General features: G+C 45.9%; 1 protein-coding gene across 3 annotated transcripts; it reads right to left on the minus strand.

Annotated features, from left to right (window-relative positions):
* Nucleotides 1-1,337: 1,337 nt before the first annotated feature.
* FLI1 (Fli-1 proto-oncogene, ETS transcription factor) lies at nt 1,338-89,814 on the minus strand. Of its 3 annotated transcripts, none has more exons than XM_075442483.1 (9): nt 89,476-89,814; nt 87,382-87,463; nt 39,759-39,970; nt 31,047-31,201; nt 27,468-27,671; nt 20,791-20,859; nt 6,195-6,257; nt 4,859-4,906; nt 1,338-3,894 (listed from the first exon to the last, which is right to left on the minus strand). In XM_075442483.1, the coding sequence occupies exons 2-9, from the start codon at nt 87,418-87,420 to the stop codon at nt 3,365-3,367; spliced, it is 1,320 nt and encodes a 439-aa protein (XP_075298598.1). In that variant the 5' UTR covers nt 87,421-87,463; nt 89,476-89,814; the 3' UTR covers nt 1,338-3,364. The 3 variants fall into 3 exon arrangements, with proteins under 3 accessions (XP_075298598.1, XP_075298597.1, XP_075298599.1); XM_075442482.1 differs by having other exon boundaries at nt 87,355-87,463; XM_075442484.1 differs by lacking the exons at nt 87,382-87,463; nt 89,476-89,814 and adding an exon at nt 76,301-76,535.
* Nucleotides 89,815-121,899: the final 32,085 nt, after the last annotated feature.

Raw genomic sequence — 121,899 nt, forward strand, 5'->3', positions numbered from 1 at the left:
CCCTGAAGTGAAGGATGAAAGGAGGCTGAAAGGACTCGAGCTGTGGATGCTGCTGATCACCTTCCATCTCACTCTGGGCTCCTTTAAGATGTTGCAAGCTGGACGGCCAGAAACAGATTCTTCTTAAATCAGTGGTTGTTTTGAAAAGCCTTTTTTTCTCTGAGGATCCTGCTGGCCGAATTTTGCTATCAAAGACATCTTTGCAGTCTGAGAACCTTCAGATTCTGGCTTTCGATTTTTTTGTGCAATCTCAGTCTTCAGATTTTCCTATTCCTGGCAACTGGGCAGGCACGCTGTATCGAAAGAAAATACTTGATATTTCTATTGAAGATGCATAGCCAGAATGAATCTGGATTGCGCTAAAGTGAAAAACAATAGCGATAAGCAACAAAACGCTCACTCTTATGGCTAAATTGAGCAACTGTGGTGGAATACGCAAAGGGAACAGCTCTGTGGTGGTTGCACACATGAACATCACTCTTTTGCAGAGCCCAGGCTTGCTAATCAAGCCAGTGAAAGCTATTGTACTAGAAACTTAGCAACAAAATGTTGTGTGTGTGGAGGAAGGAAATGGTGTGCTTGTGCAGTTATGTATTTGTAAGGGTTTATCAAATCGGCAGAAAGATCAAGCTATCTCTCAGGACCACCGTGTGTCTGCAAAAATACAGGAAGTGCCTTTGCCTGACCTTTATACACCGTCAGAAGATTCCTTGGCAGTGCTTGTTTTTGCAGCCTCTTACTCCATCTCAGGAATGCTTTGGAGCACTGGCTTTCCCTGGGGTTTGGGGATAGGTGAGAAACACGAGCAGGCGGGCGGGCCGGTAATACATACAGCATTGCACATATACATTCTGTCAATGACTTCTGGAGCACCCTAAAGAGCAAGCGGACGGAGATGGCTATTAGGTCAGTTATGGCTCTCGCAGGGAGGCTGCGTGTGCTGGCACTCGGCAAGGTGCTGTGACCCCAGTGCTGGGGCGCGGGTCTGCTCCCAGCTCTGCCACCGTGCTTGTGCGAGACACTTCACCTCCTCGAGCTTTGGCTACTCTACCACTTTCTCTCTCTCTCTCTCTCTCTTTCTCCATGGACAAAAGATGGAGCCCAGGTTTCTGATTTAGACGCTTCAATAACTAAATTAGGTCTGATAAACCCCGGCTCCAGAGGCACAAATTTTCTGGAATAAGAGGCCGATACTGTTTTGTAGTGATAAGCATTATGATTGCCACTGCTATGGAGCTGCTTTGTTTTCCTTTTTAGCTAAATTTAATTTAGAGGCAAAGTTCATGCTTTATCTGCAGGTACGAGAGGGGAGGGAGAGAGTGGGACAATCTGATGCCTTAGAGAAGAAAACCACCATTTATTTTGTCACATTTTTTTACATCATCTTCTTCATACAACAGTTTCATTGTAACACTTCATACATTTTTTTAAAAAACACCACGGTTACTTGCAAAATTATATATATTTTAATATCCAAAAAGTACATTGCATATATATAGTAGCAAAAGCCCCATTTCCATGGGTAATTTCTTAATACTTAAATTTTGCGATTATTGCAGTAATGTTACTTATAAACGTCCTGAAAGCACTAAGACCTAAACTGACTAGCTTGATCTTTCCATTTCGTTAAATAATGGCATCAGTGCTTCTGTTTAAAGTTATGAGCAGACTATAATGTTCTGGTTTCAGGCTCTCATCCTGCAATCGGATGCACATGGACCAAATCTCGCACCCACAGAGTCCCAGAGGTCATGTCTAGACTCGATATTAGGGATCCTGTTAATTGGTTGCCAGTTCATACGAGTTAGCTAATAGATTGTATGTGTAAGTCTCACCCCCCCTATAGACATCTGTTCTACAACACAATTGCTTGTGGTTTACCCTTCTGTTTATGGGACCAAACCGCTGTTTTGTGGATCATCAAATTAACATGTGCAAAATTAGAGATGGCTGAGAATTTTTGAATGGTTAAAATTTAAATGAAAACCCCTAGCGAAAGTTTTTGAAAAGATGTTACGAGAAGCATTCAATAATTTTCTCTATGAAGCGGTTAAGATCTTTCCAAAGTTCAAGATTTTTGGGGAAAATAATCACAAAATATTGAAATAGTTGCTTTAAAATGCTGGTGAATGTTTTCAGTCAGCTTCAAGCCAAACACGTTAGCTAAGTGGAGTTAATTTGCAGATAATTATGACATGCTAATACAAGAAAAACTCTACTCTAGACGAACCCAGGGAGATCTGGAAGGTTTCTGGCTGCTTTGGGGGTCAATTATGGATCCAATTGCAGGAACAAGGCTAACTCCAGCAGATACATTACTCATGTCTTATTTTTAAATTTTTTTTAGCAAAAAGTACAAAGCTACAGCCCAAATGTACAGATTGAAAAGATGTACAAATTACATTAAAAAAAAACAAAAACAACCCACAAACAACTGAGCTGATAGTAAAAAACAAACCTGCATTTGTGACCGAGGTCAACTCGTTTTATTTAATCTTTCTTTTAAAACTGTGAGATATAGGGAAAAATAACTCTGCATAATTTATACAGTAATTTGCCTTCTGACTTGTTGACCCTTTGGATGACGGTCTGACAAACGCACAGCGTTCGCGAATCGGTAGCATTTAGCGATCCCTAAGACTCTGGCAGAGCTCAGGGGCCTGCTGTCATTTATTTTACTTCACTTTTGCTTTCAAGGAATGTCTGTGCTTGACGTTAGGTTACTTGTTGCTCTGGTTTCTGATGTTTCTGGAGTTAATACACAGTCTAATGAAGTTGTACACTCTAGAAAAGTTCCTTCAATGCCCTTTACTTCTTAAAATATACAGGTGTATATATATATATGAATATATATATATTTAATTTCCAGTTGGGTGAAAATCCTCATCTGCCTTAAAGCTAAGATTCCAGTTGCGGTCCCCTGCAGCCCAACGTCCTCCACTTAACGGTCAAATTGCCTACTCTCTCCACAGCGAGAAAAAAACCCATGTAGCCAACCCACAGTTGGATCTATGTCTTGTCAAAAGCCTTTGAATCCGTAAAAATTGCTTTCATCAAAAAGCTAATCATCATTCCAGTAATGGTGAACAATCTTCATCTTCAATCCCTACAGAGGACATAAGCGTTAAAAACCAAAGAAAATGCAGAGTACTGGCCCAAAGAAGCATCCATCTCTCAGTTCAAGACACAAGAGGCAAAGTTACAAAAGTAAAAGGTTTGATCCAGGAATAACCAATATCCAGTTTTAATTCTTCCCCAGAAAGGCCACAATTATCCGTGAAGGGTCCCCCAAAAAACGTAAAAATCTCAGAAGTAAAGAAAAAGTCCAACCAGACTGATAAAGGCCACTCGAAGATAAAAGCATCTAGTAATAGCTGCCCAAGTGTGGTGATACATGGGCGTTGGGATGGCGAGGGACATTGGGGTTTGGATAAATGCTTCCGGCAGGGGAGGTCCAATAAGGTGAGGCTGCTCCAAAGAAACTGGATGATGTGACAGGCATAGAAGAAGGGTGCGGGGGTACAAAGTTCACCTTCTGCTGATGGGCATGGTAAGACGGCATGTAGGAGAGATCTGACGGGTACTTGTACATTGACGATTCAGTGGGATGAGGCTGAAGAGCCTGGGCAATGCCATGAAAGTCAAATTTGTAGGCATACCTTTTGCCATGCACTTTGGTCATAATGTTCTTGTCATAGTAGTATCGGAGGGCTCGGCTCAGCTTGTCGTAATTCATGTTGGGCTTGCTTTTGCGTTCTCCCCAGCGCCGTGCCACTTCATCAGGGTCCGTCATCTTGAATTCCCCATTGGTCCCTTCCCACGTGATACAGCTGGCGTTGGAACTGTCCGACAGCAACTCAAGGAGGAACTGCCACAGTTGGATCTGCCCGCTCCCTGCGAGAAGCAAGCCAAAGAGGAAAGGAAATGACATTGTGTTTCCTGCTTAAAAGCAAAGACAAAGGCAGGAAACAGAAGGACTATCTCGATCGTTACTGGGAACTGCTCCTTCAAGCCTTAGAAAGCCTTACATAGGAATGGATAAACTGTTCCCAGCAAACACGCCGGTCAACCCTTTGTTCTGTTCATTAGTTTGAGGTCAGGTTAGATTTCATAATGGTCGCCTTTGGCCTTAAAATCTTCGGGCTATTCATAAACAGGCTTTTTCCAGAGCATACCGTTCGGCAAAATTTTTCAGTGAATGGTTGACACAGTGTATTTCAACTCTCAATTGCTTACTGTTTACCATGGATACATTTTTCTTTCCAGTTGGTGATCTCAATTACATAAGATTATTTCTTCCCCAGACTAGTTTGATCCGGTATGGTTATGCTAATAGTAAAGAGCCTCATGAGGATGTTTCCTTACAAGCATTCAATGTATACAAGCTTGTTTAGTTCAAGCAAGATTTACTCCAGGTCTTATTCCCTAAAGTCAGGGGTTGTTTTCTGCGGATGACTTGCTAGGGACAGTTACTAAGCTGTGACTCTCAGAGATGTTTTGTGCCTTCCATTCAGCTAATCCATAGCAGACAGTGAAAAACTAACCCGTCCTGCAAATCTGAGAGACCAGCATAGAAGTCCCTTACAAAACTCTTCTTGAGAATACTGGGTTTGGGTAAGAGCTTTCAGGATGGTGATTTTGTCCTAAGAAAGATGATGTTGCACCACTTTTTCCACTTTGCTGTAAGGATTTTTGCAAAATCACTCGTGAGAGCACAACTACAAAAGCCAATGGCCCTCACAGCCTACCCCAATAGTAGAGGAAAACAGCTACTCATCCGGTAGGGACTGGAGCAGTAGATCGGAAGGAAAGCTAACCTCTTTGATAATTGTGGTCTGAAATTTAGAGATGAACTCACCTGGATTGGCAAGACGGCTACTAGTGGGCCCCAGGATTTGATAGGGATCTAAAAAACAACACCAAACAAAAGCTATTTTTAAAAATGTTTCATCAAAAAGAAACAACAGTTCATTATTGTTTATTCTAGAAACCGGTTCAAATTTTCACTTTCTTTCTTTACTCATACTGCCCCTTCTCCTAGGGCCTGGAACAGACTTGATATGTTCCTCATTTCTTTTTTAGCAGACAACCACCAATTCTTTATGGAATCCAGAATGGCACAGTGGTTTTGGCATTGGTTTCAGACTCGCCTGCTTTAAAAGATCATAATCTCTTTGGACATACCCTACACGTATGCGTCAACTGAAAACGTGAAACGTGAAAAAAGAAGGGTGGGACAGTACAGCAGTAACAAATCAGGAGCATATATATTTCTCCTAATAAATAGAGCTGGACAGCAGATGAGATTTTCAAATTCACTTGTTAGCAGTCCAGCTTGCTTCCCTCTGAGGTCAATGAAATGTTCACCCAGCTCACTCTTACTGAAGCAGGCAGAGCGTTAGACAAATGGGAGTAACAGAAGTTTTGTCACTGGCTCCAATGAGGCTGAGTGTTTCTTGAAAACCCCACAATACATTTATTAGGAATGAATTCCTTCCCTGTCTGTGGGGCCTCCTCAGCCCTAATCTCTACACTTCTCCTTTGCTTCTCTCTGGTTTTGGTGATTTGGATCTATAGCATTTGCTCGTGGATTGAATCAATGCCAAAAGAACCAACCTCCTAAAAAAAAAAAGGGATAGAAAGCAGCTGTGCACAGCAGAGAAGGTATTTAGCTTTTCAAAGGCCCCTTGGGAAACTAGCAGGAAGCACTACTGCTTGCTGCCCAACAGGGTTTGCTTTTCTTATTTGGTTTTCTTTGACGCAGGGGAAGCCCTGTTGATTCTGTTTGGAGACACTTTTCCATTGAACATCACTGCAGCAGAGGTGAAGAGGTAACGCGCTGACACTCCACCGCTGAAGCACAAACAGCTCCGTGCCCCTAACTGCTTCACGACCCGTTACACGGCATGTCACGGTGCTTCAAAGGAGATGCAGCCGATGCTAGGCACTGCACGTGACTCAGCTGAAAAAAGGATGTCTCTTTTGAATGGGGAAGGACAAGGCAGTAAAATAGAAACAGTTTGGAACAATTGCTGTCACTGCTCGGTCACAGTTGACTCATGATTCTGAGACTTCCCTCTAAGGCTCTGCCTGTTTGTCCTGTGCCGACGGTTGGTGCTTGACACATTTATTCACCCAGTCTGGTACAAATCTAATTACTTAGTAAATGCAGGGGGGACAAAATCAACAGTTACCTGGCTGGGGCCGTTGCTGTTCTGTTGTCTTATTCACATTTTGCGTCCCTGCAACAGGAGGGCCTGTAAAGACAGAGAAAGGTCTCATATGTACGAGAATGGAAGAAAAGGAATGAGAAGAGAACAAGCCAAGTACAAGATACCTTGCACAGGAATAATAGCGACTGGGATGGGAAAAGTTTTCCAATACTAAGAGCTGATAATTTTGAAATTGCACTATGAAATTAGGAGATTTCACTACAAATTTAAAATTTCACTGTAAAGTGAAAATATGCAGATGAGGCAAGAAGAAATGTTATGTAGATACTTTATTAATTTTCTGTCTTTTATTGCAACTTAACTTCCATTTTAGTTTATATTCATGTTTTGAGCAGAAAATTGGATTTTTTAAATGTCTGAATTCTGACCTTCTTCCATGTTGGAACATTTTTCAGTATTTTTGGGAAATGGGAATTCTTTTTTAAAGCAACTTTTTTATGCAGAAAGTTTCACTTTATCAAATCAAACATTTTGCTGAAAGTATCTCAGCCATTTCTATAAATCCCTTCACCATTAACATCTGTTCCTCCTCTTCACATCATTTCTCACGACAGAGAACTGTAGCTCAAAGAGTAGTCTTCACATGTAGAGTGCACATAGCTCAGAAAGCTGCACAGCAAAGGAAGTATGATCTGACGGCCAGGTTCTGCTGCGTTTATTTGCACCCAGTAGTATCTTGTCGAGAATCAAATGTGCTCATCTTGCACCGCTGCAGGGATACGGCCCAGCAGTGGAAGCAGGGGAGAGAGTGGCTCGGTATCAGCTGGTTGTGTTGGCCGGAATACAGTGTTTAGGGACAGGGAACTGATATTTCTAACGAGATGTCACCCAGAGTGTACTGTGAATTCACGGACGCTATAAAACAAGTAAGAAACAAGAGCAGCTGTGTGAGTAGGAGCCCTAGCTACCTGCTACAATTTGTGTAGAATCTTACTTTCTGAAAAGTAGTAAGAAACGCTCAGAATCTGCCCAAGCTGTCCACATCTGTCCCTAAAATATTACACCGAACTACAGGCAGGCGGTTAACATGGAGTCTGAGGTTTTACAGACGATCTGCTCCTGGCCCCTTAAGCAAATCCTGGAAGTATTGGAGATAATAAAAGTATTTGTGTCAATTTCTATTTCTTTTCATAAGAATTCTAGCTCTTGTCTTACTGACTATCCCCAAGCTTCCGCTGTCCTGATGCTCAAAACACAAGCCAGCCGTGCCTGTCTCCTCCCACAGTCTCATTTTGACCTTCCATTGCAGAATCTGTGATTCCCACTGGGACAACTTACTTTTGGTGAGGCCAGAATTCATATTACTGCCCCATCCTGTTCTCCTGACTGCATCATAGGAGGGATCTAATGACAAAAGACAACAGGCACAGAGGGGTTGAAATCAACTCTTCTCAGAAACAAAATTTGCAAGAATCTAGCTTTGTATCTTGGTCCCAGCTGGCTTGGTATTGTGTAGATCCATTGTTTTCCCTCTCCCATATCTCCTGTGCTCCCCTGGCCCTCTCACAACGTGCAACAGGGTGTAAATACAGTGGTTTGGGCGATGCTTGAGCCTGGCACATTCTGATCATGAAGTATAGCCATTGCACTCTGGAATTTAGGGTACAACTCATCCCGTGCTTTCTCTTATCCCAAGATGACAGAAGACTGCGGGCAGAAAAGGGGGATGAGATGGGCTCTTCTGTTATTTCACAGGAAATAAATGGTGACTTTAAAACCCAGGGAGGCCAAGGACTTGACACACACAATAAGGAAGCTATTGTAAGGAAGGCGAAAAGGGGAAAAAGCATCCTCCTGAGTGAAACTCAAAATGCCCCTTCAAACCACACCTCGTACCCCGTTGGGCTGCACAGTGCAGCGGGGCCGCGCAGCTCCCTGCGGAAACATCCCAGGCACTTGCACATTCCTCCAGGCTGGGAAAGCTGCTGCAGCTTTGAAATTACAGCCTTCTAGTTATTGGCATGAAAAGCAAAACAGAGAAGGGACGGGAGAGAGACGGGGAGGGGACAAGAGGGAGAGAAAGAGGAGGAGGTAAGAGAGGAGAATGGGGGAAGACAGAGCTCATGTAATCCTCCTGTTTTTATTTTTATTTTTATTTCACTTGTTTGTTTTTTTCCCTTTTTACTACAAACCACAAACCCCACTGCAAATAGATCAGTCTGAAAAACAAACCACTACTGTTTCAGCCTGGTACAAAGAGTGCGATGGGACATCTCCGAAAGAGGGAGGCGGCAGCCCTGGCAATGCTGTCCCAGAAGGGAGCCCTGTCCCCGCTCCCGTGGCTGGGCAAGGAGTGGCAGGGCTGGAAACTGGCTCGCAGCCTGGTGCTGCCAGGGAACTTTATCCCCAAGCTCAGTCCTCAGCAGTTGTCGTTGTTTTAAATAATCTGCTGTTTGCACGGGTAGCGTTTTCCTCGCTGGAAGCTCGTCGTGCAAATCCTAAATTCATCTGAGTGCACCCGGAGCTTGGGCTGCTGCGCTATCAGCGGCTGAAATCAGGAGGGCAGAGATGAGGTCTGAAGCAACCGCTGGCTTTTCCCATGTCCACTTTGCAGCCAGCCTCTGACTTTCGTTTCTCCCCTGGGATATCCTTCAGAAGTATTACAACTAGAGCTATTAGAGCAATGTTTTGGAAAATATTTTGAAAAAAAAACGTAAGAGTTCTGCACAGAGAGACAAAGGCAAACCCTGAGGAATTTCCACCGATCGAGATGCAAATGCACATTTTGGTTAGCTCAATCAGAAAGAGTTTTGCCATTATGTAATTTTAATGGAAACGCCACTTACATGGTGATCCTGTTAAAAAGAAAGGTAGCAATTAATTTTCCAACAGCAAAAAATTCTTTTCAAATTAGGGAAGAAATTCCTTTCCAAAAAGCAGTAGAACTCATTGAAAATTTCCAGTTTTCCCTGATTCTTTTGAGTCAGACAATTGACCAAAGTGAATCAACTGCTACAGATGGGTTGGTTGATTCAGACGCATCAGCATGTTCGGAGTAAACAAATAGGCCATCATCTGGAGAGATGATCATCCTTCTCCTCCTCCTCCTCCTCCAGATGGAGAAACTTTGTCACAGGGGAGGAGTCCGCTGAGCTCACAGTGTCACAGAAAGAGCGCAAAATGCATCTCCTGAGGGGTTTTTTGATCAATAAGTGACACTATTACAATCAGATGTGCTGACCAGGTGTATATTGCTATGGCTGCTTGGGCTTTGCGGGATCAAGACTCGATTCTCCAGATAAGTTTGGCTAAGCCTGGTCAAAATTCTTGTTCAAAACCTCTCCGAATGGGTTTCCTTGTAGCATACGTTTTGAGAAGCAAAGCGTCAGCTTGGAAGGATGGTGTGCGTGAGACTCAGCCCAGGTTTAACCCAGGTTGAGCGTACCTTACACAAGTCACTCTGCCACAGTTTCCTCCGTATAGTATGGATTGGGGAGTAAAGTGTGGGCCTAGACAGGGGCAGCCACACTCGTGGTGTGAGGATGAGACTTTGCAGCGGTAAGAAGGGTTAATTATGATAGTTAGCAATACAGGCGTTGCTATTGAAACAATGTGTTCACTCAGCCAGTGCCAGTTTCCAAGTCTTCCTCTCCTTCTCCAAAAGAGAAGTCCAAAGCCACTAAGCTATTTTTGTTTTGTTTTCACAAAAATCCGTGCAACGTGGAACCACACCAGTCCTCCCGGCTTCCAGGCCCAGACTCTAAAGCTGAACGTGTTTAAAAGAAAATGGAAAAGGCAGAGCTAGGGAACCTATCCAGAGACTCGAGTTTCTGCAAAAATAATACCGTTCCCAGGACCTGACGCCCAGTGGCTCAAAGAGATCCTACAGAACTCCAGCCAGACGGTTGGTTACAGGGAGAGTCTTATCTGTCATTAAAACCACTTGGATTTTACACCAAAACTTGCTGCACTATGGAAATTCAATTACAAGACTTGGACTGAGGTCCTCTTCTGGTGTAAATCAGCAAATAGCTACAATGAAGTTAGGGGCAAATTTATACCGGCAAGGATCAGGTCCCCAAGTCTGTTTTAGACTTAAAAGGCCCAGTGGAACAACAGTCCTATGACAAATGTGTGTTCAATACAAAATGGAATTAAAGAGCAGAAGATAAATCATAGATGCTTTCAAGAAATGTCATTCTGCAGCTGTCTGGTTTATGTCCAGAAATTCCCCAGAATGAATGCATACTCTATTACGAGTAAGGTAAAGGATATTAATAATGCTTTGCACTTTCACAGCCCCTTTCAACTAAGGATCTCACAGCTTTGCAAACATTCACACTCACAGTGCGCCTGGGAAGAAGGTTAAATATATTTTCATTTATTTACATGCATAAATGCACTTTCCACAGGCTTTAGCTGCCTTTTCCAGATGAAGTGGCTTTCCCAGAAATCAGGCTGCGTGGCACAGACTGCATAGCATTGGTTTCTGGACCTTTTCGAACCTTGGACTGTACTTTCTCACCCCAAATCTCTCTCGGCTCCTACCTCGCCACCCTCTGTGCCATTTGGAAGTTCTCATCCTCTGCTGTGCAACTCCCCTTTCAAAGTCTATGGATTCCTCTGGGATTAGATGTAAATCAGAAATGACACAGTAGTGAAACAGACTGCTAGGCTGTGCAGCAGGCTGAGAAAAGACTTAGAACATGGCAAAATTAGCAAGATCAAGAGTGGGCATCAGTCCTGGGAAGTTCAAGAGACGAGCTAAATTATCCAAACCTCTGCAGTTTCTTCTTGTCAGACTGTCTGGTGCAACACAGGAAGGACTTGACTTGGGGAAGAAACTGAGGAGTGTGTCGCAGGGATCCCCTGGTTGAGACGGTGGGGCATGGAGGAGGAGAAGGGCTGCAGGTTGTGCTGTGTAAGTGTAGGAGGTACAGCATTGCCGTCAGGAAGATCAGGCAGACTCCATTGAACCACCAGCCCAGCTTTACAGACACCCACCCCCCCATCCCACAGCTTGAGTGCTACTTTGCTCCTGTTCCTCATACCTCTGGGTCATATTTAGTCTACACAGACTAATAGGCTCAAATATTGCTGGGAGCAGACGGACAGACACGTACAGACTCACTTCCCTAGGAAACTGGGCTTAAAATCCCCAAGCAGATTTCCACACCACAGCGGAGACCATCCCAGATGCCTAGCAGCCCTCTCAGCTTGAATGCAGTCCAGTGAACAAGCCATTAGGGAATATGTGTTTAAGATATGATGTATTAGAGAGCAAACCCTCTCTGATAAGCTTGAAAAAGTTCTTTAAGATATTTTAAAAATCGGTGCTGGGACGCAGGGGAGAGGCAAGGGGGGGGATTTCAACTGAACAATAGGCTCACAGTCCCTGTGCTTCCTGAGCTGCTCGGTAAGTGCTGACAGCCCTTCCATCCGGCGCTCTCCGTAGGAGCTTTTTCAGTCAGACCAGATTCAGGCACTATTTTATGCTACCAGCCTTGATAAGGCTTTCCAGGAGAACAAAGGGCACCAGGCCGGTAATATCCTCATTTTTCAGGCCTTTTTGTCCTAGGATGGATACAGTGGGGTTGGGTTATTTATAAGCTACATGCTTTATAGCCACTATAGGGGAATCTTATTTGAAATGTTGGCCTAATGCCCTGAATTGCAAGCAAGGCTGGGAAGGAATAGCATGGCGTGTTTATTGTATTCATGGCATCACTGGCAGCAGCGGGAACTCTCTCCCAGGTGGGCACTGTCTGCTTTGTGAACTGCTGGGGCTCACTGTCAAGGTGCAGAGTAACTGGTGTGAACTTCAGCTCACCCGTGGGCAGTGTCATGCCTGGGTTAACTTTGGCAGAAGGTGTCTGGGGAAACGCATGTGCGGCAAACTTGCGGTGGCATCTAGAGTCTCCAGCATGGCAGGTGCTAAGCAGTAGAGAGAGCCCACCAATCTCTGTGTAAGGAAGCTGATGCCTCGAAGGAGATTAGGCAGCCAAAGAATGGAGAGTGGCTTGTCCTAAGTCATGGGGCCAGAGCCAGGAAGAAAATAAAGGTAAGTGTCCCAAGTCTCAGCGGATTGTCTAACCACTTACTAACGCTGCCTCCATTTCCCTTTGAAATGCACTGGCAGCCTCTGACCAAGTCTGCCTTGCTGACTCTGGAGAATAATAATAACAGTAATGACTGCAGTCATTTAGCCATCTTCTATTCCTTGCCACAGTATCCTGGGGTGCTTTACAAAGAAAAGTTGAATGACCTCAGTTCACATGACAGAAAACCCCCCAGACCTGAAAGACAGAAGGAACTGCTTCTGAACACCCTGTCTCTTTTGGTTAGGGAGCACAGGCACCATATTTCCAGACAGGACTTGGCCTTACAGATTTCACTGAAGCTAATCAGGGGAAGGAGAAGGAATTTGAAGCAGGCTATGGGATCCACAGGCTTCTCTGTGCAGAACACAGTCTGGTTTTTGCAACGAGTCCTTCTGCCTCCGTAGGAAGAAAGGATCCTGGCTTGGCGGCTGGAATTTAAATTAGCTTCTCTAAATGGGGAAAGCAGAACCAGGTGTCCTAGGGGATCCAGACTTGTGATTAATCTAAGTGGTCTCTTGGGGTTTATTTTGTGGCAACTACTTTATAGGGAGAGAGAGAAAGGAGGGCATAGGACCTCACTGCTTTCCCTCCCAAAATGAGGTTGTGTGTGGTGGCACTATTCTGGTACCTTGGAAAAGCCCCAACGTAGGCGCACGGGAACAAAAAACACTACTGCTGCAAACCAAACATGTCAGCAAGGTCTGCCAAGCTGCCGAGCATCCAGCCCTCACACTCCCGTCATTTAACCTCCTGGAGATCGCATTGAAGAGGTGGGGTTGTGTTTAAAGCCAGTTGGAGAGAAGAAACCTAGACTTTGAGTTTCTGCAGGGGCAAGGAAGCCAAAACACCTCCAACTCCTCCTAGAAACATTAGACACATTGTTTTAAATGATGGCAGCAAACATAAAGGTTGTGGAGTCTGCAAGGTTGTTCCCAGGCCCACCCTGGCTCCGAGCATACGTACGAATGCTCAGTACATACTGTGCAAAGCCCCGCAGTGCCGGCAGCAAGAGATTTGCTTAGACGCAGTTTTTCTCAGCACAAAGCCGGGAAGGCTCGGGATGCTGTCAGTTGTCTGTAGGAGGTTTGACAGTGTGTGGCAGAGATGCTGCAACAGGACTAGAACGCAGAGCAGAGTAGGAGTCCTCTGGCCTGTTCAAAGGGCTACAAGAGGTGGCTCATGAAAGCTGGCAATTAGCTTCCCGTAACATTTAGCCCTATGGAACGCACTCAGGTACAGTTACACGTGTCAGAACTGTGTACGCTGAGGCCTTGAATCTCACCCACACTATCATTTGTTTTGCAAGGAATTACTCTTCAATTTACTGTTTCTGCTGAATAAAACAATTACTTAGCACGTATGCCATATGTCATGCTGTATGTCATTCATGGCCAGTATTACTACGACTGTTCTAATGATTACTTCAGAATTTCCAGTGCCTTCAAGCACCAAACACATTGGTTTCTGCTTCAAGACCACAATGTCCTGCTCTTTGCGCTGAAGAGTCACCAGTACAGGGATCATATGTGGAATTAAGTAATTCTAAGTCTCTCCACTAAGAGGAAGCAACTAGCTGAGTGCAGAATAGTTTCGACATGACTTCTATCCTACGCTATCAGACTATCTGATTATTTCATAGTTTAAAAAAAATACTTATTATCAAACATCTCTACATTGCTAGTAACCTGCTTTACAGATAAGAAACTGACATGGAGACCAAAGTCCAGGCTTGGAACAACATTGGTTTTTGACCAGAAGTCTACTCAAAGCAGGTGAGAAGGGACTAACATCTGGATTTACGTAAGAAATCTGTTGCAGAGCATGGACGTGAAGGACAGGTTTAACTTGGGGAAGATCTAAAAGTAGCTGAGAGCCTAGTTATGTATTGGTATCCTTATGGAAATGATCAGAGCAATTAAACATGTCCGATTTAACTCCTATTCTAGATCCAGTGTTGGATTAAAGTACCGTGGCTGAAGCCCACTTATTTCCCACTTCAGACAGGAGCTGGAGCTTAACAGAGTGCATGCACAGAACGAAGATTCAGGATTTTCAAAGGGGACTCATTCAACTTCCACAGACAGGGGCACGCTTAGGGTTGTCCCTTCTGAAGCAGGTCGCTCTGGAGTAAGATCTGTGATCCCTCTCCCTCATGAGACTTAGCCTGGCAGGGTGACACGAAGGAGCGCCGACGCACCGCAGCTCTAGAGCCTGGAGCTCTGCTCCCCCCAACTGCGGAGGGCTCTGGCCTCCAAAACTTGGAGTCACTCCCTGTTTGCTTTGAGCCATAGGCGACAGCCCCCAGTTGTGCGAATGTGGCTGGAAAAACATCCCAGGGCCGTGCAGCGGTGGAACTTCCTGATTCATGTCTGAGTTACCCTGTGCAACGCTTACAAAGACACATTATGAAGAAAAGGAGGAAGTAATGAGAATTTTTGTTGTTGTTGTTGCTTTTTTTAAGATCGGCAGCAGAAGTCCCAATGCACAGTGCATGAAGACCGAGGTATGTGTCCTAAGAATCCCGCCCAGAGCCAGCTTGGAAAAGCACTTCCCAGTCAACATACGTGTTACTGAGCTACGCAGGGCTGCAGACACGACCAGCCGCCTGCAGACAGGCATGCTACCGAGCAAAAACGCAGCCACACAATTGCATATTCTTGAAGGCGTGTTTCTGAGCAGGCGTGTATACACATTCATCCAATAACACATACGAGCGTGCACAAATATGCAAGCAGCACCGTGCATATTTTAGCCCCCAGCACGCAGCGGGGTGAAGCCAAACAGCTAACGTGCTTGCAGTTGAGCTTATTGAAAAACACATAAATGCAGAAGTAAAGAAAAAGAAACGCATATTCACGGAGAAAAAAGCTAGGCGCAGCAATACGCACATAAAAGGGAAGGGAAGACACACAGGCGCAGACATTGCAGCTAGCATTTTTACAGTGTTTGCCCCATTTAACTCGCTATCAGGAAACAAATTTACTGTTGTCTTAGGAAACAGCCGAAGCACTTCCAAGAGCTTTTTGCAGGAGAGACTGCACCCCAGCAAATGTGTCACTCCCCCCCCACCCCGACATGTGCAATAACATTGCTTGCAGTGCACCCTAGGCAAAAAAATAATAGCTCTTTTGCTGGGAGAAAAGGAAGGATAATGGTTACTTAGAAAGTGCTCCAGACAAGCTGTCAGGTTGAATTCAGAGAACTGGAGTCTACTCTGGGACAGCGCTGGCTCAGGGTGATCCCTTGTGAGTTGGGTTTCCTGCCTGCTACAGCTTCAAGACAACGATTCTTTGTTTCCAGTTTTTCTGGTGAAAAAACACACGCCTGCCTCCGAAGAGGGTCAGGGAGAAAGCAGACAAAACACTAACTCTGGAATTTCAAAGGAAAACAATTAAAAAAAAAAAGAAAGCAAAAAAGAAAAATCCAAGAGCGCTAGCTACTGTCTCTCCTGAAATCATAAATCCCTAGTTTGGCTGCACAGTCGCAAGAAGAGAAGCACCAAAAAAGCCTCCCCTCTTTCTGCTACGGAGCTAAAAATGGGATATTTCATCACCAGGCACACAAATATCATCGACAAATGTTTTAGCATGTACAGACAATTAAGAGGGCATAAAGCTGCAACTGCTTTTTCTCTGACACAACTACGACTGGAGGGTTTATAACTTTGCTGTGAACAAGGGGGCCTTACTGACACACTCGAAAGAAGAGTTTACTGAAACTGGTCAATATTTTTCGCATGACAACCTTTTAGACCTGAAAAATGGCCGTTTCAAGAGAAGAATTTTATGCAGGAATTTGAGAGTATTTTCCTGTGGGAACTGTGCTTATGCAATCATGCTGCCTGTGGTCTGTTTGCTCTGCTCTCTCCCGTCCCCAAAAACTTTTGAACCTGCCACCCAAAATTGTCACTGAATTTGATGAGTGGGAGAGATGAGTTTTAAGGAGTTCCTACCAATCTAAAGCAAACTGCTGGGGAAAGAGAAGAGAGATTGTGGCCCTGACAGTGAGAAAAGCAGCTGCACAGACTCATTTTGCTAGGTACCAGGGAGTCTGTGTAAGAGAGATCTTACTAATGCTCCAACATCAGGAAACTCTTCCTTAGGGGCTCACAATGGACATGGGTACAAACCTGTGGGAAATCACGCCGTGTGAGTTTCAGAGCTCACAGATTTGTTTATCTGCTTAAATTTGCCAACAACCGAACAAAACACACAAGCAAACACACCTCATACCCAAACATCCTTATCGTTCACACAAACACTTTAATAATGCAAACGTAAATGTGTAACAGCCACAGACTAAATCCTTAAGATTAATCTCCTACATCCATATTCATGTATTCACATACAAATCTTCCCTGTTTGAAAATCCAGGTAGCACATCAGTTTTTCCTGGGTTCTGCTTGAATTTAGGTTGGATTTATGAGACTTTGGGCTAGTGCTGGTTTACCACTATTCCAAGCTAACTATATTGCCTTAGGCTGAGCCTGAGGTATGCAGAGGACAGCGCTGGAGGACGAAGACCCATGCTGAACCCAGCCTTTTAATCAAGATCATACATAACCTGTAATATGGAAGCAAACAGCCACGCAAAATCACTCCAATAAATTCTCACGTGTGATGCGCGGGTGTAGCCCTTCTCAGCCGAACGCTCCTTCATCCTGCTCCGGCCCCTCACTGCACGAATAACCCTCTGCGTGTCAGCACACACTACAAAGCACCACATACACAACACCAGACACTCCTATGTGGCTGTTTGGACACGTGTAGTTTTACACATCAACATATCGTGATTTTGCCTCTCTGGAAACTGCCAGCACCATCCTGCTAAGAGATCGGTACCTGGGTTCAAATCCTGCACAGCCTTTAGGCTCGTATGCTAAACACATGAGTTATGCAGCCCTCAACATAATTAAAAGTAAGCATGGACTTTAAAAATTCATTGGATCGAGGCCAGAATGCTCACAACCGTACAGGACACAGCCCTTTGGCCTCCTAAATGTTGTTGTATGTGAATATACTTTCCATTTCCCTGTGGAAACCTACTTAAATGACACCATTCCGAGGGCGAGCAATTTAAAATCTCCATGGACTTGAGCAGATAATGTGGTCTCAGATTCTTCTCCCACGTCTCCAGCACCTACAGTAGGTCAGTCATTGCTCCAAACAGTCACGGAAAATGAAACAGACCATCTCTCCAGCGGAGCACTGGGAGCGGGGCACAAATCTTTCCATTCAGCAATGAGAGCAACCTCATTTCATTTTCCAGAAAATTGTTCTCTAGCCAAAAAATACTGGTGATTTTCATTACAGCAATTTATTTCTCAAAGGCAGCTGAAGACAATTTGTACCAATGACGCTAAATACCGTACTTTTGAGTGTTTATGAGGCTGAGAAGCAAAGAAGCTCGGGCAGCAAAAGTCCTTTGAACACGACAAAGTTTCTACCTATCTGATCTGAGAACAAAATGCATGTGCCTGGTGTGCCAGCTGTGTAAGTTTAGAGTATCCGTTTCTGCCATGAAAGCAGTTTAACTCTCCTAGAGCAGTGCTACAGGTTGCTCTGTGTGCAGAGCTGGCATTGCAGAAGAGAAGTGAGAGGGGCAGAAAACAGAAGGGAAAAAAGGCATAAAGTCTGCAGCTGCAACCAGCCAAGGAAGCTCTGCCTCCAGAGCCACGGCACAAAATCCAGTTCTGCGACAGCAGCGCTGCCCTTGCCAGCGTGGGCCACGGGTCAAGTGATGCCCTGTGCTCCTGGGTGACACCATCCTTGCTGTGGCTACACAGCATGCCCTGCTGGGTCTGTAACATGTCGGGGAGAGGGCAGGGCCATGCGCCGCACCTGAAACATCTGCATCGCTCTGTGTTGCAGCCATACCTTTTTTGGCCATGTAGGTTCTTTTTTTACAGTATGTGGATGGAATATGTTGCATAAAGCACAGCATAAGCACAGGCAAAGAGTGTGCATTTCCCCCTGGAATTTGCACAAGCAGGTTATTTGCGTTAGCTACGTGACCTTAGAGAATGTGCAAGAAAAATTACAGGAGGAGTGAAGAAAATAGGATGTTTTTCCTGTCTCTGACGTGTATTGTACTATTTCATCACCTCCTCCTGCTTTTGAATCCTCAAGGGAAGGTGGTTAGGAAAATTTGTTTGTCTGTTTTTATTCACGGACATAGAAAGAAGATGTATTTACAGGATGAGTAGATTCCTGATGCATAAAGAAAAACATTTCATCTTTAAGAAGTTAAGGAGACAAGAAAACAGCTATGAAAAATAATGATTTTTAATCTGAAATTCCTTTTCCAAAAGAGTATCATCATCTTGAAGCCAGACCATTAAAAAGCCTTAAAAGAAAGCAAGGAAAATCTTGTTGCCTAACGGACTACACTGAAGCTGAGGAATTCCAAGCCCAGTTTTATGTCCGTCACGAGTTTCTGCTGTGAGATTGGCCAAGACACTTCACTCTGCTCCCCCAGTTCCTTATCTGTCAGCCTGTCATGTTCACATGTCTCTAATCCTGTCATCTTATCTCTCAAATAGTATTTGGAGCACGAATCAGTTACAGTCGGTTGAAGCGGGTTGGTTTATCCTAGAACAGTATTCAGACATCAAATGAATGCAGAGGAAATTTATGCATAGGAAGAAATGGAAGAGGAATAGATGGGATTTCAACGTTGCTTTTGCTAGTTCTTAATTTTTATTTGACTGTCCCATGGGTGTGTTTAGTCCTTTATTGACATATGATGAAAGCACCATGTAAAGTTAAAAACGCCTAGCTGACAGAAATCAAATGCAAACTTCTGTCAGCTGCACTAAAGAGACACACTTGAGGGCAGTAAAAAAGGAGGGGGAGGAACATTGTTTCCCTCAAATTTCTTTCTGCCTCAGTGACTCTAGGCCCAACTTGCAAAGATAAAGGGTATAAAAAATTCAGACGACCGTGATTTTACACAGAGCATTTCTCTTTAATAAAAAAATCGCAGCTTTCTTCCCTTTATTTTTAGCAACCACCTGGCTTGAGACAGAAAGAGCAGTCTTGGATGTGCGTGTGTGTTTATGGGGGAAATTGTGGAGGAACACGTGCATGTCTGTCTGCTTTATTCAAATAGGAGCAAGCCTAGCTTTTATTAATTTTAAATAGATGACTGTTAGCATGAAAATAGTCACAGAAAAGCCTGAATGGCTTTGTCTCCGTAATGCACCATGTTTTATCAACTATTGCCTGTCTCATGAAGAAAGAACAGCATGCCAGGGAACAGACAGCTCAAGTGGATAGTTCTATGCTGGACAAAAGAAGCTGCTGTAAAAAGCTGCACTGATATTGTGTGGTACTGGGTCCAAGACAGATGCTGGAGATGAAATGCAGTGTGGTGCAATGAAAAAGCAGCGCTGGCTCTAAGAGCAGTGCTAGTCAATGAAGCAGCCAGGGAAGCAGCCAGGCACACCACGCAGAAGCTTGTTAAATGTGTGATCTCAGTTTGCTGTAGCCTTTCAGTGAAATCGGGGGGTTTGTCCCTCTCTTTCCAGCTGTTTAAATAAAAGACTTTCTGCCTTTCCCCACTATTCTTTGAAATGCAAACTTGTGGCTCATCAATGAAGCCATGTTCTCCTGAAAAGCATAGAAATGTTTACATATAAAGTGAGGAAACCGTCTCAAAACTCAAGTAGACTCCTTCTAGGTGGACTCCTTCTCATATAGCAGTCAGCAGCCTGACTGTGACTTACTGTCTTATCCAGGCAAGGGATGTGCATCATATCCACCACACCAACTCTCATAATTTTATCATGACTGAGAATCCAGGTTTTCAATAAAAATAAGAAAAAAGGATAGAACCGTAGCTGCAAAGGAAAACCTGAAAAACCCGACTGAAGGCTATACAAACAACTCAAAAGCCCAAAGGACCCCCAAGTATGTTACTAACTTTTAAACTTCAAGGTTTCTAAGCTCCATCTACATGATCAGAATTTCTAAGAGATTAAAAATTTGGGTTTATTTGAAAAAGAATATCAAAATGTTCCAAAGTGAAAGTGTCAAAAAAATACACTTGGTCTTCTATGCTAGTTGAAACTAGCTGACAGATTCATCAATGGTTTTGGAAGACGTGAGTGGCCTTTATTCAGTAATGGAGTTTATTGTGAGAAAGTTTTATCCTTTCAGCTAGGAACTCATTCAGAGAGAATCAGTGTCTCAGTCCTTGCTAGATAGCTGAGATTTCAAACAGTTTCACATAAGGAACAGAAAACACGCCATCAGTTCATCAACTCAGTAATACACAAGTGTGAAAGCGACAGATCTACATTTCATGCCACGATGTTGGCTGCAGAAGCCGAGATGTGATTTTCAGGATGGATGGAGTTGCAAATTGTGAATTATTCCATTTTAACCACGCTGTGCATGCATAGGAGATCAGAACACTTTCATGCCAAGGCGATTATAAAAAAAGGCTAGTTTTAACCCAAACAAAACCATTGTGAGAGCATAAGAAGCCAGGACATTTGTATGCAAACGACTGACCTTCTTTGGTGGCAAGACGTGAGGAAGCTTCTGTGTGGGATGGAGTATTGTAGACCAGCAGTGAGCTACCTATAACGAAGAGAAAAGGAGTTATTGCAGTTTAAATGCTCTCTGCCAGTGGGGAACCATGCAGGCAGGTAGAAAATGCTATCACTAGGATCTCAAGACCACATTTTTCAGACAATTAGGCACACATTTTCTATGATGGATATGAAATTCTTTTAAAAGCCTGGTAGCTGTATGTCATACATGTGCTGCTGTTACTCCACTTGCAAATCAAAATAAAGACATTTGCCTCCTTCACTGAGTGCCTTCTGTTGAAAACTGGTATAAAAGGGTGTGGTTGTACAGTAAATTTATACAGGTACAATGTCTATCACAGCAGAGCCTCTAGAAATTACTATGGCAGAGATTGTATTACAGGATAAGGAAGAAGCTTTTCTCTCTATAGCTGTGATAGAGAAAATTCCCGTTTGAGGAACATGCAGTAGAAGTGACGTGAACTGCACTGTCAGGATCTGAACATTTTTAGAGTGTCACATGCTTGGTTTTGGGCCAACAGCTGCAAAAATCTCACTAGTATTCTAGCATCTCCCATGCTTTGTGGAGTTTGAAAGTAGCTTGCTTGTTTCAGCGTGGCCTTTCCATCCGGCCCCGCTTGAAACAAAACTGTTCAAGAGGAGCACAAGAAAGAACCCATTGGAAGGGTCTTTGTTTTGCAGTCTATGGTGGAAATGTTCCTTTCTAAGTATTTTACTTTGATTCTCCTGCAAACTCCTCTGGAAATGGAGGAAAAGGCCCTGTGAGCTCCTGGAAGCCAGCATGTAATACACATTTCATGCTTGTCTAGTTACGTGTGTTTATCCTACATAATCTTCTAGGCTCACCTTTCCTACAGCTCTTTGAAAAAGTTTCCACTGCATTAGGCGGTGACACTGATAACGAGGCCCAGGGCCGCTCTTGGTAGGCATTGATGATGTGAAGCGGAACAGGGCAGCAACCTTGCCATGGGTTGATATGGAAGAGAAGTGCTTTTGCAGACACTTTCTGCTATTCATATCTACACATCCTCTATTCAGTGAGATTCTGTCCCATTTACGTTGTCCTAAGCCACACACAGCAAAGAGTATAGATCTGTGTACATGCTATGCTGGCCCTGAGCATCCCCAGATTCTTTGGCAGGGCTAAGAATAACTCTTTTGCAGGTACTGAAACACTAACTGATTAGGATCTTGTGACTAAGCCATGCAGTCTCCACATTCCTCTAATCCACATGATCCCAAGTAACACTGACCTCACTTGCCCCTCCGCAGTATTCACAGTATGTCTCACTTTCCTGTGAGAGCTGAGGGTTAGGCAGCTCACTGCCAGAAATAATGGCCATTGCAGGTGCTGGATCATATTGGCCCTGTGTTTCTATGGATTTCTTTTCTTCCCCAAATGCAAACAAAGCCAAAGACGTGCACAAGCCAGCGTGTACGCAGACGTAGAAGGTGTTGGCAAAAAAACGCCTGCTCATAGGGAGTGGAGGATGGATGCTCTCAGATGCTGCAAGACAGGGGATGTTTCAAAAGACCAGGATGGATAACGTGGTAAACTAGGAGGGGAAGAGTTCAAAGGGATCCCAAGAGTATCTCGACTGTGAAAGCTGCAGATGGCCAAAGCGATTGGCTTAAATATTTAGAGAGATTGGCTGGTCTTTTGCTGCTGCTGGAGGAGGAATTGCAATAGCTTTGTCCACTTAACTCCTGTTTTCATCAGATGGTTTTTGGCTTTGGCATTTCTTTCTGGAATATCTGTAGGGGAAACTCCTGTCCACCACTCTCTCCTTTTCAGGTTATCTGAAGTAGATCCTGAATGCAATGCCCAGCCTAGCTTGCCCCCCACCAGACAGGGAAGTGCTGAGGAATTCAGAAACACAGTTTTCTACGACTAAATACGCTGCAAATGCCTGGTTGCGCTGCCTGGCTGAGGAGGTGGGGGTGGGGTGATGAAAAGCTCTGAACAAGCCTGTACGATCAACCTATAGCTACTTTACACTAAAAAATGCAGCCCAAGCCACCGGAGAGGGACGGCGCCTCCCCCAGTTTAATTGCTAAAAGTTCTCACCTTTGCCCGACAGTCTGAGGTTTCTGGTGGGAACACCACAGAAAAGGAAATGTGTTTCCTATTAAGGGTTTTCGGTGAAGGAGGAAAAGAGAGAAAGCCAGAGACACAGATCAGGACAGAGAGAAGCAGACAGACAGACAGAGGCCAGGCTGCTCCCTCCCTTACCCGTTCTTGGGCAAAACTATGGCTGCGATGAATGTTCGTTTTGTTCTTATTCCCCCTACCCCTCACTGGATCAGTGACACCTTAGATTAAATCAGCTCTTTCTGGAAACACTGGTATTATTAATAAAGTGCAGGGCTATTCTCCTATAATTAATATTAAACATGTTATCTTATGGTTCCCCCCACCTTTTCCTTTCTTCTTTTATTTCCCTTGCATTAATTAAAGAGGAAGATGGAAAAGGACTGAAAAAACAGAGCAGGAGAGATTATTCCCCATAAAGCTTTCCTTTTCAGAAGGCAGCTGATCCTCCTGAGATAGAGGAATATCTTGGTTTCACAGTCTTGAAGTCTACATAACCTGCAATTCTTTTTTATCCTGACCATCTGAAGGCCATGTGGCCTTCCCTCCACATCTCCTGGTAGAATCGAGGTTCTGCTGCATTTAGCAGTATAGTTTTGTTTGGCATTAATATATGGCTCGAAACCACAAAGCCTTTTTCTGCTTCTGCTTCTCACCACAGTCTCATTCTTTCCGCTTCAGACTCTTTTCGTTTGTACACACCACACACAACCGACCCCTCATAACTAGAGAGGAAAAGGACGGGAGGTGACAGTTCAGGCTTCTTTTGATGTTCATCCCAAACACAGTCTGAAAATGTTCAAACTTCTCTTCCCACTGCCCACTGGCTGACTGGAGGAGATTCACCAGGCAGACTGTGTTTGGAAAAGACACCGGCACAGCAGTCAGTCAGTCTGGAGTCCAAAGGTGCAGGGGGATGAACGAGAAGAAAAGGCCGAGGCATGGCTTCACAATTTCAGAGAGGAAACTGGAAGAAACACTTAAAGAAAGATCATCGTTTGGGGGACGGGGGGCACAGTAAGTTCCCTGCAAAAAATACCGGGGGTGTTTTGAGAGACTCCAAAGGATAGAGTGTGCTGCAGAACGGTGTTCTGCAAGTCTGAAATCTCCTAAAGACCAGAGAAGTCTGAATTCCTGAGTGCTTCAGTGGGTTACGGAAACAGGAAACAACTGCACAATTCTGATCCAGACCTAAATTTCGCCCAAAGACTAAAGGTGCTGTGATGTGTGTTTGGTTTAGTCTCGACTGTATTAAATAGCTCGCCTGAACCATCTATCTCCAAAAGTAAGACTGAGCTTTTGTTGAGGTCTTGCAGATGTTACCGGTTTACTTTTTCAATCTGGACTCAGATGTGCCCAAATAACGTACTTCATAGGCAGGTTTCAGAACGGTTTCCCCCTGGTCAGAGTGTAAAATGTTGAAATCCTTCTGCAGAAGCTAATTTTCAGGGGCTCTCCTTGCTAGCAAACAGGCTCAGAAAGTTCAAATCAGCTCTGTTTCTTGGAAAACAAACACCATAGTTAAGGATTCACTAGACATCACATATCCAGCTTAACACCCTGAGAGGACAAACACCTTTCAAAAGAGAGACTGGGCTGGTGTAATCTAGCCTACAGATCTCCAGTTCCCCAAAGTTCTCCTGTCTTTTGTTGCCATCACATATTCTCCACCCTAAGCAGGAACAGAGCTGGATGTCTCTGCAACAAACAACCTTAGAAAAGGGGAAAACTCATGAAAAAAGACCATCTCCCTGTGGCACTGAGCTCAGAGGCTCGGCACTAAACATCCACTGGAAATCAGTCTGGAAAAACAATAAGCTCCTTTCGAAGGCGTTACTCCGTGAGGGAGTTAACCAGCAATCCAGAAACCAGACTGTCATTAGGCAGCGCTAGGAACAGCTGCACGGAAAGGAATGCTCTTCAGAGGCTGCCCGACCTCCACTCAGACAGGAGCTTGCTTTAATAAGACAGCACTCGCATGACGTCTTAGAACAGCCCACGGGGCTGAGCAGAGAGAAATTTATAATCATAAAAGCCGAGGATGGACTGGGATTGAATTCTCCTTTTGTATGCATCCATGTAAAATTGGAATAACTTGTCTGAATCCAGCAAAGTTGCTGGGGTTTTGCACAAGCTTAATAGCATAGAAATCATTGTAGGCATTCCTCTGGCAGAACATTATATTTTTATGATTATTATTCAGCCTGCATTGCAGCAGCACTTAAATGTTGCAACTGCATTAGGACTCCATTGAGCTGGGTCTTGAGAGACATGAGGCACAATCCCTGTTCCACAGATTTGCCATCTCGACAGACAAGACCAACAAGAAGGCAGGATTACTAGCTCCGTTTTACAGCAAGTACAACTGAAGCACAGAGGAACTGAGGCAAAGGTTTATTCCTCCTAATTTCAGGCATTTAAAGGCAATGTGTGAACCAGGGGACTACTAGCCTGAATTTCAATGTGCTCTGTTGCTTCTTTTCTATAAACGGTGACCAGTGTGACCAGACTACTAATTTAGAGACTTCAGGTATCTTAAGGTAGGTAGGATCAAGCAGGAATTTGCTCCTGAACAAATGGTCAGCAGCAAATGGTGAAGGTGGCAATTGAATCCAGGTCTTCAGGCTTACACCACGAGAGCACTCTTCGAACACCCCAAGTAACTGGCTACCTAACACTTGAGGCTATCACTGGAGATGCTGTCTGGAGCTAAAGCAGCAGCAGAATTCAACTCTTCTGCCAATCTTTTCAAATTCAGCTTGGTTCTTTGATGCAAAGAACATACAACTCTTTCTTCATCTCTCTCTGTCAATTCTCAAGTCTTATCAAGAAGACAAGTCAAGTGTCTCACTTGAGTATTTATCTTGTGGGAATTTAAAAATATTTCCGGTTACAAAGCGTCTGATTTGCCCAGCCAAAGTCAGCAGGTTTGGCCAAAGCAGCACTGGCTTCACACAACTGCCTTACAATTTCCCATAAATGTGTAATTCTGCATGCAAACCTTAGTTAGAAAGCTAGTTTGCATCTGCAATAATCTTGAAGTGTTCTGTGAGCCAGCAGCTCTTTGCTGATGAAACAGGATGAAATTTGCAAATTATTTTGGATCGGAAATTATTTTATTGTGAAGTCACAAGGGACAAAAACTGTTCAAATCCAAGAATTCGGTTATTTGTTGTGAATCATTTCTTTGGCTTGCCTTCTCAGACAAAATAAAGGTGGGGCTTACAGAGGCACCCATCTGTGATCTAACTCCTGTCCCACTGTAATCTGTAAAACCCCCACTGATTTTAGCAGAGGCAGGGAGAGACCAGCGCTGAACAGCTTGGAAGAAACACCCTAAATAAATGCGGTCTCTCTGCTTTATTGCACTGGCCAGATGGAGACATCTTCAGCTGCCTTTACATCACAATTTGATTTCCCAGTGGAAGAAATATACTTTTTTCCTTTCTCTCCCTGCCCTCCCACCTTGCTTTATGGCACCTTCTCCTGATTTTTCAGTCCTCAAATAATTATAGTCCGATAAAAGCTGATTCACTTGAAAAAATATTGGAGCATGTCGGATTTAGTTCTAGTTCTCTGGCCTCATCATAACACAACTATCCTTAGCACACCTTTGTGAAGAAAGGAACTGCTTTTACCTCCATTTTGTAGATGATGAGGAGACATTTAGAAGCTATGGACATGCTCACGGTTGCACAGGAACTATTAGAAAGGTCTGAATCTAAAACTCACAGCCTCAAGAGCGTGTGCTAACCAGAAAGTGATCATTCCTGCTTGGGCTGCTGTGGTGTGCATTTCCCACAAGCAGCTCAGAAGAGTGCTCACAGCTTCTGTTTTAGGCGCTTACCACAGCAAAAAGGAGCATTGGATCCATCACATACTCTAGTGTGGGTTAGAGTAGCAATAAAGAGGTTGACCAAAACTTATTGAGTACTAGGTCTTTGCACGACGTCTGCTTCAGTGCACTTACATTTGGGGAATTGCTCTTGCATGTTTTCCTCTTTCCAACAGACCTGGGTCTCTTTGGGGAATTGCTCTTGCATTTTTTCCTCTTTCCAACAGACCTGGGTCTCCAGGAACATAGAAAATCTCCAACTCTGGCCAGTTGTGGATCCTATTCTGAAGCAGCCTTTACCAGAAGCCTTGGGGAAAAGTGTACAGCTCTCTAACTGCAAAGCTATGGAATAATTTGACTGTGACTGTGTGTTAATGTTTGGTTTAATCTCCACAGCAAATTTATGTATTTTTATCATATAGTCACAGATGTTTCTATTATCTGTAAGACTATCTAATCTTCTTAAGAGTCCTGCTCAGTTCTTCACCTCCCTGATAGCATCACTAACTCCATCTAAGTTAAAATAAACTTTCCAACCCACTTTTTATTCTTCCCTTCCTTGTTTGCTCTCTCTGCTTGCCTTTGTTCTTTTTCCTTCATCCTTGCTGCTATTTATCCTGCAAGAAGAGCCCTAGAAGTTCAACACTCATGGCAGCTCCTTGTATCAGCGTGTCACGCTGCGGCTGGGATGAGTCGGGGCGATACTTACTTTCCCTGAGGTAACTGAGGTGAGACAACAGAACTTCTGTGTTGTAGAGGGAGGTGGTTCGGAGGAAGTCATCCTTGTTCATTTTGCAGAGCTCCTTGCCATCCATGTTCTGGAAGATGGTGGTGTCAATCTCCATTAATCCGTACTCCTTTATAGCCCATTCCAGCCACTGGCGCACATGTTCCTGGGTCCACAGGGTGGGATCTGGCAGGAAAGCACAGAGGATGGTAACACTAGATGCAGGCCTCAAGTCTAGCACTCTCTGTAGCCCAGTTAAAGCATTAACCTTTGTTTCCACAACGAAATGAATTTAATTTACTGATGCCAATGCATTTTGCCAAGATGAACAAGTGCTATGCTATAACAGGGCTCAAGGCACATAAATTGATCACACTGGCCCTCTGGCAGGGTAAGTTCTCTCGATTGTCTCCCACCTGCCTGGATCCTCTACCCATGCTTGGAACAATGTTAGTGACCTTTGACTGTGACTTTCCTCCCTCTGGAACAAAGCTTCCAGAAGCAAACTCATCCCTTTGAAAGGGGATGCTTGTCACAGCTTCGTTTCTGCAATGCTATATAATTACATCAGTGCTGTTGAAGTCACACCATCCTTCACAAGTGCATTACAAAGTCCCAACAGATGGCATTTTAAAGTCTGAGGATGGCGGTATTTACGGGCAGCAAAGGGACTCTGAAAAAAAAATTATTGCTTAAACGGAACACTTGCCATGTATCTCTGAGTCACATTTGTTCACCCCGCTGACAAGAACACAATTCTACCTCCGCTAGCCCTGTAAAACCAACGCAGCTATTGGAGGGCAATGTGGATTTTATACTGTCTAATGCATCATTATCGACTGTCAGCAAAGCTCCAGCTGTGGAATCTTTATTACTGGCGATGACGTAAGAGAGAGATTGAACCCGGCTGGAGTTTCAGACCCCATGGTGATGGTTTGCTGCATCAGTAGCTAAAAAAAGAAATTGTCCTTTGAGTTTCAAAAAGAGCATTAGATCAGAAAGTCACAGCAAGAATTTGTGCCACGATACCATTTTTACAGAGTCATTTTCAGAGCATATCTGCATTTTCAGATGTTTCCTGTGCTGCTTCTCCCCATGTATCCCACTTGAAAATTTAAGCTGCAAATTCATGTTCCATTGCAGCTGGAGAGGATTGCGAAGTCAAGCCTTAACTTTGGAGACGTTTGATCTGTCCATTACAGCCAGTACATTCCTCTAAGATGAACCCTAAACACTTCAGTTCCAAAGGCAGTTGAGAAAATGGATCAGAAACATGTAGCCATCGCATAGCCAGTAGCCTGTGCTTTAGGTAGGGACAAGAAATGCTGCTGCCACACATTTTAAAGTGTATAAAATAACACCTTGGTCCAGGACTGTAAACTGTACATGCTTGGGCTGCAGGGATCCCTTGACACAAAAGGTCAGGTAGTGGTTGTACCTGGTGCCTTCCTGGGCAGCTGAGTTCCAGAATGACTGCACGAAATGGAGAAGTAAGACCAAGAAATATTGAAATTGTAACTGTGACATTTCATTGCTGAATTTCTAGGAAAACCAGGTTTCCTGAAGTTTACTTTTGAACATGGAACTTACAACCCCATGTCTTTGCAAGTGTGCTTTGGGAAAGAAGGATGGATTTCCTTTAAATTTTGGCAACAGCCACTTTAAATTCTGCTTTCTAAGCACTGGCAAAAGACTGAGAATTTTACAATGCAAGTATTCAAGGGAGGATTCTTTTTTTTTTAATTAAAAGAGTTATTTGTCTTGAGCTTTAAAAAAAACCCCAACATTTAGAGGGCATAGTGCATTTGTGGTCTCCCTGTAAACAAACACTTTTGAATTTCAGATATTCCTTCAGCCATTTATCGCTGCAAAGACATTGAATGTTCTCTGAAAAACTGTCTTTTTGAAACATTGCTTTGAGTTTGTTATTTTTACTATTGCAAGCCTAATGTGACATTATTGTTGCCTATCTTCACCCTAATGCGCTATAAAACTTTACTCTGGATTGTATTAAAATTTCCAAATGCCTTTCCTGGATGAATTGGGCCTCATATCCTGCAGCCAGAGATCTGGGATGATGTTCATTATTGTCTTCCAAAGTCTGGTAAATTGCTTTTATTTCACAAGTATCTCAAAGTTTTGATTTATGGATGCTCATGAGGGGGAAAAAAGTCCTTTTTTTCACTTTCCTTCAAAGAGGAGATTTTAGACCTGCTCTTCCACTGAGGGCACTAAAAGTTGTTTCCCCTATGTCTACAACAGTGCTAAACTTTAGCCCATCCTTGATCTTTTTAAATAGGCATAAATAGCAAGGTGAAGAGCAGGATAAATACTCCCTCTTGGCTATTTTTAATAATATAACGACTAGTTGGTATCAGCTAACACCTTTCTAGGCAATGCTGCTGCTGAAAACATATCTGATGCTGTCACCAGTTAGGTTAGCCAGTCTCTCTAAGCAGATCCTAACACCAGCTTAAACAGTACTTTGAGATTTGTTGTCAATCTTTTATTGGCTTCTCTTCACTACATTCAGTTCAAGCTTTTTCTTCTCATCCCAAATGGCAAACAAATGCTTGGGAATTGTCATCTGTTCGTGGTCAAGCCACGATCAGAAAATAGATAAATTCCACGAGTACATTTCTTTCTGCCAACAGTCCATCTGCTTGAATCAGCTACAACCCTCAGTGAAACCCTCACAAACACTGGGTGAAAAGCTGCACCCCCTGAAATCAGTGGAAGCTGCAGGACGTAAATTGGGCCAGGACTTGGCTCATAATATCTCCCTTGCTGGAAAGTTCTTGGGCTAGCCTGTTTATATCTATGGTGTTTATAAACTTTGCAGGGAAAAGACTCCCTTGTGTTCCAGGTTCAGGTTTCACCGGTTGCCTGCCACAGCAGCTCTCATCCTTGATTATCCAAATGCATCTAATGCATCCTGCCAATTTCAGACAGCAGATGTGGATATCAAATAGAAACAGAGAACTGGACAGGAATGTTTCTGTGTAACAATTTCTGGAAGGATAATGTAGTTCCAGTTCCTGCAAAATACAATGTTCCTAGTTTTCTACTTCTAACAGAAAAATGAAAACAAAATTTCTCATTTTGAATCAATATGAGATGAAAGGGCATCTGGATCCTGCAGAGCATCATGGGAGTTATAATTTGGGTCCGCTTCATGCTTATTCTAGCCTATGAACTGCACTCTTTGATCACACTATGCATGTCCCATGAAGCACTGCAGATTCTCCTCTAACACATTACAGGAGATGGATTTGGTTCAACACACCAAAACAACACTTCATTCCAGGGAAAAAAAAAAAAAAAAGAAAAAGAAAAAAAGCAACACTAATAACCCACTTCTTGTTCTTATTCAAAGTTGAACATATACTGGGACACGGGAAATCCCCAATAGCCAGAAACACTGATATATTCTTTACTTTTTACGTGGTTTGTAAGAAGGAGAATTCCTCAGTGAGTGAATAAACAAGCCTTATCTGCTCAGCTGGATATTTAAGACAGTGCAAGGAAATATGACACAGAGAGTTTTGATGGTGGTGATACCTGCTGGGACAATGACTCTCCTCTCATTGGTGGTCATGTTGGGAGGAGGCCCATTCTTCTCATCCATGTAGGTGCCGTAACTCATTGGGTTGGACTCCGTCCCTGCTCCGACGAGTTTGCTGCATTTGTTCACACTACAGTCTACAGGGGACTCCCTGAAACGCAAAAGGAAGCAGATGAGTTGTCATTATTCTGCACCTTTCATCCCTGCTGTGGCAGAAGGAGGTTTGGGTTACGGAGATGGCAAGTATCACAAGGCTGAATAGCTAAGGGGAGTTTCTTTACATGTGGGAGAGGTCATTCCTGGCCTGTCACATGAATGTCATAAGGTGATCTGTGAATCACAAGTCTCACGGAGGGGATCTCTGATAACGAAACCAGTTGGAGGAAAGAGAGTTGGAGGTGCAAAGAAGAGTGACTTTCAGACAAAGTGAATGGCAGCTGTAAGGTCACACTCAATACCTCTGAAATATCAAAGCTCATGAACCAGATAAGAAGCAGGTGCCTATCACATTGGCCTCTCTGTTGGTTACACTCCCTGCTTCCCCTCCATCCCTTTTTGCTCAGTGGCATTTTAGCAGCCCTTCAGACACAGCTCCATGCTCCTAGGAGCCCTTGTTGGACTGGTTCACTCTCGCATTGCGTTAAATACAACCCTGCACATCATCTTTCCATTACAGTGGAATAAATCAATTGACCTCGTGTCCTAAGGCATTTCTGCAGATCTAAGCAGAAATACAGCTACACCCCCTTCATTTCATTAACAAAGAACACAGAATACCCGTGGCAAGATGAAAGGATAGTCACAGGAGAATACTGCAATATTAGTGTGGTATCTAAAAAGTCTGAGTGTAGCTGATCATGTCTGTTCTTAACAGTCAATCAGTCCCGGACTTGTCTACTACTTGGATAGGAAACCTAGCAATCTTAGGTGCCTTAGGCTGAGTCAAGAACTTCAGACCACAGAAACTGTGTGCGAAAAAGGCTCTGGCCCCAGTTTTACTTCTGAGGCGATGGAGTGATGAGGAGGGAACATTTAGCAACTCAGGCGGCACTGTGCTAAAACCTGGACTACTTGCAGACCCTTGGCAAGCAATAGGCTTTCTCTGTCCTGCTCTGGGAGAGTTATGAGCCTCCAAACCACAGATAGGGAGCACAGATTTTGTTTTTCTCCTGCTGCAGTAGTAACTCATGCTTTTAGCTCTAGAGGTCACTTAAACTACCAGTCCACAGCTTGCCACACACACAGCACATCCCAGTCCTGAGAATGTACCAGGGAAGGGCAGCGTTAGTGCCCACACCTTTACCAGGGTGCATTAGTGTGCAACCTCCATGCAAAGTGAGCACAGAGCCCATATCCAGAGCAGTTTAGTCCACTGCTTTAAGCACACAGCCGTCCTTCTTCCCTGCCAGAAGCAAAGTGGGCTGGGAGGAAACCATTCGCTGAAGGGTAAGAGCTATGACAGTGCACCAAATCCCACCCTCCGAGTTCAGCTGGCAAGGCTTCCAAGTTTGGACACTAAACAAATTTGTTTCTTAATCTGAATGGGGGGGGGGGGGGGGAGGGTTGAAGGGAGAAATTACTGAAATTCAGTTATCATGGCTGGGAGATAAATGCTCCACCGAGATATTCTAAGGCAGATGGTAATTTTTTCCTCATGTCTTGCTGAGGGAATGTTGCTTGAAAATGGAAATAAGATGTATAACTTACACATGTTCGAATTTAAGGTTTTACTATTTCGCCTACTGTTTTTCCAGGCAGGGAACCAAAATCCGCCTTCAGAGAGGCAAACTGCTGAAGGTTTAATGTCCCCGTGGCAGTCAGAGGAGAGTCTGAGCAACTGCAGGGACACCAGGGTTTTCACAGGGAATGTGATCATTTCTAACTTTCTGTTGAAATACTCTGTGTCAGGTGTTAAATGCTGCCTGTACTGGCAGAGAAAAAGCCCTGAAGCAGCACAAAAGATCTTATTCTTTCCCGAGGTACAGGCTGTCCTGAGAAGACTCGGTGAAATGGCGAGAGCATCCGTGCTTCAAGGTGTCAGACTCTCTTCGGGAGGTGACCGACCTCCTCGCCCGCCCTGCCTGGAGACCAGCTGCTGACTTTAAATGGTGCAGGCAACCCAGCTGGTGGGGCAGACCCGAGCACACACATCCCCACACATGGATTCCCACCTGCCTTTGGGATGAAGTTCTCCCTCCTTCAGACACAACAGTAACATTTTCTTTGGGTTCCCTGCAGTCAGCACGTCCCAGGTGCTAATAGTGGTGGCACACTCCTGCTGCCTAAGGTCCTGCTAAGGGGTTCACTCTCACCCCCCTGCTCTGTAGTTAAATTTCCCTGGAAAATAGCCCTGCATTGAGATATGCACTATTTATGATAAAATAGTTACATATATAATATTCATACAGAACTACAGGATATATCCAGATGTTTTCTAATAAGCTTATCTGCCGAGGAGAACACATGCTTTCTACTGGCGTGAAATGACACACATGAAAAGACCACAGGGTCCTTGGCTGTCTCTACGCTCTCTGCTAAGTGTCGTGCGCATTCACATGACCGACAGAGCACAGTAACAAAAATAACACCAGCACTGCAAGATATCTCCTCGGTGGTTTTGTGATGATTTTTCACTTTGCAGACTCTCGGCTTGGCAGTTAGGACCCTGCCCATCCTCTGCCTTGCTCTGTATCTCTCAGCAGCCAAAACCAGACAACCAAGTATCAGAGACAGATCTGAAAAAGAAGTTTAAGGGACTGAGGTGTCCTTGCCAACCACTGATTTACTACTGTGGGAAGAGAAGCCACCCCATTAATCCTGTGGGACACGTTAAGTGTGCTCCATGTACCCGGCAGGGTTGTGTCCGTGTCTGAGTAGATGCTTCCCTTCCCTCTGAGGAAGTTTTCAGGATGGTTGGATCCAGAGCTAACTGATCTGAATGCAACTGGGAATAGCATTGCCAAAACTTAACTGGGCAGGAGACAGAACCGTCCTTCCCTTAAGAAAAATAGTGTGATATCTTTAATGACAGCAAGCGGGAAGATCCTGACTTTTCTGTCCTCTGTAACCCAGCATTTCCTACCAGATCCAAATGGAGTGTTTTATTGGGAAATGAAACAGCACTACCAGACTGAACCATCGCTGCAGCTCCTGGACGCCCATTACTGTGCTGTCCCAGTCTGAGATGAGGGATTTAACAGCATCCCAGCAAAAGGTAGGTGTAGCTGTGGGCAACACAAAGAAGAATTCAGTGTGGGGAACAACTACAGTATCAAATGAGAACAGGGAGCTGCGAGCCATGAATAGCGTATTCATTGAATATAGCTCCTTTCGTAGTTCATGCACTACCCACAAGCAGACTTAGATTTATATAAAGATTTCCTCATTATTTGAAATGGTTTGTGTGAGGGGATTTCAAATGCCAGGTTAATCCTTGACTTTTCACAGAGACTTCAGACTTTCAAGTGGCTGTATATGCTGGACTTGCTCAGGTTCTGGGCAGAAAACATTTTAGATCTACTGAGGTAAATGGATATAGGCTGCTTTCACAAGATCTCTTAAGTATATTCACTGTGGCAGTGACAGAGTCCAAGGAATATGAAGCAGTACTCATTCCCACTGTCTGTCCAACGACTCTTCGTTCCAGCAGCTCCAGCAGCAGTCTCTGGGGATGCCAAGAGCTTGGTGTTTTGGGAAAATTTATGCTAGACTGGCCAAAATGGACAAGCAGCTAGCCTGGCATTGACTAATAAATCCTCTGTACAGCTTCAGCCTGTGTTCCAGGTACCTGAAAATAAAGCAATTACTGTCCCAGGGCCTCTGTCTAGGAATCACCTTTGGCTTTCATTTGACAGAGCAAAATAAGGGATTTCAGTGATTTCTGAACCTGACTCAGCTGTGGTCAGTGGGATATTTCCTCCTTCTTTCTATCCCTTTCTTCCTGTCCTTTCATTCCTCCTCTCTTCCTCTCTTTTTTTCTTTTTAAATTTTCCACTTTTTGGTGTAAGTCCCCATTTGGTTATCTCAGTTTTAATATTTACACTTAAAATTAGGTTTTAACTGTGGTTTTTTTTTTAGTTCAGAGAAGCGAGTAAGAACAGACATACTGTGACTCTGCTTGTGGTTCCCTCTTACAGGCAGGGAACAAAGCTATCAGGGCAGAATCACAGCTCCTGGAAACTCATATCTAACTTCACTTTAACCCTGCCTCTCATCAGGAATGCCTCAGGAGGAGGTTCACGCTGAAAAAGACTGTAAGCCTGCAGAAAGAAGGGACAGCTGTAAAAAGGATGGAACTGCCCGAGGAAAGCAGAGGGGCTCCTCAGGGTGTAAAATAATCGTGTTTAGCACGTATAGGTAAATGCAGACAGTGGGTAATTGCAGAGTCTGCTGCTCTGGCTGGGGACTAGAACAACACAGCGAATCCCACTAGAGGGCTCACACGCTGCTTAAAGGGGATTTCTACTAGACATCACAGACGGTCCCGCTGTTTTGTTTTGAGATAATTATTGTGGCATAAAACTGTTCAGAGATCCCTGAACCTTAGCATCATTTTAATACTCTGAAGCAACAGAATGTCTGCAAAGCATTTTCAAAGCACTGACTTCATTATTTTAGCTAGACGAAATTCATAACGTCAGTTGGAATCACAGCGAAGTTTGCCCACATCCGTGCGCACATACAGCACATTAGAATATTCTTTCACATTTGAAGATCATACAAATTTTGTAACTGTTTTTAAAAAATCAGTCTCTGAGTTTAGCTACGCATGTAGATCTATAGTAGTTCACTAAATACAGTTAAAATTTGGAGCATCTGTTGTTTGGTTCACTCTTTGTATTTGGAATTTATGTAAAATATAAGAAAAAATCTATTATTAAAATGGACTCTAAATAGGGTTAAACCTTATGCAGTGTTTTTCTAAATAATCACCCTCCTTTATTCATTGGAAATTAAAATGTGGAAGTTATTTTGTTTTTTAAAAGTATAAATGATTATATCCCAAAAGCATCTAAAGGTCCAAACAGAAATCCAATCTTAGTATGTTGGGAACTGTGCAAGCAAATTGGAGGAGACAGATCTTTCCCTGCATGGGCTATAAATTGAATAATCAAAAGACACAAACCCATCAGGACAAAAATTGCATGCTACACTTCCAGTCCCTGAATGGACACAGGGATGAACGGTATACACAGCATCTGGCAGCACACCCATGGAAAAGCTGGATTTCTATTTTTTGTGTGCAACAGGTCAGTGCTACAAATACAAGACCATTTCCCTTTTCCAATGCCTAAGGGGTGGAATAAGCACGAGGATTTTAATTCTTCCATGTTGGATTTTAACTGCCCTGTGTTTGGACACTCATCCCTGTGCAACACAAGTGTGGCACTGGGTTTTGTTCTGAGCAGGCCCCTGTCTGTGAAGGCAAGGACAGATTCTGAGGCCATGTACTGCGTCCAGCTCTGATAATATTACAAACCTTCACAAAATTTCTACTTCTGAATCTTGCAATATTATGGAAGCCTCATCTTCTCTCCTAAACCATAGATCCTTGCAACTGCCTGAATATCCCCTACACACAGTTAATATGCAGTTTTTCTGGAAAATTCTTTCCAATTTGGGAGTAAACCAGGAAAACCTGACATGGAGTAGAAAGGGTTTCCATGTTGTTCAGCACTTGGAGGGACAGGTCTGCAAAACAAGCTTGGAGAGTTCTTCAAAGGCCCCTACTCCCACACTGCTGAGGACCAAACCAACTCATCGCGCTGTATCCCACAGCAGTCAGACCTGCTTCTGGCTTCTAAGAAAAAGAAGAAAAGCTGGACACTGTGCCTTACCGTCATCCAGCTCCCTCCACTGCCAGGTTTCCTATAGCTTTATCACTCCCTAGAGTACATAAACCATTCTCTCAACAAGCAGAAAATGCCAGCGCCTCAAGTACAGGTGAAACACAGAATAAAGGCTGCTCCCTCTAATGAGGCAGCTGGAACCCGGTAAGAGAGTGTGCTTGAAAAACAAGAGAGAGAAGGAGAGGCAGAGAGAGAGGGAGGGGGAATAGGTTTTGTTATTCAGTCCACAGTTGAAGTTAATTTGTATTGAGGTTGGTGTTTGCCGCTCAGATGATGTGTCAGTTTTGCCAGGCAGCTGACGGGCAGAGGAACAAGCAACTAACAATGAACTGTGATGGACATGCGGGGAAAGGGCAAATTTGTAGCCATGAATAGGAGGAGAGGATGGGTAAGTCCCACGAATGTTCTGATTTCTTGGGTGGACTGGAGCTCTTGTGCTAACAGGTTATCAAAAGGCATGGCTGGAAGCTATTCCAGTGCCTAGTTCTGACATTCAAAACAGTCTTTTCTTCTAACAGATTGGGAAGTTGTTACCCCGCTTTTAGCGAGACTGAGGACACTTAGTTTCTGCCTAAGAATCTTGGTAGTCTGAACAAGCCCATAAAGAAGGATTTTCTCTTTGCTCAGAATAAACACACTTCTGGAGGGCCTTTCTCCATGGGTATGAGGACATTTACAGTTGTTCATGAATCAGTTTGTCAAAGCAGTATTATTTCCCTTTTTTTCTGAGCAGATGAGGAAATTGTAACACAAAGACCACAATGGAGGGACAGCCCAACACATTTCATTCCCAAGTACGTGCGATACACATACAATGAGAATGTTAGATAGACTTTTGGACATACAAGTACACACACATGCAGATTCTATACAGAATAGGTGCTCACAGGATCTGAAAAGCACAAATATATGCTGCTCAGCGAATGTGACAGGACAACTTCTTCCCTTGACCCTCCAAAATTTGTGAGAGTGAGACAGACAAGTAGCATAATGGGAGGAGACCCTTTCCGTGTGTTGGTCTGACACTATGGGTGCGAGCAACTGATGCAACGCTGCAAAGGGCTTCCTCACATGATCGTGGGAGCGTGTTGCCTTTGCCATATGTGAGGCTGATTTGGCCACCTCAGTTCTCCTGACTGGTTCAGCTCTCTGCAAGTTGGAGAGGTCAGATCTGCACAGCATGATTAGGTCAGGATCTCACTCTGCATTGCCCTCTTGAAGATTTTAGGAATAGCTTAAGAAGACTAGCCTTAGTAGCCAAAGGTAGTCCTCATGACTATCAAAAAAACCCAACCTGCTAGCACTTTCAAGATCTGTCCTTTCGCCTGTGTTATCCAGGGATGGCGTTTTTCAGGAAAGAACTTAGTTTCCCATGTTTCAGCCTCATTTCTGAGATTGGAAACACTACTGCAAAGATCCATGTAGTTCTTGTGAAGTCCAGAAATGATCGTAAGGTACAACCGGGGCAAGATCAAATTCAGTCTACAAATGATCACCATCAAAGACCAACGGACTCAAAGACCTTTATCTTATAGTAAAAACAGCATCTACTGTATACTTACGAGGAAAAAAAACATGCTGCTGTTTGAAGTCTTTAACACCATCACCTCACTACAGAAGTCTGAAAGTGCAAGGCTGCTTTCTGTTTCAAACGCTACACTTTGCTAAGTTCTCAGAAACCAGGAAAACAGGCTGGTACAGAAGCACTAAACTAAGCCTAAAGAAGAAAAACCTGTGATTGTTTAACTGTCTTGGATTAACATTGTACAAATATTAGAGAAGTTTGTGACCTTGAAATTAAAATAAAATTTAAAATTAATACGAACTCTAAAACCTAATGCTAAAAAGTAAAATAGTTTTTCATTATTGTATAGATTCAAAACTGAAAAAGGTTGAAATTTCTACACCTAACAATTTTGTCCAAAAAGGTGACATTTTTTCCTAGGCTTTGGACTTGTAGAAATATTTTTAAAATAGACAGTCTGAGCTGCAATAATAAAATGTTTTCAAGTCTTTGAATTTCTTATTGCACGGGGAAATGATCCATCTCCCACAGCTCTAACTAGGCATCATGGGGGGCAGGCCTCCTACCTTTTTGGCTAAAAGCTGTACAAGATGCATCATAACCCGTGTCCCTTTGACGGCTACCATCACTGCTCAGATCTGCTCCTGAACTCTCTTTTTCACCAGTGGTCGCATATATTCACACAGAAGAAGTGGGTGTATGCCTTTTGTTTTGTTACACCTCATAGACTGCCACTAAGGACCTCAGTTTCCTCTTTTTCCTTTCTCCAGCAAACAGCTCTCTGGTTTCGTACGGTTGCTTCTGCCCTGGTGGAGCACGAATCTAGTCGCAGATGCCATAAGCAGTGCCCTCCAGTGAAGCCATACATCCATTAGCACAGCTTTCACTAGCTTCACTCTGGAACACTGGTATAAACACCAACTTGGACTTGATGATCTTAGAGGTCTTTTCCAACCAATGATTCTGTGACTATGACTGCGTGGCCGACTCCATCTTCAGGAGCCCCTTGAACCATGGCACACTTGTGGGATGCTGAACTAAGTGATGAAACGTGTAATTTACAACAGTGTTTGCAGCACGAACTCTGTCCTGGCAGTCTCATGTCGCAGCCTGTACAGCGTTCATGGAGACTGGTAGAGATGCATGCTGCAGAACTGCAAGAGCAAGATGCTCAGGCCATTACAAAATGAGTGACGAGGGAACTCCGAGGGGAGCAGGATATGGTCCTACACAAAGAGCAGAGTTTGTTGATATGCAGGACAAGAGCACAAATGGACGATATGGGCTTTGCTTTTATTTAAGATTTAGTAGATGTGGAAAGGGTCTTTCCTTACCTTGATCCATTCATGTGGTCATATTCCCTTTTTACATTGACCCGGACGGGCTGATTAATCCACTCCTGCTGAGGAGGCAACGGGTTGATTTTGTGTGGCTGGCCATAGTCAGGGTTCCCTGAGGCTGTCATATCTGCCTTGGGGAGGTGAGTGGCAGCGCCGTACGTGGAGTCAAAGAGGGACTGGTCGTCGCTCACCACCGACAGAGCCTCCTGAAGAGAAAAAAACACAAGCGCTCAGAGTCATGACTAAACTAGTAACTCCACTCTTAGTCTCTCTTTGAGCTGGTGAGCACCTGCAAGGGCCCCACAGCTGCCCAGCTCTGTCTGAAATTGCCATCTGCCAGGATCGCAGGTTGAATCAGATTCTTTGGGGTCCATTAACCCGTATGCAAAACCGGTGGGTTGCTTTGCTAGCTGCTGGGTTGCTCTGGGTGGGGCAAGAGCTAAGGTTAACTTGACTTCTGCAAACAGTAAAGGTGGCTGCTGGGTTCAATATCATTCTCATTGCTTGCTGTAAACATCTTCATCTGCAATTTCATACAGTTCCCTGCCCACCTGCACTCACTTGCTGGTCCAAAAACAACCAAAGAGATATGTAGTACGTAGCATTTCTGGAGTGTCATTTGAAGGTCTATACATCTTCTTTCAAAGGGTTTTGTGTGGTGTTTATATTTTGAGGTTACTAGTGAAGGAGAAGCAGTCAGTACAGGTCAGAGTTATGGGTGTTAGTGGTGGAATAAAAAATGCATTACTTTACACTTTTTGTTTATTTTGTGGGAAGTGTAGGACTGGTGAGTTACCAAACTGTGCGTTTCTAGAAATGCTTAAAAACAGGAAATTGTTATCCTTTTTTTTTCCTGCTGAAACTCCGAATGCTGACAAAAAGTTTTGACTATCAATTTCCTTGCGTTGATGCGCTTGGGTTTTCTAAATGAAGCATGCCAGGCTCATAAAGGCTTTGGCACAGTCCGGCCTTATTCAAAGTGCATCTGACAAGGTCTGCATGTTCTTTATGGAGCTAAGTTAACCGCACATAACACAGCTGCCATTATGGCTGGCAAGCCAGAAACTGAACGAGGAACCTCCCAAACTAAAAGCACACACTACTTTAATGTGAGTTAATGGAGCAGACCTCCGAAACAAAGGCAGCAACAGACTCACCTACTCTGTGGACCGAGCATTCAAAAGACCCCTAACATTGACGTGTATACAGCAGTGGGTTACCCGTGAACATACAGGCACTGTCTTTGCTTTGAAAGCTGGGGTGTCGCTAAACCCTCAGTGCTCAAAATTCACAGGACACAGTCTAAATCACGAGCTTTTAAAAATCATAAATTATTGCCCTCTCCCCACCTCCCCGCAGCAGTCGTTTCTGAGGTTAGTTTTGCAAATTCTTCCATAACCAGAGAGGGAAACAGAAATTCTGAAAACTTAGAAAAGTGCAGCTGCTGGAATCCTCCAATTACATGAGAATCTAAGTGCAAATCAGATATTACCAGGCTCATGAGATCATCACAAAAAATGTCAATAGTTAGAGTCTACTGGGTAAACATCAGAATCCGTGTCAGCTTGAAATTAACCCACTTAGAAAGAGTCAGGTCAGTGCTCTGCATTTACAAATATCAGCACTTCTCTATCTCTGATCTCAGATCATGTAACAAAACCAAATAAGCCTGAGTAGCCTAGAACTGAAGTGGGCCTGACCAAGCTTGAATACAGAGGAACCCTCAAACATCTGCACAAGTCCTGCTGAAGTTACAGTATTTGCTGTAAAAATTTTGTAAGCAACCTCTCACACTGATCAGCAGATATGGCTACAGCCTTTAAACAACAAAAATGAGAGCTTTTACCCCACACTGCTTAATGCTGCAGGTTGTGAGATGCTGAGACTGTGTTTATCCTTTCCAGTAGGTTTTTCCTGGTGGATGCACAACCTTTCCAAATTACCCCTTCCCTTTTTCTGCTTTAATTAGAGTAAGCTAGGGAGTGGAAGAGTTTCCCTTGGAAGAATTTCCTAGTGGTGCAATCCTGTATGATCACAGCCTTGTGTCAGAAACTCCTTAAAGAGATTGAGACTATCTCCAGACTATAAACTTCCCCTGTGTAGAAAGGTACAAGAACACAAGATCTGGTGACAGCTCTGAAAAGAGAGCAAGCGTCTCCATCAGAGGTCAGGATATAGTGACTTGCTGCTTCTCTGATTTACTGAAGTCAGGCTGTCAGGTAGGGGTTCCTAAATGACACATCTTCTGTAAGTCTCTGCTTCCTCTCGGTACAAAAAATGTGGCATTCACTGCATTATGGCATGAGGTGGTAGGTGAATCCCCAGTACCTGGGGTGCTAGACTGAGTTAGGACTTTCTAGATCCAGTCTCAGCTATGCCTCTTACTGGTCAGAGCCATGGAAACCATGAGTACCACTGCAAATTCATGAACTAAAATTTAAAAATGTTTGGGTTTGGAGATATCCAGTCTGAAAACATACACTAAGTCAGGGGGTTTTTAGGGAAAAAATAGCTGGAAAAATGCTTTTTCTGCCTAAAGACATTTTTCTTCTGAGGAAAGCTTCTGATGGAAAAAAAAAATTGGAAAGCAGGGATCTTTCTGTCTACTGCCACACCCACAAAAAAAACCCAACACAAAACAAAACAAAAAACAAAATTCCAGCCCAAAGAAGAGCCCAGGTAGGGCTGCATCCGAGTACAACTACCTTTACACACACAGGCAAGTACACACTTTTCTCTGATATACAGAACACCTGATGGAGAAGCCTGCCTCCTCAGATAAGGATCTTCCCTGAAAGACAAAGCGGCTGCTAGGCCCTGCCTACAGCAGCAACTGGCCTTAGCGGGCACAATGATAATCTCACAGGCAGATGGCAGTTGGACCGAGAAGCTCTGCATTTTGCTGCTTGATTGCATACAGACTGCAAACTCTACCGTAGTCTTTAAAACTCTGTCTCACACAGGAAAAGAAATTCAAATGCGATGGCTGCCATCATGGCAAGCCCGAGCAGTTACTGAACCAGGCATCGTTTAAGCTAAAACCCTGAGTTAGTGACAGCCACAAAAGCTACAGGCTCCAGGCTCTGGGGGAACTGAAGACGCACAGAGCAGATCAGGCAGAGATAGTGGCTTGTAACACCTGCTTACGATCCGGGTCGCGCATGCAAATAGCAAACAAGTATTGCTGATGGCATGCAAGGGAAGTTGGGTGGCATGCCGCCAACCCCTGCTGCAATCAGCTTCTCCGTGGGGTGTACATCTCCATCTTAAGACAAAAACAAATGGGTGGCAAGCAACAGGTAGCCTTTAGCTGGCAGGAACAGGGCACGGGGATCGCTCAGATAACGTCCTAGCAGTGAGGACTACCTGGGTCTCAGTTTAACGCTCTTGGAAGAGGACAGGGCTTGGATGGCCTTGCCAGAATATCAGGCTACAGACCCAGATGGGGAATGTACACAACCTTCCTCGTGCTCGCTATCAGAGGCCCTGCTTGGCTAGAATCAGTTTTGAAGGGCTAATCTGTTCAGGAAGCGTTTGGCTTCAGTTCTGGCTGAGGAAGAGATCAACAGTTAAATTGAATACCAGAGGGCAAATTTCTATCCCCTGGAATTGAGAGTTACTTAGTATTTGGTAACGGGCAACTGGGAAAACACATCGAGGCGTTAAAGGTGCTAACATAACCTAACCAGACAGGCTACAGCTCGCCAGGGTTCCCCCCGCGCTGTTGCCTCCCGGGCTGTGTCCTTGAGCTGGCCAGACGAAGTCTGAGACAGGGGTCTTGTGTGTATTATTCTGGCATATATGTTACATTATATCGCCTCTGGGAATAGGCTAGCTTCAGTTTTTCCAGTTTTTAATCACATTCCTGGCATAAATGTGGCAAGTCCAGTCTACGGCAGCTCGCAGAGCAATGATAGGCAAGTTCAGCTCCCTGTGAAGCACAGCCCCAGCCTTTGCAGGGCAGCCCACCGCTGAACTGCCACGAATGAAAGGCTCCCATTGCTGTGACTGCTGAAACAGCTTTGCATAGAGCTGGCACACACTTCTGGATGCCTTAGACATGAATATGTGATATGGCTATTATTAATAACATTTTATAGTTGTAAGAGGTCGAATTTGCAGCTTTCCTTTTTTCAGATGAGCCATCTAGACCCAGGTCCCAGGTCTAAGTGCTTCAGCAAGGTGAGGTACACTTTGATTTTGGCCCTATGTGCTGCAGGAAAGCTAGTCTGTTCATCTGGTCACCCAGGCAGCACGCTGGGGAGGGCTGACAGTCCACCAACGCTTCAAGCAAGTTATCCCGAAATGGAGACAGCATGCAAGCTTTAGTAAAAGTTTTCACTTAGTTAATGAATTGAGCAGAACATTTGAGCCAATATATGAACGGGTCTGAGAAACAACCCCTAGTAAAAATCAGGGGCAACAGCGTGATGGAGACATCTGATGTGAAACATAGTCATTTACCTTGATGTTCTTCCGTTCATGGTTCCTGGCACAGTGTTTGGACAAGGCCCCTAAAAACTCAGGTTTTTAACCTTAACCAAGGCTCAGTGCTAAGGAAAGCTCGCTAGAGGTTCCCAGTTCCCTGGGTTCAGCTCTGGGAGAAAGGCCATGAAAACAAGAGCTGGTGTGGTGACAGCAGTCAGTGCTTTCATCCCAGGTATAGCCCAGTGCCTACAATAACGGCTCTTTCCAGGTGCAGGCAATGCGTTTACACTGAATATTGACTTTGAGCTCTTTGCATTCACTTTTCTGGCCATAACCACATTTAAAAGGCATTGTTAAAGATCAAAGGTTCATCCTCCTCCACAAACACTGACTTATAAGAGAAGAAAATGCTGAGTACTCGAACCATCGTGCCATGCATGGAAAGATCGCTTCCACCTCTAGAAAGGCGACTTCTTTCTTTACTTTTTTTTTTTCATTTTAATAATATACTTTTGCTACTCTTCATCCTGTGAGAAAAACACTCCTGAAGTACTTTTGTAAAGAGAATGTTACCAACACAGACCCACTATCTGAAGAGCCCAGACGCATGATGCAAAGTACCAAAAATACGAGGTACCAGCAGCAACTAGCCTTACATATGGCTTGAGGTTGCACAGAGGATCTGTTCCTTGAATAGGAATGACTTTGGCACTGCAGTTTTACAAGTCAGCACTTCTGCTGCCAAAATCTCATACATGCAGAAAAGTGATAACATCAGACTTCGGAGAAAATGAGTTAAAAAATTTGAAAAGGAGCAGAATCTGTGTTGATCTTGGGTCAGCAAATTCGGCTGAATTGGGCACTGATTTAGGCGGCAGGAAGGCAGAGCATTATTCTCATCCCTGCCCTTGACTTTGGGCATAACCTTTAGCGATGCATTCCCCTGTCCATGCCTTTTTCTCCCTTCAGTCCTCTGTCACCCTGATCTGTGCACACTGTAAGCTCTGTGGGGCACAGACCCTCGTCCAGTGCTGTTACTCGAATACAAATAGGAATCTTTTGGATAATTCAGAGCAAGGCCTGGACTACAATCCCACACTCTAATATAGCCGGTCTTTACAGTACACCTAACCAAAACAAAAAGATAGAAAGGCCTCTGCAGCTTTTTCAGCACACTTTTCTGGAGGTTTGCTCACGCTGCTCCACCTTCCTTGCAGGATATTATGCGATTGGTACAGGGACTCCACATAACTCCCCCTGGAAAATGATAATCATAAGCATTTTATTGCTAACAACCACAATCCAATCTTGTGCCCTTCACAATCAATTTAAGGCCTGGATCTACAGTGGAGGATTTACGGGCTGCAGCTCGCACCAGAGATCCATCATAACACTGTAGTGAAAACAGCAGGCTGAGAGCTGCCACTGCCTAAACGCATTGCTCTGTACCTCTTCTCTCTGCTTACAGCATTGCACAGCGAGCGACAAACCCTTCTGTTCACAGTATTTTCCAGCTGAGCTGATGGCATTTGGGTTGTGGCAACCCAAAGGCTGGTAATCCGTGCCGCAGAGCTGTCCCTGCCCTGAGGAGGAGGGACAGGAGGAGATGCAGTCTTGCTTTCCCTGCTGCAACAGGGCAAAGGATTGAGAAGGCAGCAGCATACTTTTAAGACTGTGTCAAAGTTTCTACAGATTTGAGGTTTTCTTTGTGTATAAAGGAGGGCTTTCATTTGATGATTTTTATGATATCCCACGGTACAATAATTTTGCTCTTACCCTGCACTAGAGACTTGCTCAAAACTACAAAGCAGGTCAACTCCCCAGACAAACTGCGATGCAAGCTCTCCTCGGCACCTCGGACTGCCTTTCTTTCACTTTCCACCCAGAGTGCTACGTCGGAGTGTAACTTGGCAGTCTTAGAAGACAGCATCGTTTCTTCACAATTCAAATAAATGGGTGGAATCAATAAGTTGATTCAAATAAATCAACTTAGTAGCTCATACTAGGGGGAAACAAAGGAAGAATAATATAGGCATAAATAGCAAGAACACACTGAAATTAGCCAGCTAAAAAATGGCACAAAATTATTTTGCAGAATTCCTCATAAGGAAATATCTTTATTTTTTTATTTCTGTGTTCACTATTTCCATGAAATTTGATGTCAAGTGGATAAAAGAAGGCTGCTAAATTGTTGTTTTGATATCAAGATCCCCAAAAGCTGAGTCAAAAAGGAAACAAAAATCAAATCATGCTTCTGCACTTCACTTTTCAGAAGAGCACTTGACTTCGTGCACAGGTTTATAGGGTCTGGATCAACGACTGTTTTTCTCAGTCTAGACTTCACATAAATTTGTTCAGAACCTATTTTGGTTTGTTTCCAACAGGCTAAATACCAAGTGGGAATAACCAGGACACAGTACTCCTTCCCAGCAAGTTGCTGCATTAGGGCTGATGATAAGAAGGCTTAGGGGCACCAGCCCCAGACCCATGGGAAATCTCCAGGAGATGCCTCTGTGCGGTCTCAGCACAGGACCAGTGGAGGAAGTGAAAAAAAAGAAAGAACCTGCCCAAATTACTGCTGTGGCCTCTTGACCTCTTAAAAGTAATATGGTGAAATCTGAGGCTGGAGAGACTGGACATGTCTGAGAGATCACGTCTCAATCATACAAGTTCCTAAATCCTGGAGGTGTGCTGCAGCTCTTTCTTTAAAGAGAATGGCAGCATCCCTGCCAGTCTCCAGCTGGCTTACCCACATCCCCGGGCCTACAGCTAGGGATTTCCCTAAGCACTCCTGCCTGTCTCAGGTGCTTCACACCCTGCTGTACTAATACATGCTGCAAGAAGCAGATGAAGTGTCTGCCCATTAGCAGATGAGGGACCAACCACAGCTCCTGGCTTATGTTCCCAGAAGATTTGGGAGAATGCCTGCCCGGTTCTGCCAACCAAGACACATGAGATGATTTAATATGAGCACTGAACCTTGGGGGTAAAACTTCAAGCCTGTTCAAAGTGCTGGAAGCTTTGCCATTGGCATGCGTTGAGCCAGGTATCATTTTCTGGCAGCTAATTTCACAACAAAAGGATTCGCCTCCATGAATTAATCAGCATAACTCTGCCGGGGTGGGAGGGCTATATGATCTGTCAAGATCTTTTCCAAGCCATGTCACGTTTCCAGAAAATCAGTCAGCCTTTGCCATGTAGTAACACTCTCCTTGGCCAGTTTAGTGGGCTTACATCACCATTAATCTCTGCCCACAGCTTTTTTGCTCCAAAGTTGCCCATGCTCACTAAGAATACCTTGACACTGATTGCTTTCCAGAGCTGGGCACTCAAATCCACCTAGCTGTAGTTCATCTTCCTTTTCATTTTTTTCTCCTCACCCTTGTAAAATAATTGACTTGCGCTGAGCAGATGCGTTTGTAAACAGAGACACATGGATATAACTGTGAACACGCACACTTCAGTAAATATTATTGTAGCATTTTTATGGTCTTTTCTGCTGAAGACACATGGAAGGAAACTGCAAGATGGTTTCAGAGTCTGGCTTCCTGACAAACCCAAACTATCCTGAAGAATAAATGCAGTCTACTGCTACGCAGAAGTTCTGTGCTGACCTCAGCTTTGTCCCGAAGCACCCACTGCCCGGCTCCTCTCCTTGATGCGGTGCCAGAGGCTGCTTTTCAGTGGCAAATATTTCATCAGGGGTTTGCAGACTGACCAAGCACTTTGTTTCAGAAAGCTTGAGCTCACTTTAAACTGCATTTGTCTATTGCAGGAGTGCCGCTATTTCTCTGAAAGGAGAGCTTTTTGGTGGTATTTTTACTCATACCAGAAACTGAGACTATGTAACGATCCTGCTGTTTTTGTTTTCCACATGCAAAGAGCAATCGAATCTTTTCAATATAAATGATTCACCCTAGAAAGGAAAACAATAAAATGAGAAACCCGAAAGTAGTGGGGGGTTTGTCACGAGAGAGGGTATGTCTCATCTATGTGTCTCTTTAACAGGCTGCCTTGGAAAAGGACATAAGGCGGAGGCTTAAAAGCCTGAAGCAATACGTGCAAGCCACAAAATCTTATCTTTTCAGTTTGGGTTCCTACAGCCAAAGCACTGGAAACTGTGAAAAGAGTTTCTCCCAGGAATTCAAGATCTCGGAGGTGGCAGTTTAGAGAGACACAAATATTTCAGGTTCCTCTGAGCTCTGACTCACCGCTACGCCGATGCCCATTCATTATTTTTTATTTCACTTTGATACCATTGTCCCAGTTACATTCACAAACACCGCAATCGTATCCTGTTTTGTTCTCTGACACCATTCCCTTCACAATCGCAGGAAGCCCATCAGGAAATATTCATCGGGTGCTGTTATGTTTCCATCCGCAGAGAACAAAACATGCACTTTCAGCCCAAGATGACTTATTCCAGACTAAGGAAAAACAACAGCATGAAAGAATCAAAGCAGAGTCTCCAGGAGAGAGCGCAGTGTGTGCTTCTCCTGTGAAACAGGGGTAGGAGTCCTGAGCAATGCTCAACGCCTCTTACCTAGGGAATGCATAGCAATGGATTTGTGGTCAGGGTCTCAGTCCTCATGATATTCAGAGCATAAATTTGATGTTTCAGCCCAGAGCTGGTTACTTAGGTTTGTTGTGAAGTGTGCATCACACACAGTACAGAGATAAGACGAAATGGGGGAGGTGGTTCAGGACTCATAGGAACCTACTTCTTCCCCAAAAAGCATGTGCATACGCTTGATAGAGCACTGTGGAACTGTTATCTGCCTCTTAACCAGAAAAAAGGCATTTACTGGGATGATCAAGTCCTGAGGTTCAGATTTTCAAAAGAGCCTGAAGTTAAACAAGTCACATTCACATTTAGTAGGAGTTGGGAGCCACAGTCCCCTAAGTCCCTCTAAAATGTTAGGCTGAAACCTCATGGGAGAGCCAAAAGACGAGCAGTTAGCAACAATACCCAAACCAGGTTTTCCGTTTGCTTTGCCCACTGATCCTGGCTGCAAATACAGGTGCCATCACTGCCCAGCTGAGTACTTAATAAAGCCGTGCATTGATGCCTTCTGCAGAATACCCAGCCTCTGCTGGCTCCTTATCCAGTTCCCAACTGGTCTCCTCCACTTGGCAGCGGAACTGACGGCTGCCACCCTGCTGGGATGGCATGGATCTGTGTTTTTCTTGTGCACCGAGCCCAGCCCCTGTGGCTCCAGTGACGAGATTGTTTCTGCATACGCCTATAGGAAAAGCAGAGATTTTGTGAACAAGCCGGCTCGTGGCATTCCAAGGAAAACAGCTCAGCAGGATTACACTGAGATATTTTCTTTCTCAATCTGAATAGAGATATTTGAACAGGAAAACCCAGTTTACCCCACCAGAAGTTCCCAGGGGCTTTTCTTTTCTTTATAGAGAAACACTGATGTTTTAATTTCGGTGCAAGAGAAAGATGCTGGAAGGATTCAGGGATAGCCATGGCTCTTACCTCTTGGACAAAAAGTTATGGGTCCAGATCCCATACTGGCACCTGGGCTGGAACCCAAAGTTAACATTACATTACAAAAAAGAGTCGACAAGGTGCTATTCTTCCTAGTGATATCAAACATCATAGAGAGAAGACGACCCTACCAACACTCCTGTTTCAGGAAACAGCAGTAGTGAAATAGGTTCTGATGCCTAATGCTATAGCAAAGCTACTGCTGAAGACAAATGTGCAGACTAAATATATGCAACTAATTCTGTCTCTGGTGTCCTGTCTACTAGAATCAGCCAGTGAATGCTGCCTCAGGGTTAAATCCACAGCACAATATGTGAGAGTAAAAATAAAAAACATGACTCTTGCAGCTGTGTTAATGTCCCAGTGTCTCAGTTTCCCTATCCACATGATGCCTGCCCCCGAAAGAGTTCATATTTTGTAGAGTGCTCTAATGTCCTTGGAAGCAGAGTGTCACGGAAGTGACAAGTGTTATCCTAGGGCTAGAACTGCTAGACAAAAGCAAAATTTATTCTCCTCTGAGGCTGTGCAAAAAACTTAGCAAAATCTCTTATCAATAACCATTAACAGAAAGTCTGTTGGTTTTATCAGTGTGGTACTGAGAAGGGCTCTGAGCCTTGCTTAGATAAATGAGGTCTCTTGCTGCTGCCACCTCAAGAAGTCTGTGCTCAGGGGTAGTTTTCCACACCTGTGAGAACTAATGGTTTCTTCTTCCCAGTTCCCCTCTGCCCTGATGAAGCAGACCAGGGAGGCAGAGGGCATGAGACATTTTGCGGCAGGGAGTTTTGAGTGTTTTGCTGCAGGGAAAGCAGGCAAGATGCAGAGCACAGGCTCACAGTGTGTCTGGGAGGGAGGGAGCTGGGAGCCAAGGCTGCCAGCAGTCAGATCCCAGCACTGAGACCAGTTCAGCGCTACGGCTGTAGGTAGGTCATCTAGCTCTGCATCCCAGCGTTTTCCTCTGCTGGAGGAGATGCTAAAAACATGTAAACCCAAGGGCCCGTTTGGGGCTGATTCTGTCAGCTTCCTGTCATCTCTAGGACCTTTGCTCAGACCTCCACGTGATCCACACTTTCCCTTAACAAATCCTCACCTGTAGCAATTAATGTCATGTTTTTGTTTGGTTTTGCTTTGGGTTTTTTTGGGGTTTTTTTTAATGAAAATTATTAGCTCTGGCTTGACAGCTGTCAAGTACAGAGGTGTCAGGCTCCTACTTTCATAGCAGTGTGCCAAACAGACGAAGCCCATATCTCAGGGCTGCCATGCAGACAGACATGAGGATGCTACATTAATTTCACAGCATGGGAATCAATGCAAAGCAACACCTTGCTCAAAATAATTTGGTAGAGTGTAGCTAAACGAAGCCTAAATCCTAGGCCCCCTAAAAAAATCTCTCTTTCCTATAGAGGACTGCCTTTACATGCAACGCTTTGTGATGTATTCTGAGATGTCTGCAGTGTGTTTTCCTTTTGCTGAGGAGTTTCTTACACTCTAATCATGCTAACATAAATAAGAAGCAGGCCTCTCGGCACATCTCCATGTTCTTAGCAGAGCTGATAGGACTGGTCTTATCTCTAACAGGGCAAGTCCCCTGAGCTGTGTTGAAAAGCCTTTTATCAGATGCAATTTAAAGAGAGCTCTTTTTGAGATGTAGTTCTGCAGCTCTGGCAGGAAAGTGGGGCTTCTGACTAAATCTCCTCTGGTTTTGTTTAGCATTGGGGTGAGAGAGTAGGACAAGGTCCTATTTGTGGGGCCAGCAAGACAGGGCTGCTCCTTGCACCTTCCCTGAAACAACGCTCTACTCCCTCAGTCAGAGGAAAACCCTGTCAAAAATGGCTTAACGATCTTCTAATATTTCCATGCAATTAAAGGCCACATCTGTCTCACAGACCCCGTCCTCCTTTGCTAATGTACAGACATGAACTAAACAGTCTGTCTTGTCGATTCGCAGGGTAACAAAGGGGCCTATTCATAACACAGGCACTTTGGCTATTTCGTGTGTGTGAAATGAAATAGAGTTTGCATTTGGAGAATAACCTGTGTTGGAGTTAGCAAGAGATTTCTGCTCTAATAAATCAATCAGCTTTACCGGCTAATAAAATGGCCCCCCTCCTAATTCTGACTGTGCTAACCAGACAGCCACCCTACAGAGAGGCAACTACAGTTTCTGTGCAGAAGTGAGAACCTACGCTAGCTTGCTATTAAAACTCATAGGAGGATTAAAAAAAACAGGTATCAGCTTGGCTGGAATTTTTCAAGCAGCTTAAGAGAAGGAGTTATCCCTGGCCCAAGGAATTTGGTTGTCATCTCTGTGGCCTTGGCTGTGCCAGTCAGCGGGTACGTGTTTTACCACCGTCTCTAGCTGGCTTAGGGCCAGGTAAGGTTCTGCTCTTGTCTTTGCTCAGTTCTTTCTGAAGAAAATGGGAGCACTGCAGTAAAGAAAACCACCCAGCAATCACCCACCCTTCAAAGACCCACTTCTGATTTGTTAGTGACATTGAGGGTTTGAAAAGAGAAAACAAATAGAGGGACATGCTGGCATAGTCCCAAACCAATACCAACATTATGTTTTGCCCTGACTAAGAGTTTCAGTCAATACCTGCACGTATATCCAGACAGCCAGGGCAGTGCAAGGGATATATTACTGCTTATTTAACATTTGGCTTGCAAATGCCTTGAGGGAATGGGCTGTTGGGGGGGGGTGTTCCACTTTTCTGAGCACATTGGCACGCTGGTCCATATTTGATCATGGTCTGTATCTCTGCCATCTTAGTGCTTTCACAATACAAACAAATACACTAATAATGTTCACACCTCAACACACCTCATTTCCTCAGCTTTCAAGTGTACAGGAAGCACCAAAAAGATGGTCCTGTGGTTTCAATACTAGAGTGATATTTGGGAGATGTGGGCTCACTTACCATCTAGGCAGCCAAATTGCTTGTTCCACTTGAGCGAAAAGTTTTCTGTGTAAAATGAGGGGCAAAAGTGGGTGTCAAGGCCACAGGGTAAGAGATGGACAAACCTAGAATGTGGTGAGATACCGTTTTCATGTGCTGAGAAAATTATAGAGGCTGTGAGAAATTTTGCAATCCTGATGTTGGACAGAAAGTCATAACTATTGTCCAGAGAAGTCCACCTTAACTGAAATATTTTGTTTCAGATATTCTGAATGCTTCATTGCAGTTTTAACCTTTTCATTTTTCTTAAAATGTTTCAATTGGCTTATGTTTCTAAATGAAGAGTAGTTTCAAAACAGAACCTGGAAAACTTGACAAAGCACCAAGTAGGGCTTTCAGCAAACTGTCAAAAATGAACATTTCCAGTGAACACGTAGGGATTGGACAAATTTGCATCTTTCTAATGAAAAGACACTAAGCTGAAAAAGGTCAGACCCTATCTAACATGAATCTTCTTGTACACCTCCCTGGTACAAACACAGAGTGAATACTGTTGCAGTTTTTGGAGACAGGACCAAATTAAGCCTTTTTAGGCTTGCTGCCATGCCAGCAAAGCCAGTAGAATTTTTCACCTTTGTTTTTGGGCTGATGTATGATCAAATCTTCCACCTAGCTGTTTGCATATTCATGCACCTAAATGTGAATGCATGAATGACTCCAACTCATACACAGTATGTACTATCTGTCCTGGCAAAATGTCAATATCTAAGCAGTTATAGACAGTAGACTTTTAAAGATATTTTCAAGACTTTGTACAGACACCTAAAGAAGCAATTAGATGCTTAGACATATTTTAAGAAAATCTATGTAGCACTTAGCTCTGACTGATTTGCCTGCGCAGGTACCTCAGTATCTTTAAGATTTGGCATTTTGATATGTTGGTGACTAACACTACACCAGATTCCTGTGCTGGAGTGAAGTGGAGGTCTCCAAGAGACACACGTAAGGACAAAATAAAAAGTGCAACTCCCTTCTGGGATACCTGACACAGACTGGGCTGACCAATTCTTGCAAGCCCGAGCTGCATCCTCTGGAGGTCTGATTCTCCTCCCAGTCCTCAGCTTCTCAAGGAGACGAGGCACAATGGCGATCCTCATAAGGGACAGGTTCTTACTGGTTTGGAAAGGCACCACGTGAACATCCAGGGGAAGAAGCGTGTCTTCCTCACGGCAGGTCAAACAGTCACTTTCCTCGTCCACATCCTCTTAAGAACAGGTTTTTTGCTGGCTGGTGCTCAGTAATTCAGCAGTGTCCCTTTGTTAGCTGCCCTGTCTATTCCTGTTAGTTTGTGATGATAATTACGACAATTTCTCTTCAATGGGGACAACAAAGAGAATTGAAACATTGTTTCAGATGATGTTTACAGGATGAACAGTAAGACAGAAAATCAGCTCCTCACACACTATTGTAGCTTTGAGAGGACCTGGGGTCGGTTGGGTGACTTGGCCACAAAACTCCTTATAAAGCTGCTACAAAATAGGGGTAATTGTGAAAGTGACCTTTAGGGTAGAGCACTTCGAAATTAATGGATGCAAAACACTGCAGGAGAGCTAGGTATGAACAATCCAGAGAACACAGGAAGAAAGAGCTCGTATTAGCACGCCACACACTTACTCACACAGCAATTGCAGTTCTCAGAAGCAAGCTACAAAGTGGAGATGGTGGTATTACAGCAGCACTTCAAGAGATTTTGCAAGATATTAGGGCCTCGCTTGTGCCTTGGAGCTGCACACATTCACCTCTTCCCCCAAACTCGCTCCTTTTGGTTGGGAATGAAAAGGTAACACAGGCAGACAACCCAGAGGCAGGCTTCCAATATTTACTGACTGAAGACGCGGGCACCCACAATTTGGCTACACCATAAAAGCTGACAAGAAAAATTTTTGCTTCAGAGGTACCTGTTAATAAACCACTAAAGGCAACACGACAGGAAGTCTGGCATGCACCAGTTAATACAGCCAACGAGGGATCAAAAATAAATATTAATGTTGCCAAACTCCTAGCTGCAGGTGTGAGAATAGATTGGCCTACCTGGAAATACGAGTCATCTCCCAACAAGAGCTGGTACGGCAAAAGCTTCTATGTGGTAACATGCTAACGATACAGATAGATGTAGGTGTGGGGAAGCAGAGACCCTGGAGCACCCTCTCTTCTCTTTTCACAGGAGAGCTAAGTAGTCCCAATTGGCTTCCAAGGGCTACAGCTCAGATTAGACCGTGTCTCTGACTTTACAAAAACAATGAACTGTAGGGAAAGCAGAGTAAAAGATGAAATGGCAATGGTTTAAGCTCCCTCTTCGGTTGTCCCTTCTGAGCACTCGGTGCCCAAATGGTCTGTCTCACCATCCTAGAGAGGCGTGTCTGAAGTGTGGCCCACAGCTCCCCTGCCACAGGTATCCAGGTTGGAAAGGACCCCTGGAGATCACAGCAAGATACATATTACGTATCTTACACTGATGTAATTACAGATGCTCTACTCTCCCCTACTACTTCTCCATGTCACAGCAGACGTAACATGCTCAGGAATGCCAGAGGACCTCAGGGTTAATCACCAGGGAAGCAATTTTTTCAGTATCATCAAAGAAAAATGTTACGTGGGTGTTGTTAAACATGTCAAAATATTGCCGTGTTTTATCTCACATACTAAAGGTCATGTTTCAGGGTAGATTTCACACCACTTTTCTCATCTGTGAAAAACTTTTCGTTAACATGCAACCAAACCAGATACAAAGACATCATTCACTGAAGGTCAAACAGCACAACTGTAGTAAAAGCAGGCCGACAGCCCAATTATTTGGATTCTCGCAACAGTGCCTTAGATGCTGAGCCATAATGTGACATGTAAGTAAGGTGATTTCTTTGGGGACATCTTCAAAGGCATAAATACGCATCAGGCAAGCAAAACATATTTTATCCTTCATTTAAAGCTTTTGAAAATCCCACTCCATTTTATCTCAGTTAATATAAAAATTGCGTGGAGGTAAAATCTCAGTAAGCAGGAGCAGGAACACACCATTCTGTCTCTGTTTCATTCATCAGGCCTTTACCTCCCCCCCGCCATGCTTGCCTGCTATTCCCATTTCCTTCCTTGCCTTTCACAAGAAACATACCCACTGCACACACCCACTCTGGCTCATTTGTTCACGTTCACAGGCAAATTATTTTGGAATGATCTTTTTAAAAAATAAGCTGCTTCGGAGCATGTTTTTCTTTTCTCAAGCAGCAAATGGATTAGCTATTGGGTCCTGGTTACTGTCACAAACAGGGCAGTTTTTCTTCAGTTTGTCCATTTCATGCTATCGTGGTGAAATTCTCATCTTTATCCATTTTCTCATACAAACTGAAGGAACAATTTAAAATTGCTTGTGTTGAATGAAGATGGGATTGACTATCTGATTAAACCTGACCACATACTTAAAAGCCAGATCCAAGCTTAGTAAGTATGAGTAATGTAAATCTGGGTTTGTTTTTCACTTCAGGAGGGAACTTTTTAACACTTAAGCAGTTCAATATCTTCTATGGAGGTGCCCACGCTCTTTTTTATATATAGCTCTAAATTTTTGGCTTAGTTTAGGTGAAAGTCTAAGCCATTCAGCAAGTATTCATGATCCAGGCTTCTAGTTTGTTTTGTGTAGTATAAAGCACATTGCCAACACTCTTTAAAAAAATTATCAGTTTGAATGAAATTGCGGAGTTAAAAATGATATAGTTACAGGAACTTTCAGCTGAGTTCTCCAAAGGCTTAATTCATACATTAGAAGTCAGGGGCCTCCCTCTGCAATTTGTTTGCTTTCTTCTCATTGTATTTATGTATTTAACAAGCAGATGTAAGTGTAACTTTTGCGTCTGTTTTCACTAAAATAACAAATCCACTTAAACAAAATATACTGTTCAGTAAATATCAAGCAGAAAACATACCAGGAGGAGTCTGTATTTTTGCTTATCTCGATTCATGTTTTAAGGTGTGTTTAATTTCCTTTAAGTATGACAGTCAAAATTAAGAATGTACATAAATTGAAATAACCTGGGACGAGAAGTATGTATGACCGTGACCCATTCTATTCAGGTCAACTCATTGACTCGCTAGCACAAGAGTTTACCATGTTGCTGCCCTAAATTCTTTGCGTAAAGAAAGGAATATTGCTCGATTCATTAATGATGAATGTTATGCTCAGTGGAACAAACCACAGGTTAACTGACAAATAGTGCATTTGTGTAGAAAGAAAACCACGTTTTTACTCCAGCCCATAACACAATCGGCAAGAGAAGCAGAGAAGAAGGTTAATGTATGTGTTACCATGTGGATTACAGTCACACCCTCACCCAGACACAAACCCTGTGCAAGCTGCAGAAAGAACAACAGGAAATGGCCTGGGGTATTTATAGCATTATTGTGTTTATCCTGAAGTGATGTTCTGCACAGATTATTATGAAGTTTTTCGTGGGAGAGGATACAGCTTGTGTCAGCTGGAGATTTGCATGCACTTCACCCAGTATGCTCTCTGCTAAACTCACATAGGCCCCCCTCTACCTTTCTTTGCTTTTTAAAGGTTTGCTGTCTGTTAGGACTTCTCGCCGGCTGACACGATGGGCCACCCCCCTGCAGCACAAACAGGAACCCTAGTCACCAGTATGTTTGGCCTAAACCCATTTGCTTCACCAGATTTACAAATCCACAGTGAGATGTCATGAGAAAAAACCAGAAACCACACACATTAGTGGTCCTGAATTTCTGAAAACTGCAGTCTATGCTACACTGAGCCCAAAACTCTTCTCTGCATCTTGGGTCCTATTAACAAAGAAATCGGTGACACCAAAAATCTCTTGTCAGAATGCAGCGTGCTCTTTTCAGGACAGATTAGTCCACTCTTGGGATTCTCTTTGTTCAGAGAATTGTTTCCACATCCCTTATTATCAGGTGAGGTAATTAAATACCTTCCCATTTCTCCCTTTCTCCTGGGGAGGCATTCAGCAAAAAGTAATAATTTTCATTGAAAGGCCATCTACATACTCCCACCCTCAGCCTTGCCATCTTTCTGCTGATTTTAACATTGTAAAGAGACTTTTTCTAACTCATTCTCATCATCTAAATTTGGCCTGAAGTCTGATAAGGGAAAAAAAACCCCACATATGGGAGATGAAATAAATAGTGTAACAACTTCATATCTCTGTAGGGTAAAAAAAAGTCTCCACCCACTCACAAAACCTATGCAAGCATACATCCATCTATACAGACCAGTTTATCTCAGTGAGAGATACGCAATAAGGAACATTAAAATAATAATGATAAAAAATAGTGTAACTCAGGAAGCAGAGAACCTGTTATTACTTCATTGTCAGAACAGTTTTTTCTTCCTTTAGTCCCATCTCCTGACGTTTGTTCAGCTCATGAACTGCTCATGAATGTTCAGCTCATTTTTTTATTTACAGCCCATGATCTCTAAAAACCTCGCTTGAAAGCAATCAGAAAAATCCATCATATGACACTTAGGCCACTTACAGCCTGTGACAGTTATTAGCAAATGTCAACCTTTCCTTTGAGAAAACAGAAGGAAATCCTGCTTTAATTTAAGCTTCCAACCATCGTCCCCCTCTATCTCTGCATTAAATCAGAGCATCTCCGTGATGCCATTGTTTGCAAATATAATAAGTCCCGGTTTTGTCTGTTTAAAAAACAAACAGCAACAGAAAGGCATCAGGAAGTCCCTATGAATGGGAGCAGTGCTGCATTTCTGTATGTACCGCATTAATTAATGCAACCGAGCCAATATCTGAGCAAAGCTTGTTCCTGTGAATACTGTTCAAATCATTATCAGTTCTATTAGTGCTTCATTATGGTTGCACTGATCAAGACCAGATTTCCTGGGCTAATTTGCATCATATTCTGACAGGTGCTAGTCCAGGTGTCCTATTGTCATTCTGAATTAATAAACATGATTCAACCCCCTCCTTTTATCATTTGTGTGGTAGAGGGAATAATAGAAATAAAATGGGCCTGGGTGGGGGCAAAACAAGTCATTCGACTTCATCTCCCAAAAATGCCTTTCCTGGGGTTTTGCCAGGTTTATTTTTAAAGTGACGAGCTCACACACCACTTCCTCAGCATCACCTACCTGTCAAATTACTTCCTTACCCCACCCCACCCCGGCACAGGCTTATGTCTTAACCTTTAGGCAGGACTGCCCACAGGACAAGTTTGCGTAGAGCACCGTATTAACATTTCTTTTTGCATCGAGTAAACTGATAGAGCACAAGTCAGCCCCCGACTGTATCTGATTTGGACAGCCTTGCTCTGAGGCATAAACCCACTCACATGTTCTTGCAGCCCTTCAAGTCACTGTTGCACATCCTTGGCATTGCACACCCTGTCGGCATCTACAGATTGTACCTGTCTCCTTCCTTGCCAATTCATCACTCACAGCCTAAAATAAGACCCCTAGAGCCATCTTTTTTTTAAAAAAACCCTTTTTCTTGTTTTGAAGAGTATGATGGTCAGTAGGAGGATGTATACAGCAAGCAATGAAGGGCTTTGGTTTACAGCCACACGCTTCACAGTCATGCCATGCCAGCTTACCACCTTAGTCTGTGTGATTTTCCTGCTCTGTGATGACCCAGCACAAGCGTCTCTGCATCACACTTCACACTTTTCTGGTTCCGAGCAGCTGGGAATGCTCGTGTAGACATGCACCAAGCACCATTTAAGTGCATATAATCTTCATTAAAAGTCTAATTGTATTTATAACTTGGGTTTTAATCTTTTTAGGACATAATTTCTAGCTCTTCTCTCCTATCCCAAGAAACTCATATTATTAAATAAATGCTGATATGTAACTAGAATGCAATTCAGTCTTTCCAGATGAAAACCAAATACCACAAGAGCTGATAACAGCATTGCCATGTCATCCAACTTTCGTCTTTCAGTCCTTCTACAGAAGTCGATTAGCTTCACGCTATCCCATTCCTTCCTTCTCTTTCATATGCTCTTATTTCTCTAAGCCTCCCTGGCCATGTGGTATCCAGAACCAAATGCCTTCTGACATCTGCACTCGTATCATGCAGAGTGTTTATTATGAGCCCAGCTTGGTGACATGAGAGTATTAATGCAGCTCACAACTGCACTGACCTTGTTTGCTGTTTTCACCTGCCTGATAACTCTTGTCAACTGAATTGCCCCTCAGATTTCTCAGGGCTTTCCTGGCAAAGAGGAAATGCATTGAAGCCTAGCACCAGGGCTACCCTCTCAGCCTTTGGGTGGGTGCAGAAGCTTCCCTCTCGCTTTCTGCAGGGGTATCTCACTTGTTTCTTTGTGTTTCTGAAGTCACATGCCTGTATCTCTGTGTTTAGTTATATCAGATCTCTACTCTCCATTACTCATCTAATCTTCAGTACAAGTGTCCATCTAAAACTACAGAAGGCAAAACCCAGGCTTTCTTGATCACCTTCACTAGAATGGGTTTACAACAATCGAAGCTCCAGCTGTTTTAGTGCAAGGAATATATCTGCATTTCCTAATATTTCTAGAAATTCATTCCACCCTGCCTCACTCTGCTAAGGTATGACTAGAGAGCGAAAACTGGGACTTCATGGTACATTTCTCAGCTCCCGCACTAAGGTCCTGTGTGCCTTGATCGAGTAAGATGAGGAGCACTCATCTAAAACAGGCTGATGCTTATGTCCAGAAGGGCAAGTGATGACCTTATCAGGAGACCAGGCCTTCTGTGCCTCAGGTTGCCTGTCTGGCTTACCTTGTGCATCTTTTTATTTACCTTGTGCATCTTTTTTATTAGTATGAGTAAAGAACCTGTCTCTCTGAGTGAACTGTTTGCATCTGAGATCAGGGTTTCCACTCCTGCAACACCCCCGCACCCAACCGCATTCTAGAGTTCCATGAAGCGGGGGAAGGCTCTGAGCTTGCTCAAAAAGCAAAACTTATTTTAACTGCATTTTCTCTCCCTTTTGTTTTTTAAGAATCAGCTTGCAACGAATGGCACTTGCTAAATGACTGTCGAACAAGACAAAATGGTGCAAACCTCCCAGTGTGCCCCCTCCTAGCTGGAAAGCACTTGTCCTTAGCAAGCCAGGCGCTGCGCCCCTGCTCGCAGCCACTGTCAGGTGCATGCAGAAGAGGTTCCCAGTTCTATAGAGCATTGAGAGACAAGAGCTGTTTCTTGTTATTGCAGCCTCTAATGAAAATTTGCCTGTCACGTATCCAAGTCTGATCTGGAAGCAGATTTGCACCTGTCTCAGCAGGCTGAAATCAAACAATAACAGCGCCGAGAGAGCAAGTTGGTTAGCAAGCAGCAAGGGCAAAGCCAGCGGGTGAGAACCCCCTTGGCAAGCCTCTGCTCTACTGCTGCTCGTCAGATTCTTTTAATCAGATCATCAGAGCAAGGAGTGTTTGTGCTTCACGTGCACCCTATATACCTTTCTGCTCAGGAAAAGCAACCCACGGCTAACATGACCTTTGCATCTTGGATTATCAGGGCTGGAAAGCAAAAAGTGTCCACGAGGGTGTGTGAGCAGGCGATAGCCACTGCTCTCCCATAGGCTTCTAGAAACACAGTGGTGGGGCGCAGCTACCACCCTTCTTGCTCCTGCTGAGGGGCTGCTCCTGTACAAGCTCAATACAAAGTGTGTCACATGAGATTTCTGTTAATGCCATTGGTTTAGGTGACCTGGGCTTCAGAGCAGAGACTGGTTTTTTTTGTGTTTCATAAGTGACTAGAATATTTTAGAACCTATAAATAGTGTCTTTCCTTTCCTAGTTGCAAAAACCCCATCGCTTGCATCCAGCTGCTTTGAACTCTATTTCAGAGAGAATTTTCTATTGACGTTTCAGGCACCTACAGCATTCTTTATCCAGCACTTACAAAGCTCTTTGTGAAGATTCGTCAGTTTTCAGCCTTACCTCAGAGGAGCATTACCCATTATTATTTTACAATTAGGAAAATCAAGGCACAGAAACCTCTGATGATTTGCTCAGGGTTTCTGGGTAAGAAAGAGGAATAAAGCAAAGGAGACTACACTTGCAGGCTTTTGCTCTAATGACTGAACAGCATTCTTCAAAAAGTCTAGCTTTTTTAAAAGAAGGGACATGTGAGCGTGATTTTTATCTGCTGAGCAGAGTAGATACCAGATGAGAGATCTTTCATCTTTAGCTTTTTACTAAATAATAGATGACTGATTACAATCTTGGATGCTAAGAAAACTCTGTTACAGATAATTTCAGGTTTCTGAACATGTTTCTCTTCTAGAAATATTCTTATCTACATAACCCATTAAGTTAGTCATAACAAAGAGTGAATAACCACGTACACAACTTGGACAAAACTCCTTGTGATATACTCCACCGCCCGGCTCAGAATGAGTAAACCTCAAGTTGCCCCTGTGCCAGTGCTGGGCAAATACACTCTGGAGGATGGCTGCTATTCCAAAGAACTCAAGGTCTGGGTAGGCGAGATAGAGAAACAGGGAATGATCAGTTCTTCCTGGCAGTTCAGTGGCTTCCTGTGGTCATACAGAAAGTCACTTGCAGAGCCAGGAGTGGAAGTCAAGTGTCCTGGATCATAATCTCACATTTGAAGCACAAACCAGGTTTCTTTCTTCTAACACAATCGTTACAGCAAAACTATTTTTCAAAGCCCCTTGGCAGGATTCCCCCAGGGCATGGGAGGTGGCCATCCTGCCCCACTTCAACACCTTATCAATTCCAGATGAAATATCCTGCACGTAAGCAGGTATGTAGCTGCATGAATCCCTATCGCTGCAGTTCTGGCTTCAGTAACAGATTCAGATGAAAGACTATAGCCAAGGACTTCTCCTGCAAAATGACTTTTGAAGCATTTTATATGTACAATGCTACAGAAATCAACAGTGATAATCATTTAGACCTGCTCCCCCCCCGACCCTAGTTTGAATCCAGGTAAGTTTTAATGGAGTCAATGGAACAGCAAAGGTGTAAAAGGTGTGTATTTACATATATATATATACAGGCAAATTAGCATTGCCTGATACAGATCCATTTTTCAACTGTTTGCTTAACTCCACCAGTTTAACCTGCAATTCATACCGAGTAAGAGAAGAACTGCGCTCCTTTTATCCACTGTAGCTGATGATACTCAAGAGCGCTGTGTTTACTTTGTATATTGCACATTCACTGAGCCTTGTGTCAATAAACACTGTGTGTGCTGACACCATCTGTATCAAATGCTGCTTCATGGACAAAGCTCATTTGCAGATCAGGTAAGGTCCATTCCACACAGCTCAATTCCTTACAGCATTTGGACTTGCTACCTGAACTAGAACTACGGCAGGCCTGCTAATCTCAGTTAAAAAAATTACATGGACACAGCTGTTCCTGCTATTAAAGACATAAATTCACAGTGGTAGAGCAGAGATTCTACAAGCACTCCTGTATTTGTGAATGCATGCATCTGCGAGGTAGAGGAGGGCTTGGAAAGATGCATCTTGAAGCAGCGATGTACATGTGAGGGAACCAGAGGGCGGTTCTTGTGTGGTAGAAGAGGCTGTGAAAAGAGCATGCATCTTCCTGCCGTGGAGGTTCACCTCAACAAACGAGGGCTGTCCCTGCAGAGCTGAGCCCTCGGGACCTGAAGATAGCTGGTGCTACTCCTCTCATGATCTGGGCAAGACCTGGGTAAAGAAAGACCTGGGCAGCATTTGGGAGTGTGGTCTGTCAGGACTCGGAGGGAATTCTTTTCACAGCCCGCTCGCTTGCTGCTCCTTTGCTACACAGACCTGTTACAGACATGTTTCACATCTCTGCTGGTGTACACACGCCTTCCACATCACACATTTCCAAACGTGTTTGCATGGCATGGCAGCTAACCTGCTTCAGGCTGGCAGGGAACAGCGCACGGTGAGATAAGTGCTGCTCACAGGTTAGGGTTTCTGTGGTTTAGGGTTATGTTAATCAATTAATTCCTTTTTTATTTTTGGAAGTCTGCAGCTGCTAGTTTTGAAACGACAGATTCTGGAGTTGCAAAAGCATGAAAGAAAGGGTAAGAAATCTAGACGAGAAATAGACAATCAGAGTGCAGTCCTGACCGTGTGCTGGCTGCTGTTTTTTAAAACACTTAAAAGTTTGGCTTATGAAAGAAACCATCTGGTATTAGGCCTAGTTGAAATTTTAGCTGTGTGCATGTGCTCTGTGTGTGAATCAATGGAGCAGCTTCACAGGCGCATGCACGTACTCTGTTGGACTCCTTCAGCGGGGCACTTGCTGCAAAAATCTGGAAAACCTATTGAACTTCACACCCTTCTTACTCCTTCTGGACAGCTTGGGAGGGTCTCTGATCTAAGGGAAAACATACCTGCCCATCACAGCTTCAATGCTACAAATGCACGTCACAAAGAAGTGCATAACCGAGAAGACTGCTAACTATACCAGTATCTCAGGAACATGGTAAAAGGGTGTTGAATGTTTATAAAGAACGTAATGGCAAGAACCACTGGGTTTCTTTCTGTTCAGTACATTGCATTGCAGGCCATGCCTGCACTGAGAGCATTGTAGCTGCTGCTCATGAATAGAAACGCAGTCAGTCCCACCTCGTAAGAGCATCTACTCCAGATCAACCAGACAAGGCAGAGAGGAAAGGACGCATTTGCTTACTTCTACAGATGAGAAACTGAGATACAGAGAGATGAAGTGAAATGCCTGAACTCATACAGGAAACCCGTGGCAGAACAACTAACTGAACCAGGTCGGGCACTGCTGAGGACAAAGACTGGAGTGAATTAACTGCTAGCAGATTTTTCTGACTCACCAAAAGTTAAAAAAATAAAAGAAAAGCACTGCAATCCCAGAATTGCATCAGTGAGGTTTCTTCCAGTGCATGTTAATGCCAAGCACTGGGAACAGCATGTGCCACTCCAGTGACTCACGCTGAGAAAAGACAAACTCCAACGGGAACAGGTGCAGCTGAGGGCTAAGGAATAACCAGGAGAAGGGACATTATGAAAGAGATCAGAAGATTTTTGTTTATCCTGGCAAAACAGAGACAGAGAGAGGTATGGCAGTGGTCTGTAAATACACTGGGGGCACAACGTCAGGGAAGGGAAAGTGCTGTTTAAGCTATTAGTGCCAGCATGAGAAAAGTATAAATTAGTCATGAGCAAACATCAGTCCAAAAATCAGAAAAAAAGTATTCAAACATCAGAATGAAGAAGTTATAGAAGTCCTTTTCAATAGGGAGCAGTGGTGGCGGAAAGAAAATCCATCTGTCCTTCACAGAAACCTTGAAGAATCTGGGAAACGAAAGATAGAGCATGGTCATGTCTGACAGCAGAGAGTGGAGCTCAAGAATTGCTTCCACTCTGGAGTTCAGATTAAGCGCCTTAACTTTTCTTTGCACCTAAGGAATTTAGAAGAAGAATCTCATTACATATGGTGCTTAGCACAACAGGGACCACTCCGGTCTCTAGGCACTACTGTAGCACAAATAATTCATAACACTAACGATCAACCATAATTACATCCTTCCTGAAGCAGAGATGACATATGAGAATACCGAAAAAGAAGAGCAGGGAACTAACCCCAAGCTTATTCCACCCATTAATGACCACCCTATATTCTGTGAGAATGAGAAAACATCTGCTCTCAGATACAGCGGTGCAAATCCAGAGGATCCATTGCAAGCAACCTTGAACTGTGGCGCATTGCTTCCTCCTTCTCAGGGGGAAGAACTCTATCCCAATTTGTAAAAATCTTTGCCCACTGCTGGGAAGTGCTGTGAAGGCAAAGGATGCCTATAACTATAAAGCAGGTTTTTGGATGCCTGGCAGAAACCAGCAAAGCGGACGCAGAGACCAGTGTCGTCTTTAATACCGACTTGCAGAAACCGTGCATCCCAGGCACGAGTTTGTTGGGGCTTGGAGTTAAAAGTGGATATGCCCTTTTCCTACCAAAAGTGTCACATGGTGATGCATATTGGGTAAGTATTTTTACACAGCCTTCCATATAACATGACTCCAAATACAGAGGACTCAATATCATCGCCAAGGGGAGGACAGAGCTGCTTTTCAGATGAAAAGGACTAGAAGGTTCAGTGGCAAAGCCCTATTCCATATCTTCCTCTGTAAAATTTCTGCGTGGGTAAGAAGTAACGCTTTTCAGTCTGAACCTGTCCAAGCTCCTTCTTCCACTTTATGCAGTGCAGAAGGCAGATTGCAGCACAAAAACAATGTACTGTGAGATTCTGCACAGACGCTCGATCTGCGGCAGCATGGCGAGGTGCTGGAGTTTGGGCCACATGCCATTGCAATGGTGGCAGTTTCCCTTCGGCTGACTGGAGACATCTCAGATTTCAAGCACAGTCCTGGTGTCACAAGGGAATTCACAATCACTCGGATAAAATGTAGAGCGCACAAAATTTGCAGGCACACTTGCCTGGTAGAAAATGGGATTCAGAAGAAATATGTGCAATTAAAAACACCCCAGATCCGGAGAAGACACACTGGTTTTCTCTGGGCGTCAGTTCCTCACTTAACATAAGATATTTCTCTTGTCACAGTGGAGCTGTTGCAGACAATTTTGGTGATATTTACAGGATGATACTGAGAGTTCTTGCCTAACAAATCTCTTCAGTGTGTGCTTACTTTAAGGCCTGGTTTGTTCTAACGAAGTCAAATGTGTTATTTTATGGCTCTTAGAAATATCACCAAAATATGAATATTTGTGCTGTGAAAAGATACACATGTGCATATCAGATTTAAGGAAGGAAGGACATTGCCATGCATGTTACATGAATTTTGTGAGCAAGTTCGGGTTAGGGGTCAAAGACACCCACAGCAACTGTGACAACTACTCAGACTAACTTCCAGTCTTTCGGGATAATTTTATAAGCAGTGATCTACCTGGCTTTTGAGCTCATACTTGTGCCAGTAACTTCTGACTCTAGTGATTTTTCTGCGTATCAGTGGTAAAGCTCAAGTAAGAGTGTTTAAGGTCCATCCTCTGCTACTATTTCCTGGGCAATTCTAATTCCAGGGACTTGTGAATGGCCACCAGGACTCTTTGCATCTCTGATAGTGACTTGCTGAGTGACCAGATGCCTTTTTATTTCATCTCCTAGCTCTTTTTTTCTTTGCCTGCTTGGCTTATGGGCTCTTATTCCACCTATGTGCCATGCTTCGTCTTGGTGGGAGCCTCTAGGGACAAATACCATAATACAGGGAATTAATCATACGAAGTCACGACTTCTGGTTCTAATCAGGAGTCAGTCCTAAAGGCTGATCTGCAACATGATCCTCATGGACAAATCCTCAGAATCTAATAGGGATTAAATCAGTAGAGTTTTTATGGAAATTGAATTACACTGTATAGAAATTGATCTATAAACAGAACACAGCAGAAAAGGCAAAACTGCCTTGATTTTTCCCTGGATTTTACAGAAGGGATGTAATTTTCTGATACCTTTCCCTAGGTAATCTGAAGTTCTTTGATAAAAAATGACATTTTTCAATGTAAAGGCGTAAGATTTTTTATTACATGAGAAATCCTCAAATCAGTACACTGAAACCTGCAGAAAGGCAATTCTGTAGGAGGGCAATGATATTAATTCTTTTCCTTGCTTAAAGTAACACAGCTCCTGCTCCTCCCTTTGGACCGGGTGAGCAGGGCTCCCTGAAAACTCTGCCTTCTTGTTAGCTGGTGTGGAGCCATAATCCCCTGCTGCTTCAGTCCGGTTTAAGCACTGCCTGTCTCTGGCCACCCTTTCAAGTTTACACACCACATACGTACATGAAGGCATTTCTAGAAAACAAGCCAAGCCCAGAATCTTTTATCCTATTCCATATTTTGCCCTTCCTGATTTTTGATGGTTTGGATAAATGAACCTGGAATATAAACTCCCTATTCCGGAGAGGCTGAACTTGCAAACTCACTTTGCCTTTAGATGGAGGTGGGCAATAGGTAGCACAGCTTGCAGTCTCCCCTCTCCTCTCTAAGCCTGCTGAGCTCTGGTGGTTTGGAGAAAGGGTAAAACTCTAAGCATGAATGAATTGTACTGATTTGACTGGGAACTGCAGATATCCAGTGTGTATTTCTCAGAATCGGGCTCATGTTTGCACTTATCTCTCTGCTGACATATGACTCTGTACTTCTGTAGTTGCTTTTAGTTGTGTTCAGAAGCACTTTTACAGGCATCTACTCAGTCCCAATCCGAGATCATGTTCCTCTATCTTAAAAAGAAGAAAAGTGATTCTTCTTGTTCAAGTGTACAAGAACTTGTGATCCTGCTAAGGGAAAAGCATCAGCTCTGACATGCGGCGATTATGAAGGGACGGAGCATCTCAGCAAAACAGTGTGCTTGTCAGCTGGGGGGGGGCAGCAGCTGGGGAAAAGTGCTGCTTTCCCAAGGGACAGGCTCCTTACTGCACGGCATAATTTGGATTTTGCACTGAATCTTTCATATCCCTTGCATATTTCTGATGTGATTGGCAGAACTGAATTAGAACTGCAGCCCCATAACAGCTAAGGGAAAAATAGTCGTAAGCAGAGAGTAACTGCCATTCAGCGTGGTGGTTTAAGACAATCATTCCTGTTAAAATGTACATGGCTGCCAGTTGCAGTATGTACCAGGGCAATGTCATTTGTACTGTATGTGTGTACCCATTTTGGAGAACATTTCTGCCAGGGGCCTACATACTTCAGGACACAAAGTTCCATCCCCAAGTTCAAATACCAAACAAGTTCACACACACAAACCTGTGCAAATCAATAAGATCTCAACACCGGATTATTTGCTTTAGCAGAACATTAAAAATCCTGTATCTCTAGTAACATGCAGAGTCTTTGGCCAAGATTTTCCTTTTTTTCTTTATTTTGATAGACTAGAGCATGGTGCCTGCCCACTGCTCTGGAAGTTGTTTCATTTCAACAGCACCACAGTTCTTGTTCCTCCACAGCTGGCCATGCAAAACTCAATTAGATATGAAGAGGGCACTATCACTCTAGGCAGTCTGACTTAGAGACTGGGCAGAAAAAAAGCAAAAGGCAAATGTTTGATGCTAACATTGTATGAAGTCCCAAGGAGATTTGGAACAGGAGCAGCGGAGGAGTTACAGTTTCCTTTGTTCTGTTAAAAGGAAAAAGGAAACACATCAGGAAACCAGACTGTGGAGCACAGGAAGTCTCACTTTGGCTGATAAAAAGGAACTGATGTGAGGTTGGTTCAGATGCAGTTATAAGTCAATCAAGCTTGGAACAACAAGAAGGGCTATTCAGAAGAACCTAGAGACCCACATTCTGCTTTTAGCTGTAAAAGTGGTATTTTAACTTCTCCTAATCTTTTCCTTATCTTCTTTTTTAAAATAAAGCTTCTATAAAAAACATTCAAATAAGAATTTTGTCATTGTACAAAAATCGGTTTCCCAAACTCACCACACCTACCACTGAACCCACCGTACCTTACTCCTGTTTCTTTTTTTCACTCATCAACCAACTTAAAAAACTGTATTCCTGCTGATTTATCTCCTCCCCTCAGATGAAAACCAGCATTAGTTAAGAAGGGCAGTTTTTCTGCTGAGTGAGAAATCGACAAATGACTAATTAAAGGCTCTCCTGCCCGTTACGTTATTTTCACTCCCTTTGCATGATTGACAAGCATGGGCCAGTATGCTAACGTTCAGTTCCTGGGTGTGCAGCTTTGTCACGCTGGGGTGTGGGGGCTTTATAATTTTTTTTCAGTTGTTTCTTACTCCTTTACAGCCCTGTGGTCGGTTGAGCTCTGGGTTAGTCTATGCTGGAAGAAAAGGAACAAGGTGTATGCAAATAAATCAGTAAGCTTAGCTATATCCATGGTATTTACTGCAGGAGCCTCCACCAAGCTGTGTTTCCGACTGTATTTTAGAAAAAAAAAATAGTAGAAGAAAGAATGCTTGGTACACACGAAGAGCCAGGGTCAATTTCTTTACAGCATCATACCAATGCTGAAGAGAAGGAAAGGCTGAGATTCTGCAAAATGCCTGGGGGATTTAGCCTTATTTCCAGTGAGAGTTGTGTATTCAATGCCCCTTAGCCAGTTTTGCAAATCTTTATCAACATGTTTACACACAGAATCAAAATACTTTGTAAAGCACCTAGAAAACAGCTCGAGTTTCAGAGTGAACAGTTACCTTCAAAAGCCAGTGAGAGTTACAGGCTGTCAGTACCCTCATAAATCAAGCTGCTTGCTCAGTTATAGAAGCATGCACTTACATACCTATTTTCAGGGCTCTGGCTTCAAAATACGGATGCAAAACAGAATTAAACGCATCAAAGTGTCTCTGGTATCAAATACTGATGTTCCCTGTCAGATCATCATTTCACAGTTTTGCCTTTGGTGCTATGTGATAAACAGAAGGTTTATCAGGACATACTTCAATGTCTTCAACAGTAACATACAGTGACATACATCTCTTATGTTTAGGTGTCTGTCTTACAGCTAAAGGAAAGGCTTTTGGTAGCAGAGGTGGGGGTGGAGGGAGGTAACGTTTGCGGCTTTACTATAAGAGACAGGTTTCTAGATCAGTGTTAGCTACTAGCTGTGTAGATATGCATCAGTAATTATGTGGCCTGGTTAATGAGAGGAAGAAAGAAAATGAGCAGTAGATGCATTCACATTTTGAAGGCTTTGATATTTGGAACTCAGTAGAGTATATTACATATTGTCCTGTACCATACGCTGCTGTTTATACCAGCACCATTTAGGTCGGTGAGAAGTTACTTGATCAGCAGCACCCTGACTGCCTGGGTGTCTGTGATGACACAGCATGCAGGTTAGCAAAGACTTGGGTCCGCCATCAGGCAGGTTATTGCCAGAAGAAGGCAGAAAACCACATTTGTGTTGTGATATTTTAGTCCCTATTTTCAAAACCAGCTACAAATATGCACTCACAGCCTTGTAAGAATACATTTGTTCACTCAGAAAATGTTCTTAGGCATCACCCATGGAACTGTGACAGGGCTTTGTATAACTGAGAAGTGCACTGCGGGCAGCTTTTTTTACATGCCAGTGCCACATATGTGTCGTGCGCTCATGTTCACACGCACATAAGAGCACAAGAGGCGCAGACACTGGAAGTAGATCTGTTGTTCAATTCAGAACAAAAGATCTAAAGAGAATTTCACATTGGGGGGGAAGCTGGCTTCAAACCAAGTTGTAGAGCTAAGCTTAATGCATTAGACTCATTTTTTCTAGGCAAGCCATGCACACATTCACACACACCCTAGTACTAACACCATGCTTCTGCAGCATTAGGTGTTGAGCAAACCCACAAATATCTGAAAATCTGAAGTTAAGGCTCCCTTGGCTCCTTTAATTTTCCTGCTTGTGCATGTTTGCACTGAGGTGGGACATAGGGTCTTTCTTTAAGTGGTCAAGCAAACTCGGGCAGAATGAGAAACTTTCATTTTTCAAAGGCAGCTTATGGGGTGCTGTAAAAGAACTTCACATGCTAATGTTTTACAGGGAGAAAAAGAATGGAAGATGCTCTGGTTATGCCTTCACAAGTTCTAGGCCTGATCCTTCTGAGAAGATGTGAACTGAAATAAAGAGGAAAGCCTGCTGTAAGGACAGGAAGGAGAGACTTGAAGAAAATAAAACTCTGCTTCCTGCAGAAATTGCTATAAATGCCCTTCCCCCAGCACATCTCACCTTATCAGCATGTCATCTAAGACCTCACTTCAAGGTGCAACCTTACCCTTTGCTTCTCTTGGTTTCTGTCCCTTGCTCATAACACTCCGATGAATATTTCCACTCTTGCACACCAACACTCCAGCAAAATTCTCCTTAGAAGAAATGCTGCAAGGAGCGAAGAAGCTGGGCCTCCCCTTTCAACTTACAGCAGGAGTATCACAAAATTAAAATAAATATCTAAAATAAAAGCATGATATCCTCAAGACATGCATGTACTACCTAAAGTGACCACATCCTGTTAGGGTAAAATCCACAGTGGTAGAGAGAAACTATACAAGCCTCTCAGCACCTCTTTAAAGCCTCTGAGTGAAACCCCAAGTGCCTAAAATCTAAGCAGTTGGTGCTGTTCTGTTGTGTATTAGGTTTACTTCAGATTAATCTTCCTTGCCACAGCAGGAATAATTCCACTACAAAGCAGCAGAGCTACTCAGTTTACCAACTCTGAAATAACTTTCCCAGTGTTTTCCTTGCGTAGCAAACAAGAGTTAGTACTGAACACCTCGAGTCGACAGCACCCAGCACTACAGCATGATTATAAGTTCATACTACGGCAAAAGGCGTGCATTTGCATGCAGATCTTGGAGGAAAATGAAGTAGCATTTTAATAATATCCCAATTACAAAACATTTCTAACAGGTTTTTGTTCTTACATATTAGAAAGCCATTATGCAATATTAATCTCACCGGAATAGGGACTAGAGTATCAGGGAATATCACCATCTGCGCCTTGGAAATTTCAGATGGTTTTGTTCAAAATTGCTTTTGAGGGACAGCAACGTGGGAAGTCTCCAGTGAACAAAGATCTTTGTGATTTTTTTTCCCCCCAATCTGGAGATTCGGAGCCTTGCCCCAGGAGTCAATGCCTTTTTGCCAGGAAAGGCCATCTCTAAAGGGCCAAAGCCAGGACAATTGAAAAATGGCAAAACAGACATTTAAACTTGTTCACAAAGGAAACATGTTCTTCGTTTGAGATCTTGATGGCCAAGTTTCAGGACGAGAGCAAACGCCTACAGCTCACAAATGACAAGAAACAGTGATTGCAATAGAAACCCTACCCCACCCTTTGCTACAGCAACACAAGCACACAAGTTATCTTCTCGTGGAAGGAGACAAGTATGGTTATTATCTACCTGAGTCATGCAAAATTTTCATTGAATGTCCTTCAGATGGTCTATCTCTTATGTCCAGAACATAAGGATAAACACGTTTTCAGAGAATTAAGGCCCCAGTTACACAAAGTGTGGTTTTTTTATTAATAGTCAGGCTTTGGCAAGTGTATTTACTTGAATTATTGTCCACATGTAAAGTGGAACTGAAACAATTAAACCAGTTTGAAACCACACCATTTGTTATTGTGAGGAAGTCCATGCATGGGCATCTTGCTGAGATTAGATGTACCCTTTTTTGATCAAATTTGAGGCAACAAAAACCAAACCCCCAAACACAATGTAAATTAAGTCAAAGCAGGATGTTAACCCCAAGAGGATGTGATTTGAAGTGTCAGGAGGCAAAAAATAAAAATGTTATTGGCTACCTAAAATTAGTGCAAACATAATCCATCATGAGTTTCACTGGCTCCCAGTCAATCATCTTCTGCAAGTGTTGCTCACAGAGTGTGAACTGAATATGGAAATGAACCAATAAAGGTTTGCTGCATTTCTGTCTCCATAAAAGACCTTAGAGCATGGCTCTAGAGGTCACCTTTCAAGCCAGCCAGTCCACCTCGTGTGTCAGGTATTGAACAGCTTATTCGAAGAATGAAGCAAAAATTGCCTCCCACCACCTCAGTGAGCGATCTGATCTTCCCCCAAGATAAAGAATTATTTATGAAGAAATAAAGACACATTCTAGACCTGGTGCATTGGCTCAGCAATATCACACGTGACGTAAGTCAGTGCGTGGTGGGGACAGATGACTTACAGTCCTGAACTGATCCCGTAATACATGGTTATATCCATGGAATTCCCTGAGCTTTCGGTTAAAAAGCTCTGAAAACAACTTCACACTTGCACGTAGTGTCCACAAAGGATGCAAATGTAGCCCAGGATCATCCTGACCACATTTATTCTCCAACCATGCTCCGTTTCCCTGGGTGCATGCAACTGTGAACCCTTAGGACAGCTCAAGGCTACAGCGGATTTACCCCTTTACTGCAAATTTACCCTGCAGTTGGGCAATTTTGCAGTTAAATTATTCCACGTAAGCAAAGCCAGCTGTCAGAGAGTCTGTCATCAAAACTCTTTCTGAATGGTATAAAAGGATGAAGAGGAAAGTACAGGCCAAATATTGGAGATTGCAGGGTAAAGGGAGAGATTTTTACGGTAGACTGGACTCAGACTCCTTCTGCATCTGCCAAGTGTGCAGTTAAAACAATTAGTCCATGGAATAGTTTTGCATAGGCTTGAAAAAACAGTCAGTTGTATTATTTAAATTGCTCAAGAAGACAATCATCTGGAATGCATAGCCCTCTCCCATATCTATTCTGCCCTGCATAGCACTCATCTTCTACACAGACAGGTACATTTCTGAGTTTATGGAGGGAAGCACTTCTTAACCAGGCTGGTACATAGATTTCATCTGGTCCCTCACTGTGTCCTTGCTCAGGATAATGAAAGAGCCTTTTCCTGTGGTTTGCTTGCTCTCTAGTCACTCATGTGCATCTTTCTGCCATATTCTTTCCCAATCCAAATGCACACCTTTGAGATAAATCAATGCGTACAACCTGCAGGAGGGCAGACCTAAGGGTACAATTGCTTTTAAATTGCTTTCCTCTGGATACAGGTTTGCTTTACTACGTCCTAGAATTTCGAAAATCTACTCTGAAGCACAGGTTATATATAGAGCTCAGCACACTAAAAACATTTTACCATCTCAAGCCACATCCTCTCCCATTGCCCTTCACCTGAAACAAGCTGGGCAAGGTGGCCTAACCCCTTCCTTTTCATGGTGAACTGCAGCAAATCTGTCAGTGCGTGGGTCTGATACTCCTTGGGAACCCACTCTTCTTCTCCTCAGTAAAACTTGCAAGAAATCTCATATAGTCTGAGGGAATTACAGGAGCACTAATCTAAATTCATGGTACAGAAAAGGGGTAAATTCTAACAGGCAGCAAACAGTGCATGGAGCAACTGGCTGATGATCCTGGAATTGCTCAGTAAGTGAACCCAAGAGGAGACTCTGGTGTATCAGGATCCCATCTCTCCCAGCTCAAACAGCTAAACTATTTCTGGACTACACGGGAAGCAGGACAATATGAGAAAAGGCCGCAGAGCAGTCAGTGGGCAGATCCAGGAGCCGGGCCAGTGACCTGGGATGCGGCTGAGTTCCTTCTTTCACCACAGCCTCCCCAACGTGACTGTAGGCCTAGCTGCTAAGCATCGCAGTTCCTCATTGCCAAACCGGGGGGGCTGAGGAGGGTTTAGTAATAATACTTTGCAACATGGGGTGACTGGGGAGAGGAGGAGCTCCCTGTCGGCACCATGGGCTACGTGGGTCATGGGAATACTTCAGCACCTCTCAGAGAATGGTGCGGGGGTCTCGTGGCCTGTGCAGAACAGCAAGTCCATCTGCGCGCCGCAGCAAAGGTACAGATGGGAAATTTCTGCACTTTCACTGCACGGTATTTAGGGCTCCAGGAATCAAAGAAGGTTGTCGTGCACTAAACATGTCCTGAATGAGGCCCGGGTTACTTTTGCTACAGATCTGAGGAGGTGGTGGAGGAGACGTGTCTTATTCCTTCCATACCTCCCAAATCTCGTGCTTTCAACGCTCCTGCTTTCCCTCCTCCTTTCCAACATTTGCCCTTTCATTCCCTCTTTCTTTCCTCTTTCCGTTTTCTCTCCCTGCCCAGCTCCTTCTGTCCCCCTTCTTTTGAGACCCTTCCAAACAGTGCACTTGTCACAAACTGCAATCTAAGGGAGAAAGTTTCAGTTCCTGCCAGTTTGCAGCTTTTTTCTCCCCAGGTCAGCAAAAAAAAAAAAAAAAAAAAAAAAAAAAAAAGACTTTTAAGAAGAGATCAACACCCCACCCAGGCGATAGGCATCTTTCGAAATCCTCCAACCCAAACACACCCACAGCGTCTCTCGCTTGAAGGCTCTTCTGTTTGAGCTGCTTCTGGACTATAGCGCTCCCTCAAGAAGAGCCCGTAAGAACTGCACAAGGGTCCCCCAAAGCAAGAAAGCCAACCCTCTGCTGCCTAGGCCACCTCAGGGGCTTGGGCAAGGCTTGGGTTATCTTTGCAGAGGCTGAAGGACCGGCCGGTTGGATGGGGAGGGAGGAGGGGGAGCCACTCTCCAAGACCCAGCAGCGTCCTCGGTTGCTCAAGGCCACCAGAGGTTGGTTATGTTCGTGGTTTTTTGCCACACTCTTTGCTTCCCCTTCCCCTTGCCTCGCCCCGAGCTAGGGTGATGTTTCTCCTCCAAACCGCCCCGTCCCTCGCTCTCCCCCCCCCCCCCCCAAAAAAAAAAAAGAACTGCTGGAGGAAACGCACGGGCGACCACCGCAACCGGCAGTGCATTTCAGGCGAGGAAATGGGAGCCGGGGGCTCACATCTGGGGCCAGCTCGCAGCCTCCCCCCGCAGCTCTGCCTCCTCCGAGCTGTGCTCGCGGCCCGAGCCCCGGGGACAGAAGCTGTGGAGCTGTCAGTGCCTTTCCGTCTGGCCAGCCGGGCCCCGGGGCCCCGGGGCCCCCCGCCGCGGGACCCCCCCCGCCGCGGGACCAGCGGGTCCCTGCCGCCTGCGGACCCCCCCCCCCCCCCGAGCGCCGGGGGGGCGAGGGGGAGAGCCCCGACACGCTGCAGCGGCGGCGGAGGAGGAGGAGGAGGAGGAAGAGGAGAGACCGGCCGCTCCGGGGCGGAGGGACGGAGCTGGAGCCGGACCCCCGATCCCTTTCCCAAAGCCCCTTCCCGCCCCCCTCCCCCCCGCCGGAGGGGTCCCCCGGCCCCTCCTGCCCCCCTTACCTTAATAGTGCCGTCCATCTAGAATAACTTCCAGCCGGTACCAGCAATATTCCACACATTGACCCGGTTTAGCCTGCAACCGAAGCCTCCTGAAGTTTTTTATCCTTCTCTCTCTTTCGGCTGTTCCCCCCTGCCCTTCCAGCGGTTTTGCTCTGCTCTCTGTGTCCCCTCTCCTCCTCTCGCTCCCTCCCTCCGTCTCTCTCTTTTTTTAACTTTGGTTGTTGCAGCAGAGCGAAAAAGAGACAGTTAACCGGATGAAACGTTTTTTTCTGCTAATTTTGGGAAGTGAAGTCACTCGAGGAGGAAACTTTCGTCTCTCCGCTGGTCCAGCCTTCTTGATCAAAATATATATATTTTACATACAGGATATTTGCTCCATTTAGATAAGAAGGGGCAGAACAATAGCTACCTCTGTCAGCTCTTGTTTGTCGCTAGGGCAGCCAGTCCAAGGCAGACCATGCCTTGCACCCCAGACCGTGTTAGCGAGCGCCGTGTGTCATCCCACACTTTAGTTTAACATGTTTTTTGCACATTTTTTTTTTTTTTTTTTGGTTGGCTGGAGCGGCTTTAGCCTGACTCACTGAATTTCCGTCTCTTCCCACAGATTTTTTTATTAATGCGTTTTCCAGTCACAGGCAAAAATCAACGGGAGAAAACCGTAAATACAATTCGGTCGCGGCAGGCAGAGAGGGAAAATAAAAAAGTCTGGCCATTAAAACATATTTAAAACACACTCCGGCCCCTCTCCTTCACGCTTCCCAGCAAGGAGCGTGAGACGAGGGTCCGGTCCCTGCCAGGAACGAGCGGTAAGTGCAATAACGCGGGACAGACGAACGGCTCCAGCACGGGCTGGAAAGGGGGCTGCAGGAAAGCGGAGGCTCTTTTCCACCTCCACCCCTTGCCCTCACTCCCAGTCATCTCGGAGGGCTGGGATACCGGGCTCTGAGTCAAGGCTATGGAGATGGATGGAGGTCCATCCATTTCGCTCCAGGGGCTGGGAGAACTTTCCCCAGCCTCCCCTCAGAGTCCAGCTCTCTCGCTAAACCCCACTCAGGCAGGGAGGGGGAAAAATCACCTTATATGCTAAAAGTGACAAAAGTTACAATAATTGTCAGATCAGCTGAATTCTCCGTTCCCGGGTGCCGTGTCAGAACAGGCACTGCAAAAACCCAACCAGCAGCCTTTAAATCTCATTTTAGACCCGGCGAGCCCCTGACGTGCAATTCTCCCTTTCATTCAAACGGGAGCGATCACCAGAAAAGAAACGCGCTTTCCTTTTTCCGGGAAAAGCTGAAACCCTCCGAAGGACCCGAGGAAAGGAGACAATACCCGCCTGCCCAGCTCCCTCCTCCACTTCCACCACCCACCCCTTGCAAAAATAACAAGCAGCTAACAGCGGAACACATCATGCAACGCTTTGGGCGTCCTTCATTCCCCACTTCTGCAAACTGCTGCAGCCCGAGGAAAAAAGAGCAGAGGGTGGAATGAAAGGAGGGTGAAGCCGAGAAAGGAAAGTGTCAAGGCAGGAGAACACACTCCTGCACGTCAGATCTCTCGGTGGAGAGGATTACCTTGTCCAGTGCCAGTTGTGTCCAGTCTTTTTGTTTCCCCCTGTCTTTAGTCCAACCACCGGGGGTGGGGGGGAATAAAAATTATATCCAAAGTTATTTTGCACCCGCCCCTTCCAAATGGGAAAAGCAATAATGCCACTAGTGTTTCTACTAGGCTGCGGCAGAGATGCCTTATTAATACTTTATTTCTCCAAGACCGAAGCTGGCAGGAGAGAGCTGTAGATCCCCCTCGCCCCTCCCTCCCCGCCCTCCCCCCTCCTCTGAAATTAGCCTCATCAATTCAGCTACAATTTTGGAGTTCAGATGCAGACACGGGACTGAACGTGACCAGACCTGGAGGTTTTGGCTTGCTGCTTGCCAGCGATTGAGGCCGCCTGCAGCCAGGAGGTGAAGCGGGGGGGGGGGGGGGGGGGGGAGCGGAGGGGACAGCCCGACCGCCTTCCCTCTCCCCCCAGCCCCGTCCTCCCCCTGTCTGCTTTACAATCCAGGGGTCTGCGCTGGGGTCCCCGGAGAGCAGCACATCTGGATGCTGCTAGCGGGGTCAGGTCCCCCCTTGCCTAGGGCCACAAGAACTGGAGTTCAATTAAAAGAAATCACGGTTAACCCTTTGCTTTCCTCATTGCTATTTCTTTTTTCCCTGAGCTTTCTTCCCCCCCCCCCCAACACTCTCTCCACTCCCCCTTCAGCGTTACCACATGGCAGGCTGCTGCAGCAACCAGAAAAGCAAGAGGTTAAAGGGAAGAGTGAAACGCATCCTTTCAAAACCCGAATGGTTTCCTCTCTAGACAACACTCTCTACCAGCCCCGAAAAACAACGGGGGTGGGGGGTGAGGGAGAGGACAGGCTGAGGATCTTAACCGCGAAAGGAAGGGAAAGAAGAAAAAAACCCTGGAAGGAGCCTCTCATCCACGGACCCCACAGAGCATTTTGGTTTTAGGCTGAGTGACCGACAGGTCTTGGACGGGGCTGGCGGTGGGCGAAAGCCGGGAGCTGAGAGCGGCAGAAACAACCTGAAAACCTGCCCAGTGTATGTGAGAAAAGCCCAACATTCGCAAAACACCCTTGTCCCAGCTCCGGGCTGAAGCGACAGACAAGTCCGGCAGCCGCAGGGGATCCCCAGTGCTCCCAAAGGCTGGAGATGTCAGACAGACACACACACCCCCGCCATCCCACCTAGAGATATTTTAGGAGCCCAGCTCTGCATTTTATTGCCAGACGGGCACCATGACCCCCAGGGGCTTATTTTGCATGTCTGAGGATGACTCGAAATGAAGCCTGTTCGGGTCGCTTGTTAGATCGGGTCCATCAGGGTTGTTTCCTTGCGTTTGGTCTAAAACAAGATTTGCAAAAGTCCAGGAGATAAGGTAATGAGCGAAGTTGTTAAACATTATAACACACAAGGAGAACAATCTACTATTTTCCTCCCAAATAACGTAACAATAGAACCTTTGCTTCATCTTTTCTTTTTTTTTTCCTCCCCCCCTCAGAAAAAAAAACAACCCAACAACTACCCTCGAAGTTATCTCAAACCTTTTGGAAAAGACTGGAATATTCATAAACTCCGTGCGCCAAGCCCTGAATCATCCTAGGTGATTGTGCAGTGGCTTCGGGTATTTAACTGTGTGAGAGGAAGGGAGCCAAAACGGGCAGGGGAAAGCAAAGTCATCGCCGGGCGCCGTGCTGATCGCTGCGCGCGATTTTTAATCCGATGCTCGAGTTTTGGATGCGTATGTATATACAGTCAAGGAATTGTGATCTGTATAATGTGGTTACCACCAGACATCTGGAAAAGCATTTGATCTTGACAACCATAGCTTACACTGGGGCAGGCTGGTAGAAATCGGTTACTCCTCGATTGGTCTGATTTTTTTTTTTTCACTGCCCTTATGAATTAAGTGAAATTCTCGACCCGAGTTTTTAATTAGTTCAATATTGATCTCAAGCGCTTGGCATGTCCCCACCTCCTCTCTTCGTCCTTACGGTTGGGTTACACCGGCTGCAGCCTCACACAGAGGAGGTGAAAATGCCGGGTTTGTTTCACCCGATTGAAATTAAGAAGGACACGCTGGGGGGAATTTGGCCCCGGACTATTTGAAGTCCAGTATCAAAGGAGTTAAACCCTCGGTGTAGTTCAATGCCAGTCCTTCGCGGGACTACATAACCTCAAAGATACGGATTTTCTGTCTGAAATTCACGCGGGATCAGTGCCCATCACTTCATAATTAAAACCGTCTAGTTAGTCTACAGGAATAAACATAATGAAAACCTTCCCGCGCTTCAGTTGCAGGTTAGAAATACTCTTTTCGGAGGGTGGGAAAGGGGCTTGGCTTATTTCACCCTCTCTTACCCGAGCAGCATCAGCTGAGCTCTCTCGTTAACCCCCAGCCTGGGACTGTCGCTTTGAACTAAGGCGGCAAATAGGGGAGGGGAGCCCCAGAAACCAGCAGCCACGCCCTGGCTTTGTGGCTAGAAAGTGGCTCATTTCCCACTAACTACCCACTAACTGTGACAAAGTGTCTTCTTTTTAACTAGCTTTACACATATGTGTATGCACACACCTTGCGCTAGGTATGTTGTGTGTGTATGTCACAAATATATAAAACTTCCTATACAGACTATCCACTGTAAACTTATTTACAATATTTATCTCCGTTCTGTGCCCGGAGCTGTATCTGCAGAAGGCCAAGGTCTATTCTGATCCAGCCTTTACTAGAGGGAAAATCTCCACCGATTTCAGTGAATGTTTAAAATTTCCGGGTCTGAGTTTCCTCTGGCACTGACTCGGTTGCAGAATAAAAAACGCAATGTGTTTTGTTTGTTTTCTAAACTCGCATTCTTAGAAGCAAAAAGCCCAAACTGCAGCCCTGGGATTTGATCCCCAGAAACGAATTCCAGCTCTGAACTAAACTAATTGGGCAAACCTCTGCTTTTCAGCGACAGCAATAAAAGCAATCGGTGGCGTTTTCCAGCCCCACGACTGAAGGATCGGGTCCCTCCTACCTCTTGATCTACAGGAACAGCCCATGAGATTTGGGAACTTGAAGTTGGAAAGTTATTCACTGCTAATCGGTACTAAGTAAGACGTAATGTCCTAAAAGCGGTGTGGAGAAGATGCAGTAGCTTTGAAGCTGCGTCGCAATTAGGCGAAGAGTGGGGTAGGCAGTGTCCTGGCTAGTTTTATTTGAGCTCCATGTCCCAATAAACCAGCCCCCGCCCTCCCTTCCTCCCCCAGCCCGCAATTATTGAAAGGCTAAGGCACAAAACCCCAAAAATACCGAAGGCCAAAAAAACAGACTGCAGTGCACTAGCTCCAAACGTCTGGCCCCTCGCTTGAGGCCATAATTAATTTGAGATTTATTTTTATTGGAGAACCCAGTCTCGTCTGACCTTAGCCAAACAAGCTTCAGCTAGACCCTTGATGCGCTTGAATGGAACAGAATATTTCTCTCTAACTTCTCTTCAGGCGTCCGTGCCTGCTTTGAATTTGTTCCCTCAGACTTCATATATTTGGAGATTTGGAGGAAAGATTTAAAGCATTTTGCCCCCTTAGCATTCACTTTCTTTTTCTTCTTCTTTTCGCTCCCTTTTCCCTCCACACCTCCTCTCTTTCTAAACACGGGGCTGGGAGAGCATAGGAAAGGCTGGAATACAGAATTCCCTGGATCCAGCGTATCGGGGGGGGGGGGGGGGGGCGGTTTTCTGTAAGTTATGAAAGAATGGAGCCATCAGAAGGTCGCAGACTTGGGGAGGGGGTGGTGGTTGCTCGAATGCTGCTGTCTAAATGCAGGAGTCGCTGTAAAAACCTGTCCCTTGCGCCCGAGAGCCTGCTTTATTTTAGAAAGCTCCAACACGCTGCATTTCCAGGAGAGAAATGATTCTTCCACCTTCTCGACCTAAATTCAAATTGTGTCTTGAAGGTGAAGGGGGGAAGAAATAATGCCAGCCCTTCCCCAGGCAGGGCTGGGGTCGATCGCGGGAAAAAAGGCAGGCAGGATTCGCTGGACACCGGGAAACGGAAAGGGATTTTTCTGCTCAAAATAGAGAGGTAGGTGCAAACAAGAACTAAACCCTTAAGCACCAAGTTGTCATAAGGCGTTAATCAACGACTTGCTAAAGTCTAACAACTTCGCAGCCTTTCTGCCTCGAGAAACGAGCGTCAAAAAAGGCGAACGATGCCATCTATACGTAGATTAATCATCACGAAGCGTGAGGATGACCTAAGAGCTCCCGGCAGCTTCTGCCGGCTCTGTCCCCGCCGACAAAGCTACTGCAATTCCCACCTTCTGTAGGGGTGCCTGGTCCCGTCCTCCCGAGCCTGGTGGGAGGAACTGAAATTCTGCGGGACGACGGCAACTGGAAAAAGAAAACAACCCCAAAACAATATCCCCCCTAAAAAAGAGGCAGAGAGGGATAATGCGTTAGAGGATGCTCTCAGGAGGAACAACACTACCTGGACTGGGGAAAAACCAGTCCAGGAAGGCTTTGATTTTCCCTGTTCCAGCATCCGTCCCCGAGCACCTGTGGGATGCCCTCTGCAGCGCCTTCCCCTCGGCTGAGCCATCAAGCGCCGTCTCCGCTGCCAGATTTCTGTTGTAAAAAAGTGAAGTAACGGGATATTCTTTCCTTTCAACCTGTCCCCGAGCAGCCTCTGCCTGCTGCTGTTCAGCGGGAAAGATGTCGTGTCCGTGTCAGGGTTTGTCAGTAGCCTTCGTATTGCCCTCTCCAAAGAAAACCTGACTGTTTTGTCCCGAAAATATATTTAAAAAATCCCCTCTCTCTTTAGGGCTTCTGTAAACTTTCCAGCCAGAGCGAAAGCAAGAACAAACCAAATATTGTTTCCAGCCACCCAGACTATTTCTCCTCCATGAATATGCTTCTTTGTGCGGTACCACAAACGTTACGGCTGCATGAAATCCATTTTTTAAAGCGAGAAGTCCCGCGCTTGCAGGGTGGCTCCTCCCTGGAGGAAAGTCCACCGCCGTCCCCGGTCGAAGGGCTGGGCTGGAGCCCGTTTTCTGCCCCAGGTCGCAAAGGGGAGCGTGCGGTTGCTTTGTGGGTGTTCCCCAAAACTCCCCGGGGGTCGGAGCCGGGAGTGAGCACGCTGCCTCCCCCGAGAGCTCCGGCTCTGCGAGGGTCCAGGGCGTCCCCCGAGCAGTTTCTAGGGAAAATCCCGATATATCCCCTCTCGGGAGACTGTTTGAAATATCACTCCCAGGCGCGGCAGAGGAGAGGAGGGGAAAAGCAGGGGTGATGCCAGGGTACCCGCTCCTGTGTGATGGGGAGCGTTACCGCCTTCTCCTCGGACTTCTTTCCCCTGCCCAGGCCAAGAGACTTCACCCAGGGGGTCCTGCCTGAAGCTGGCAGGGCCGGCACCTGGAAAAGGGGCTGCGGGAGGAGGGAGGTTCGCCCCGGCCCCGGGGTGCTCTGCAGAGCCGCGGGAGCTTCAGGCGCTGCCCTGGGGAGGGCAGGGCAGGAGCTGTGTTTGCCAGCTGGGGAACCGAAAGCAGAAGCAATCACTTTCTCTGTGCGAGGAGGGGAGCGACAGAAGAGGAGATAAGCGCTTGGATGTTGCCGGAGGGCAGAAGAAAAGCCCCGGTGAATAGCACACCCCAAAATTGTTCTTGTACCGCGTTTACACACATATTAAACCACAAACTGGCAGTGCAGAAGGGGAGCGAAGACCGCTGTGGCCTGGAGTAGCTTGTGGCAATGGTAGTAATTAAAAATTCAGTATTCAGAGGTCATGCTGCTTTGCTTATAGTCCTAATTCTTTCCATATCCCTAAAATCAGGAATCCAGTGCTGTCTTTTAAAATATAATTTCCCAATTATAGTACATGTTTCATTCTCTAAAGTCAAATACTCATGTTTAGATGAGATTAGCACCCTCTGATATACTGTAAATTATCAAGTACTTGCAGATCAGTAAGCCCCACAATGACATGAGGAATAGAAATATTTAATCAGTTAGGTAGAATAAACCAATAACGATCAAAACAACTTTTTATGTTTATAATTTCCTACCCCTCTATCACGTTAAGGCCCATACAAGACGCATGTATGAGACAGAAGATTGCATACTCCTGTCATGAGGTTATACAGGATCTTTAAACAGTGCTTTAGATACAGATCCATACGTGGTTGTGATGTAAATCAAGGTTGTAACACCAAGAAACTGAACTTCGCCACTATGACCCAACAGAAACCATCCTTGTTAAAACAAACCATTTGAAAAATTAAATTCCCCTCTTCCTCCTCCAGCTACCCAGTCTCACACCTCCCTTTGGCGTTTTGAAAGCCATGACAAGAAAAACTGTGGCCTGAAGGTTTTCCTAGGCTATTTTGCACCCCAGGAGTACGACAGCGAATTTGTTCCTCCTGGGAGCTCCCGTGGAACACCCTGCCAGCAACCCCCTCTCGGTGATAACATTTACAGACGAGGCATTTTTCTGTACAAGGCATAGAACAAACATAAATCTTACATACATGGTGCACTTGAAGAGGATTTATAGAAGACATTGATCCCAATCTTGCTTTTTGTGCTGTGTAATGGGGGTAGTACACACAAAGCCAGCTGAGATCCCACAAAAGTAATAAATAAAATACTTCTCCCTCCCACAGGACAAGCAAATAAGTTTTTCTGGAGAAGGAATGACATGAAAGAAAATAATAACAAAAAGACCTGGGAAGAGAGAGGAATTGGAACTTGACCTCCTGTTTTTCAAACTTCTTGCTCACCACGACTTGGGAAGTCCTCAAATATCAGTGTGGGGAAGCAGAAAAGAGAAGGCAGGTGCTGTCTAAACCCTAAACAGCACCTTGTTCTTACACAGCACTTTCATCCACACTCTAAAGATGAAGAATTAGAGGAACAGAGAGTTGAAGTGTCTTGCTCAGTAACACCAAGCCTACTCCAGCAGGGCTTGGATCCATTCCCGCATTTCCTCAGCATCTGCCTAGATTACTAGTCAATCCCACCTCTTCCACAAACCAGGCACCATCAGAACCTCTCTGCTGGCCCTGAATGTGATCCAGTCAGTGGAATCTGTCACCAAACTCAGAAAGGCCAAAGATTAACCTAACCTGTGTGTTTAAGGCTCTGATTCTCCTGAATTTAAGCATGTTCCTACTTATGAGCAGAGCCTCACTAATCTGAATGAGCTACCCAGGTACCCTTTTGGACCACTGGTACTGAATTGCCCAACTTAAAACTTCTACGAGTTAATGGGAGGTGTTTCCTTTGTCTTCAGAAGACTTTGGATCAGTCTTAAGAGACTTCTGTCAAAATCCTGTGGAGTTTTTTAAGAACAGGAACAAGTCATTTCCCCAATGACATTGGTGTGAATGAAACTTTACAGACAAAATACCAAAGACAAGATCCTTGGGCAAAATAACGGCAGCTGATGATGAAGGGGTGTAATAAAAGGCAGAGTTCAGCATCACACAGCTCACTTATCCCTCCACTGCTGAAACGCTGGATGTAAGTCCAGCCCGAGGAGTTCTTCCTGGTGGACAAAACACATACTTTTGTGAAGAGAACTTTGTCCAAGCACTTTGCCTGCAGGATTGTACTTAATGAGAAGGCTGTCCTGACAGAGTTAGGGACAGACTCACTCAATCCTGCTGGAATGTGAAATTATTTAGGCCTGGATCTTGGTTCCACTTAATTCAAAAGGAATTTTGCTACTAACTGGGGCAGCAGCTGGATCTAGCCTCACAACAAAAGGCAACGATACCATAATATAGGATGTCAAAGGGCCTTCATCTCTTCATTGTAAACAGAACACATCTAAGATCATTTCCCACATACGGGAACTCCAAAGAGAAATTAATGCTAAATCTGGGGACAGACTGTGTAAGATGTTTCTTTACTTGAACTTCGAGTGAATTTGCTTTCGTGAGACTTGAATTTCATTTGTTTTTCAGAGAGTTTCTATTCTTCCAGAATCTGGTCCAAAACTACATGAATTTAATAAGCAAAATTAAATCACCAACATTCCCTGAAATGCTGAACTAGGAGTGTCGTTTTGGGGGATATCAGCTGAATGTGAACCTTGACCATTGTTGGTCATATTTGCTCTGGAAACCTGGTCCAGAGAGCTGCACGAGTTCACCCAATCAGGGCACAGAAGTAGCGCCACATGATCTGGGAGTCATCCCACCAACCTTGCATTTCAAATACTAATAGTCCTAGCAAACTGCCCACAAAATGAGCTGTAGCCTAGGGATCATATACAGAAATCATTCAGTCAATCATTTCCAATAATGTGTATGTATATGAAAATCACAATTGGCGCATGGATCATTGACTAAGGGGAGGAGGGGGGAAAAAAAAAAAAAGAGACACGAAATTCCTGTAATAAATTATTGACTACAAATTATCCACCCAGCTCTAGTTAACACCCTTCTGTGTTTCTTCAGCCTGGGAGAGAAGTGGCTTGTGTTTTAGATTTTCCCTAAGTGCTGTTGCATGCAGGGTTTGCCTTAAACGTGTAACCCAGATGTCCCAGGCTTGGTTTATTTACATTCTTGGGAACCGTTGTGGAAAAAACCTATATGATGTCAAAAATAATATAGTACTCAATTTGCTTATAAAGGGACAAGGCTGTGCCAATGCTTCTTTGGCATTTTTTTTAATCTCATGGAAGAGACAGAAGTGGCCCATCAAAATACACTCTAAGATCCTTTTTTTTTTACATAAAAAAAACGCAAACAACTATGCAGAATGCAGGATTTAGTAGTATTTGGCATTAGCCGGTATCAGTAAAACCGACTGAAGTCAGTTTGTCTACTAAATTGTACAGAAGCATTGCTCAAGGAAAACCATAAGTAACACTGTGAAAGAAATCCCAGTATTATATAGCATTGCCTCGTGTGACAATCCATTTCTCCAGTAACTGAAAGAGATGTTTTGGTTTAACTTGTTAAATATTTTTCCCCTCTAAATCCATTTTGAAATGTACCTTTCAAAAAACATAACTTCACATATCATCTTGCATATTGAATTCAGTAGTTGGCACAGCAGAGAAGTAGAGGGATATTAAATGAAATTTAGCTCTGGTTCAAGACTAAACGGTATCTAGGAAATCAGAAAATTGGAAGTCAGTTTAAGAAACCGCTATGATATAACATTGGTAGCACACCACTGCTATCATTGGTTTCAGAGCAACAAACCACTACTATAATGTCATTCAGGACACCCTCACTATAATACTAGTTATAGCATAACCCAACAAACCAAGCATCAATGCATTATGAAAGACAAGACTACTTTAACATATTGTTGGTCCCTGATGATATAACTTTTGACTCAACCCTGCGTATTTTCAGGATGGTAACCGTGATACTTGAGACTCTAACCCCTCTCCCATCAAAGGCAGAGGGATTTTTTTTTTTCCCTGCTAAATGCAATGAGAAGAGGAAAGAGATTTTCAACTAACACAAACGATTGTGAATTTTGGAGGATTGTAATTTTTGACATTACCTGTTTAAAGATGCTGTCATGTCTTACCTTGACGTAAGACGAAGTGTCTGGTACAGTCTGAAACATCCTTACTTGTTTAATAGATATATTTAAAGGTCCTAAAATTGACCTGAAAGTAAAAAAAAACAAAACATATATATATACGCATAAAAGTAAAGAAATAAAACGTTGTTTAAAAAGTAAGAATAGTAATAAAATTTAAAGAGAAGTGATCCAGCATTTAAACGTACCCCTTCAAGAAAGGACACAGAAAAACGTCCACCGCAGTAACTACAAGTCAAGTAATAGACAAGACTTCATAAAGCAGGATTTTATTTCTACATTTTAGCAAGTCTGGTTTTGCTTTTGGATTCCACTTCCCCCCCCGCCCCTCCAGGAAAAGAGCCTTCTTCACTTTCGACCAGAGCAGAGGGAAAAGTTTGACATTTGATTAACTGAATTTCTTAGCCAACAATTAAAAGCCAGCTGAAATACTCGTGTTTTCATGTCGAGACCAGTTAACCCTATTGACTTGTATCCAAGGGTTTCACTTGGCTAAATGAAGGGCAGTTGCCTTTCGTGACTCATTGAAACCATTCCGAGCCATTAGCCTGCCGGCCTCTATTGATTTAAAGAACCTTTCTCACTAATAATAATTAAACAATAAATTAGAAATAAAATTAGCAAGCGGAAGTATCATTCCAAATAGCAATAAACCCCCCCGCCCCCCAGGGTTGTCAATCTCAGCCCTTCTATTTCGGATAGTGCCGCTGCTCAGCCGAACATAGCGGTGCTTTATCTCAGGCTTGCATCAATGCAGTACATCTGTTTTTCTGTACTTCTAAGACTTGATGATCTCCTGATGAACAGGTTTTTTTGCCTCTCTCCCCCTCCAAGTCATCACTGCAAAGTTGCAGAGATTAACAACGATCGTGAAAAATGTAATAGTGTGTGGGAAAATAAATCTGCAGTCACTAAAATATCCGACAACTTTTTTTCCTGCCCGCTCCTCTCAGGGTATTTAGTCCCCTCGGAAAGCGCCAGAAAGCTATTAGCTTACTGTAATTAGTGCATCGTTAAGAAGCACGAGCCTCCCCCCCGCCCTTAGCATGCAACTCCTAAGTGCTGCTATTCTGACGGTCCCATTATCCCGGGGTGGGAAGGGAAAAGTTAGAGATGTAGCCAGAGTTTACAACAGAAAAATTACACCACAGAATTAGAAAGAAGCATCAAGAGATGCGCACAAGCGGTCAGTACTCCTGGGATGGTTTTCTTTGCAAGCTCTTCAGGAAAAGCTGTGGGGTCCTAACTTTGCAGCTAGTTCAGTTCGGCCAGGTCTAATGCAACCCAGGCACGGGTGGTTAATGACGGAACAGCCTTCGTTTGCTTAATGAAGGAGCCCGCGCCGGAGCTGTCTGCTCCCCGAGCTGGGGAGCTGCCACCCCGCCGGTGAGAGCCTGGCTCAGCGCCCGTCCTCGCCCCCCGCCACGCCAAAGAGCCGGGGAAACACCGCCGTGCCCCCAGAGCCAGCGCCGCCGGCTCGCTTTGAAACATCTGCCCATTGGGGGGAAAAAAATAGAGAAAGAAAGCAAAAAACCCCACAGCCCAACAACTCTGGAAAACAAAAGTGCGTTATCTGCACGTATCCCCCCCTTTTATTGATTTTTAAAGCATTTACTACGCGGCCAGCTGGCACAGAAGGGCAACCGATTATAAAATCGACAATGTGTTTCTGATAAGTACAATTCTTTTTTCTGTCGTCCTCCCTCCTAACACATTCCAGTTTCTTTTGCTTCTGAGCTTGCAACGGGGGGTGGGGGTAGGCAGAGTTGAGGGACAAGGTAATTTTGCTTAGCCAGTAAATATTCTAGGGTCAAGGATTCACAGATCGGTTTTCCTCTGCTCCCCTCTTTACCCCTGATTAGCGCTCCCCCCCGCCCCCCTTTACCTCCCTCTTATAATCGCGCGTGTTCATATAAATAAATACATCTGCATATTTGGAGCCAGACTCAAGAAGTCTGCTGTGGATTATTTATCAACCGTATTGCCCTGCCAGCATCAGTGGCAATATAAAAGGGCCTCTTAAACTACTTTTAGATTCGCCTCTTCCTTATTCTTATCACTATTATTTAAATGACTCACCTTTTATACCCTTTCCCCTCAACCAGTGGCAGACCAGTTTGTAAAGATCCAGGTTGAGACCAAAAATAAAACTCCCCACCAGTTCGGGATGACTACCCTGCCGCTGCAGTTTTGCAAAGAGGAGAGATTAAACTTGTTAGATCCAAAGCAGCGCTGAAGTTAAAATTCCCAGCCCATCCAGACAGGCTGCATCAACCAGGCATTTCCTCAGGGGGCTTCTGTAATGCTTTCAGCTCCAGGACGTGCTTTCCTTTCCCTCTCTATGCTCTCTACTTTTCATTTGATTTCCGTTTTCCCCCTTATCAATACTTCAGCTGTTCCCTCAGATTAATCACGGCTATGTGACATCTTCGCCCAATGAGCCTGCCTGGCGCTACTCGCAACTTTAAAGAACACACACACACAACAAAAAAAAAAAAAAAAGGAAAAAAAATTCACAACTTTCTTAAAAAAATATTGCTGAAGAGTCAAGCCAAAAAGAGACGCTGAGTGGAGCTCAAGTGCTGCTTTAAATCCCCCTTTTAAATAAGGAAGTTTCAAATATCCGTTTTTAAATCATCGTTCCTTACTTTGAGCTGTTTTCCCTGACTCTTACCTTGAAAATAGTTAACCCATTTCCCCCTGAAGCAGAACTGAAAATATGACAGACGACGCTGCAGATGCACATGGCTGGAAATGGGAGATGAAATCGCCTCGAAACTATTCTCTAGACTGGATCAAGAATTCAGACTTCTCTCTGCAAGCCGAAACCTCCAGATCCTCTTAGCTATTTAATAATACTCTGTTAGTAACGCATTTAGGGAGGGAAAGGAAGCACGTCTTCAGTTCAGGGATATTTTTTTCCCCCAACGAGCTCACGTTTCTGGTGCATATTATCATCTCAGACGGATTTGCAGACAATTTTTTGCACTAACCTGGGGAAGAAACTTCCAGGGATTTTAGTACGACATCAATTTCAAATGTAAACCTCAGAAGGGTTACCAAAACTATTTGGAAAATGTCCTTCCACTCTCTATTCTCTTTCTCTCCTTCCCGGCTTTGCCCCAAATTCCGACATATTGAAACATTTTTCTCCTTAATAAGAGGAACATATAAAGTGAAGGGGTGAAAGGGCAACTTGGGAGCCGTGCCTAGAGCTCCGCACACAATTTACTCTCTGGTAGACGAGGCGTTTAGCATTCCTCCCAATTTCCAAGGAAAACAGACTCAGACCTGTACCCAGTGACCAGGGACCTCACCAGAGCGACTTTTTAATATAGAAATTCTTTGGATTCTTTGTTGTTATTATTGTTGTTGTTGTTTGTGTTACGAGAGACAGTTTCCTAGGCAAGGTAAAATGACAGGGATTTTAGGAGGAAGATCTTGGGATGATAACTTCTGATGGTAAGAAAAAGCGAGAGCAGGAACTTGAGAGGTGCGTAGGAGCGAAAGGGAATCAGAAAAAAAATCATCCGTGTTGTGATTTTCAAATGGCTTTTAAAAAAAAATCGAGTGCATCAGGGTTAAAAATGCCGCATGCAAGCCTTAATCTCATTATTCTGTGGGGATGTGAACAACTCTTTCTGCACACTCGCAACCGAGCTAGCCAAGTGACCAAATCAGATCACATTTCAAAGTAATTTTTCATTCTTTTCTCACGTTTCCACGTGTGAATTACACAAAACACATAGCTGAAGAGGAACCCCAAGGGCTTACTATTGTGTTAACAAAACCCTCTTCCTCTTATTTTCGTTGGGGGACGGCTAACAGGCTTTTGCATCTCTCCCCCGCGCGTTTTCCCCACGAGTTTCCTCTATTTTTTAAGTAAACATGCCCAAAATCTCAGCCTAGGTCTGACAAGGGACCACTGAGCACACGCACCCAATAAGCTGCAATGAAATAAACTTTAAAGGTTGGTGTTAACGAAAACTTAGGAGGGAAAGCACTTACAAGTTCAGGGGAAATGCTCGCCCTAAATCCTGAGCTGGGTTTGCCACCCCTTGTAATCAAACCCCACAGTGGAGTGGAGAAACCCATGTGGCTAGTTGCAGTCATCTTGGGAGCTTTACTAGCCCAAAAGAAAATTGCTGGCAAATTGGAAACAGCTGTAGCATTGGAGACAAAAAAAAAAAAAAAAAAAAAAAAAAAAAAAAAAAAAAAAAATCCACTCCTTCCCTCCCCACTCCTGAGCAGAGAAAGTTACAGAAGTTTTGTTTACACAAACAGCTCCAACGCAGACATGACATTTCAAGTTTTCATCAACAAACTGTAGGTGACTTGTATGTAAGCAACATTTCACCATTCGTCACTGGCAGCGGTTTTTTAAAGATGCCTATGAAATCTCTCCCTGCTGCACATAGGCACTTCCAGTTCGCTCCTGTGGCAGCTGCTCTTGCCTGTGCCTATGCCCCCTTTAACAGGGTGCTAGCAACACAAACAGTGACCTAAAACCCACAAAGAATTTTATCCAAGGCGGGGAGGGGGGAACCTGACAAGTGCTCGATTCTCATAAGCCTGTCAGACAATTGCTAGAACAAATGAAACGGTGGAAAAGCTCAGAGTCCTGCAAAATGTGCTCTTTTCATGTTTTCTATTTATTAGAGACGTTAAGAGAAAACAGACTCATATGAGTCCCAAATGTAGGCAGAGTATCAAAAGAGGCATGTGTATGCTCCAGCAATTACAGCTGAATTTGATTAAAAACGTCATGAGGACTGCAAGAGCAGGAGTTACCTGATACACTAACCCTGAGGTTGCTTTAGGATGAATTATAACACAATTCATTTTATTTTAATAGGTCACTATAAGATTAACTGTTTAAGGATGGAGCTGTGCTATAAATGTTTACATCGAACCAGAAATAAGCAAGCTTTACTTTCTGGTTGTTTAGAAATAATGTTTATTACATTTTAAAATTCCTCAACATGTTAATTAGAAATAAGGAGAAAGTATGTGAAGTCAAAAGGAGTTCCAGTGCTTGACATATAACCACACACACACACTTCTGTGCTTTGGTTTCTCTTTGCTGGGAGGAAAATGTGGTGATTTTTAACTGGCCATCATCATTTCCACATGCTATGGGAAAATAATGACAATAACTTTTTTCCCCCTGCTCCTCTCACGGTCTTTGTCCAAAATTTGAAGGCACTTTGTAACCTGGGCCCATGGTCCAGAAGGCCAGCCAAAGCCTGGGGTGAGACTCTGTCCCAGTAGCCTGGTGAAATCAGCCACCATGGCAGCCAAATTTGTCTGTTTGGGAGGGAGAAAGTTTGAAGACCCATCTGTGACCATGAGGCAAAATCTCACAGGCATGAAGGACTTCAACACACCTTCTCACTTTCTGTTCCCGAAGCAGGGACTGTGACTTTGAACTTGCTTTAGCTCGTACAAACACATCTCACAGATAGGTCCAAGAAATTGAATAAAAATAGCCTCATAAATTTCCCCCTCAAGAAAGAAAGACTGAAACTGAAAACTGCTATGGAGAAATGTTCATCTGATTTTTCATCTGGTGTACTGCTGGGGAGTTTTTGGATGAGATATGAACCCCTCTGTGGCTGTGCTATCTTTAAGCAACATCTAACACAATAGGTACTTGTGCATGGCTGGAACTCTACAGAGCCATTAAATTTAATTTTCATTAGTCATAATAGTACCATATTGCTGAAATTAAAATATTATTTCTATTGAAAATGCCTACCTGTTAAACTTATTTTCATTTAGAATTGACAAGAAGGGCAAATTCAGAATTTTAGCATGAAAAGAAATTTCCGTAACGCTTATTTCAAGGAAAACTGAAATTATCCTCTCAAAAAGGTTTAATTCAGAGAAATCAGAAAGACCCATTCCAGTGAAGATAGGTTGTTTCATTTTCATTAGTCAATGTAACAAAAGCACTTCGCTAAATTCCACTGAAAATCAGCAAAACTGCTATAAATTTTTTTTCTGGAAAAACATTTTAGCTTTGCTAAATCACTCTCTATCATGAAAAACACCTTTGAAACAGAATATGTTTCACCCTGGTCTAATATTAATGATGGATGTGATTAGTATATTAAAATAAATAATCATAAATTATTGATAAAATCATTATCACAACAAAAGAAAAGCTTTAGTTACAAAGATAAAATGAGGGGGTATGAAAAAATGAATTGCCATTATTGTTAGAGTCTATATTACTCTTGAAAAAAGAATGTTAGTTGAAGGTTCATGTATGTCCCAGCAATTATAAATTCTGCTTAATGGGAACAAGAACCTTTCACTTTTGCTGAACTGTCTGGATTTGAGGCCATGTTACCGTTTGGACTATTTATTTTGACTAGTGTTTCTAGTGAAGTTAAAAAAAGTGTGGGTTTTGTTTTTGTTTTTAAAGACATGATAGTTTACAAAACATTGGAGTTTCCACTGCCCATTGTTTATAAACATCCGAGGAAATTATTTACTGTCCATAGGATGTCATGTAACCCTCCTTTTAAATGAGTTTTGGTTTGTGGCTGGGCTCGTGTGTTCTTCAGTTCATGTTTTTATTTTTCTTTAGTTTTCTTACCAGACTTTCCAGATATCCTCCTGCAGGTTAGGTTAAGCACAATATAAATGTTCCAGTGAAAGACATTTCCTGACCCAAATACAGTTTAGCAGACAAAAGGGCAGGAAGGAAAGTTTAAAGACAGGGTAGTAAGGGCTTAGGACCCGCAAAAGCATCTTGGTGGCAAGAGGGGGGTCAGAAATCATTGCAAAGCCTTTATGCCATGCAAGCTCTGATCCTCCTGGGTGATCCCCAGCAGCCTTTACTTGGAACCTCCGCTCTCCTGGAACCTAAGTATTGTAGATATGTCCCTGGTGACACCTTTTTTACTGGGATTTATGCGTTCAGCCCTTTCAATGTTTGTTTGGTGACAAAACGCCTGTCGGCCATGCCACAATTTGCAGCTTCAAGCGCAGAGGCTTACCTGAGCAACTGTGGCCACCGGTGACAGGGCTGCCACCCACTCTTGAGGTCCCTGAGTGATGACGAGTCACGCTGAGGTCCCCTTTGCAGTAGGGACTCCTGAGGTGAATGCCTCCTCACCGGGGTGTGCCTGGAGCCTCCTTTCCTTCATGTCCCTCGGGGGTCTTCAAGCTCTCTGAGGGGCAAAGGGACCTTCTGGGGGGGGCATGGCCCTTCAGGGGAGAGGGGTCTGTGTTGTGGGGGCCCTGAGGCCCTTGGAGGGGCAAGAGGAGAGGAAATGGGGCCATGAGAGGGGAGCCTTACAGCCCTCCCCACGCCACACAAAATGGCGGGCTGTGTCGTGAGGCAAACCCCGCCCTGGCAGTCTCCGTCAGTCAGGGGAAAATAGCCCCCTGTGATTGGCTGTTTTCCCCCAGAGGGCGGGTCAAGGGACACAGGCAACCAATGGGAAGCGTGGAGCACTTCACACCTCTCCACGAGGGGCAGTAAAATGGCCGCCGTGCTGCTCCCCTCAGCTGCCATGGTGGCCGTAGCACCTAGCACATTCCTCCCCCAAGCCCTGTACTCCCACCTCTGTCTTGCTCCCTCTTTTGCCCCCCACTTCCGCACCCTTTTTTGCCCTGTATGCCTACTGCACCACTTTAAGTAAATAATGCCAATATTTATCATCCTGAATGAGCCCCTACCGCTCTCTTTCGCTTTCACACACCCGCACAAACACCTGCCTAGCTGATGCTAACTGGAAAAACAGAAGAAAAAAGTAAAAGAAATCAAAAGCGAGCCTCTTCCTCTGGCAGAGTTTTGCCTCTTAAGAAAAGAGAAGTAGTGGTGACCCCAAGTCCACTGCAAGATTCCCTGTTGCTTTGCTTTTTCCTCATCGATTTTACGTGAGGCGCTGCTCCTAGAAGAGAAGTTCAACACCTTTTTTTGAAATAGAAAACTCGAGGGTGCCCTTGTCTCCTGCACAGCTCCCCCTCCCCATACCAGCCCAGCTCCACAGCTTGACCCCTTCGCGTCTGCTCGCTTTGGGGTTTCTTCTTTGCTTTCTTTAGCCAAGACCCTAAAGCCTTGCGCCGTGCTGATGGGGATCTGCAGCTCCCTTAGAGCCTCCCTGGCCATTTTTGGCTTGAGGTCCTTGCGTAGCTGCTGCTCGGGATTGACCAGGCAGCCTGTGAAGACACATCTGGAGCTCTAAAGGGGCTCCATTTCATCTGGTGTCTACAGAAAAATGAACAAGCAAGCAAACATGTCAATTATTTATTTCCAGAGGTTAATTTCATGAAAAACTCTCACCTGGTATTTGGGCTAATGTGGACGGTAAAGGAGGTGAGCAGGAGGGAAGAGAGCGAGAAGGAAGTCGGCTCCACCGAAAGGCAACATAAACAGCTGAATGCATGAAAAAGGAAAAAAAAAAACCCCAAACCCGAAGCGAATTAAAGAAAAATAAATGGCTAAAACAGGAGCTTGACGTGATTCCAAGAGTTTTGACATGGAAGCATGTTTCCTATTCCACCTCTCTGCAGAGAAGGTTTCTTTTCAAATTTGATGAACCATAAAATAAAAAGGAAATTTAGAACAACACTGTAAAACGGTGTTTTACAGCCCTTTCCACAAAAGGCTTTCCCTTGAAGAGCTCTTATACCTGGGGCCTTGTCTACGCACTATCATCAGACAGCTCGGACTATACCAGTCAAATTAAAGCATTTCAGTGCCCGCTCCTCCCGAGGAGGCTGCAGTCTTTTTGGTTATAAAGGTGCTTTATGCGAGAATAACTATTCCCATCTGGAAAGGAGCGATGATTTGGGAAATCTTTCTGGTTAATATTACAAAGTGCTTGCTGTGAGCATTTGCTGTATCATGAAATGGCTCAATGTCAGGGCATATCCCTGTTCGCTGACAGGGCCTCCGGGACTTCCCTGCTGGAATAGAGACAACAGAAAATACTGAGCTCAGAAGACTTTATTTTAACCAGCATTTTACGGGCCAAAGAGATTGTCTCGGCCAAGAAGAAAGTAATGTTCCGTATGCAAGGAAAGGAGGTAGGAGGAATGCAGATTTCCCTCAGACGACAGCAGTGTGAAGGGGATGAAACAGGGATTCAAAGGAGCTTCTACAGAATAACTGCATCCAAACGAAAGGCTGTACCAGTATCTGAGAAAACAAACAAACCAAGAAACAAATGAGAGTAATGTTAACTCAGTTAGCGAAACCAGTACAAAATCTGTGGTGGTCCAGGCTTCTGCAGCTGATGGCTGCCAGACATCAATGTCACTGTGGTCTTCATAAGGCTCTCTTTCTGCTCAGTATCTAAGATACAAAAGGTATGTCATAAATGATGGATTTTAGGGTAAAACCAGACCATCTCTCCTGAAGGATGTGGTTTGCAAAATTTTCCCAGTTTAGAAGCAGCCCTCAGAGCATGCAGTCTTCTTTCATTTGGGTTTTCAGAGGAAGAGTATACAACATCAGTTTTTCATTCCGTAGCCACGCTTAGAGACAGTTTTTTGAGCTGTCTAGAACAGTGTGAATTACTGTTCTCCGATACAACTAGCCCAGATATTTTTGTCTTTGAAATACGTCACAGACGAAGCCTACACACTTTTCCAGTTACTATCACATACCTTGTCCACATGGGGATAAAAGGTGATTATAAAAATATCCTAGTGACCATGTGAACAGCTACTACCTCGTCCTGTTGGTACTAAGCCACATTGCTCTAGGTGGCATATGAACAAAGACCAGATGATGCTCCGGGCCCCAGAGAGCTTCTAGATTTACACAACACATTATAAAACCCTGTAGCGTGATAGACTGACCTGTGAGCTGCTGTTGAAGCCGGCATGTGCTCTGCAATCCTTGAAAATCAAGCAGTTTATTTTAGGAGCCTGCCTATGGATTCAGGAGCTTAAACTTGGGCTCCTAATTGGAGAATATTCCAAGTCTCTAAAGAGATCAAGATGTTTCCCTTTTCCATCTCAGGCACGAACCCCTCCCGAACAATTACAAGTGAATCCCCTCTAAGCACTCCTGTTTGCTGTGGGACCCGAAGTCATGACACTGAGTCACACATCCTTGGGTCTTTAGAGGTGTCCGGTTGCTCGCTCAACTTGTTGACTCCGCTCCAGTCACCAGCCCTATTTCCTGGACTTATCTTGCCTACCAGATTTCCCCTCCTCTCTCTCCCTCCTGTGGCTCATAAACACTTGAAATCTACTGTAAACCCAATCTAGGCTCACAGCTTGTTGTGAGTACAAGCAGCAGCAGATAGCAGGAGATAAGGAGCGAGGCCGCATTGTCTTTTTCCAGCCTGCACTGAGAATTCACTTTTAAATCTGAAAATTGTTTGCTTAAGGAAAAGGAAACGTGCATGGTGTGTTGGGGGCAGCAAGAGAGGGGAGCGAAAAAGAGGAAGGGAGCTGTTTTAGAGACCAAATTGGGTCGTACGAAAGGGAGGATTGATGGAGATTGATGAAGGAAGTTCAGCGAAGGTCCCGGTGCAACAGGCACTTGTAAACCCTGTGCTCCTGTAATCCTGCCCCATTCCTAAACATCAGACCATTCCCGAAGGGGAGGTGGCGTTTCCGCAGCGGAGCCCTTGGATGACCATCTCCCTCCAGGAACTCCGAGGCCAAGTTTTGCTGGAGTGACACCCAGTGGGAAGCTGCTCAAGCCATGAGGAAGGGCTCCAGGACGTGTCCGCGTGAGAGAAGTGCTGCTGAGCTACCATGCTAATGGTGTGACTTAATCTCTAAACTGGCAAAAAATCCCAGTGTGAACACACTTATACCCATTGCTCAAACTGGAACAGCAGAAGGGTAGGGATTCTCTGTCTCCTTCTCCTGCACCCATGAAAAGTGCTGCAGAATTCACGTCTCGGCAGTGCTGGATGACGTATTGTCACTTGTCCATATCGGCTCCTGCTCACATCGGCAGAACTAACTGGTTTCACTTCCCAGATCAAGAGGAGGTCAGGTCTAACTGCAGGCTTTGGTAAGCGCAGCGCTGCTGATGCTCGTGAAGCAGCGTGATTCCTGCCTGACAGCACTCTGCCGGCAGCGTTACGGTGCTGGGGTGGCTGCAGAGACAAAAAAATGTACTTTTACAGGTGCAGCTGGCTTTGCTCATGTGGTGGTTTTATTGCACAGCTACAACGCGTAGCTGGAGCAGCTCCGTCTGTGCTAGGGGTGGTGCGGGGTACGTGAACACTCCTGCGCTGGTAAAATGCTCAGGGTGAAGGAAAACTCTGGAGCTACATGGGCTATAAACACTCTTATACAGCTGTTTCTGTACACGGTAGGGATGGTCCCTTTAGTTGTGTCGCTACGGTTAACGCGGCAAAGCTTTCTAGCACAGGTTTTGGTCACAGTGACAAAGCTCCCTCTGACTCCTACAGGAAGAGGAATCCACTCCAAGTAAGCACATCCAGCAGCCCCAGAACTCTTCTCTCTGAACCGTGCAAAATTTCCTTTTGATCTTTGAGGTACCAAGATATCCCAGCTTCCAAGGATCAGATAATGACTCAGGGCCCGAGGCAGCCCAGGTCTGAAGGGGATGATAAAGAGAGTTGGTGATCCCTGCATGGCAAGTGCTATGTATATTTATGAATTGATCTCCTGATGGTGCTGAAGTCAATAAAACCCACTGTAGACTCCACTGGGTGCAAGGTTCAGACCTTCTTTTGTGATGAATTTGGAGTCGCTGGTACACGTTCCTTGAGAAGCTGGGATATAACAGGGATACAACCAATGCAGGGAAAGGTGAGGGGCTAATCCTCCTCTCTGAGCACACTTAAGATCCAGGCAGCTTGAAGGTGCAGGTGCAGGAAGCACCCACATTTTTACAGCAGCTTTCAGACCAGCTACCTCTCAAGAATTTGGGAACAAACATCTTGGAAACAACCAGAAACAAGGAGAAATTATGAGGCATAAGAAAACAAAGAAGAAATTGGACTGGCTATCAGTGCCTTCTTTATCCATGGACCAGGCATACCTCATTTGGAAAACTCAACTCATTTCCTGCGATCGGAGAGGCTCTATAGAAGCTCCAGGAGCTGAAAGAGGAGGGTGAGCCGCTGATTGGGCTGGTGACCGAGCGCTCCGTGGAGGCAGCTCCTCGACTTGCAGCAAGTCAACTGGAAAAAAGATTTCTGTACCTATAGATGTAAAGGGATCCTAGCGGGACTTACAAAACCCTCTGGTCCCAGGAAATAGCAGTGGGAATTACATACCAACGTGCAGCTTTGAGAGTCTACTTTGCAGACCTGTCCTTCATTTTTAAAGTGTTTTGGTTCCCCATCTGCAAAAGAGAGATAATAGCATGGCTCCATTACACAAAGTCATTGCAGAGATAACTGTGCTCAGATGCTATGGCAACAAGGGCTGTGTAATACTGAAGATAGCGAGGGATGCTAGGGGCAGAGAGCTGGCTTGTGTCAAGGGCGGCCTTTTGCTGGGAAAGGATGGAGCAAACCAGCAGAGCCTCCCTCCAGCAGTCCTTTCCCAGAGAAACTGTCTGCAGGTCTCACACGTGGGGAGTGGCTGAAGTATCAGATAAGTTTATTTCAGGAAGGAAGAAAGTGGTCATCTTTCTCCTATATGTTGAGCAGTCTCAATCCACCTGGATTCTCTGCTCCATCACGTCCTCTCACGTCCCCACACCGCTGTCTCCGACCTCCCTCAGCAAAGTCCTTCATCTTGCTCGTGTTTACCCTTTGCCACTGAAGTAGAAGGGCAATGAAGGAAGGTGGCAGCTGCAAAACCTCAGCTTCTATGGCCGAGCCCTCAAAAAACGGCCTCATAAATATGAATTGGAAATCTGAGGGCCTGGGAAGCTGCTAAAATAGCATCCCTAAGTCCCTGTCCAAAGCCAGGTAAGGTCTTTTTGGGCTTTGCCTTGCCTGGACCCTTCGTGGTAGAGTGGTTTCAGCTCCTGTTCTCCATCCTGCCGCATTTCCTGGCTCCTGCTGCGACACTTTGATTCATAGGGCCCAACCACCCGTAACCACCCAGGGAAATAGCAGCTAAGCCAGGCAGCTACGGTCATTCATTTGTCCCCTCAGGGGGAGGAAAAGAGGCCAAAGATAAGATCGCTTCATTTAAGCCAGAATCCATTTTTCACTGGCCAATTCTCGCAAGTGTGATCCCTCCAGGAGGATTGGCACTGCTGCCGCTGTCTTCAGTGGAGTCAAGATTTAAAGTATCTGGAAGAAGATTCTTTGTCCTCAGAGCCACCTTGCCTTGGCTGGTTCCCCTCCTGCACAGTGCAGACATTTTCTGGGAATCAGGACTTGTAGCTCTGCCACAGGCACAGTAAATGACCCCGTGCCTCAGTTTCCCCATCCCAGTCCATCAGGACTTTTGAGACACAAAACTATCGGGCACTTGTTTGAAGAGCCCTGGTGACAGCTCCCTATCTGAAGAGCCCTGGTGACGGTTCCTCATCAGCTTGAGAGGAGACAGGGATTCAGACACGTTTGCCTCTCCCATTTCCCATCCCATTATCCTCTTCATGAAAATGAACTTTCATCAAGCCTATTTTAAAAATGTTTGGGTTTTGTTTGCTACTGTAATCATTAGCTAGCCGCCAGATGGCAAGGCAACACAAGCCAGCAAGCTTTCCAAGTTTCTGGTGAAGACAATGACACAACGGAGGACAAATAAACAGAAACAGAAGAGCAGAACGTAAGCGAGCGCAGAGCACCAGGACGTGGGAGCAAGGAGGGGGCCAGCCCCAGAGGGGTGACCAAAGAGGCACCCATCCCAGCGTGCGAGTCCAGCTCGTGGCTGCATCTTTGCCCTGGTCCTCTCCTGCCCCGGCACCCAGCGGCAAATTCTTCAGCAGAGGGTGCAAGGGGTGTCCTGCAACAGCATTGCACGGTGATTGCTATTTTTTTTTTTTCTCCCTTTCTCCTTTACCAGACATTCTGCGGACAGCAAAATTAATAAAGCCTGGTTTCCTGTGAGCTCGTGTTCCTTGTCCCCTAACTCATCACATTCCTCCCACTGTGTCTTCTCCGACAGGCGAAGATTAGGCCGGGGCTGCGCTGGTGCTGATTAGCGCTGGCCGCCGAGCGGAAGGCGTAGCGTCAGAGCCTCGCCCGTCTCTTCCTTGGTGGGGGGCTAATCTGCGTCTCTCCCCTCCACCCAGCTGCTGATTTTTCCAAAATCTGTAGAAATTTCATTATGATTGGGACGTCTGGCCTTTTAGAGGCTGTTTGGCTGGCGTCGGTCAAGGAGAGGGGAGTTAAAGCAGACGGGTGAGTGGGGAGATTGCTCAGGCTTCCTTTCGTTAGGAGCCCGGCTAACCCTCCCTGCTGCACGGGTTCAGAAGCGCTGAAACGCTTCACAAACGCCTCTTGAATTCCCTTTTCCCAAGTGTTTTCAAATTTGAAGTGCCTTGTTTTGGTAGTTGTCAAATGCTTATATTTTTTTTTCCTATTCGGAGAAACGTTTAGGTGGAGACAGCCCTTTGATTCTATTTCAAATACCACGAAAACTCAATATTTAGGTGTCTCGATTCTTTCAAAAATAAATATTCCCAATTTCACTATTCTGTCCCCCATTTCTTTTTTTATTTTTTAATATTTTAGCTGGAATATTCAAAGCTTCAGAATAACTGATGAATCAGAAAGCGCAGTGGAGTTGCCTGTCCTGGGGAACTTGGATATTCCTCGTCCTCCTCTTGCTGTCGCTGTTGACTTCGATGGGACGAAGAGACAACCAGCTGTCAGGCAAAGGGAAAGTTTGTCTGATTTTCGGTCAGAAAGCTATAAGACGCTTACCCCGCTGCCATAAATAAAATGATTTGCCATATGTAGGTTTGTTCCTCAAGCATCTTTAGTACCAGCCGCCTCGGGAAACACTGGGATGAAGGATGAGGATGGCCGCAACCCCAATGCCGAGCCAGGCAGGCTGTGGCTGAGCTGCAGGCAGGGCAGAGCGGAGCGTATAGGCTTCCTGCCCAGGCTATATCTGCCTGGTAACTACAGAGACAGCCGTGATGTCACCCAGGGAGGAGGTTTACATTCAGCAGCACGAAATTTCGCATGAGCAGCCTGTAAAGCGACGCGGCGATCGTCGCTCTCCAGCGGGCGTGCAGATTAATGGGTCTGCGAAGGAAACCGTTGCCCGCACGCCTTCCGCCCCGCACCTCTCCGGCAAGAGGAAAGCTGCTGTTTCGCCTCAGGAGGGGGTGACACGGCGAAACACTGCAGCTTTGCCTCCGAGGGGGGAATTCTTTCCATTCCACTCCAGAGCTGTGCCCCAGATTTTGTCCTGGAATAAAATCAGATCCTCTGAGGATTTACTGCAGTGCTTACTAAAGTTTCCAGTGTGCTCTGCATGTCTCCTAAACACCTGAGAAAGACAAGCCTTACCCGAGAAAGCTCGCCATCCAAAACACCTCCTCACCCAGCAGAAACGTTGTCTCTGGGCAGACGGCCACGTCACAAGCTGAGGAGCTGGAGCAGAGCGAATTGTTCCTATTACTTAAAGTGCTACGAAAGTAACAGCCAGACCACTTACTCCAGAGTTCCCGTGAGAGTCTGGGCACAAGTTGAGTCAGGAGCGGGTGCCACCACCCACCACCCACCACGGGTAGACCACTGTGAAGTGACTTGCGTACCATGAGCGGTATGCGTGCCCGTGAAGTGGCTCCTGACACTAAAAAGTCCCTTGTGCTGGGGGTTGTTATTGCTGGCCAATTTGGAAAGCGATGATTTCAGCTACCCCGCAAACTTGCGGAGCCTGGATGTCCTCGTTCTCCATCTGCGTCGGAAAAATGGCCATAGCTTCCAGCTGAGCTCGAGTGATTGCAAAGGTTGAAACAGCAACGCTCAGGAAAAAAAGCATCCCTCCCCTCCAAACCTGGAGCTACCTGAAATATTTCAAAATCCTGGATTTCCCTACGTACAAGTGTGACTGGGATCACAGCTCTCTTGTTTTTAAGCTTCCGCACCCCACGCACGCACTTGTACTCTGCGGACTTCACCTGCTAAGGTCACGACGATCATCCCAGCTCCACGGATGCTCCTGCCCCTGCACAAAGGCACAGCCAGTGTCTCTGTAATTAGTTGCATTTTCCTTCGTGTTGAAGAAAATGCAATGTCACCTAGAAAAAGCTGCTGCACTAGGTGGCGTGTGGAAATACCAGCAAATATTTTCACTGAGGCTGGGACCTTGCTGTTCCCTGCTTCAGTCAGAATCCTGCTTTCACTCACTGTAGTTTCACAAAGCACAGAAAGATTTCCAGTTGTCAAAGCTTGAGATTCTTCACTGCCCTGGTGCATCTCAAAATTGCCAAGGAAAGATACACATCACGGTATTTTCCCCTTGGCTGGGCAACATGAGATGGACCTGGTTGGAGGCAAGCAACCCTGGCAGCCGAGGAGAAGGACGCTGAAGCTTCCCATGCAGGTTAGAGACAGGACAGCAAACCTCTTGATCCAGGGGAATGAAATGATGCAGAAGGTAGAGCTCCAACCCGGGCAGAGTGGCAAGTAAATCAGGTTTGCCAGTGTAGAGAAATCTCTCTGCGTTTCTGCCTGGGCCTCTTTTAAATGACTGCAGAGGAACGAGCATAGGTGCGCTCCAGAAAGGGTGGTTGAACGGCACCGAGTGGAATATCTGTCTTTATTTAACTTGGAAGAAACACTGCTCTTGCCTTTCTATTGCCTACTGAGGTCACCACTGCAGCCCGTCGTGCTCGCTGGCTCCTGGCTGCTGGGACGAGCCGCCCAAGACCCGCTGGCTTCTCTCTCTGACAGCCGGCCACCGTCAGAGGTGTTTTTCTTTGCACCGCCGGTTCCTGGTCTCGCTGGGAGACTTGCTCGCAAGCCAGCGCCTGTCACCAAACCAGAGCTCCACCTCTGCCAAATGATTCATTTCTCCTGGCTTCAGACTTTTTATATATAAATATATATATATATACACATACATAAGTATATATTTATATATGTAAAACCTACTGCAGCGGTGAAAGTGCCCTTTTGTGGCATGCTGTCCCCTGGCTTGGCTCCCAGGGACCCCTGTCCCCAGCCAGGAGTGGGATGGGTGTCATGCTCTCGGGGGGCGGACTCAGCAGGGGCAGCCGCTTTGAGCAGGGCTGCAGGATTGGGTTCACCTCCCAGCTGCAGCAAGGCTCAGACCAAGAAGGACAAAATATCCCGCTGTCTGCCTCCAGCGTCACGGTGCTGTGCAATGATAGGCAGACATGAAAGCTCAAGCAAGGCACAAATGTCACACAAGAAAATCCACACCCAGTCACAACCTTTCAGCTGTGGTTACTGGGCTTTCTTGAAGCAACCACTTGCCCTGACATGAAAATTGTGTGAAGAATCAGGCCCATTGGGTGTCCAGGGCTGCTGTGACTGCTTGGAGGCATGGGCCAGGGTGGGAACTGAAGTCCTTGGACCTGTCACTGACTTGCAAAGTCAGGCTAGGGAAAAGATGGGTGATTTTGTAGGAGTTTACACCTGGAAAGGTCAGTGTCTGAGCTTAAATCAATGACATTAAAGCAATGGAGAAGGTGGGCTGGAGCACCACATGTAAGCTGAGAACTAGCCCCGCTTCGGTGCGGCGGAGGTTAATCAGCACAGCAAACCAGATCAGGATGTCCCCAAGCAGGATTGCACCAGTCTAGGGCCACTGGTGTAACCCAAAGAGCTTCCCTTTCTGCGGGGACGTGGCCTCCTGCCCTTCGAAATGGGCATTTGTCCTTTTTAGTTCTGCTGACACAGCAGCCTTTCCGGCCCGGGATGTCTGCAGGTGCAAGGACACCCCTCGACATTGGCTTACCCTCAGACCACCAAGCCAAGATCGTCTGAGCAAGGACTCAAGTCTTGGCTTGAGAGACTCGGGTTTCTGTCCCTGTGGGCTCTTTGTGGGTGATCTTGGGCAAGGCGCTGCGCCGGGAGCCACGAAAGCCCTGTGGTGCCTTGCTCCTGGTGACTTCCCAAATTTCATCTCAAGGGAGCTGCGGAGTCCTGACCACAGAATCACCGAATCACAGAATGGTGGGGGTTGGAAGGGACCTCTGTGGGTCACCCAGCCCAATCTCCTGCTGAAGCAGGGTCACCCAGAACAGGCTGCACAGGACTGCGGCCAGGCGGGTCTTGAATATCTCCAGAGAAGGAGACTCCACAGCCTCCCTGGGCAGCCTGGGCCAGGGCTCCGTCATGCTCAGAGGGAAGAAGTTCTTCCTCATGTTCAGCTGGAGCTTCCTCTGCTTCCGTTTGTGCCCTTGTCCTGTCGCTGGGCACCCCTGAAAAGAGTCTGGCCCCATCCTCCTAACGACCATCCTCCTGACAACCACAGCCCGTCACGGTGCCTGTTTGCACTTTGGGATGAGTTCGCAGAAGGGGGATGAGAACACTTCCTTACCACCCAGGGATGCTATAAATACAGCAAAGATTATGTCATGTGCAGATGAAACAGGCCGTAAATGTCCGTCAGAGACGCCCATGCAGCAGGAGGGCTACAGATCTGGATGGGGTTGCCCTCGGGAAGCGGGTGTCCAGATTCCCCCGGCTTTCATGCCTTGGTGACCGGGGATGCGAGTGCTTTTCCCTGGGAGCAGGGATGTTGCTTGCATCTGCGTCGTTGACGTGCCGTGAGGTTCTCGTGGAAAGTCCCACCGCGCCATGTCACAAAGAAACCCACAACCTGCAGGCTTCATGAACATGCCTTCTTTCCCGTTCTTTTTTTTTTCACAGTTATTTTTTGTTGTTGTTTTTTTTGCTTTATGGGTCTGACCAGATGTTCTAAACATCTGGCGCTGGCGTGTTTGTTTTTGGGGCTCTTCTGCGTTACGTTAGTGACACAGCAGTGGAGAGAGGAGCAGGAATGCCTCCGTCACGTCTTTCGCCGCGCAACCCAAATGTTTTGGGATCTTTGCTGCTGGGCTGCTGGTGCCCAGTGGCACCCTGTGGCTGGAGGCTGGCTGGCAGCATGCCATCCCCCAGCTCTCCTGCCATGGCCCCAGTTAAACCAGGCAACTTCCAGTATTTCCCAGTGCCAGGAATCCTAGTTTTGAGGCGCGGTACAGAAGGACATGAATAAGCAGGGCTAGGTCTGAGGTTTGGCTTTGGTAGGGCTCTGCTTCATGACCTAGGGAAAGTGCCTCTCTAACGTGCTCTGAGTGCCAGGTAATAAGTCACACAGAAAGTTCTGGCTGGAAATTTTCCCTGAAGAAAGGTAGTGATAAAATACTATTTTATTTTCTAAGCAAAAATATTTCACACGCTTGCCTCAACTGTAGAACGGAAATACTATTAGGAAACTACAAATCAATATTTTCTAGTTGTTTAAAGAAAAGTGATGAACTGTTCTTTAACAAAAATAAATTGGGGGCATAAGGTAAAACATTTGTTTTTCCACTTTTGAGCCCATTTTATACGCGTGTGGGGAAAAAAGCCGCGCACGCGTTCTGGACAAGCTCCATTTATGAGCATCCCCCGTCTGTCGCAAGAGAGCACACACTGTCAGCTCTCCAGCTGTGGTTTTGAACTGCCAGCCTGCGGTGAGCAGGAAAGTAATTACTCTACAGCGCCCTTTTCACAGCTCTCTTTTATGGAGACAGTATTGTCTGGAAGCGGGGTCTGTCTTGCTAAATATTCACTGATAAAGCTGTGGTTCGCTGCTCCAGAAGTGAAACAGGAAATTTAGCCAACACCTCTGCGGAGCTGCGGAAAGCAGAACGCTGGAAGACTGGAAAGCGTAAGAATTATTTCAAGGTACAGAAGCTCTTGGCCTGGGCTTTGGCTTGTGAAAATTGAGGTTGCCCTGCTGACATCAGTACAGATTGCTGCAGCGAGGTGAGGAATTTCATAATTGCAAAGGCATATTCCCAAGCATAATTGTCCTCCTGTGTTGTGGTCTTAATAAGAAAGCTCCAAACCAGCTGGCTGCTCTGCCTTACCTGAAACCAAAAGGGGATTTGTGTTTTTACCATACTACCCATCAACTTCGATTACCTTCTTTTTCCCTCTGTGTGGGAAAGAAGATTCGTGAAACAAGCCGGAAGGGAAAGAAATACATTTTTATAGAAACAAATGTGTTAATTCTCCTGTCTCCCCTTCTCCAGGGGAGTGGTTAGAGAAGGGAGGGCTGTGGAGCGGGACTGCTGGATCTGATTTTAGAGACACATTTTGCAGGATGCCAAGGGGAGGTGGATGGTACTTTTAAGGAGTTACAGGAGAAACACGGAGCCACCGAGGCTTTCAGCTGCTGTGGCAGGTTGCTGCATCCCATCTCCCAGGTGTCTCTGCTCTGTGCAGAAGCAACGGACCATTAGTGCCTATCTGGGGATCGGGATGTACCGAGGATTAGAGGAATTACCAAAGGCTTGCAGGGGACCGCCAGCAAGCTAGCAGGGGGTCAGAAGGTTATCAGCATGATGGAGAAGCTATATTTCTCGTATGTCTTTTCACAAGAGGAAAAAACCTCAGACGAATTGGAAAAGACCCATCAACTCCCCCTTCTTGGTGGCACCATCGTGTAACATTTAGGGGACATCAAAAAGACTCCATGTGCCCCAGGGCAGCGACTCCTGAAGGAGGACTGGGTCCACAAAGTCGTCCTTCTCGTGCTGGGACCTGACGGAGGGCGCAGGTTGGAGGGCGGTTGGTCGGATGGGACATGAACAGAACTGAAAAAGAGCTGCCAGCTCCCCGGTGCTGGCCTGGGGAACGTCCCCCGGCAGCAGCGATAACTGATACAAGAAAATGGAGAACTGCCTCTTTCAAACTCTCTTTCAGTTTGGGGAAGTGAGAGGGAAATCTCCTACTGCAAAGCGCCAGCAGATGCTGATGAAGAGGTCCAGCAGCAGCATTTGCACAGTCCTGGAGGAGGATGATGTTTCCTTCAAGCGTGGGAAGAGGTCAGCCTCAGACTAGCCAGAGAACCCGTGGACCTCACGAGTACGTTGTTCCCTTTCTTGCATCGGTGAACACCAGGATGTGCCTCATAACAAGGTAGCGATGGGTTGATCACCACGATGCAACCCCAAAGCTGGTGAACCAACCGCTGTCTGCAGCCTGCACAGCAACAGTTTCCACCTCTTCCTTCCACTTTCCCCGTCTTTGCCCTCTAACTAACATAACCCATGGGGAGATAGAGGGGCTCCATGAGAACCTAGGCAGGGCTGGAAGTGAGCTGGTGGAGCAGAAGACCCCACGCTACAGGTCCTCCCCCAGCCTGGCTCCCAGCACGGGAACACTCTGAAATGCTGGCACCTTGTGGCAGCTTGGAAAAACAGCATTTTTTTCCAAGCCAAACCTGCTCTTTGAAATCCCTTTGCTATTTCCGATCGGGTTGAATGGGGGGGGGGGGGAATTCTGATAAGCAGAGGGAGAAACGGGGCACATTTGTTTGGGGAGAAGGTATGAGGCTGCCAAGAAGGGATGTGGAGAAGTCCTGCTCCTCCCACCGCGCTATTTCTGCAGCAGCAGCCCCGTCCCGGCTGCGCGAGCCTTTCATGGGATGTGGTCTTTCAAATAACAAACTTCCCAGATGCATTTTGATCCTAATTCTTCCTCCATGCCATGATTTGCCCTCCCTGTGGTATCTGGGCTGGGAGTCTGTGTCAGTCAGCCGAGAAACTGAGACCACATGAGACATTTTCCCTCATCCTGGAGACCTCTCTCATCTGATTTTGGAAGATCTGAGAGATCTGAGGTTTGACGGCAGCTCTGTCCTCACTGGCCAGCAGCACTGGATATATTGTAGGGGTAAAAAATACCTGTGGGTTTGGCTGAGATCTGGTCCAACTCATTGGCCAGATGGTCTACCAGCTGAGGTCAGGGGCAACGCTGGGGATCCTTATCCGGTTGTTTAAATCATATGAACAAGTGAGTTCCCACAGATGCAGTTTAAGGTTGATTCATGTAGGTGCTCAGCAGATGCCAAATCTCTTCACGAAGAGTCTGGACAGCCCTCCTATAGAAGCACAAATTTTTATCTCCGTGCATTAAATTGTCAAGATACTGTGGAGCAACTCCCATCCCTACCCCCTGCTCCTGCACTGCTCTCCCAGCACGGCTTTTCCACCCGTGATGCTTCTGGTGTGGAGACACTGTCTGGGATGCTCCAGGAGCTCCTGTGACCATCACTGCTTTGCTGCTTTGAAAATGTTTTGGGGACCTCGAGCCCTTTAATAGAACAGGAAACGTCAAATATTATATGGATATAAATAACTCAGTAAAAGCGGGTTACAAGAACATCTGGTTTTGCACACTCCCATACAGTCCGATGGCACTGGGAGAGAAACAGAGAGATAACTCTCGATTTTTGTCACAGAATCATAGAATCACTGAATGGTCGGGGTTGGAAGGGACCTCTGTGGGTCACCCAGCCCAACCCCCTGCCCAAGCAGGGTCACCCAGAGCAGGCTGCACAGCACCGCGGCCAGGCGGGTCTTGAATATCTCCAGAGAAGGAGACTCCACAGCCTCCCTGGGCAGCCTGGGCCAGGGCTCCGTCACCCACAGAGGGAAGAAGTTCTTCCTCACATTCAGACGGAACTTCCTCTGCTTCCGTTTGTGCCCATTGTCCATAGCAAGAGACTTTTAGGTGTCAGCAGGGCGATGCCTTGGTCATCCAAATCTGCCCAAGAACAAGTCCCCAGTCAGCTATGATGGGAATCCAGTATAAAGGACGAGTCCAAGTCAGCAGCATAGCGAGTGGACACATGTCCTACCTCCGAGGCACAGTCCTACTTGTCATCAGCTCTCCCAAATACTTCCTTCTGCTTGCCCATGTTGACTGTCCTGTCCGGGCTGAGGCTCTGCCAACTGGCCTGTGGCCAAGGGCTGTCTCGCTCAGGCGCTGGGAGACGTGAACTCAAAAAACCCGGAAAGGATGATGTAGACCCAGGTGTCCACGTAGCTGTCCCAACGACCTGGCGGTGCTTCAAGCGGCGAGCTCTTCCCTGCTCCTCATGGCTTCATAGCTTAGAGGTGGGAGGATGGGAAGGTGTCGTGAAGACTGAGGGAGCCGTGGAGGTGTTTTCTGCAGAGCGTCTTGTTGTCTTGCAGCCTGTGGAGGCTGGAAGGACCAGGGTGGCTGCACGCTCCCAGGGAGGACTTCTTGTGAAACGTGTACGTTTGCAAAATGTGCTGGGTCGCTTCTGAGAAAGATAACCGACTTACAACGAATGTGCATATTTGCTGAAGCAATGTTTTTACAGCCGTAATGGGTTATGGAGGATGATGCTTGTAGAGAAAAGACCAGCTTAAGATAGATCAGCTGCCACAGTGGGAAAGAAAAGACACACTTTTAGGGGCAAGATCCTTCTTCAGTGACTGCCTTGTTCTTTTATTTTACTGGTGAGGCAGCTTGTGAGCTTTTCCTTACCCGGAGAGGCTTCTGACATGTAAGCCCAGCTCTAAATAGCTTCCTCCTTTATTAGAAATAACCACTGGCACAAGCTGCCACGGGAAGTGATGGATTCTCCATCTCTTGAAGTCTTTAAATCAGGACCGGATGCCTTTTTGGAGGAGATGTATAGCCAAACAGAAATTATTGGGCTCACTGTAGGAATAAGGGGCTGGACTCATATGGCCTGCGTTAGACAGGAAGTCAGCCTGCATAATCTATGGTCCTTGCCGGCTTTAAGATCTAGGAAGGTTCAGATCTGCAGCCAAAGTATGGGACTCTTCACATGTCTTTAAAAGAAAAGCACCCCGGGGTGTGGGAAAGCCTCTTGAACTGCTTGGAAAGCTCCCAGTACCTACAGATTTATTTTCACTGGTACCTGAAGCAATGCCATTTCCCAGTAAATTATATCTTCTCTAGACTTCAGATGGGGAGAGGAGCTCATAGGGCCAGATGGGGACCTGGGGGGCAGGGAGGACACTGCAGGAGTTGGGTTGCACCACTGCTTGGAGAGATAACTGCTGCTGGAGGGACCAGGTACCAGGCAGAGACACCAGCAGGAAGAAATTCTCTGGCGTGGCCAGTCCAGGTTGCTGAGTTTGGCTGCCCAGCTCTGCTGCCATGGGACCACCCTGTGGAGAGTGAAAAAGGGGCTGGGGCAGATTTTGGGCATCGCCCCAGATGTCGACTTGTGTCGGGCTCGGGTTCTTCGCGCTTACTGGCTTGCCATGACGCAACCCCACCTCGAGGGGACCTCTTCTCCAGGAGGAAAAAGAGAGAAATGGCTGCTCAGTCTGATGCAGTAAAATAATATGTAAGCCAAGGCTTCATCGATCAGAAAATGGAGGGTAGACAGGCAGGTTTTGGAGTTCAGGAATGAGTCAGTGCGAGCTAGGTTTCCCTGTGCAGGCTGGCCGGCACCTGTGGCGTGCAGTCGGGTATGTCACCACGCGGGGAGGCTTCATGTCACCCGCCGGGACCCCCCTCCCCACGGCTTTCGTTGCCCCACACCTGCCTCTGTAGCCCAGGTGGTGGTTGTGGTGGTTTGAACTGGGAGCAGACTGAGCCTCCACCAAGCTCGTTTCATGCTACCCGCCAAAAACCCCTCCAAACGATCGTGGCTTCTGGCTCCCAGGGGTGGTTGGGCGCTCAAGCCATGATTGCAGATGCATCTTCTCCACCATCCATCCTTTTCACAGTCCTCCAGCATTTGGGGGTGCCCCTCTTTTGCCCTCTCCTCGCAAGGGATCTCATCTCACAATAATTACAGCAGCAGGGAAAGCTGGTGCAAACTCCTGCAAGCAGAGAGGCCAAAACGAGAGGAGCTCAGAGAATATATTTTTGGCCCCGTCTCCTCTTTTCAGCACTTGGGAGATGAATGTGGAAAGCAAGCCAGAAAAGCCAGCAGTGAACGAATCCACTGGGTGCAAAATTAAGATGAAAACCATGATCCGGATCTGTTAACAGTGATGTCGCGCTCCAGATCTCACAGAGGTGAACCGAAAAGAGCAGAGGCCAAAGATGATTTTGTAAGTTTATAACCCGCGTGCATGTTTTCCAGCTATCTAATAAGAAAAGAGCATGTTGACTATGGCTTTTACCTCCCTGAAGGAGAAAAGAGGGCAGAAAAGGAGCCTTTCTTCAGCTACAAGCCTGTCTGCACCTGGCAGATCTTGTGACCTCGGTCGAGAGGAAGGTGGGTTTGCGCTACACTTGGCTGGGGCTCACTCATCTCTAACCCTTCTGGGAGGGTTTGCTGGCTCCAGCCCAGGGCTTGCACTGCCGGGCGGACGGCGCCAGGCGGCTCCCGATGATGCTTTTCAGGCCGCAGCTTGCTGCAGGGTTCAAACAATTCCAGAAACCCAGGGGAGCTGAGAGTGTCACTTCAGAGAAAAGCAAAATGTAAAGTAGATGCGTATATATCGTCCTGCAGAAAAAAAACCCAAAAGCTAAACCCAACAAAAAATAACGAGAGGTGCCGGGAAGGGTGTGCAAGCGGTGAGCTGCACCCGCGGCGCGCCCGGCTTTTGCTGCAGCTCAGATGATTTTTCACGCAGTGCGAAGTCTTTCGAAGCAAAGCCGGCAGTTTAGAAACTGTCTCAAAGAGCTCAGATCCACCTTAACCTTCAAAACAAGCTGCGGAAGAAATGCCTCTACGTTTCCTCCTCTTGTCAATTTAAATGAAAATATTATAATGTTGCAACCCAAACACTTGTGCTAATAGATGAGAACTTCTAAGCGGCATTGACTGGCTGCTGATAGTGAAAGGAAGTGAAACTGGTTAAAATGTTTTCTTTTATTACCCAAGCCAAAAGAAAAAAAGAAAGAAAAAGAAAAGAAAGAAAGAAAGAAAGAAAGAAAGAAAGAAAGAAAGAAAGAAAGAAAGAAAGAAAGAAAGAAAGAAAGAAAGAAAGAAAGAAAGAAAGAAAGAAAGAAAGAAAGAAAGAAAGAGAAAGAAAGAAAGAAAGAAAGAAAGAAAAAGAAAGAAAGAAAGAAAGAAAGAAAAGAAAAAGAAAGAAAGAAAGAAAGAAAGAAAGAAAGAAAGAAAGAAAGAAAGAAAGAAAGAAAGAAAGAAAGAAAAAAGAAAGAAAGAAAGAAAGAAAGAAAGAAAGAAAGAAAGAAAGAAAGAAAGAAAGAAAGAAAAAGAAAGAAAGAAAGAAAGAAAGAAAGAAAGAAAGAAAGAAAGAAAGAAAGAAAGAAAGAAAGAAAGAAAGAAAGAAAGAAAGAAGGAAAGAAAGAAGGAAAGAAAGAAAGAAAGAAAGAGGACTGATGCATTCTGATTTTTTAGTTGTAAGAATGGAAGGCCTTCCCTGTAACGCCAGTGAGGATTTTATTTGCTCTTAATTTTAATTGGAAGATGTGCTTTTAATGCAGCTAAAATAAATCTCAGGTGTGCGTGTGTGTTTGCTGAAGTGGGAGCACTGGGAGCGTATCGCCCTGAGCCCAGGTCGGTTTGCTGAGCCTGCGGGACTCAGCAGCGGCCGTGCCAGGCGTTGGCTTTCTGCTCAGTGACGGTGGGCAGATCCTCCCTTTCCTCGTGCCTCAGTTTCCAGCTGTATAAGGAGGAAAACAAAATCTTCCAGCTCTGTGAGGAGCACTGAAATGTGCTGAGGACAAGCATGGTAGCACAGAATCACAGAATCACAGAATCACAGAATCACAGAATGGTCGGGGTTGGAAGGGACCTCTGTGGGTCGTCTCGTCCAACCCCCTGCTGAAGCAGGGTCACCTACAGCAGCTGTAGAGGACCTTGTCCAGGCCGGTCTGGAATATCTCCAGAGAAGGAGACTCCACAGCCTCCCTGGGCAGCCTGTGCCAGGGCTCCGTCACCCTCAGAGGGAAGAAGTTCTTCCTCAGAAACGGGGCTTTGTCCTGTAGGTACCGTCTTACCCCCGTGGACATACGTTCTGCTCTCCATGGATGCCCTGTGGGGACCTTACCCAGCTAGTTCATCCCGCTGTGGGGAAGGATCCCTCCATGTACCACGATGCTCCGGCATCGCTCCGTGGAGGTTCTTGCCCTGGCACCGCCGTTTTCGGAACCGAGCCACTTGACCTCTCGCTATAGCTCAGCTCCCGACCATCTCGAAAGCAAATACACTCCTTTCCTACGGCGGGGTGACGGCACTTCCCTGCCCTACAGATGTGCAGCGAAGATAAACAGCCTGCAGACTGTGAGCTTCTCCAGATGCTGCGACGGGGGCAACCGGGGGCAGAAATCATCCAGAAAAGGAGGATAACACCCCATCTGGGTGCTCCGGACCTGATCCTCGTGAGCACAAACCTCACGCCAGCACAGTGATTTTTGCCAAAGCAAGGATTTCCTTGCGCACAAGAATCCTTTTCCGTCAGAGGACCGTGGAACCCCTTGCTTTGCTCCCCTGGGGGGACCCCCGGGTGAGGATTGCCTTCAGGAGGCGTGCTTGTGCTTTCTTAGATGCTCTCAGTCCTAGAAGGGAGAGGCAAAGCAGAGATGCAGTCCCTCCTGTTTATAGCAAACCATCTCTCAAAAACGCAGCGCCTTCGCTGCAGGAGATGTGGCTTTCTGGGAAGATGCTGCCCGCCACCTCTGCGAATTTAAAAAAAAAAGTGCTTGTTACGGTGAACTACAAAGGTTTTGAAGAAGCAAAAACAATCTCTAGGATGCTGGAGTGGGAGCAAACTGTGGGCTTCAGTGTTACAAATAATTGCTTCGAGGAAGAGCAGAGCTCATTGCCTGTGAGATGTGGAGATATTCCAACCCCCCGCGTCGGTCTTACGTGCGAAGGTGTCCCTAAACGGGCACTCCCTTCTCGTTGGGGTTGGGGCTGTGGTCATCTCCATCTTCCCCATGGGGTGGTTTGACAAAGCTCTTGGTCACGCTGTGTGTGCTCCTGAAGCGGCTCCTCTCCTAACTCACACCGTGACCTCCACAGGGGAAGAAATACAGTGGTCTGGGCGGAGGCAGGGGGTATCGGGAGTTCCGGAGCAGGTCTGGAGGAAAAATAAAAATAATTTGGAGAAAGGTAAGGTCTCAACACCCAAAATTCCTTATTCCTTCCCCCCGGGGCTGCACGCCTGCTTTGCATCCCCTTCTCCAGCTTGGGAAACGGGGCTGGCAGCGCTTGCTCCCTGCTCGCTCCGCGATGTTTCTGAGCAGGATCACCATAAAAGCACCCAGATGAAGCCGGGGGGGGGGCCCATGGCTGCTTGCTGCGATTCTCCTCCTGACGAAAGTCTGCGAGGTTTATCACCAATAAGGCAGGAGTGAAAGCAGGGCCTCAGCGTTTGGCTCCTTGTTATTAAATTGCTTGTAATTCTAGGCAATGTCCCAAGGCCTGCCGAAAGGGCTGTGTTCATCATACAACAAAATAATAGCCTTCATAATTAATAAACTCTAATGGGAAAACACACAAGCCAGAGCGCAGGTAAAGGACGGGGGCAGAGGATCCTTTTAATGCCTACAGGACTAACCCTTCACGCTTCCCTCACAGCACTTCAAATATTTTCCTGTCATTTATAGAATCTTCGCTTATAACTGGCGTTGTGTCCCTCCGCGAACACCGCAGCGGAGATCTCCAGGGCTGCAACGCTCGGAGCACCCGTGGGTTTGCTGTCCCTGGTTAGCTGCAAGCAGCCTAGATCCCACCGTGGTCCCTGGTTGTCCTCTCCTTTCCCTTTCAGCCCCGTCCCCGAGCACATCTCACCTCCCTGCTAGCACAGGCGGGGAAGATGGAGAGGATGGGAGGGTTGGCAGTTGCTGGGGCTGGGAGAAAAGGGGGGAGCGAGGATGCTGAAAATAAACCCAGTCCGCACATGAGTGTTATTGCAGCCGCGCCGGGTAAGGCCAGGGCTGCGTCCTCCCGAGAGGAGTGCTGGCTGCCAGCAAGAATGCTCTTAACAACAATTAATGGCATCTAATTACTCTTTCTTTTGTCTTTTATTTAGCAACGGGGCTCAGCCCAGGAAGTCCTGGCTTCCACCGTTGGACTGTTTTGTCTCCGGGACTGCAAACGGCCTCATTTCTTGCACAAACGCGAAGGTCCCCAAGCTCCTGCTGGTCCTCTCCTACCCACCACGTACGCCCAAGGGTGCTGGCACCCTGCACCATCAGCATCCCCTCTGCCACATCGTGTCTCAGCACGGCCTGAGATGGAAAAATGTCCCTCCTTCCCTAACCAGGTCCCTTTTTCCCCAGTGTCCCCTCAGGGGCTGTGTCTGTCCCAGGGAAGAAAGCCACCAGCTCGGAGGAGTGTGATAAAATGGTTGCGTTCAGCCAAACCAGTTGCCGCACTACCAGCTATACTGGGAGCCAGAGGGGGAAGTAGAAGAAAAGGGCCTGATCCTTCCTCAATATTCTCTCTGAGCACTGATAGCTGCAGCCTTGGGATTTCCTGACCCAAAACCGGTTTCTTTAGTAGCCCTCAATGGATTTTTCCTCCTTGAATTTCTTCAGCTGGTTCTTCACCGCGTGTCAGCCTTTCATCTCTCCTGCCAGATTCTGACAGCACCCGTTTTGTTGTCCTCCCGCGGTGGACAGACGGGCTCGAAAGTGGGATGCAGCAGCCTGGCTCCTGGCACAGCATCTCCGTGGGTGCGGGAGGTGAAGGAGTGGGACTGTCTCCATGGGGGCGACTTGTGAGGACAGAGGACCGCAGGGACTGATTTTGACTGCTTGGGAAGAGCACCCTCATTCTGAGTGCCAGCGTAGCTGGCACGAGCTGGCATAGGTGTCTGGGATGCAGAAGCAGCTCCTTCACAGAATCACAGAATCACAGAATGTTAGGGGTTGGAAGGGACCTCTGTGGGTCACCCAGCCCAAGCCCCTGCCCAAGCAGGGTCACCCAGAGCAGGCTGCACAGGACCTTGTCCCAGGTGGGTCTGGAATATCTCCAGAGAAGGAGACTCCACAACCTCCCTGGGCAGCCTGGGCCAGGGCTCCGTCACCCTCAGAGGGAAGAAGTTCTTCCTCATGTTCAGCTGGAGCTTCCTCTGCTTCAGTTTGTGCCCGTTGCCCCTTGTCCTGTCGCTGTGCACCACTGGAAAGAGTCTGGCCCTGTCCTCCTGACACCCACCCTGCAGATATTTATAAGCATTTCTAAGGTCCCCTCTCAGCCTTCTCTTCTCCAGGCTGAACAAGCCCAGCTCCCTCACTGTCTCCTCGTAGGAGAGATGCTCCAGCCCCCTCACCATCCTCGTAGCCCTCCGCTGGACTCTCTCCAGTAGCTCCTCATCTTTCCTGAACTGGGGAGCCCAGCACTGGACACAGCACTGCAGATGGGGCCTCACCAGGGCAGAGTAGAGGGGGAGGAGAACTTCCCTCGACCTGCTGGCCACACTCCTCTTGATGCACCCCAGGATCCCATTGGCCTTCTTGGCACCCAGGGCATGCTGCTGGCTCATGGTTAACCTGTCGTCCCCCAGCACTCCCAGTCCCTCTCCACAGAGCTGCTCTCCAGCAGGTCAGCCCCAGCCTGTACTGGTGCCTGGGGTTGTTCCTCCCCAGGTGCAAGACCCTGCCCTTGCCCTTGTTGAACCTCATCAGGTTCCTTGCAGACAGACTTTTTTTGGGGATAACCACAAGCCAGTCCCTGCCAGGGTAAAAGGCAGCAGGGACTCCCCGTGCCCCACAGCGTGGATGGAAAGGGGGCAGGAGGTCTCGCTGCCAAGCAGACATGGGGAGGCGAAGCCACGTTTGGGTGTGCAGCAGAGTGGCAGGGTGGGGATTTACCTCCATCGTTTGGAAAGCACGAAAATGGTGCAAAACTCTCGCCGTGAGCTGAAGGCAGGGGAACGAGCCCTTTTCTGGAGGGGGCACGGGAGGGGACCGGCCCAGGGCAGGGCAGCAGCCACACGTGCGGGCAGGAAGAGGCAGCTAAAATAAGCAGACGGGTGGAAAAGGGAGGAGATACTATTAAGGAGATAACACAAAGGTTAGAGAGGAAAGTCGGAGGAAGTGAGTCGAAAACAGCCTGAATGTCACGAAAAGGTGAAGCCGAGCCTCACGACCGGCACAGGACGCCGAGATTAGCAAAGCCGTGTCGTGATGCACAAGGCTGCGTCGAGATACGCCGAAAGCTGCTCCCCTTCATCCTCCTCCCTCCGGCGTCGACCCGGGGGGTCACTTGGAAACCATCCATCATGTCCTGCGTGGGCTCCCGAGGGCAGCGTGCAGGCAGCGGCACTGCAGCAGGGCGGGCTGCCTCCTCCCTCGTGGGATAATTTTTTTTCTTCTCTCCAGAAGACGGTCCGCTGTTTTGTAGCATGTCGTTGGCATTCGGGAACGGAGCCCGAATAAATGCTCGGCTCTGATCCTTTCTTACATGGGGTAGTTTTTATTTCAAAGGCTCATCCACGTGTGGGAACAGAGCCGGTGCAACACTTTGCTGCGGCTTCGACCTTATCGCGAGCCAGATTGAAATACTCGGGGGCTTTGTGTTTTCCAAACGCAGAGCAAGCTCACGCCTAAGCCTCCAGGTGCCATTACCTCATGTTTGTTTGCACGGGCTGGGAATAACACCAGCAGCATTTGGTGTCAGAGCCCTGCCAGACACCTTTTCGCTTGCTGTAATTCTTGCGGCAGCCACCCCAGCACCGAGGATGCTCTTTGGCCCTTACGGTTTACTCCCATTTCCTGACTGCCAATCTTCATTTAACTCCTTGAGCTCTGCATCACGACACGGCCAGGGGGGATGAGCATCGTGGCCTCGGTAGAGGAGTGCGGGCTGCAGCAGCTGGAGAAAAAGGAAGAGGAGAGGACGGGGGAGATAAAGCCCCCTCCCCAGCAAGCCTGCGCTGCAGCTGATAAGAGCCCTCACGGGTTGTAATGGGAGCCCTGGCTGCCTGTTTCCTCACAAAGTCATGACTCAGGGATAATGTTCACATCCTCCGAACGGCGAGGGAGCTAAAAATACAGCCAGGAAAATGAGAATGAGCGAGCGAGCATGAATGAGAGCGTGAGCGAGAAATGCACTGGGGAAAAGAGAGAGGAAGCATGAATGAAAGAGCCTGGGAGAGAGAAGGCGCAAATAGCTGGACCCTTCCAAGTTTCCAAGCTGCAAACCTTTGCTTGCAGTCAACGCTCTGGCAAAGGCAGGAGTGTGAGAATAGAAACCCGACCTGTGAATTCGTCTTTGCGAGCAACGCTCCTGGCATCACCCCCCCAGGAGCGGGAGGGCAGGACACCCTGTTCCCCCCGTACCGGGGACACCACGGTGGCTTCCCCCATGCCACCCATTCCACAGCATCATTCACAAAGGAGGGTGTCCTGCCTACCCGGGCAGACCCAAAAGCACAAGCGAGTTGTCCCACAGATGCATACGTCGTACGCAGCCTCCCCAGAAAGTGCCTCTGCCCTCGGCGTGCGGCCCTGCCAAGGCAGAGCGAGCTTGGAGAGCCCCGCTGCTCCCCCAGACCCCGCTTCTCCATCATTTTCCCAGTGGTTTTTTTTAATAAGCCCGTTGCTGTGAGTTACTGCCTTCCCCCCCTCCGAGCCCCCGGCACCTGCACGCACACAAGAGCTCATTCTCCTCAACAGACAAATTTTTTTGTCCCGTGCCACAGCCCACTTGTATGGCAAACAGCCCCTTGGAGCTGAAATCTGGTTTACACGTTTATCACAGCGCTGAGGTTTCACCTTGGCTCTGGGCACCGTACCAGCGCAGAGGGAAGGATGCTCCCCATCCTTCATTCTCTACAGCTCCCCCCCTTCAAAGCCAGGGTGGATAAATGGGCCTTGGAGCCAGTCTTTAAGGTTAGGAGACCCTCTCTGCCCTGGGTAGAAGGTAATATCCCAGAGCAGGATTATAAGGAGAGGGTCTGGGTGCTTGCGAAGCACCTGCAACATCGTTTTCTCCCTCGCTTTGGCAGAACTGAGGGGAACCTCCTGTGGAAAGCAAAGCCCCTTTCCTGCAGACCACAGGAGTTCACTTTTGAGGTGGGTTTTCTACCAAAATCCCATTTTCTGATGTCTCTCTTCCCTTGCCGTCTTGGCCAGCAGCGCCGAACACGCGGGGTCGGGATGGTAAGTGGCTGGTCCCTGCCCGCAGCGCCCAGAAAGGGCTGGCAGGGAGCGGTCGCCCCGACACATCCCATGTCCCGACACATCCCATCTCCCGGCACGTGCCGGAGCCTTGTTTCAATTATTTCCTCCTGGGGATCCGGCTGATCTGACACAGGCCCTCGCCTGCCACTTCCCCGCTCCTGGTTTTTGTTCCAAGTTTCTTTTGTCCGAGATTTCCTCCGAGGGGTCGGGCTGGAAGAGGGGGGCTGGAGGGATGCTGCTTCATGGGGCAGGGAGAAGCGAGTCTGCAGAGCCCTGAGGGGAGCCTGTGGGTCCTTAAGAGCCATTAGACCCGCACCCACCACGTTTAGGACATGCTTGGGAGCAGCTTTGGAGTGTGCAGGTGTTGTGAGGGTGCTGGGATCAGGAGGATGCTGGGGCTGAACCACAGGATGAAAGGTGGGGAAAGAGGCTCACGGCTGGATGGGGACGTGTCACCTTCCTGCCCCAGTCCCTGGTGCTCATGGCAGGGGCTTTGTGGCAGAAGACCCTGATGCCAAGGAGCAAAGGTGCTGAGAAACCTCTACGAACGGGAGGGTCTCTACCACTGCCTAGCTGGAATTTACCTAAATAGAGCAAATCCAGCCCAACACGCACTGAAGCTGCGAAAAAGACCCAATTTTGTACCCCCACTCTCCAGAGCCGCCTGGGAATTGGGTGACGGAGGGGATGCGGGTTCCTAAGCAACTTCGGGGGGAAATAAATAAAAAAGGATTGCAGACTTCTGAGTCACTGAAGTCCTATAGGTGCCACGGGGTTTCTGACAGCGGGAAGTCCGTCCCGGCCCCGCCGCCGCTGCCGGCCGCTGTCTGGGTGCCTGGATGCCAGCAGGTCACGGAGGGACAGAACAGCCGGCAAAGACGGGCTAAATTCAACCCCTATCACAGATAGGAAGCAAGATTAGGTCCTTCTCGTCATCACGGCTGAGCCCAGCTCTCCTGACAAAGGCCCCAGGGGTGAGCCTGGGGCTAATCCAAGGAGCCAATTTTAGAGCTCTCTCTCCGCAGACAATCTCTGATTGTTTGGGCTGTTTTGAAGTTTTCCCCAGCCGCACCGTCATCGCATCCTGTGACTTGGCAGGAAAAGCTTTTGCTCAGGCACAGCGGCCAAGAAGCCCAAGAGGTGTGACAGCGTGGGCTGCACGTCCCCCCGTGTCCCCCACCGCAGGCGTCGGGGAAGGGGCTCGGTGGAGGCGGCAGGGAAAAGCAGGTGGCTCCAGGCAGTGGATTGCCAGTGATGTGATGGCTGTGCCAAGGGGACCGAGCACTGATGTGGCAGCTTGGGGTCACCCGTCCTGGGTGCGGGGCACCCCGAGGAGCTTGGATGGGGCCATGAGATGCTGAAAAATGGGGCCATGAGATGCTAAAAATCGCCTTTTTTCTCCCAGCGAACTAGCAGCCCCACGCGCCTTCCTACACACCCTCAGCACCGTCGCACCCCCTGTTCGGGTCCCTCTTCACCCACAGCCTAGCGGCTGCCGGGCACGGTCCAGCTCTGCCCGTGGGTTTTCCCTTTGGGCTGTCAGCAGTTTCGCCAGCTCTCTCTTGAAATGGGAAGCGGCCAAAGCAAGCAGAGATACCTGAACCTG

The sequence above is a fragment of the Opisthocomus hoazin genome, chromosome 24, assembly GCF_030867145.1.
Source record: "Opisthocomus hoazin isolate bOpiHoa1 chromosome 24, bOpiHoa1.hap1, whole genome shotgun sequence".
In the NCBI taxonomy this organism is placed as follows: Eukaryota; Metazoa; Chordata; class Aves; order Opisthocomiformes; family Opisthocomidae; genus Opisthocomus; species Opisthocomus hoazin.

Excerpts from the sequence above, each read along its gene's own strand:
- FLI1 (XM_075442482.1), bottom strand. The coding sequence starts at position 87,420 with ATGTTTCAGACTGTACCAGACACTTCGTCTTACGTCAAGGTAAGACAT. Across the intron at positions 6,258-20,790 it reads ACGTCTTGCCACCAAAGAAG|GCCCTCCTGTTGCAGGGACG; the intron begins GTCAGTCGTTTG and ends CTGTCTTTACAG. Across the intron at positions 4,907-6,194 it reads ACAGCAACGGCCCCAGCCAG|ATCCCTATCAAATCCTGGGG; the intron begins GTAACTGTTGAT and ends GTTGTTTTTTAG.